At 49.6% G+C, this 142,966-nt stretch overlaps 2 protein-coding genes across 2 annotated transcripts; both read right to left on the bottom strand.

Annotated features, from left to right (window-relative positions):
* Positions 1-31,704: 31,704 nt before the first annotated feature.
* Positions 31,705-35,094, bottom strand: KCNE4 (potassium voltage-gated channel subfamily E regulatory subunit 4). The gene is made up of 2 exons (XM_064152648.1): positions 35,051-35,094; positions 31,705-34,316 (listed from the first exon to the last, which is right to left on the bottom strand). Exon 2 carries the CDS (start codon positions 34,290-34,292, stop codon positions 33,798-33,800), a length of 495 nt encoding a protein of 164 aa, XP_064008718.1. The 5' UTR covers positions 34,293-34,316; positions 35,051-35,094; the 3' UTR covers positions 31,705-33,797.
* Positions 35,095-59,695: 24,601 nt separating this feature from the next.
* Positions 59,696-137,944, bottom strand: ACSL3 (acyl-CoA synthetase long chain family member 3). Its single transcript, XM_064152789.1, has 16 exons — positions 137,836-137,944; positions 115,763-115,860; positions 110,631-111,048; positions 102,682-102,859; positions 91,039-91,148; positions 88,213-88,351; positions 82,817-82,967; positions 82,130-82,253; positions 80,532-80,603; positions 79,074-79,213; positions 77,724-77,896; positions 75,930-76,004; positions 73,781-73,972; positions 71,196-71,310; positions 66,028-66,185; positions 59,696-64,331 (listed from the first exon to the last, which is right to left on the bottom strand). The coding sequence occupies exons 3-16, from the start codon at positions 111,021-111,023 to the stop codon at positions 64,168-64,170; spliced, it is 2,184 nt and encodes a 727-aa protein (XP_064008859.1). The 5' UTR covers positions 111,024-111,048; positions 115,763-115,860; positions 137,836-137,944; the 3' UTR covers positions 59,696-64,167.
* Between the last annotated feature and the right edge of the window lie 5,022 nt (positions 137,945-142,966).

Raw genomic sequence — 142,966 nt, 5'->3', positions numbered from 1 at the left:
GGAATTGGCTGCCCAGGGAGGTGGTGGAGTGGCTGTGCCTGGAGGTGTTGAAGCCAAGCCTGGCTGAGGCACTTAGTGCCATGGTCTGGTTGGTTGGCTAGGGCTGGGTGCTAGGTTGGACTGGCTGAGCTTGGAGGTCTCTTCCAACCTGCTTGATTCTATGATTCTATGATTCTAAGGTTATGTGTGAGGTACAGATAGGTTAAGCTTATGCAAACAACTTGCAGGGTCAGCCTCCTGCAGTCAGCAGACTCTGCCTCCTGCAGCTGCATGTGGGGGTTTGCTTCACCGCCTGAGTTCCTGCCTCTGGGATGGGCTGAAGGATGCTCTGCAGCACGGGCTGCTCATGGTTATCAGTTCACGTCCTTCTGTTAGCAAGAAATCCATCCACAGTGCCCAGATAGAGAGCAGGAGGCAACAGGCACAAACTGGAGCACAGAAGTTTCCATCTGATCACAAGGAGAAACTTCTTTCCTGCAAGGGTGCCAGAGCTCTGGCCAAGGCTGACCCTGCAGTTACGGAGTCATCTCCTCTGTAGCAACTCCAAACCTGCCTGGACACTGTGACCTTGGGTGCCCCTGCTTCAGCAGCAATGTTGAGCTACACGATTTCAGGGGTACTTTATGACTGCTACCATACTGGGATTCTGTGCAAGACATCTGTCAAGCATCCATCCAGGTGCAGTGATGGTAGCAAGGACTGTTGGTGAAAGGGATCTCCTGTCAGAGAATTTACATTGCTTTTTTTTTGGGGGGGACACGAATTGAAAGAAAAAAACCTCACCACCCCCACCCCCCAGACTAAGGTTTAGTTTGGATTTTGGGAAGTTAGACTTAAGCAAGTGCATATGCAGGAGCAGAGTCATCATGTCCATGTATCTGCAAGTCTTCCTCTTCTTTCTGGATTTAGTGCTTCACTCATACAGGGTATAAAAAGCACTTTCCCTTGCTTCAGTACTTACAGAATAGAATAGAATAGAATAGAATAGAATAGAATAGAATAGAATAGAATAGAATAGAATAGAATAGAATAGAATCAACCAGGTTGGAAGAGACCTCCAGCCTCCTCCAGTCCAACCTAGCACCCAGCCCTAGCCAGTCAACCATGCCATGGCACTAAGTGCCCCAGCCAGTCTTGGCTTCAACACCTCCAGGCACAGAGACTCCACCACCTCCCTGGGCAGCCCATTCCAATGCCAATCACTCTCTCTGACAACAACTTCCTCCTCACATCCAGCCTAGACCTCCCCTGGCACAGCTTGAGACTGTCCCCGTGTTCTATTGCTGGTTGTCTGGGAGAAGAGACCAACCCCACCTGGCTACAGCCTCTCTTCAGGTAGTTCCTTCCTCTTCTGCTACACTTCACTGCTCTGCTACACTTCACTCCTCTGCTGAAGCAAACCTCAGAGCTTTGAGCACACCACCCTGGGATACATTTGCCAAGACAAGGACTGAAGCAGCAACCCACAGCACTCCAGAGCAGAAGCTCTTCCTGCTAACACTCCAGACTCTCAAGCAAATGCATCCCATATGCACACATGCCCTGTGAACCAGGCGCAGCTGGGGACGCACATCATGTGCCACGCCCACGCACTGGTCCTTAGGTCACTCAGCAGGCATGGACACGACATTTGAATGTGGTGAGTCACACCACAGAGTGCAATGCACGGGTCTGCAGCACACGTTGACATACAGAAGAGTGGAAACTTCCCAGCCAGCCCAGCTCCAGCAACAACAAAATTCAAGTTCCATGAACACAAACTCTATCAGGAGAGGCTGAGGGAGCTGGGGGTGTGCAGCCTGCAGAAGAGGAGGCTCAGGGCAGAGCTCATTGCTGTCTACAACTCCCTGAAATGAGGCTGTAGCCAGGTGGGGTTGGGCCCTTCTGCCAGGCAAGCAGCAACAGAACAAGGGGACGGAGTCTGAAGTTGTGGCAGGGGAGGTCTAGGCTGGGTGTTAGGAGGAAGTTGTTGTCAGAGAGAGTGATTGGCATTGGAATGGGCTGCCCAGGGAGGTGGTGGAGTCACCATCCCTGGAGGTGTTCAAGCCAAGCCTGGCTGGGGCACTTAGTGCCATGGTCTGGTTGATTGTGTAGGGCTGGGTGCTAGGTTGGACTGGCTGAGCTTGGAGGTCTCTTCCAACCTGGTTGGTTCTATGATTTGCTCATCCTCTGAACATAACAAGAGCAAGTATAGAGATTTGTGCTGGGACAGGAATAGTCCCTCCCTGTACCAGTAGAAGTTAGAGGGTGATGTGCTGGAAAGCAGCTCCATGGGAAGAGACCTGGCAATGATTGTAGGCAACAAGTTCCCCAGGAGCCAGCAATGTGTTTTCTATGATTCTATGATCCAGAAGCCTGTGCTTAATGGCATTTCATAGGATTTCCCCCCTGACACTTTCCACCTTCCCTGGTACTAGCAGCTACTAAGAAAAAGGCAGGACATGCTCCCATCTAAACCCTTAGGCCTGTTTGCAGTTAAGGGGGCAGTAGAAGAACATGTAATTTGTAAAAGCAGATGGAAAATCCCAAAGAACAATTTAAAGCCTTCTTCTCAGAAAAAGAAAGGTTTTCCTCTGCACGTGGTGTTGGGAGGAGAGGAGCTTTAATTAGCTGTGATAAATCAGTGGCTGTTAACCTCCTGTTTGGTTTGCCTCTGTCAGGACCTGACCACAGGTTCAGATGTTGGGTGGGAAAACACTGCTGCACAGGGAGTTAAACCACAGAACTGTTGGAACTATTTGGAGAGATGAGCCAAAATGGGTGTGCAACTCATTCACTAAAGATCATCTCCCATGGAGAGACAGAGTATACATAAACACACCCACCAAGAGGGGTGGGTGAGGGTCTTTAGGTGCTGTTCTAAAGGGGACAGGTCCTGAGCTGCAAAGGATGCTTTTGCGGAGCAGAAGCAGAGAGAGCTCTTCTCTGCAGCAGAACTCCACTTGAACCCCTGTGCTAGTTTGAGGCAAAGTGGAATAATTTAATGAGAGAAATTAGATGCTAGGCTGTGAAAAGGAAACAGTGGTGATGTCTGCTGCACTCATAGGCTTGCTGAGAGGTACAAAAACAAGAACACAGACACAGATTAGACAGTGGGGCTCTGTCGCAGCTGGTGTGTGTCTCCCTGTCTCTCCAGCCTGCTACTGTCTAACTAATCCTTCTGCTTCTGACCCCCTTGCTGATCCTCCAAACTCATCTTGCACATAAGCCAAAGTCTGGGATAAGATAGAGGGGTGGAAAGAAGGTGGAAGGGTGGTTGGGAGCCCCTCAGGTTTCTGGGAGGGCTGCTGTGTTTCTGTATTACTTTTAATTTGTCTGTTGCTATCTATAGCTGTAAAGATTGTAACTGTCTGCTTGTCTATTGTGCCAGCTGTGAACATAAAGCTTCGTTCCTTCACTTCCAGCCAGCTGAGTCTAGTCTGGGGGATTTCATAAGAGTAGGGGGGTGGGTAACTCCCAAACCTTCACAACCCCCCTCGGTTTGGCTGTGGTCAATTGCTCAATTACTCAGTTGGTTTCTCCAGGGAAACAAAAGGACCTTAGACTGAGGGGCATTAGAGAAAAAAAGCCTCATATTCTTGAGCTGGGAGGTGATGGGTGGCACTATGCTTTTATGATCAGCTCCTGCCTGGTGAATGAGGGGAAGGCTGTGATGGAGTCTGCTTGGGCTGCAGAACTGCTTTGACACTGTCTGCCACAGCAAGCTCCTGGCACAGCTGTAGCTCCTGGCTTGGACAGATTCACTCCGGTATGGGTCAAGAAGTGGCTGGAGGGCCAGGCCCAGAGAGTGGTGGTGAATGGTGCTGCATCCACTTGGCAGCTGTCACCAGTGGTGTGCCCCAGGGATCAGTGCTGGGCCAAGTCCTCTTCACTATCTTTATGATGATCTGGACCAGGAGAGTGAGTCCAGCATCAGTAAGTTTGCAGATGACACCAAGCCAGGAGCAGCTGTGGAGCTGTTGGAGGGCAGGAGAGTCCTGCAGAGGGACCCTCACTCACCCAGGTGCAGGATCTTACACTTGGCCTTGTTGAATGCCATGAAGTTGGCCTGTGCACACCTGTCCAGGCCCCTCTGGATGGATCCCTGCCCTCTAGCAAGTCATCTGTGCCACACAGCTTGGTGCCCTCTGCACACTTGCACTGATTCCTCTGTCACTGACAAATGATGTCAAATCATACAGGAGCATCAGATTTTTGTACAAATTCATACAAGTTAGAGTCACTGGAGCTGAAATTAAGGATACTCTTGCCTCTGTGTGTTTGTTAACCACTGGGGTAGGCAGGTCGAGGGAGGGGATTCTCCCCCTCTGCTGTGCTCTGCTGAGACCCCACCTGGAGTACTGCATCCAGCTCTGGAGCCCCCATTACAAGAGGGATGTGGAGATGCTGAAGTGTGTCCAGAGCAGGGCCAGGAGGATGCTGAGAGGGCTGCAGCAGCTCTGCTGTGAGCACAGACTGAAAGAGTTGGGGCTGTGCAGGCTGGAGCAGAGGAGGCTCCCAGGTGACCTTCTTGTGGCCTTCCAGCATCTGAAGGGGGCCTACAAGAAAGCCAATAAAGGGACTTTTTAGGCTCTGAGGATGTGATAGTATTGGGCAGAATGGAGCAAAGCTGGAGGTGGGGAGAGTCAGACTGGACATGAGGAGGAAGTTCTTCATCGTAAGAGTGGTGAGAGGCTGGAATGGGTTGCCCAGGGAGGTGGTTGAGGCCCCATGGCTGGAGGTGTTTGAGGCCAGGCTGGCTGAGGCTGTGTGCAGCCTGCTCTAGGGTAGGGTGTCCCTGGGCATGGCAGGGGGGTTGGAACTGGCTGCTCCTTGTGGTCCCTTCCCACCCTGACTGATTCTGTGATTCTATGACTCTATCATTCTATGACTCTATTTGTCAGCTCATTTTCTCTGGCTCAGAAAATACATATTTAATACTGCAGGGACCCAGACCAAGTGGAAAAAAAACTGAGTGCACTATTCTCTCTGCCTGAGATGTGTGGTAAGAACACAAGTGCTGGTAATTTAGAGGGACTGGATCAATTCAGCCCCACCCAAGTGCAGACTGGAATTGACTGAGGGATTCCCAGTTCCTGGCCAAGTACATTAAACCCTGAGTTAAATAAAAGGCAAAAGTGACTCTGAAAAAAATTCCACTCCCAGAATAAAAGAAAATCCCAGGAGTAATGACTTAGAGAATTTGACCTGAATTAATACACAATTTGGGGATGACCTAAATATAATTTTCCCAACAAGCTGAGTATTCATCTGAGACTTTTTTTCTTCTGGTTTTGCAGGCCATTGGGGCAGTGCTTTACTGTAGGCATTAAACAACAGGCACAGAATAGTTTGGTTAGAAGGCATATTTAACACCTAGAATCACAGAATCAAGCAGGTTGGAAGAGACCTCCAAGATCATCCAGGCCAACCTAGCACCCAGACCTATCCAGTCAACCAGACCATGGCACTAAGTGCCCCAGCCAGGCTTGGCTTCAACACCTCCAAGCACAGTGACTCCACCACCTCTCTGGGCAGACCATTCCAATGCCAATCACTCTCTCTGACAACAACTTCCTAACAACATCCAGCATAGACCTCCCCTGACACAACTCGAGACTGTGTCCCCTTCTTAGTCTCTTGCTGCTTGCCTGGCAGAAGAGCCCAACCCCACCTGGCTACAGCCTCCCTTCAGGTAGTTGTAGACAGCAATGAGCTCTGCCCTGAGCCTCCTCTTCTGCAGGCTGCACACCCTCAGCTCCCTCAGCCTCTCCTCACAGGGCTCTGCTCCAGGCCCCTCCCCAGCCTTGCTGCCCTTCTCTGGACACCTTCCAGCACCTCAACATCTCTCTTGAATTGAGGAGCCCAGAACTGGACACAGCACTCAAGGGGTGGCCTGAGCAGTGCTGAGCACAGGGGCACAAGAACCTCCCTTGTCCTGCTGCCCACACTGCTCCTGAGCCAGCCCAGGATGCCATTGGCTCTGCTGCCCACCTGGACACTGCTGCCTCATCTTCAGCCTACTGTCTACAAGCACCCCCAGCTCCCTCTCTGCCTGGCTGCTCTCAGCCACTCTGTCCCCAGCCTGTAGTGCTGCTTGGGCTTGTTGTGGCCAAAGTGTAGAACCTTGCACTTGGCCTTACTCAGTCTCATCCCATTGGCCTCTGCCCACCCAGCCTGGCCAGGTCCCTCTGCAGGGCTCTCCTACCCTCCAACAGCTCCACAGCTGCTCCTAGCTTGGTGTCATCTGCAAACTTACTGATGCTGGACTCAATCCACTGGTTGAAATCATCAATAAAGATATTGAACAGGACTGTGCCCAGCACTGATCCCTGGGGAACACCTCTAGTCCAACCTCCTTGCAGTGAGCAAGGACATTTTCAGCTAGACCAGGTAAATGACATGAGTCATCTCAAGAATGCAAACTCTTCTTTTTACCCAGCTTGCTTAGAAAGGAGCTTCCCGTGGGCTCCTTAGGACACAGAGCTGTCATCATTTATGTCATCATAGAGGGGCCATAATCACCCAATTATCACCGTGAGGAATGCAGCAGATAAAAATGACCACAGTCACCGTCAAGAATGACACTGTCACAAATTAAAGGTCACAAAACACTTGACAGGATTGCCCTTTTCATGCCTCACTGGAAACACTGTAAGCCCTGAGAGAATGGCACTGCTATCATCCTCAGACAGAAAGCTGTTTGAAAATCCACCTGATTAAAGAGCTCACAAATATTAACAAGGCAAAGCCAGGCCAGACCTCAGGCTGTGGGGAGGAGCTGCTGTTCATTAACCCTGTGACTGAGGTCCTGAGCTGGCCACCATCACCACTACAGACTAGCCACCTCCTTCATCCTCCTCCTCCATGGCAACCAGTACAGGCAGTACCATCCCAGTAAGCAGTGCAGCGTTGGTCAAACTCCTCGCTCACTTTATCCTTTGAAAGAAGCTTTGTAAAGGAGGAGTTGGCATCAGAGCTTGTGGAGGGCCCACACACCCAAAATAGGCTTAGACATGTTCTGCCTTGCCTGGTCATATGATCATAGAATCAACCAGGTTGGAAGAGACCTCCAAGCTCAGCCAGCCCAACCTAGCACCCAGCCCTAGACAAGCAACCAGACCATGGCACTAAGTGCCCCAGCCAGGCTTGGCTTCAACACCTCCAGGCACAGAGACTCCCCCACCTCCCTGGGCAGCCCATTCCAATGCCAATCACTCTCTCTGCCAACAACTTCCTCCTCACATCCAGCCTAGACCTCCCCTGGCACAGCTTGAGACTGTGTCCCCTTCTTCTGGTGCTGCTTGCCTGGCAGCAGAGCCCAACCCCACCTGGCTACAGCCTCCCTGCAGGGAGCTGTAGACAGCAATGAGCTCTGCCCTGAGCCTCCTCTGCTGCAGGCTGCACACCCCCAGCTCCCTCAGCCTCTCCTCATAGGGTTTGTGTTCCAGGCCCCTCCCCAGCTTCATTGCCCTTCTCTGGACACCTTCCAGCACCTCAACATCTCTCTTGAATTGAGGAGCCCAGAACTGGACACAGCACTCAAGGGGTGGCCTGAGCAGTGCTGAGCACAGGGGCACAAGAACCTCCCTTGTCCTGCTGCCCACACTGCTCCTCAGCCAGCCCAGGATGCCATTGGCTCTGCTGCCCACCTGGGCACTGCTGCCTCATCTTCAGCCTACTGTCCACAAGCACCCCCAGCTCCCTCTCTGCCTGGCTGCTCTCAGCCACTCTGTCCCCAGCCTGTAGTGCTGCTTGGGGTTGTTGTGGCCAAAGTGTAGAACCCTGCACTTGGCCTTGTTCAGTCTCATCCCATTGGCCTCTGCCCACCCATCCAGCCTGGCCAGGTCCCTCTGCAGGGCTCTCCTGCCCTCCAACCGCTCCACAGCTGCTCCTAGCTTGGTGTCATCTGCAAACTTACTGCTGCTGGACTCAGTCCCCTGCTCCAGATCATCAATACAGATGTTGAACAGTCAGTGTTTACCTATCTGCCATACCAGAGGTAAATGGACACAAACAGCCACGAAAGGCACACAAAGGGCCTGGTGCCACAAAGCCTGCCCTGGCCAGGGCCGGGCTGTGTACCGCAGGTGTGTGAGCCCACACACACCCCTAGCTTACAGCCCGCCGGGCACAAGGCCCCTGTGCTTCCCGTGCCTGGGGAAGCCAGGCCTGTGGCCATGCCTAATTGGGCATGTTTTGGCCGGCTGCCAAAAGCCGACTGGACGATACCATGGCCGGAGGAGCCTTAATCTCGGCCCACAGCTGGTAACTGGGAGAATACAGGCAAGCAAGGTGCTCACCGCTCCCTGCTTGCCCGCTGCCTGCTGCTGCTGCTCTTGTTTTGCTCGCTGCCTGTTTGCCTCGCTGCCTCTGTGTGCCACCACACTCTGCATCGCGCCTCACTGGGGATGTGCCTGCCACTGACAGCCTGACCCTGCCCGACCGAGCCCGAATGCAGGTAATGAGTCACCAACCAGGTAGCAACAAGTTTGAACTTGCCTTGCTGCCCCTCCAGCCTGCCCTGCCAGCCCTAGGCCGGCTCCATGCTGCACACCGCACTGCATCGCACCGCTCCAGCCTGCCCTGCCGGCCCGAGGCCGGCTCCATGCTGCACACCGCACTGCATCGCACCGCTCCAGCCTGCCCTGCCGGCCCGAGGCCGGCTCCATGCTGCACACCGCACTGCATCGCACCGCTCCAGCCTGCCCTGCCGGCCCGAGGCCGGCTCCATGCTGCACACCGCACTGCATCGCACCGCTCCAGCCTGCCCTGCCGGCCCTAGGCCGGCTCCATGCTGCACACCGCACTGCATCGCACCGCTCCAGCCTGCCCTGCCGGCCCGAGGCCGGCTCCATGCTGCACACCGCACTCCATCGCACCGCTCCAGCCTGCCCTGCCGGCCCGAGGCCGGCTCCATGCTGCACACCGCACTGCATCGCACCGCTCCAGCCTGCCCTGCCGGCCCGAGGCCGGCTCCATGCTGCACACCGCACTGCATCGCACCGCTCCAGCCTGCCCTGCCGGCCCGAGGCCGGCTCCATGCTGCACACCGCACTGCATCGCACCGCTCCAGCCTGCCCTGCCGGCCCGAGGCCGGCTCCATGCTGCACACCGCACTCCATCGCACCGCTCCAGCCTGCCCTGCCGGCCCGAGGCCGGCTCCATGCTGCACACCGCACTCCATCGCACCGCTCCAGCCTGCCCTGCCGGCCCGAGGCCGGCTCCATGCTGCACACCGCACTCCATCGCACCGCTCCAGCCTGCCCTGCCGGCCCGAGGCCGGCTCCATGCTGCACACCGCACTCCATCGCACCGCTCCAGCCTGCCCTGCCGGCCCGAGGCCGGCTCCATGCTGCACACCGCACTCCATCGCACCGCTCCAGCCTGCCCTGCCGGCCCGAGGCCGGCTCCATGCTGCACACCGCACTCCATCGCACCGCTCCAGCCTGCCCTGCCGGCCCGAGGCCGGCTCCATGCTGCACACCGCACTGCATCGCACCGCTCCAGCCTGCCCTGCCGGCCCGAGGCCGGCTCCATGCTGCACACCGCACTGCATCGCACCGCTCCAGCCTGCCCTGCCGGCCCGAGGCCGGCTCCATGCTGCACACCGCACTGCATCGCACCGCTCCAGCCTGCCCTGCCGGCCCGAGGCCGGCTCCATGCTGCACACCGCACTCCATCGCACCGCTCCAGCCTGCCCTGCCAGCCCGAGGCCGGCTCCATGCTGCACACCGCACTGCATCGCACCGCTCCAGCCTGCCCTGCCAGCCCGAGGCCGGCTCCATGCTGCACACCGCACTCCATCGCACCGCTCCAGCCCACAAGCCTGGGCCCTGCTGTGCCCAGGGGGCTGCTGACCATCCCATGACTGCCTGAGAGCCACGGAAGAGCTCTCTCATGTCCGTGGGCGCTCTCGGACGGCCTGCTCAGTTTGGACTTAGCCAGAAGCACAGCCCCAGGGCATCCTTAGTAGTCTACAACTCCCTGAAGGAAGGCTGTAACCAGGTGGGGTTGGGCTCTGCTGCCAGGCAAGCAGCAACAGAACAGGGGACACAGTCTTAAGTTGTGCCAGAGGAGGTCTAGGCTGGATGTTGTTAGGAAGTTGTTGTCAGAGAGAGTGATTGGCATTGGAATGGGCTGCCCAGGGAGGTGGTGGAGTTGCTGTCCCTGAAGGTGTTGAAGCCAAGCCTGGATGAGGCACTTAGTGCCATGGTCTGGTTGACTGGCCAGGGCTGGGTGCTAGGTTGGACTGGATGATCTTGGAGGTCTCTTCCAACCTGCTTGATTCTATGATTCTGTGATTCCCACCTGAAGGCCACCACCTGGCTGTCACTAGATATATTTTCCTGTCGATGCTTTTGGAGCGCAAAGGTTGAGACTTCTGACCGGTGAGTACCCAAACTCTCTTTATTCAACTTTGTAAAGGTTTATGCTTGCCCTTCCAGTGCCAGTTTGTGCTGCAGGACTCTCTAGTTAGAAACCTTTCTAAAGATTTCTCCTAAATAATTTTATTTGACTGTGTACAGACAGTCTGCAGAAAGAGTTCTACCAACTGCATCACAGAATTTGTGTGGGTTAGTTGTAAATAAGTTTGTGGAAGTTTTCTCCCCCTTTGCTGTGCTCTCCTGAGATCCCACCTGGAGTACTGCATCCAGCTCTGGAGCCCCTGGGACAAGAGGGATGTGGAGATGCTGGAGAGTGTCCAGAGCAGGGCCAGGAGGATGCTGAGAGGGCTGCAGCAGCTCTGCTGTGAGCACAGACTGAAAGAGTTGGGGCTGTGCAGGCTGGAGCAGAGGAGGCTCCCAGGTGACCTTCTTGTGGCCTTCCAGCATCTGAAGGGGGCTACAAAAAAGCTGGGGAGGGACTTTTTAGGCTGTCAGGGAGTGACAGGTGTGGGGGGGAATGGAGCAAAGTTAGAGGTGGGGAGATTCAGAGTGGAGGTGAGGAGGAAGTTGTTGAGCATGAGAGTGGTGAGAGGCTGGAATGGGTTGCCCAGGGAGGTGGTTGAGGCCCCATGGCTGGAGGTATCACAGTATCACAGTATCACAGTATCACAGTATCACCAAGGTTGGAAGAGACCTCACAGATCATCAAGTCCAACCCTTTACCACAGTGCCCAAGGCTAGACCATGGCACCAAGTGCCACATCCAACCTTGCCTTGAACTGCCCCAGGGACGACGACTCCACCACCTCCCCAGGCAGCCCATTCCAGTGCCCAATGACTCTCTCAGTGAAGAACTTTCTCCTCACCTCGAGCCGAAATTTCCCCTGGCGCAGCCTGAGGCTGTGTCCTCTTGTTCTGGAGCTGGCCACCTGAGAGAAGAGAGCAACCTCCTCCTGGCCACAACCACCCTTCAGGTAGTTGTAGACAGCAATAAGGTCACCCCTGAGCCTCCTCTTCTCCAGGCTAAACAATCCCAGCTCCCTCAGCCTCTCCTCGTAGGGCTTGTGCTCGAGGCCTCTCACCAGCCTCGTTGCCCTTCTCTGGACATGCTCAAGCATCTCAGTGTCCTTCCTAAACTGGGGGGCCCAGAACTGAACGCAGTACTCGAGGTGTGGTCTGACCAGTGCAGAGTACAGGGGCAGAATGACCTCCCTGCTCCTGCTGGCCACACCATTCCTGATGCAGGCCAGGATGCCACTGGCTCTCTTGGCCACCTGGGCACACTGCTGGCTCATGTTCAGGCGGGTATCAATCAGTACCCCCAGATCCCTCTCTGTCTGGCTGCTCTCAGCCACTCCGACCCCAGCCTGTATCTCTGCATGGGGTTGTTGTGGCCAAAGTGCAGCACCCTGCACTTTGAGCTATTGAACCCCATCCCATTGGCCTCTGCCCATCTGTCCAGGCGGTCAAGGTCCCGCTGCAGAGCCCTTCTGCCCTCCAGCTCAGTCACATCTGCCCCCAGCTTAGTGTCATCTGCAAACTTGCTGATGACTGACTCAATGCCCTCATCCAGATCATCTATGAAGATGTTAAAGAGGATGGGGCCCAGCACTGATCCCTGAGGGACACCACTAGTGACAGCTGCCAGCTGGATGTGGCACCATTCACCACCACTCTCTGGGTCTGGCCCTCCAGCCAGTTCCTAACCCAGCACAGAGTGTTACCATCCAAGCCATGGGCTGACAGCTTAGCCAGCAGTTTGCTGTGGGGGACAGTGTCAAAGGCCTTGCTGAAGTCCAGATAGACTACATCCACAGGCCTCCCCACATCCACCAAGCGGGTCACCTGATCATAGAAGGAGATCAGGTTAGAAAGGCAGGATCTGCCCTTCCTAAACCCATGCTGGCTGGACCTGAGATCTTTGCCATCCCTCAGGTGCGCAGTTATTGGCCCCAAGAGAACCTGCTCCATCAGTTTCCCTGGCACTGAGGTCAGGCTGACAGGTCTGTAGCTCCCAGGTTCCTCCATCCGACCCTTTTTGTGGATGGGGACCACGTTGGCCATTTTCCAGTCTCCTGGGACCTCTGCAGTGAGCCAGGACTGCTGGAAAATGATGGAGAGTGGCTTGGCCAGCTCAGCTGCCAGCTCTCTCAGCACCCTGGGATGGATCCCATCTGGTCCCATGGACTTGTGGGTGTCCAGATGGCTCAGCAGGTCCTGAACTAATTCCTCATGAATTTCCAGGGGAACACACTGCTCCCCGACCCCATCCCCCAGTTTAAGAGGCCATTTGCCTCCTCCTCCTCTCTCCTTACTGTTGAAGGTGTTTGAGGCCAGGCTGGCTGAGGCTGTGTGCAGCCTGCTCTAGGGTAGGGTGTCCCTGGGCATGGCAGTGGGGTTGGAACTGGCTGCTCCTTGTGGTCCCTTCCCACCCTGACTGATTCTATGATTCTATTCCACACATAAAGAGTCCCTTTCTGGTGCTGGGGAGTGCTCATGGAAACTTGAGTGCTGGGGGCGGGGGGGTAGGGGGGTGAAGATGCCAGATGGAAGGTAGCAGAGAGAACAGTTAGGTGTGTGAGAACGAGCTGTCCTAACAAATCTTCAGAGCTTCTATTTTAGACCCTTAACCAAAGAAATCCATTCCTAAACACGCAAGTGGTGGCCTTACAGCTCCAGGATTCATTTTTCAGCTCTGTCTGGGCTTTAACGTGCAGATTGTGTGGGGAAATGGTGAACTTCAGCCAGTTTTCAAGGATTAAGGGAACAATGACAGCAACTGTGCACGTTCTCTGCTTAGCTGACCTCACAACACTTGGGTATATGTGGAGCCATTATTTTCACACACACACACACACACACACACACACTGAAATATCACCAATGCCAAATCGCATCAAAATGATCAGGGAAGTGTGGGGGGAAAATGCTGGGGGTGGTAGGTGATGGTCGAGCAGGGTGCTGTTTTCACTGTGTCATGGCTCAAAGGGTTGTTTGCAACCCAGTCTTTCCCAGGGATTGTAGCTCAGCCACTTTTATGTGCCTGTGCTTAAATGGAACAGTTTAGCCTTCAGATGCAACAATAGCTTACGTGCAGGACCCCCTAAAAGCGTGGATCCCTGGAGAGGAACATGAGGATGTCTCCAGGAATGAGCTGGCCGTGGAGCAGATTTGTGTAACCCTATCCCTCATAGACCAAAGAGAGGAGTTAATCATTTTCCAGGCAGTGCTTCAAATTGGATCGCTAGGGATATCTGTGAGGATTCCAAAAGCAATGTTCCTGATGGCCACTAATGTGCTCCCAGTGACGTAGGAGATGCACACACACACATGCACCAACAACGCTGCAGTTACGCTGGGGGCATCAATCAACTGCAGAGGTGCAGTTGAAGCCAATGACACAGCCAGGGACTCAATCATTTTCAGGACAAAGAATGACTCCCATGGCCCCTCCACGTGTGCTCCCAGCAAAGGGGTGCAGGAGCTGGATGCTCAGCCCAACTTCCACCCTTGAAAACTCCAAGGGGCCATGCTCTGTTTCCATAACACTTTTTACATGCTTGCTTTTATGGGTCTCTTGATGACAATCTAAATCCTGCCTGTTCTTCAATGAACCATTAATCTTCCAGATAGAGTTCAGGGAAGTTGCTGTGTAGCAATAAAGTGCATGTTTCCAGAGCCCAGAGGGAACAAAAAGAGGGAAAAAAAAGAAGAAGAAAGAAAAAAAAAGGTGAAAAGGGGTGACATTGTTTCTGAAAAACAGCTTCCTGGCTTGGAGGAGTTAGGGGGCAAGGTTATCTCCCCAGATCCCACCTGGAGCCTAACCCTCCTCAAACCATGGTGCTGCTTTGTCTGTAACAATTCTGAGAAGAAGGTCCATCTCTCCAAAATTAGGGTCAGCCTGAGAACAGGGCTGGTCACCCCCTGTACCTCCACCTTGAGAGCACGAGAGTATTTAATCAGTGGTGCCAACTGGGACAGACACCCTGACCAGGTACCATGGCCAGGCAGTGGGGGGTTAATGGTTTGACTTATAGAATCATAAAATCAATCATGTTGGAAGAGACCTCCAAGCTCAGCCAGCCCAACCTAGCACCCAGCCCTGGCTAATCAACCAGACCATGGCACTAAGTGCCCCAGCCAGGCTTGGCTTCAACACCTCCAGGCACAGTGACTCCACCACCTCCCTGGGCAGCCCATTCCAATGCCAATCACTCTCTCTGACAACAACTTCCTCCTAACATCCAGCCTAGACCTCCCCTGACACAACTTGAGACTCTGTCCCCTTCTTCTGTTGCTGCTTGCCTGGCAGAAGAGCCCAACCCCACCTGGCTACAGCCTCCCTTCAGGGAGCTGCAGACAGCAATGAGCTCTGCCCTGAGCCTCCTCTTCTGCAGGCTGCACACCCCCAGCTCCCTCAGCCTCTCCTCACAGGGCTCTGCTCCAGGCCCCTCCCCAGCCTTGTCACCCTTCTCTGGACACCTTCCAGCACCTCAATCTCTCTCCTGAATTGAGGAGCCCAGAACTGGACACAGCACTCAAGGTGTGTTCAATCTTAAAGTCCTCTTCCAACCCAAATGATTCTATGATTCTATGACTGTGCTTTGGAGAGTAGATGGTCACTGAACCAGACTGATTTGGTGGTCAGCAGGGAGTGGGCTCCACCAGCTCCTCCTAGGCTAGTGACTTCAGAAGCTAACTTCCAATACCCAGTTTACAGGCTTGCTGCTGCTTTTGCAGACTAAAACATAACAAAGTCTCTTCTTTGCATTCCAACTTTCTTTCAGTGTGCTGAGGGTTCCAATCTCACAGGACCAGCAATGCAAAAGCCATCAAATCCCCACACCAAGCTTGACTAGTCCTGTCCTGGATTTGCAGGTCCTGGTGACCCACAGCAGAAGTAACAAATTCTTTGCCCTACTTCATAAGAGGAAAATCAATTAACACAATCCCTTGCATTTCCAGGCCCCAGTAAAATTGATGTTGACCATATGTCAGTGTGTGTGAGCTGTGTGTAGCTGTTAGGAAAAGACATAGCTACTCAGAAGAGATGGGAGCTGTCAGCACTGGAAGGTGCCAAGGAATAGAAAAAGTCATGTTCAACCTGACTTAAATGTCCTAATCTATGTCTTTCATGCAGAAAAGATCAAGACAGTAAAGGAGAAGAGAAACAAAATCAATTTCTTGGGCTACAGTCCTGTGGAAAAATGGTAGGAAAGGGGAAAAAGGCACAGCAGGAAAATATATGCAGACAGAATTCCATTTATGGGACTCTCTCAGTTCAACGTGGCAGAGATGTCCATAGAACAATGAGGAGAAATTCCCTCTGTCTAGAGACGAGGACTCAGAGCCTACTCTAGCCTCCTGGGTGTGTGATCCTCCCCTGGCACACATGGATTTCACAACTATTCCTACATTGGACACTTCACTCCCAAAGCTCTGCCAGTTCAGTACAAAAATGTTCTCTTCTTTCCATATGAATAGACTAGTTCCATTCTTTCTGATAACACCAGTGGCATCCTGGGCTGGCTCAGGAGCAGTGTGGGCAGCAGGACAAGGGAGGTTCTTCTGCTCCTGTGCTGAGCACTGCTCAGGCCACACCTTGAGTGCTGCGTCCAGTTCTGGGCTCCTCAATTCAAGAGAGATGTTGAGGTGCTGGAAGGTGTCCAGGGAAGGGCAACGAAGCTGGTGAGGGGCCTGGAGCAGAGCCCTCTGAGGAGAGGCTGAGGGAGCTGGGGGTGTGCAGCCTGCAGAAGAGGAGGCTCAGGGCAGAGCTCATTGCTGTCTAACACTACCTGAAGGGAGGCTGTAGCCAGGTGGGGTTGGGCTCTGCTGCCAGGCAGCCAGCAACAGAAGAAGGGGACAGAGTCTGAAGTTGTGGCAGGGGAGGTCTAGGCTGGATGTGAGGAGGAAGTTGTTGTCAGAGAGAGTGATTGGCATTGGAATGGGCTGCCCAGGGAGGTGGTGGAGTCACTGTGCCTGGAGGTGTTGCAGCCAAGCCTGGATGAGGCACTTAGTGCCATGGTCTGGTTGATTGAGGTCTCTTCTAACCTTGGTGATACTGTGATACTGTGATTGCCTAGGGCTGGGTGCTAGGTTGGACTGGCTGAGCTTGGAGGTCTCTTCCACCCTGATTGATTCTTTGTTTCTATGATTCTATGATACTTCACCAGGCAAACTAAAGGTCATGGAAGAGTAGTTGTGGAAAAATTCTTCTCACTGACAGAAAGAATCCTGTGATATTTTGTGTGTGTTTGAGGTTTGTTGTAACAGCAATGCATAACTGAGTATGTCAGCATTCACCCAAACACTAAGAACAGCATCTGCAGCTTACCTGAAGCAGTAAAATCCTTGAGCAGTGAGCCCTGGGTGCACACTTTGGCTGGTCACTGCAGCATGATGATTTGCTGATGATAGCTGGCACTGCTGGCAGCCATCTGCACCTCCCTAATGATGGTTCCCTGCAGAGGCCATCTGTACAATCATCTAATGGTTGGAATTGGAAGGGACCCTAAAAATAATCTAGTTCCATCCCTCTGCTGTGAGTTTCATTCTTGATGAATAGAGGAGAAATAAAATTTATAGTGACAAGCTGTCTGAGATACTTATCCTGGTCAAAGAGCAGCTAATTAGATGTGACTGAAGTTAATTAGGTCTCACACTGAACAGCAAGACCCTGAGCTGCAGAATGTGATGGATCTGTTGCTGCTGTGAAGGCAAAATGAGCAGCTCCTAGGTAAATAAGGGTAGATGCCACCAAAGCAGCACCCATGTGCCTCCCTGTCACTTCTTAGCTACCACTCACCCTTCTAATCAAACTTAACATGATACTTTGGGGTAAAACCCTGTGCAACTGGCCAAAATCACACAGGAACCATCAGTTAGAGCAAGTACAGAGGGCTACAAAAGACAGTCCCATGAAGGAAGGCTAAGAATCATAGAATCAGCCAGGTTGGAAGAGACCTCCAAGCTCAGCCAGCCCAACCTAGCACCCAGCCCTAGACAAGCAACCAGACCATGGCACTAAGTGCCCCAGCCAGGCTTGGCTTCAACACCTCCAGCCACAGAGACTCCACCACCTCCCTGGGCAGCCCATTCCAATGCCAATCACTCTCTCTGACAACAACTTCCTCCTAACATCCAGCCTAGACCTTCCCTGGCACATCTTGAGACTGTGTCCCCTTGTTCTGTTGCTGCTTGCCTGGCAGAACAGACCAACCCCACCTGGCTACAGCCTCCCTTCAGGGAGCTGCAGGCAGCAATGAGCTCTGCCCTGAGCTTCCTTTTCTGCAGGCTGCACACCCCCAGCTCCCTCAGCCTCTCCTCATAGGGTTTGTGTTCCAGGCCCCTCCCCAGCTTCATTGCCCTTCTCTGGACACCTTCCAGCACCTCAACATCTCTCTTGAATCGAGGGGCCAACTCTCAAGAGAGTTGAGGTTGTTCAGCCTGGAGAAAAGAAGGCTACAGGGAGCAGCCTTCCAGCATTTCAAGCAGCAATTGAAGGGGGCCTGCAGGGTAGCTGTAGAAGAACTTATTACTGAGGCATGCAGTGCAGACACTAGGAAGAACGAGGGTGGCGAGACACTGGAACAGGTTGCCTGGAGAAGCAGTGAAGGCTCCAAGCCTGGAAGTGTTCAAAGGAAGGTTGGATGTGACCTTGACCAACCTGCTCTAGTAAGAGTTGTCTCTGCTCATGGCAGGGAGATTTTTAATAGAAGATCTTTCAGGTCCTTTCCAGTGCACCTGGGGAAGAAGCTGCAGAGCCCCTTAGGTCTTGCAGCAAGTAAGGTGCGGGTGATAATGAAGTGAGTTTTATACTGAAAACCCAGTCAGTTTTTGGCACTATGAGTGACAGCAAATTGCAATTACCTTTTTTTCCCCAAGAGTTATTTCCTGAAGCTCTTACCTGAATGTGAGGAACTTCAACCTGAAACAGCATCACAGTGTTGACATAAAAGACCTGCCCATCAGTGATGTGCAGGAGAAATCCACAGCCTCATTGTGGTGGTTGAATTACCGTCGCAGGAGGTGCTCAAAAGTTGCACAGATGAAGTGGTGAGGGACATGGTTTAGCAGCAGACTTGGTAAATAACAGAGGAACAAAATGAACTTATAGGTCTTTTCCAACCACAGTGATTCTATTCTATGATTCTGTGAGAACCATTCTATGATTCCATGAAAACTAACAGAGATACCTGCACAGCTCCAAGCTGTCCATAGTGCTACATGTGGAATATCACACCCCAGGGTGCTTGGGCTTGCAGTAGCCCCAGCACTTCAACAAGCTCCTAAAAGCATGGAAAGTGTTCCCTACTCTCCAGGGCAGCAGAAGCACAGCACTAGCATGCCTTGGAGTAACTATGGACACTTGTTAGCCTGCCCTCAGTGACAGCATCAACCCTAGCAGTGAGTCACTTTGTAGCATCAGGGATTTGGGAGGAAAATGCTGAGATGTTGTTGCATTAAGGCCTTAAAAAGAGGCACCGCTGAGCCTTGTCTGTGTAACATTCGAGGTCAGTCTGTCTGCTACTGCACAGCCCCAGTACTGCTAAGAAATTGTAGCAGCCACACTTTTCCTGACTGCCTGCCAGAGGCAGGAAACCTTGCTCGGTCAGTTTATCGAGAGGAGGAGGATTTACATCCCTCTAGGCACACAGCTTACATCTGCTCCTGAAGAGAAAGGAAGATGTGTCCTTTGTATACTCTCTGGGACAGAATTCAAAGCCTCTTCTGAACATTGTGTCTCACATCCTCTTCTTGGCACTGTTTGGCTAACGTTTGCGCTGCTGGGATAAGACACAGCTGTCCCAAGGAGGGCTAAAGCGCAGACCAGCACCAGGGCACGTGTGGGAATGCAAAGTGAAGAAGGATGTGGGAATGCAAAGTGAAGAAGGGTAATAACAGGCAGATGCTGACCTTGGTTCCCAGCAGCTGCTGGCTGACTTATCTCAGAAGGGATGGATAACAGACACCTCGTTAATGAGGAAAGCAAGGCGTGGCTTATGCTGATGGAGTGGGTTGTCCTTGACTAATTATGCTAATGTGTAGGCATGTGCCTTGTGGCCCTGAGGGTATTTATTGAGAGCCAAATGATCAATAAAGGTCTCTGGCATAATTCACATTGAACTGTCTGGAGTCCTTGTGGCCTTGCCTTTGATCACATTGGTCTGTGGGGCCTCAACCACGTTTCCCTTGGCAAGCTAATCAGTTCTGCAGCACCTGAGCTGAAACAGCTCTTTTGCAACAGTCAGGCACTCATAGGCCAGCCGCAGGTGACGGAGGTATGGTGCTGGCCCCAGCTAAACAGCTGGAGTTCACACCAGAGCAAGTCCTTTAGTTTTGTGGTTACAAAGAGTAACAGCTCATTTGGCTTTTGTCACTTTCCTTAGCAGTTTGGCAGCCTGCAATTCTGGGTAGAGTTACTCTCACATCTGCTTAAGGCAGTGAAGATGTTCTCCTCCTCGTGGTGTGCAAATGGGAGTTTCAACTGCAGTAACTTTCCAGTCAGAGCCCAGAGAGTGGTGGTGAATGGTGCCACATCCAGATGGCAGCTGTCACTAGTGGTGTTCCCCAAGGATCAGTGCTGGGCCCAGTCCTGTTCAACGAGGGGATTGAGTCCAGCATCAGTAAGTTTGCAGATGACACCAAGCTAGGAGCAGCTGTGGAGCTGTTGGAAGGTAGGAGAGCCCTGCAGAGGGACCTGGCCAGGCTGGATGGGTGGGCAGAGGCCAATGGGTTCTGCACTTTGGCCACAACAACCCCAAGCAGCGCTACAGGATGGGGACAGAGTGGCTGGAAAGCAGCCAAGAGGAAAGGGACCTGGGGGTACTGATAGATAGTAGCTGAAGATGAGCCAGCAGTGTGCTCAGGTGGGCAGCAGAGCCAATGGCATCCTGGCCTGCATCAGGAACAGTGTGGCCAGTAGAACAAGGGAGGTTCTTCTGCCCCTGTACTCAGCACTGCTCAGGCCACCCCTTGAGTGCTGTGTCCAGTTCTGGGCTCCTCAATTCAAGAGAGATGTTGAGGTGCTGGAAGGTGTCCAGAGAAGGGCAACAAAGCTGGTGAGGGGCCTGGAATACAAACTCTGTGAGGAGAGGCTGAGGGAGCTGGGGGTGTTCTATGAATCATAGAATCATAGAATCAACCAGGTTGGAAGAGACCTCCAAGACCATCCAGTCCAACCTAGCACCCAGCCCTATCCAGTCAACCAGACCATGGCACTAAGTGCCTCAGCCAGTCTTTTCTTGAAGACCCCCAGGGACAGTGCCTCCACCACCTCCCTGGGCAGCCCATTCCAATGCCAATCACTCTCTCTGTGAAGAACTTCTTCCTAACATCCAGCCTATACCTACCCTGGCACAACTTGAGACTGTGTCCCCTTGTTCTATTGCAAAGGAGCACCACATGTTCAGATTCAGATTCAGCTGTTCAGACACAGCTCAGTTCAGATTGAGCTCAGCACAGAGCAGCTCAGCTCTCTGACCCACCTGCAAGGATCAGCTAAGCTCTGACCTTCACCTACACGCTCAGAAGCCATTGCATTGCTCCGATGCTCCCTGAGGTTAAGACCTCATGCTTTGATTCAAATCGCAGTTAACCTGTCTGCGTACCTGAGATGCAGAAGCTCATTCAAGCCTGCACCCATTTATATATATATATAAGGAGTCCATAGAACCTCTGTGCTAGTTAGAAGCAAGCTGGAATGTTTTGGTAAAAGAACTAGATAACAGGCAGTGGAATGAAAAACATGGTGTCTGCTTCTCTCACAGTTACACTGAGAACTCTGGGAAGAAGAAGTAAAACTTTCTCCATTTTGTCTTTCACTTCTGCCTTTGCCTTCAGACCTGGTCACATCTCATTAACCTTGCTCCCACTAACCTTGCTCCCTAACCTCTTGGCTGCACCTCTCTTCTTCCTGAGAACTGAGGTAAGGTTGAGAGGGCAAGGGGAGGTGTTGGGGTGGTTTGAGAGCCCCTCCTGGGGACTCAGGTTTCTGGGAGGGGAGTTGTGCTTTTGTATTGTTTATCCTTTGTATATTTCTGTATATAATTGTATCTAACTGTATATATATTGTAAATAGCTGCTTGTAAATTCTGCTAGCTGTAAATAAATTGCTTCATCTATATGCCCAGGGTCCGTCTGAGTTAGCTGGGGCAAATACAAAGTGTGGGAGGGTGGGTAAGAGCCCAAACCATCACAACCTCCTAAAGCCAGCTGTGCATGTTGGCCAGCTATCTGGATTTATCTACGGAGCTTGGTCTCCCAGCAGCCTGGCACACTGCATGCCCGCTGCTTATTGCCTGGTAAGAGAACCAGGAGACCAGACTTTCTAGATTGTCTGCACACCCACACACACGCCTGAACCCGTGTGGAGGTTCGTGCCAAGAGCCAGCACGGACATTCTCCTCCTGGAATCCTGCCAGATGATCATCCCTGGATGCAGTATCCAGAAGCAGCAGCAGCATCGAGGCAGAGACCGTCCCTGGCCAGGAGAACAAAAGGTTAGAGAAACCTGTTTACCCCAGAGACTGGGAAGATTTATCATTTCCCCTCTCAAGCCGGGAGGATTCCAGCGTCCAAGGGTCCATGGGCAAAGATCTCCTGGAAGTCCAGACATTGGGCACAGGCTGTGACACAACCCCGGGAGGGTGATTAGCAACTAATAGCCACACTTACAAGTAAAGCTTCAATTCCTCTGTAATATAAGTTGCCTCTGCCTTAGAGCAGACAGCATTTCAGCCCACCCTGCTGGGCAAATAGCAATAAGCTCCCAAGCAGCACCAAGCCAAAAGGGGAACCTCTCTCTGTGAATAGTTTATAATTGAAATAGTTTTGCCAGTTATTGACCAAATCCCTGTATATATTATATTTCTAAATTGTTTTCATAAACTTCCACAGAACTCAATATTAATACACAGTGGTTGGGGGAGGCAAGAGTTTGTAAATATTAATTTTAATAAATTATTTTTTATAAAAAATTAATATTGCCTCAAGTCACAGTATCACAGTATCACACAGTAATCATCAGGGTTGGAAGAGACCTCACAGATCATCAAGTCCAACCCTTTACCACAGAGCTCAAGGCCAGACCATGGCACCAAGTGCCACGTCCAGTCCTGCCTTGAACAGCTCCAGGGACGGCGACTCCACCACCTCCCCGGGCAGCCCATTCCAGTGTCCAATGACTCTCTCAGGGAAGAACTTTCTCCTCACCTCCAGCCTAAATCTCCCCTGGCACAGCCTGAGGCTATGTCCTCTCATTCTGGTGCTGGCCACCTGAGAGAAGAGAGCAACCTCCTCCTGGCCACAACCTCCCCTCAGGTAGTTGTAGACAGCAATGAGGTCTCCCCTGAGCCTCCTCTTCTCCAGGCTAACCAATCCCAGCTCCCTCAGCCTCTCCTTGTAGGGCTGTGCTCAAGGCCTCTCCCCAGCCTCGTTGCCCTTCTCTGGACACGCTCAAGCATCTCAATGTCCCTCCTAAACTGGGGGGCCCAGAACTGAACACAGCACTCAAGGTGTGGTCTAAGCAGTGCAGAGTACAGGGGCAGAATGACCTCCCTGCTCCTGCTGGCCACACCATTCCTGATGCAGGCCAGGATGCCACTGGCTCTCTTGGCCACCTGGGCACACTGCTGGCTCATGTTCAGGTGGGTATCAATCAGCACCCCCAGATCCCTCTCTGTCTGGCTGCTCTCAGCCACTCTGACCCCAGCCTGTATCTCTGCATGGGGTTGTTGTGGCCAAAGTGCAGCACCCTGCACTTGGAGCTATTGAACCCCATCCCCTTGGACTCTGCCCATCTGTGCAGGCAGTCAAGGTCCTGCTGCAGAGCCCTTCTGCCCTCCAACCCAGCCACATCTGCCCCCAGCTTGGTGTCATCTGCACACTTGCTGATGACTGACTCCATGCCCTCATCCAGATCATCTATGAAGATGTTAAAGAGGATGGGGCCCAGCACTGATCCCTGAGGGACACCACTAGTGACAGCTGCCAGCTGGATGTGGCACCATTCACCACCACTCTCTGGGTCTGGCCCTCCAGCCAGTTCCTAACCCAGCACAGAGTGTTGCCATCCAAGCCATGGGCTGACAGCTTAGCCAGCAGTTTGCTGTGGGGGACAGTGTCAAAGGCCTTGCTGAAGTCCAGACAGAGCACATCCACAGGCCTCCCCACAGCCACCAAGCAGTCACCTGAGCATAGAAGGAGATGAGGTTGGAGAGGCAGGATCTGCCCTTCCTAAATCAGTCTCTCACCTCTGCCAAATAGGCGTAGGCATAGAGAACCTCCTCCGCAACAGTGCAGAGGAGCCTGAAAGTGGAAAGGGTACCAAAAGCAAATCAACCACACACACAGAGGAGAATGTGATCAGTGCTCAAAAAGCAACAGCCTAGCTGGTTTTGTCACCTCTTGTGCCTCTTCAATCCAGACCTTTTGTCCTGAAGCTAAAGTGGAACTGAGGGAGAAGTCATCTTTTCACTTGAACAGCAAGGTCCAAAGAGGAGATAATGTTATGATGTAGGGAAAATGAGACCTCACAACACCCAGAGTGTTATCAGGAAAGACATGTTTTTAATCAGCACTGGGTGACAAGGGGAAGTCCTCTTCCAAAGCCCTTGCACACCTTCACCTGGCTCAGGTACAAAATCAAGCATATTCAGTACAGGGGTAGGGTGATCACAATGAATTTTTGGGGTAGGAGGAGATGTTACAATTAATTCCTGGAACTCATTTCCATACTGTCCCACCTCTCACGCATGCTCACTGCCACCTGGTGGTTGTCTTTTGGGGTCTCTGGGAGGAAGGCCAGCATCTTCCTCACTCTGATCTTTCTACCTTGAGACCACCTGGTATCAGTTGTGGGTCACATTCTTGGCTGGAGTCTCCAATGTTCTCATCTTTGAATGCAGTATCCTTCTGGCTGAGAGCAGCCAGGCAGAGAGGGAGCTGGGGGTGCTGGGAGAGAGGAGCTGAAGATGAGGCAGCAGTGCCCAGGTGGGCAGCAGAGCCAATGGCATCCTGGGCTGGCTGAGGAGCAGTGTGGGCAGCAGGACAAGGGAGGTTCTCCTGCCCCTGTGCTCAGCACTGCTCAGGCCACCCCTTGAGTGCTGTGTCCAGTTCTGGGCTCCTCAGTTCAAGAGAGATGTTGAGGTGCTGGAAGGTGTCCAGAGAAGGGCAGCAAGGCTGGGGAGGGGCCTGGAGCAGAGCCCTCTGAGGAGAGGCTGAGGGAGCTGGGGGTGTGCAGCCTGCAGCAGAGGAGGCTCAGGGCAGACCTCATTGCTGCCTGCAGCTCCCTGAAGGGAGGCTGTAGCCAGGTGGGGTTGGGCTCTGCTGCCAGGCAAGCAGCAACAGAAGAAGGGGACAGAGTCTCAAGTTGTGCTCGGGGAGGTCTAGGCTGGATGTTAGGATCTTTGCAGAGAAAGTGATTGGCATTGGAATGGGCTGCCCAGGGAGGTGGTGGAGTCTCTGTGCCTGGAGGTGTTGAAGCAAAGCTTGGGGATGAGGCACTTAGTGCCATGGTCTAGATGACTGGATAAGGTTGGGTGCTAGGTTGGCCTGGCTGAGCTTGGAGGTCTCTTCCAACCTGGTTGATTCTATGATTCTTTGATTCTTCTCCAGGCAAGTGTTTCAAGACCCTCTCAAACTTAATTCTCCTTCCTTTGTGTTTATCTGATTGATGATGCTTAATATTAATTACACAGCTAATCATTCAACTAGCTGGCTACACTCTATATTCTCTATCCCTTTATTGATGATGCTTAATATTAATTACACAGCTAATTATTTAACTAGGTGGCTACACTCTATATTCTCTATCTCTTTATTGATGATGCTTAATATTAATTACACAGCTAATTATTTAACTAGCTGGCTACACTCTATGTTCTCTATCCCTTTATTGATAATGCTTAATATTAATTACACAGCTAATTATTTAACTAGCTGGCTACACTCTATATTCTCTATCTCTTTATTGATGATGCTTAATATTAATTACACAGCTAATTATTTAACTAGCTGGCTACACTCTATGTTCTCTATCCCTTTATTGATGATGCTTAATATTAATTACACAGCTAACAATTTAACTAGGTGGCTACACTTTAAGTTCTCTATCCCTTTATTGATGATGCTTAATATTAATTATTTAACTAGGTTGCTACATTCTATGTTCTCTATCCCTTTTTCTCATATCAGTTAGCACAACATTTTGGCCACCACTGGAGAGCATGGCCCAGCTTTGGCACAACTGCATCTGGTGTAACCACCTGTACTGTCCTGCAACCCCCTTTGAGCATTCCTGAGCTCATCTCTCATGTGGAGAGAACTTTGTCTGTCATGCACTAAAGACTTAGAAATGATTGTTAGTGTTTATCTGTTTCCTTCCCTGTGTGAACTGATAGGATTATTTGAGTAGCTCTGGGCAATTGTCTGAGCAAGGGACAGCTCCAGGGGAACCCACTGTGACAGGGCAGAGATGGGGAGAGAAACGTTGCAACGAGTTGTAAGACATGAGGTGTTTTGCCTTACTTATCCTCATCTGTGAACAGTGCTCTGTCCTGGGAAGGTAGCTCCTGTCTTCATTAACCTCCCCATCCTGCTTCACTTTTTCCTGGTCCAGAGCACATCAGTCCTAGGAGGTCCTGTGCATAGAGCAGAGAACTTCTCTATCTCCATTTAAATTCTTCAGCAGGTTCAGTCTGTGTGGCACCATAGAATCAGAGAACTGCTTTGGTTGGAAGAGACCTTTCAGAGCACAAATCCAACCATTGACTCAGCAGTGCCAGGTCATTAGTAAACCATGTCCCTCAGCACCACAGCTTTTAGATACCTTCAGCATGCTCGAGCATGTCCAGAAAAGGGCAACGAGGCTGGGGAGAGGCCTTGAGCACAGCCCTACGAGGAGAGGCTGAGGGAGCTGGGATTGGTTAGCCTGGAGAAGAGGAGGCTCAGGGGTGACCTTATTGCTGTCTACAACTACCTGAGGGGTGGTTGTGGCCAGGAGGAGGTTGCTCTCTTCTCTCAGGTGGCCAGCACCAGAACAAGAGGACACAGCCTCAGGCTGTGCCAGGGGAGATTTAGGCTGGAGGTGAGGAGAAAGTTCTTCACTGAGAGAGTCATTGGACACTGGAATGGGCTGCCCGGGGAGGTGGTGGAGTCGCCGTCCCTGGAGCTGTTCAAGGCAGGACTGGACGTGGCACTTGGTGCCATGGTCTAGCCTTGGGCACTGTGGTAAAGGGTTGGACTTGATGATCTGTGAGGTCTCTTCCAACCTTGGTGATACTGTGATACTGTGAAATGTTTCCTACTGTTCAACCTAAACCTCCTCTGGCACAACTTGAGGCCATTTCCTCATGTCCTATGGCTTGTTACTTGAGAGGAAGTGACCAACACCCACCTCACTCAAAGCTGGAGAGCAGCCCTGAGGAAAAGGCCCTGGGGCTCTGGGGTCAGGAAAAGCTCAACATGAGCTGCTGCAGCCCAGACACAACCCTGTGCTGGGCTGCAGCAAGAGCAGTGTGGGCACAGGGCAAGGGAGGGGATTCTGCCCCTTGCCTCTGCTCTCCTCAGACCTCACCTGCACTCCTGGGTGCAGTTCTGGAGTCCTCAGCACAAGCAGGACGTGGAATTGTTAGAGCCAGTCCAAAGGAGGCCACCAAGATGCTGAGAGGGCTGCAGAAGCTGGACAGGCTGAGAGAATTTGGGCTCTGCAGCCTGGAGAAGGGAAGGCTTCGAGGAGACCTTGGAGCAGCCTTCAGGTATCTGAAGGGGGCTACAGGAAGGTTGAGGAGGGACTATTGACAAGGTCTTGTAATGACAGGACAAGGGGGAATGGGTTTAGACTGGCAGAGGGGAGATTGAAAGTAGCTGTTAAGAAAGGGTTCTTTGCAGTGAGGGTGGTGAGATACTGGCACAGGTTGCCCAGGGAGGTTGTGGAGCACAGAAGCACCCAATGTGATCTTTGATCCCATTGGGTGCTTCTGTGCTCCACAACCTCCCTGGAGGTGTTGAAGGCCAGGTTAGATGAGTCCTTGAGCAACCTGTTCTAGTGGGAGGTGTCTCTGCCTATGACAGGGGCTTGGAACTGGATGAGCTTTGAGGTCCCTTACAACCTAAACCATCCTCTGTGATTCTGTGAAGTGTTTGAGAGTGAGAAGGTCTCCTCTCAGGCTCTTTTTCTCCAGGCTAATCAACCCCATTTTGCCAAGCCACTCCTCACTTGTGCTTTCTTGCCCCTCACTGCCATTGCATGCAGTGCACCGGGAAGATATAGAATTGTAAGTCAGAGAGCTACTATCATAGATGCTGATGTGGCAACCTTGAGAGCTGGACCATGTCTGGATGTGTTCCTCTGGGATCTGTGTTAGATAGGATTGTCCTGCAGCGGGGTTGGACTCGATGAGCTCTTTGGGTCCCTTCCAACCCCTAACACCCTGTGACCCTATGATCATGTACACATGCCATTTGTGGCCATCTTTTCCTGTTCTATCAAAGGTGAGTGTGCTAGTTTGAACCTGTCTAGAATGTTTTGGTGAGAAGGACTAGGTTAGAGGCTGTGAAAGGAAACAATGGTGATGGCTACTGCACTCACAGGCTTGCTGAGAGGTCTAAGAACATAAATATAGATAACAGGCTCACTCACTGGGCTTTGTGGGCTGAACTTCTCTCTCTAACCTAACCTGCCATCTGTGTGACTAATCCATCTGCTTCCTAACCCCTCTGGCTGACCCTCCAAGCTACCTTAAACATAAGGCAAGATCTAGGGTAAGGAAGAGGGGTGTAAGGGTGGTTGGGAGCCCCTCCTGGGGACTCAGGTTTCTGGGAGGGCTGCTGTGTTTCTGTATTGCCTTTTTAGCTTGTCTATGTCTGTATCTAGCTGTATAGATTGTAACTATCTGCTTGGCTATTGTGCTAAGCTGTAAAGATAAAGCTGCACTCAATTCCCAGAGTCACTGAGTCTAGTCTGGGTGATTTTCCCAAGTGTGTGTGTCGGGGGGGGGGGGGGGGGGGGGGTAGACCCAAACCATCATAGGTGAGCCACACAAACTCTTCCAGCAAATGAGCAGGGCATAGCACTGCCAAGAAATGGGAGCCTAATTGCTGTGTTCTTTTGAGAAGGAATGCATTGGTAAAAATAACATCATCTCCCTTCTGTCAAATTGCAGGCAATTATCATGGCCCTCAAGCCAAGATCTATTAGCTCTGAATCTGATTCAAGACAGTTACTGAAGCACACTGGAAAAATCTGTCATTTGGGGGGGGGATATTATCACTTTTTACTTCATAGTAGTCAAAAGGATTTTGAAACAAGCTTAATAGGGGCAATTTTCTTCCTTTTCTCTGTAGCTTTTCAAGATTAACAATGCTCTTTTTTTTTCTTCTTAATAATAGCTACCTGGTCTTGGGTCCCTGGACTGTCTTCAAGGCATCATTACATTAAGTTGCAGATTCAATTAGCTTTTACAGCTAATTTCCTCCCCTCCCCCTCCTCTGGTGCCATCAGAATACTAATTTGGACAAAGACAAACGTCCTAGGACTAAGACAAATGCATACCAAACTACCATGTGTGCTTTCTCAAACCCAAGGAGAGATCCATCACAGTCTGCAAGGAGGTCATAGCAACCCCAGCAGTGCTACAGATTTGGGGAAGAGAGCCTGGAAAGCTGCCCAGCAGAGAAAGACTTGGAAGAGGTGTTGGATGGAAAACCAGCTGGATATGAGCCAACATGATCTCAGGTGCCCAGGAAGGCTGTCACCATCCTGGGCTGCATCAGGCAGGAGTAGTGCAGCCAGCAAGACCAGAGGATTGCCCTCCTGTACTTGGCACTAGTACTTTAAATACTGGATTCAGTTTTGGGCCCCTCACTACAAGAAGGGCATTGAGGTGCTGGAGTGTGTCCAGGGAAGGACAACAAAGCTGGTGAAGGGTCTGGAAAACAAGTCCTGTGAGGACTAGATGGCAGAGCTGGGGTTGTTCAGCCTGGACAAAAGAGGCTTAGAGAAGACCTCGCTCTCTACAATTACCCGAAAGAAGGTTACAGCCAGGTAGTGGTCAGTTGTTTCTCCTGAGTAACAGCTAATAGGACAAGAAGAAATGGCCTCAAACTGCACTGGCTGAGGTTTAGATTGGATATTAGAAGAAACTTCTTCACTCAGAGTGGGTTTATCAAACACTAGAATAAGCTCTCCAGGGGAGTTGCTGAACCCCCGTCCCTGGAGGTGTTTAAAAGACAGAGATGTGGTGCTAGAGGGTGCAGTTTAGCACCAGGAGTGGTAGAGTTAACTAATGGACTTGATGATCTGAAAGGTCTTTTCCAACCAAAACAACTCTGTGACTGCGAGGTGGCCACATTTGCGTGCTGACTGGCTCACTGCAGTGCAAGCAGCCCCCACAGCCCACAGCATTTCCCTCAATAGCAGCTCAGTCTAACACTGGACTAAGCCAGCTTCTTAATCCACAAAGCAGAGCTGTAGTTTACATTTTGGTCTGGTTTTCCTCCTTATCACCAGTGCTGTCAGAAGGCTCTTGATTCATTAGTGTGGCAATGGAAACACTGAAGCACTGAGGCAGTGACAAGGGTAAATTTGGCAGATGCAACACAACTGACCTGCCATTCCAGGACACTGTGGGTGTCCCAGGAGGTTCCACTGCCAGGGGAAAACAGAGTCCTGTGGATGGGTAGCTTTAGCTCAGCAGAAGCATGTGAACAGGGAGTGAGTGAAGAGCAGAACACAGGGGAACATGTTTGGTGGGAAAGCAAGCAGATCTAGCTTCATAGCAACCTGATGTTTGAACCAACCTCACATTACCCCATGGTAGGTCCCAGCTTGTACATACTGTGTCAGCCCGAAGGATATACGGAAGTGCAACGGTGCCTCTAAACAGTTCTGCACTGCATTAGGAGCCAAAACCTCAACATTTCCTCTGTCCCTAATGTTGTAAAGTCACAGAGCAGCAGTGAGGCCCAGGGTCAAAGCTCATGACAAAGAAAGCTACATACCATGGTCCAGTACCAGCAATCCAGTGGGACCAGAGACCAGTGTCAGATACTCGCCCATAACCTCCACCTCAGCTGACCCAAATTGCTATGATGCAGACTTAAACCCAAGCCTCCAAAGGCAGATGTTTCAAGAGACTGAATGTGTGACCAAGAAAAAAAGCTTTGATAGCAGCTTGTTGGCTTGGCCAGGCTCCTCAACAGCTCACCAGCTGCCCCAGCTCTCGGTGCCCCTGTGGTCCTGCCCACACCACTGTTGTGGAGGCAGGGAATTAACACAGCCAAGTCAGGAATTTGTAGAAAAATAAGAGTTGCTTTGTTTTCCTGAAAACCTGCCCCCAAAACTAGGTACAGAAATTAATTTAGTTTAATTAACAGATTCAGTTGGGTTGAGAAGATCTACAAGGATACCATAGGTAATTTGGCTATTTGGGAAGTCAGAAGTTGGGAAAGGCTAAGCTACTAAACATAGCATCCCCCACTCTTAATCAGGCTGAGACATTAATGTTTACTCACAGGTGAGTCAGGCTGGCAGAAAGAAGGGCAGTCCAGATGCTTGTCCCCTCCTCTCTTCCAGAAGCCGTCCAAGGTTCCTTATGGACTATTGAGCCTGCATAAAGGGTGCTAATGGTGGAAACCATCCAAGGCAGGGAGGGTCCTGCCCCTCAGGAGCTTGTCCTGAGGAGCGCCAGGGGACTCTTTCTTGCAGAATCTATCCAGATGTGGGGGAAAACTCTAAGGTAGGAATCCCAAGGCAGGAAGTTCCCCAATATTTATACCCTCCCTAGACAAAGAACAGAGTTAGCACTTCCTAGGCATGAAGACCACAGCCAATCTCCAGCCCAATTCCAGCATGGGCACTGCATGGGGCACCCCTCATAGGATCAACCAGGTTGGAAGAGACCTCCAAGATCATCCAGTCCAAACTATCACCCAGCCCTATCCAATCAGCTAGACCATGGCACCAAGTGCCCCATCCAGTCTTTTCTTGGAAGGGCCCCTTGCTCCCCCTCTTCATGCCTGCAGGGCAGGGGGGGGAAACAGGTCTTTTCATGCCTTTTCCTCTCCCATTCAAACCACAGAGGGAGAGGAATTTTGGGGTATACAGGACTCCAGGACAACCACACAGGAGCTGAGTGCCAGGAGGTCAGCCAGCAGCCCATAGAGCCAGCACGATCCCAAGGTGAGATCCAGAGCCCCTGGCTCATCCTGCAGCATTGCAGCACTGTCAAACAAAAGGAATCCTTTCAAAAGGAGGCTAAGAAAAGGACCTTGTAGAACTTTTGCCCAAGCTCGTTACTGGAAACCTATTTGATGTAGTGAAGAAACGTGGGAACTCTTCCAGGAAACGTGTTTCTTTATTTAAATAAAACTTAGTGCCAGTAGAAACAACAAACCTTAAATACACCAGACAATTATATACAACTCGATGCTAGGAATTATATACATCATTTAGAAAGGGAGGGAGGGGGAAGGGAGGGGGGGTTGGGGTTTGTTTTTTTACAGCTAGAAATACGTTTATAGCTAAAGTAAAAGGCTGGAGGAGAAAGCAATGGAAAATGTGACAACTTGCCTATGTCAGTCTGGTTTGGAAAGTTTTGGGATTCAAGTGATTCCAGGCAAAGCGCCAAACTCCAGTTGGCTTCTTCCAAAAGCTGAAACTGCCCCTTTTTGGAGTAAATCTACCAAAAAGCTGGGTGGTTGGGTTTTTTTTTTTATGGTCTGATCCAAAGTTCACTGAAGTCAGTGGAAAAACTCCCACTGCCTTCAGTCTGAACGGGATCAGACTCTTTCTGAGCAACAAAGGAGCTTTTGTTCTGTGTTGAGCAGAGATAGGGAGCGATAGCTCTGCAGGCTGCAGCGTGTTAACCCTCCGAGCCAAAAGCAGAGCTCTCCCTCCTCAGGGGCAGAAGGAGCTGGCTTCTGCTGCTCAGCAGCCGTGCTTTTCAAGCTGCCTCTCAAGCTCTCACGCCAGTGGATAAATCACGGAGCTTTTTAAGGGCAGGAAACATGTGGAGACCTGTTGCAAACGTTTGTGCTGCGCCAAGGCTTTAGATTCCGGCTCTTGGGCTCTCATGCTTCAGGGCTAACCCAAACATCAATAACTTATTAAGTTATTACAAAATATAAAGTATGATTGAAACAGTCACTCTGCTAGTTTTATTTGTCCTTCCTTCTTTTAACAGTGCAATTATTTAGTAGCTGGTTTCATAAGCATCTGAGACAATCACAGTACCTTTAAATTAGGGGGAGGGGGAAGTTGGTGGTAGTTGTAAAAGCTAGTTAATAACGACTGTACAGAAATGCATGTGTCACATGCAAGCTGGTGGGAGGGGGGGAAGGTGATGCAATGTTTATCTACCTTCAGTAGAGCAGAAAGTCTGGATTCCTTAAGGATGCACATGGGTGAAAGTCGTACTGACCTCAAATGGACAGTTTAACTCCAACAGAGAAGCATAAAATCTTCTGCATGTCCCTTGAAGCCAGGAGAACTCAGCTGGTGACTTCCACTGGCCAAGAATCTCACCCTTGTTGGTTAAATCCTATCTTGCTTCCCACCTGTTTTTCAAAGGGGTGTAACAGAGCAGCATTTGTTCAAGCCTTTCTATGCTTTGCATCTTGCAGCAAAGACCTTTTTGTGCCATCTTTAACGTACAGATCTTTGCCTTTAGTGATCAAATGTACATAGCTTTTAAAGAGATAAAAAGCAAACTGAAACCACACTTTTCCTACTGGTAACACAGTCAAAGGGTGGATTGCAGCAGAATCTGGTGAACCTGAGCCAGTCAGCATGGCTACAAGTGAAGCAAAGACAGATCGAGTGGTAGGACCTGAAACCGGGCTCTAGAGTCCGCCTCTGGTCTTTTAATCTCGTTCTTTCTGTGCCTGAAGTTAGTCTCCAGCCATACTGCAATCTCCTTTCACCTATAGCATCAACAGATTCTCAGCTTTTGAGGCCTCATTGAGCAAGTCTGCTGCTGGATGTGGTTAGAAAAACCAAAACCCACAGTGGAAGCACTTCTGGTGTGCCACAGTTTTGTTCCCATGAGCATTGCCCATAACCTCTAAGAACCAGGCACTGGGCTCAGGGTAACTGCCCTAAATGCTTCTCACATTTTTGCAGAATTCCAAGCTATGCAGAGACATGTCAGTGACAGTTACCTCATGAGAAAATACATTCTCCTCCTTCTTTGCTCTCATGGTAGAGAAATCATATTGGAAACATCAAAATTAAGCAGCCCAAGGATGTGCAAGTTACACGTTGGAGTTGAGCGCCACTGCATCCTTATCCTGCCAGCTCTGGGAGCGCCTCAGGCCTAGGGGCACAGGTACCTGTTCAGAGTTCATTGGAGAACAGGGAAGGAGAACCACAAGTTCTTAGTGGGAGCTCCACTGCCCCATTGGCAGCTGTTGAAGGTAGGTCTGCGAGTGCTAGGAGTTCTTGTGAAGGTTTTCTGCAGATCCCTCGCTGCTCTCATTGAGGAGTGTCTCTGACACTTCCCCCAGCTCAGCATCCAGCACTTCCTCCTGGATGGTGAAGTGGACGTCTGGGGAGGAGGAGGATTCGGAACTCACGCTGCTGCCTTCCATTGAGCAGATGGCACAGGACAGGGATGGCACCATGCTCTCCTGCAGCATGTTCAGCATCATGGGGATCTGGACAGACTTCAGCCCCGATATGGTGGGTAGAGGCTTGACAGCTTCCCCCCATTCTCTCTCCTCGTCTTTGTAGAGCAGAAGCAAACTGGACTTCTTCTCTTTTCTTTTGGATTTCATGTAGCCAAGCATTATCCCAATCAGGAAGACCCCATAGAAAGACATGACAATCAGGATGTAAAGATACTCATTGCCACTGCTCTTCTCTGTACTGTGGGACTCGGCACCAAGTGTGGCTTGGGTCATGTTTGCATGGTCCATCTTCAGCATGGAGTGCTTCACCACAGCCAAAGCCTGCAGCAAAATGCATGTGTAACCATAAAATGAAACTTCAAAGGCACAAAAGGACAGCCCCAAATAGAACGAAACAAGACAACCTCAAACTATTCCTTGCTGCTTGCAATCTCTATTCCTTGCAGCTTGCAATCTCTATTCCTTGCTGCTTGCAATCTCTATTCCTTGCAGCTTGCGATCTCTATTCCTTGCTGCTTGCAAGCTCTATTCCTTGCTGCTTGCAATCTCTATTCCTTGCAGCTTGCAATCTCTATTCCTTGCAGCTTGCGATCTCTATTCCTTGCTGCTTGCAAGCTCTATTCCTTGCAGCTTGCAATCTCTATTCCTTGCTGCTTGCGATCTCTATTCCTTGCAGCTTGCAATCTCTATTCCTTGATGCTTGCAATCTCTATTCCTTGCTGCTTGCAATCTCTATTCCTTGCTGCTTGCAATCTCTCAGCTTGCAAAAGCCACACCTGACTGAAGCTTGCAGTCCATCATACCTCTGAGCAAGATGCTCTTCAGAGACAGAAAACATCAGAGGAAGGAAGATATGCAACATTAGATCATGTCAAGTTCTAGGCTGAATCATAAATCTCCGCCATCTCTATGATTAAGGAAAGAAAAGCAGATAGAAACACCCTGCTAGGAATAGTTTTGTGCTACTTAACCATGCTTCCATAGAAGGCTGAAAAAGTTAGGAGTTCTATACAGTGATGGGGGGGGAGGAGGGAAATGATCAAAACTCAACTTACGTCAGCATGCAAAAACTCCCTCCTCTTGCAGAGCTCCAGAGACCTTTCCTCCACCAAGCGCTGGGCGCTCTGAAAACTCTCCTCTGCTGCCACTGGAATAAATAGCTCCCAAGAAATGTTTCATCACGTGTTTTAGAGGCACAGTTTATAATAGTTTTGTGTTGGAGTCAACAGATGAACTTGAAGGATTGCAGTTCAACCCACTGAACTCTTAACAGCTGTGAAAAGAAAAAGAGTTGGGAATTCAGGCTTCACTCTTTCCTAACCAGTTCAGCGCTGGCTCTTTCAACTTGTTCCTTTCGCTGCCATCCCAGCTGCTAAACCTGACCTGTACCCCTGAGAGCTTGTTATGCAGAGAGGGAAAACTGCAGACCACTCTGCTGTGTTTGTAATAAGATGCAGACAGTGTGGCTCTCACGGTGGACACTGTTATGTTATCTATATGCACTTTGCCCAGAGAGATGAAGCAGGAATCAGATTATTTCCTCTACCTAGGACTAGTGAGAAAGATTTACAAGCCTATATGAAACAAACTGGTGACTTGCAACTCAAGTTGCTGCTCCACATTGGCACAAACTGTGAGACTGTGGAAAGAGGAGCCCTGGGTCTCTAGTGAGTTTTGGATGAAGTGGTGCTGGTGCCACCTAATTTTGGCCATTGAAGCAGAACCTGCAGGGTTTGGATTCTTCACATAACCGGTGGAAGGGTGCAGACTCCTGCAGAGAGCAGCACAGAGCTCCTGAAGTTTGCAGCCTCCTTCTGCCACTGTAGAAGCATCCAACAGTGACATGGTCTGAGTGCTGTTTATGGATGAATAGGCCAGGACCACCAAGGTAAGGCAGAATTTAGTGCAAAGGGATGTTAACAGCTCCTGGGCAGAAGGATGCTGCAAGTGACTGATGGAGGCTGCTGCTGCTGGTTGCTGGGCTGAGCAGATACCTCCCAGTTTGCTGGGGAGGGAGGCAGGCTGGGTTGCAGGGCCCACATAGTTCCCAGTCATCAGCTCAGTGGCACAGAAGGCTCCAAGACCCCTTTTCAACACGTAGGCAACAGCACAGGCCATGGGAAGAAGGAGGCCCAGCTTGCACCTTGGGGATTTCGCTTCCTTATCCTTTCCATCCCCGTTCTTCACGCACAAAAACCAATTAGTCAGGCCCCACATGTGAATGTCACCCCCTTCTGCAAAGCCTCAAGGATGTTTATGTAACAGAACACTCCACTTCCAGAAAGTAGCCGACTGGTGCTGGAGTTTCCCAACGGTAGGTCTGGGGTTTTAATTCCGCTGCTCTCAGTTGCGGATTCTTTGCATAGATGGCAAATTCTTCTCCAAACCCTGCCCTCACAATCCCTCTGAGGTAATGGCAGATAAGATTAACCTCTCTTCACATGCAGGAAGAGGAAAGAGAGAGAGAGAGGAGTAAAGCAACTTTAAATGAAGAATCCAAGAGAGGCAGACGGTGCTGTATCTGTGTTTGGAAGCGGCATTATCCGTTGCTCCTCTGAACGGCTCCACAGTAAGAGGAAAGGATTGCATTAGCCTCCTCTCCTTCTCTGCCCCCTCAAACAGAGGATCCACTCTTCAGGCTGCTGGGTTTATCTACTTGTGCATTCCCATGTGATAGCTCAGGAGCTGTTGATGTTGGAGTAAGGTCTAGTGGGATTTCATCTGACAAAATCTGTCTGCAGCACCCGCTTGCCAAGTCTGGATTCTTCATCCCTGTTCCCGACAAACTCCTCAGCAGGCAGTAAGAACATGTTCACCGGCAGGCTCGAGCACAGCCCAGAGCAAGTCTCTGGCTTTTTCTAGCTCAATCTGGGGGAAAGTTCTATTTCACATCTTTTTCAGCTCCATAGAATCACAGAATCAACCAGGTCAGAAGAGACCATGTGGTATTTGCTCCTCTGTTCAAGCTCTGGAAGTTTGGAGTTTGAGAAATTAAAGACAATGTGGCAGGTTCTACCAACACCCTTTCATGGAGGGCCTTGAGAGACCTGGGGCTTTTTAGTGTGAAGAGGAGAAGGCTGAGGGGATCTAATAAATGTGTATCTATCTGAGGGATGGGTGTCCAGAAGGAAGGGACAGCTTCTGCTCACTTGTGCCCTGGCATAGGACAAGAGGCAATGGACATGAACCCCAGCACAGCAAGTCCCACCTCAACATGAGGAAGAACTTCTTTACTGTAAGGGTGATGCAGCACTGGCACAGGCTGCCCAGAGAGGTTGTGGAGTCTCCTTCTCGGGAGGCTTCCAAGACCTGTCAGGATGTGTTCCTGTGCTACATGCACTATTATATGGTCCTGCTTTGGCAGAGGGGTAGGACTTGATCTGTAGAGGTCCCTTCCAACCCCTAGCATCCTGTGGCCAGTGTTGTTAGGTCAGTAAAAACTGGCCCAACACGAGAAGAAATGATTTCTCTGCGCCCATGGCACTATGAAACCAGCTTGATCCTGAGACAAATGCCATGTAAAGCTTGTCCTTTCACCTGCTGTCCATGCAACATGCAGGACATCACTCACTCCAAGACAAGGAGCATTCTCAGACATCTGGAGGGCACAACACGCCGTGACTCCCACCAGCGAGGCAGACAAGCTGGCGGTAAGAGAGTCTCTTTGGTGGCCAACAAGACCAAGAGCATCCTCGACTGTATCAGCAACAGTGTGACCAGCAGGACCAGAAAAGTGGCTATCTTCCTGAACTTGCTGCTGGTGAGGCCACACCTCAGTTTTGGGCCCCTCCACTAGAGGCTGGTGAAGGGCCCAGAGCACAAGTCTTGTGAGAGGCAGATGAGGGTTTGTTTAGCTTGGAGAAAAGGAGGCTGAGGGAAGACCTTCTCACTCTCTACAGCTCCCTGAAAGGAGGCTGGTGTCAGATTAAGGTCAGTCACTTCTTCCCAGCAACAACTGTTAGGACAAGAGGTGTGCTAGCTTGAAGCTAGCCAGCATGTTTTGGTGAGAAGAGCTAGATTACAGGCTGTGAAAGGAAACAATGGTGATGGCTACTGCACTCATAGGCTTGCTGAGAGGTACAAAATCAAAAGTCCAAACATAAAGGATTTGCACTTCTGCTGCTGGGAAGCTCCAGGCTGCATCTCTCTCTGACCCCTCTCTGCTGTTTCTTTGACTAAGCCACTTTGCTTCCTAACCCCCTGGCCGAACCTCCATTCTTCCTTGGGACTGGGGTAAGGTTGAGAGGGGTAGGGGGAAGGTGAAGGGGTGGTTGGGAGCCCCTCCTGGGGACTCAGGTTTCTGGGAGGGGAGTTGTGTTTCTGTATTACCTTTTCCCTTGTCTATTTCTGTCTATAACTGTCTATACTGTAACTATCTGCTTGTCTACTGTGCCAGCTGTAAATATAAGCTTCATTCAACTTCCAGAGCTGCTGAGTCTAGTCTGGGTGATTTCTAAAGCGTGGGGGGGGCAGGGAACACCCAAACCATCACAAGAGGAAACAGCATCATGTTGTGCCAGGAGCAACTGGGTTGGACACTGGGAGCAATTTCTTCCCCCATAGGGTTGGCAAGCCCTGGAGCAGGCGGCGCAGGGAAGCGGTGGAGTCACCATCCCTGAAGCGGTTTAAAGCCCGCACTGACAGGGGGTGAGGGACACCCTCTGAAAGGCCTCTTTGGACCTAAACGATTCCATGAGTCATATTTGCTCCAAAACCTTCACAGTATCACAGTACCACAGTATCATCAGGGTTGGAAGAGACCTCACAGATCATCAAGTCCAACCCTTTAGCACAGAGCTCAAGGCCAGACCATGGCACCAAGTGCCACGTCCAGTCCTGCCTTGAACAGCTCCAGGGACGGCGACTCCACCACCTCCCCGGGCAGCCCATTCCAGTGTCCAATGACTCTCTCAGGGAAGAACTTTCTCCTCACCTCCAGCCTAAATTTCCCCTGGCACAGCCTGAAGCTGTGTCCTCTTGTTCTGGTGCTGGCCACCTGAGAGAAGAGAGCAACCTCCTCCTGGCCACAACCTCCCCTCAGGTAGTCCTTATACTGTGCATGCAGATGGAGCTCTGTACAGCCCCCCAGCCGAACTGCAGCACCCCAAAAGCAGCAGAGGAAGGCTGGGTTAGGCACATCCATGGATTTATGCAATCTCACTAAGTTCCCAAAAGTTGAGTTGCGTAACCACTGCCAACAACTCTCTGCCAGCCTGTTTAGCTTGGCTAGCTGAGGACAACCCTTCTCCAGCTGCTTGCTTGTGGCTCTGAAACACTGATTCATTTTAAAAAGGCCTGGAAGGAAGCCCTGAGACCTCTAGAGACCTGGAGAGGAGGGAAGGGAAGATACTGAGGAATAACCACCTGAAAAATACACCACCTGCTTGCTGCTGCCATAATTCAGCTTCCTCAAGCTGCGCCCTGCAGAAGCTGCATTTTGCTGCAAAAACAAGGGGATAGAAAACAGAAAATTGGAGCCCTTTAGGCTTGTGTTTCAAAGTTACTTTTGCTGTGAAATATGTGTTGTAAAATTATTGAGCGTGGTAAAAATGCCTGTTTAATTTGAAGTAATTGATGAGTTGTTACTAGTTACTGCTTTATGGAGCTTCTTATTCCCTCTCAGATCAAGGGGTTTTTTCTCTTCATATTTCCCAGGATTTCCTCTGACACTTCACACTGAAGCCTTCTCACTTTCAGCAATTGCCTCTTGTGTTCCTCTCCACTTTCTTTAGGGCCTTAGGGAAGCCTCGTGAAGTTCAGTAAGGGCAAGAGTAGTCATAGAATCATAGAATCAACCAGGTTGGAAGAGACTCCCAAACTCAGCCAGTCCAACCTAGCACCCAGCCCTATGCAGTCAACCAGACCATGGCACTAAATGCCCCAGCCAGGCTTGGCTTCAACACCTCCAGGGATGGCGACTCCACCACCTCCCTGGGCAGCCCATTCCAATGCCAATCACTCTCTCTGACAACAACTTCCTAATAACATCCAGCCTAGACCTGCCCTGGCACAGCTTCAGACTGTGTCCCCTTGTTCTATTGCTGCTTGCCTGGCAGAAGAGACCAACCCCACCTGGCTACAGCCTCCCTGCAGGCAGCTGCAGACAGCAATGAGCTCTGCCCTGAGCCTCCTCTTCTGCAGGCTGCACACCCCCAGCTCCCTCAGCCTCTCCTCACAGGGCTCTGCTCCAGGCCCCTCACCAGCTTTGCTGCCCTTCTCTGGACACCTTCCAGCACCTCAACATCTCTCTTGAATTGAGGGGCCCAGAACTGGACACAGCACTGCAGGTGTGGCCTGAGCAGTGCTGAGCACAGGGGCAGAAGAATCTCCCTCGTCCTGCTGCCCACACTGCTCCTGAGCCAGGTTAGGGCTTGATCTGCTGGGAAGCAGCTCTGCAAAGAAGGACCTGGGAGTGATGATGCACAACAAATTCCCCAGGAGTCAGCAGTGTGGTCAAGAAGACCTATGGCATCCCCAGGTGCATGAACAAGTGTGGCCAAGAGCTCAAGGGACATCTGCCTCTTGCCATAGTGAGACCACTCCTGGAGCACTGTGCCCAGCTCTGGGCTACTCAGTCCAAGAGAGACAGGGACCTGCTGGAGAGAGTCCAGTGAAAAGCACAAACAGAATGAGAGGACTTCAGAATCTCTTTGACAAGGGCAGGCTGAGAGACCTGGGTCTGTCTCACCTGGAGGAGACAGAGAGGAGCTGATCAATGCTTGTCAGTGCCTAAAGGGCAGGGGGCAAGAGGATGTGGCCAGACTCTTTCCAGTGGTGCCCATCAATAGGACAGGCACTAACAGGCACAAACTAAAAGCCAGGAGGTTCCATTTGAACATGAGAAAAAAAATGGTTTGCTGTGAGCATGCTGGAGGCCTGGAGCAGGCTGCCCAGAGAGGTTGTGGAGTCATCTTCTCTGGAGAGATTCCAAACCCACCTGGATGTTGTGATCCTGCACTAGGTGACTCTGCTTTCTGATGGGGTGGGACTAGGTCTCCAGAGCTCACTCCTGCCCCTGCCATGCCTGTATCCTGTCATTCTTTGCATCAATCCCACTCCAGGCTATGATATTGAAGAATAATCCTCAAGCAGTGGCTCTCACCTTCCAGATCTTCCCTTTGGAAAACACTCAGACCAATAAAGCAGCCCAACAGCCAGGCACTCCAACAATGAAAAGGTCACTGGAGTGGCTGATGCCAGACTTTTTTTCTCAAGGTCCCTGTCTCCTAGAGAGCCTTTTGTGGCAGCAACCTCCGTCACTAAGGGACGCAAAAGTGGAGGCTTGAGGCATCCCATGGGGCAGGAATTCATACTGCGGCTTGAGGGAGAGTATAATGTGAACCCTTTTCTCCAAATAAAACTGTGAGGGCAGTCAGGAAGCTCAACAAAGACAGAACCCATTGTGGAGACAACGTGAAACATCCTCAGAGACTCAAAGGACTCTGCAGGCTGCCGTGGAAAACGCATCTCTAACCCTTCCTTACAGGCGTGGCCCATGGCCTGATGCTGCAGCTCTCCTCTCTTTTCTTTTGAGTGAGTTAATGACACCAAAACCCTGGTAAAGAGCTGGCTCCTACAGGAAGCTCAGCCTGCTTAATCACTGTTTGCCAACAGTATCACTCAGAAGTGTCTGAGGACCGCCTGGACAGATGGGCAGAGTCCAAGGGGATGGGGTTCAATAGCTCCAAGTGCAGGGTGCTGCACTTTGGCCACAGCAACCCCATGCAGAGATACAGGCTGGGGTCGGAGTGGCTGAGAGCAGCCAGACAGAGAGGGATCTGGGGGTACTGATTGATACCTGCCTGAACATGAGCCAGCAGTGTGCCCAGGTGGCCAAGAGAGCCAGTGGCATCCTGGCCTGCATCAGGAATGGTGTGGTCAGCAGGAGCAGGGAGGTCATTCTGCCCCTGGACTCTGCACTGGTTAGACCACACCTTGAGTACTGTGTTCAGTTCTGGGCCCCCCAGTTTAGGAGGGACATTGAGATGCTTGAGCGTGTCCAGAGAAAGGCGACGAGGCTGGGGAGAGGCCTTGAGCACAGCCCTACGAGGAGAGGCTGAGGGAGCTGGGATTGGTTAGCCTGGAGAAGAGGAGGCTCAGGGCAGACCTTATTGCTGTCTACAACTACCTGAGGGGTGGTTGTGGCCAGGAGGAGGTTGCTCTCTTCTCTCAGGTGGCCAGCACCAGAACAAGAGGACACAGCCTCAGGCTGCACCAGGGGAGATTTAGGCTGGAGGTGAGGAGAAAGTTCTTCCCTGAGAGAGTCATTGGACACTGGAATGGGCTGCCCGGGGAGGTGGTGGAGTCGCCGTCCCTGGAGCTGTTCAAGGCAGGACTGGACGTGGCACTTGGTGCCATGGTCTGGCCTTGAGCTCTGTGGTAAAGGGTTGGACTTGATGATCTGTGAGGTCTCTTCCAACCCTGATGATACTGTGAGACTGTGATACTGTTTTGGAGCAACCACCTCGAAATCTGAGAAACAACAGAGAAAGATAAAGAAGCAAAGAGATGGAAAGCACAGAGAGGAGCTGAGGCTTTTCTTCCTGCACCCAGACCTGGAGTGGAAGTAATGTCTGGGGGGAGAAAGGACAGAGAATGTTGGTGTACACATACTGGAACAGTTATAATTTGGACCTTCCAGGAACTGCCCCTAGGAAAAGACAGCAAAATTAGTCAATATTTTTTTTCTCACATCTATGATTTTGGGCAACAGAAAATTAGAGGTCAAGAGGTGGATGTGACACCACAAAGGCAGATACAATGGAGGGGAGGCTTCTGCCTTTGATTTGGTCTTTAAAGACCCCCCATACTGAGATCACAGAATCCCAGCATGGTGAGGGTGGGAAGTGACCTCTGGAGATGATTTGGTCCAATGCCTCTGCAAGAGCAGGGTCGCCCAGGGCAGCTCACCCAGGATTGCAACGTCCAGGTGGATTTGGAATCTCCCTAGCAAAGGAGACTCCACAACCTCTCAGGACAGTCTGGCCTAGTGCCCCAGCACCTTCATAGGAAAGTTTTTCCTCCTGTTCAGATGGAACCTCCTGACTTCCAGTTTGAGCCCATTGTCCCTTGTCCTGTCACTGGGCACTGCTGCAAAAGTCTGACCCCTCCCCTCTTAACCTCTACCCTTGTGCTACTTTGAGCCCAGCTAGAATGTTAGGGTGAGAAGAATTAGAGTACAGGCTGTGGAAGGAAAACAAGGGTGATGTCTACCTCCCTCATTGGCTTCCTGAGATGTATAAGAACAAGAATCAAAACATAGATAAGGCACTTCTCCTACTGGAGAGCTTGGAGCTGCATCTCTCTCTCTAACCTCACCTCTCTCTGCCATTCTCTGACTAAGCCACTTTGCTTCCTAACCCCCTGGCTGAACCTCCATTCTTCCTTGGGACTGGAGTAAGGTTGAGAGGGGTAGGGGGAGGGTGCAGGGGTGGTTGGGAGCCCCTCCTGGGGACTCAGGTTTCTGGGAGGGCTGTTGTGTTTCTGTATTACCTTTTCCCTTGTCTATTTCTGTCTATAACTGTCTATACTGTAAATCTCTGCTTGTATCTTGTGCTAAGCTGTAAACATAAGTTTCATTCAGTTTCCAGAGCTGCTGAGTCTAGGCTGGGTGATTTCCAAAGTGTGGGAGGACAGGGAACACCCAAACCATCACAACCCTCCTTGCACATTATTACTTGGTCCCAGAGAAGGGAATGAAGCTCAAAAATCACAGAAACAACCCAGCTGGGAGAGACTCTCAGGATCACCAAGCACAATCATTAGCCCTACTCTACAAAGTTTACTCTTAAACCACATTCTCAAGCACCACAACTGAATGAATTTCAAACACATCCAGAGCTGATGACCCAACACCTTCCTGGGCAGCCCATTCCAGTGCCTGACCACTCTTGCTGGGAAAAAAATGTTTCCTAATGTCTGGTCTAGACTCACCCAGGTGCAGCTTGAGGCCATTCCTTCTTCTTCTATCACTACTCACCTGCGAGAAGAGCCCAGCAGCAGCCTCTCCACAATGTCCCTTCAGGCAGCTGGAGAAGCCATGTGCCTTCCTGCTAACATAGAATCAAGCAGGTTGGAAGAGACCTCCAAGCTCAGCCAGCCCAACCTAGCACCCAGCCCTACACAATCAACCAGACCATGGCACTAAGTGCCCCAGCCAGGCTTGGCTTCAACACCTCCAGCCACACAGACTCCACCACCTCCCTGGGCAGCCCATTCCAATGCCAATCACTCTCTCTGACAACAACTTCCTCCTCACATCCAGCCTAGACCTCCCCTGGCACAACTTCAGACTCTGTCCCAACCCCACCTGGCTACAGCCTCCCTGCAGGGAGCTGCAGACAGCAATGAGCTCTGCCCTGAGCCTCCTCTGCTGCAGGCTGCACACCCCCAGCTCCCTCAGCCTCTCCTCACAGGGCTGTGCTCCAGGCCCCTCCCCATCTTTGTTGCCCTTCTCTGGACACCTTCCAGCACCTCAACATCCCTCTTGAATTGAGGAGCCCAGAAATGGACACAGCACTCAGGTGCAGAACCCTGCACTTAGCCTTGTTCAGTCTCATCCCATTGGCCTCTGCCCACCCATCCAGCCTGTCCAGGTCCCTCTGCAGGGCTCTCCTGGCCTCCAACAGCTCCACAGCTGCTCCTAGCTTGGTGTCATCTGCAAACTTACTGCTGCTGGACTCAATCCCCTGCTCCAGACCATCAACAAAGCTATTGAACAGGACCTCCTTTCAGTACAAAATTTATGGGCTTTACTATATGCTCTTAACACTTCCATGCCTCAGTTCACTTCCACATGAGATGAATCTAATCACATCCCTTAACTACACATGCTGTGCAGATAATTCACTTGCAGATGACTACCCAGACAGGTAACAACCATTCTGTTCACCAGTGCAAAAGCATCACCACATGGCTGGGCTGGCAGCTGAGCAATTCTCACACAGCTCAGTGCCATTTTCCATCAGCCTTCCTTATTCTTCAGACTGCAGGAATAAATCACTCACACACACACATATATATATGCTGCACATGAGCAATTTCTAGGGGAAGGTGGCAATTTTCTCCATGCCATCCACCATACCCTGTGTGAGCATCTAGGTGCTAAATGGAAGCAATGCTCTGCCCACCTATTAACAGCAGAAAGCTTAGTAAAATACTACAGCTCTGCCTTGCATCCTTACAGTCTTCACTGGTGAAAACATTGAAGTGTTAAGCCCAGAAGTTGCAAGCATCAATCTTCCCTCCAGCTTCCAGGGTTTAGTTTGCTTTGACTTCAATTTTATGTAACCATGGTAGCAGATCCCCATACCACTAAACTTCAAGTTTCTCCAGAGGTCCCTGCACCCAGAGCAGAGGAAGCTTGCTATTTCTGCCAGTGGCAGCAAATCTGGCATTCAGAAGCACCTCACCTCTGCCCCAGTGCTCCCAGCTCCAGCAGTGACAAGAGGTGTGCCAGAAGTTGCATCTGGAGCACTGCAGTTGTCTCCCAAGTACAAAATAAAGATCCTCAGAGGTTGTCATCCAAGTTATTCACCAATGCCCTGGATAAAGGGATGGGGTGGATGCTCAGCAAGCCTGCTGATGATACCAAGCTGAGAGAAGTGGCTGATGTACTGCCAGGCTGTGCTGCCATTCAGAGGCACATGGACAGGCTGGAGAGAGGGGCAGAGGGGAACCTCAGGAAGCTCAGCCAGGGCAAGCACAGTCCTGTGCCTGGGGAGAAATCACTTCCTGCAGCAGTGCAGGTCAGGGTTTGACCTGCTGGAAAGCAGCTCTGCAAAGGGCCTGTGTGAGAGTTTGATATTTTTAATGAGAGCAATGAGATGCTTGGCTGTGAAAAGGAAACACTGGCGATGTGTGCTGCACTCACAGCCTGTCTGAGCAGGATAGAAACAAGGACACAAGCACAGAGAAGGCAGAGGGAGTCAGTGTGCATGTCTCTGCTGCAGTTGGTGCCTGTGCTTTTTCTCCCTGTGTAACCCAACTAGTCCTGACCCCCCTTGCTGATCCTCCAAACTCACCTTGGCCATAAGGTACACTCTGGGGAAAGGAGGTGGAAGGGTGGTTGGGACCCCCTATTGGGGACTGGTTTCTGGGAGGGCTGCTGTGTTTCTGTGCTACTTTTAACTTGTCTATTTCTGTCTATAGCTGTAACTATTGTAACTATCTGCTTGTATTTTGTGCTAAGCTGTGAACATAAACCTTCATTCCTTCACTTCCTGCTGGCTGAGTCTAGTCTGGGGGATTTCCATAAGGGAGGGGTTGCAGGTAACAGCCAAACCATCACAACCTGGGAGTGATGATGCACAACAAGTTCCCCAGGAGTCAGCAGTGTGGTCAAGAAGACCTATGGCATCCCCAGGTGCATGAACAAGTGTGGCCAAGAGCTCAAGGGACATCTGCCTCTTGCCATAGTGAGACCACTCCTGGAGCACTGTGCCCAGCTCTGGGCTACTCAGTCCAAGAGAGACAGGGACCTGCTGGAGAGAGTCCAGTGAAAAGCACAAACAGAATGAGAGGACTTCAGAATCTCTGACAAGGGCAGGCTGAGAGACCTGGGTCTGTCTCACCTGGAGGAGACAGAGAGGAGCTGATCAATGCTTGTCAGTGCCTAAAGGACAGGGGGCAAGAGGATGTGGCCAGACTCTTTCCAGTGGTGCCCATCAATAGGATAGGCACTAACAGGCACAAACTAAAAGCCAGAAGGTTCCATTTGAACATGAGAAAAAAAATGGTTTGCTGTGAGTGTGCTGGAGGCCTGGAGCAGGCTGCTGTGCTAGTTTGAGGCTAACTGGAACATTTTAATGGGGAAAATGAGATGACAGGCCGTGAAAAGGCAACAGTGGTGATGTCTGCTGCACTCATAGGCTGGCTGAGAGGTACAAAACCAAGAACATAAATAGAGGTAAGTCAGTCAGTGTGTCTCCCTGGGAGCCTGTGCCCTCTCCCCGGGTTGCTTCTGTCTAATCCTTTTGCTTTTTTTAACCCCCCTTGCTGATCCTCCCAGCTTACCTTGAACATAAAACAAACTGGGATAAGGTAGAGGGGAGGAAAAAAGGTGGAAGGGTGGTTGGGAGCCCCTCCTGGGGACTCAGGTTTCTGGGAGGGCTGTTGTGTTTCTGTATTACCTTTAACCTGTCTATTTCTGTCTATAACCATAAATATTGTAACTATCTGCTTGTATCTTGTGCTAAGCTGAATGCAAAGCTTCTATCCTGTGCTAAGCTGTGAATGCAAAGCTTCTATCCTGTGCTAAGCTGAATGCAAAGCTTCTATCCTGTGCTAAGCTGTGAATACAAAGCTTCTATCCTGTGCTAAGCTGTGAATGCAAAGCTTCTATCCTGTGCTAAGCTGAATACAAAGCTTCTATCCTGTGCTAAACTGTGAATACAAAGCTTCTATCCTGTGCTAAGCTGTGAATGCAAAGCTTCTATCCTGTGCTAAGCTGAATGCAAAGCTTCTATCCTGTGCTAAGCTGTGAATGCAAAGCTTCTATCCTGTGCTAAGCTGTGAATACAAAGCTTCTATCCTGTGCTAAACTGTGAATGCAAAGCTTCTATCCTGTGCTAAGCTGTGAATGCAAAGCTTCTATCCTGTGCTAAGCTGAATACAAAGCTTCTATCCTGTGCTAAGCTGTGAATGCAAAGCTTCTATCCTGTGCTAAACTGTGAATGCAAAGCTTCTATCCTGTGCTGAGCTGTGAATGCAAAGCTTCTATCCTGTGCTAAGCTGTGAATGCAAAGCTTCTATCCTGTGCTAAGCTGTGAATGCAAAGCTTCTATCCTGTGCTGAGCTGTGAATGCAAAGCTTCTATCCTGTGCTAAGCTGTGAATGCAAAGCTTCTATCCTGTGCTAAGCTGTGAATGCAAAGCTTCTATCCTGTGCTAAACTGTGAATGCAAAGCTTCTATCCTGTGCTAAACTGAATACAAAGCTTCTATCCTGTGCTAAACTGTGAATGCAAAGCTTCTATCCTGTGCTAAACTGTGAATGCAAAGCTTCTATCCTGTGCTAAACTGTGAATGCAAAGCTTCTATCCTGTGCTAAGCTGTGAATACAAAGCTTCTATCCTGTGCTAAACTGAATACAAAGCTTCTATCCTGTGCTAAGCTGTGAATGCAAAGCTTCTATCCTGTGCTAAACTGTGAATGCAAAGCTTCTATCCTGTGCTAAGCTGAATACAAAGCTTCTATCCTGTGCTAAACTGTGAATGCAAAGCTTCTATCCTGTGCTAAGCTGTGAATGCAAAGCTTCTATCCTGTGCTAAGCTGTGAATACAAAGCTTCTATCCTGTGCTAAACTGTGAATGCAAAGCTTCTATCCTGTGCTAAGCTGAATACAAAGCTTCTATCCTGTGCTAAACTGTGAATGCAAAGCTTCTATCCTGTGCTAAGCTGTGAATGCAAAGCTTCTATCCTGTGCTAAGCTGAATACAAAGCTTCTATCCTGTGCTAAGCTGTGAATGCAAAGCTTCTATCCTGTGCTAAGCTGTGAATGCAAAGCTTCTATCCTGTGCTAAGCTGTGAATGCAAAGCTTCTATCCTGTGCTAAGCTGTGAATGCAAAGCTTCTATCCTGTGCTAAACTGTGAATGCAAAGCTTCTATCCTGTGCTAAGCTGTGAATGCAAAGCTTCTATCCTGTGCTAAGCTGTGAATGCAAAGCTCCTATCCTGTGCTAAGCTGTGAATGCAAAGCTTCTATCCTGTGCTAAGCTGAATGCAAAGCTTCTATCCTGTGCTAAGCTGTGAATGCAAAGCTTCTATCCTGTGCTAAGCTGTGAATACAAAGCTTCTATCCTGTGCTGAGCTGTGAATGCAAAGCTTCTATCCTGTGCTGAGCTGTGAATGCAAAGCTTCTATCCTGTGCTGAGCTGTGAATGCAAAGCTTCTATCCTGTGCTAAGCTGTGAATGCAAAGCTTCTATCCTGTGCTAAGCTGTGAATACAAAGCTTCTATCCTGTGCTAAGCTGTGAATGCAAAGCTTCTATCCTGTGCTAAACTGAATGCAAAGCTTCTATCCTGTGCTAAAATGAATACAAAGCTTCTATCCTGTGCTAAGCTGTGAATGCAAAGCCTCTATCCTGTGCTAAGCTGTGAATGCAAAGCTTCTATCCTGTGCTAAGCTGTGAATGCAAAGCTTCTATCCTGTGCTGAGCTGTGAATGCAAAGCTTCATTCCTTAACTTCCAGCCAGCTGAAGCTAGTCTGGGTGACTTCATAAGCATGGGGGTCAGGTAACTCCCAAACCATCACAGCTGCCCAGAGAGGTTGTGGAGTCTCCTTCTCTGGAGAGATTCCAAACCCCCCTGAACATTGTGATCCTGGGAAACCTGCAGTGGATGACCCTGGTTTGGCAGGGGTTACAAGGAGATGAAATCCAACTCCTACCCATGCTGGGATCCTGTGATTTTGTGCTCGCTAAGGAAAATTGGTTTCTGACCTGGAGAGCTGCCAAAGAACAGCAACCCTCAGTGCTAGCTGTAATAATAACAACAGCTTACTCTACAATTAGCATTTACCTCAAGGCCTGTGTTGTGGGAACCTCCTCAGAGGCTGGGGACAGGCATTTCTTTCCAGCCTCTAAACTGAATGTCTGAAAGCTCTGAGTAGTGACTGGAAACAGACGGAGTGGAAACAACTCTCACTAGAGTAATGACAAGGAAATGCATTAAAACATGTAAGGACTTTTCAACAGCTGCTAGCAGAATCTAGGTCTAAAGTCAGGACACACTCAGTTGTCCTTCCTGCAGCTGAGCTGTGTCACCACTTTGTTTTTTCAACATAGATTAAAGGTGTGGAAAATAGAGAGGAGTTAATGCAGCATACTTCAAATTCCCTTACTTTTTTCCCTTCCCTGTGACACAGAAGGGGTGTAAAGCTGTTTGGTTTGAAAGTGGCTTTTCTTTTCTTCCCCTCCCCCCCGCCCCCACCAGACTTTTCTTTTCCCCAAATAGAATTATCTGGTGGATATGTGACCTTTGAAAACAGAACGTTAAAGGGTTTCTTTGCTGGTGAATGGTGCCACATTCAGCTGGCAGCTGGCACCAGTGGTGTGCCCCAGGGATCAGTGCTGGGCACAGTCCTGTTCAACATCTTTATTGATCATCTGGACCAGGGGTTTGAGTTCAGCATCAGTAAGTTTGCAGATGACACCAAGCTAGGAGCAGCTGTGGAGCTGTTGGAGGGTAGGAGAGCCCTGCACAGGGACCTGGCCAGGCTGCATGGGTGGGCAGAGGCCAATGGGATGAGACTGAACAAGGCCAAGTGCAGGGTTCTGCACTTTGGCCACAACAACCCCAAGCAGCACTACAGGCTGGGGACAGAGTGGCTGAGAGCAGTCAGGCAGAGAGGGAGCTGGGGGTGCTGGGAGAGAGGAGCTGAAGATGAGACAGCAGTGCCCAGGTGGGCAGCAGAGCCAATGGCATCCTGGGCTGGCTCAGGAGCAGTGTGGGCAGCAGGACAAGGGAGGTTCTTCTGCCCCTGTGCTCAGCACTGCTCAGGCCACACCTTGAGTGCTGTGTCCAGTTCTGGGCTCCTCCATTCAAGAGAGATGTTGAGGTGCTGGAAGGTGTCCAGAGCAGGGCAGCAAGGCTGGGGAGGGGCCTGGAGCAGAGCCCTGTGAGGAGAGGCTGAGGGAGCTGGGGGTGTGCAGCCTGCAGCAGAGGAGGCTCAGGGCAGAGCTCATTGCTGTCTGCAGCTGCCTGCAGGGAGGCTGTAGCCAGGTGGGGTTGGGCTCTGCTGCCAGGCAAGCACCAATAGAACAAGGGGACACAGACTCAAGCTGTGCCTGGGGAGGTCTAGGCTGGATGTTAGGAGGAAGTTGTTGTCAGAGAGAGTGATTGGCATTGGAATGGGCTGCCCAGGGAGGTGGTGGAGTCACTGTGGCTGGAGGTGTTGAAGCCAAGCCTGGCTGAGGCACTTAGTGCCATGGTCTGGTTGATTGGCCAGGGCTGGGTGCTAGGTTGGACTGGCTGAGCTTGGAGGTCTCTTCCAACCTGCTTGATTCTATGAACACAACCACTGCTTTGATGGAATTATGGTTTCAGAACATAGGGGAAAACTCTCTCCTCTCTTGGCTGCTCAGGACATGTGAGTGGCCATCCCAAAGTAAACACCACATGCTCTTGTGTGGTGTTTTTTCTCCTCATCCGAGGCTGGTATTTCTCTGGGGTCTAGGAAGCAGCAGGCAGTGGGGAATTCTGCACAGGCACAGCTGATCCTGTGCTTTCAGAACGGGCTCTGGAAGTGCAGCGTGTTTGGGAAGAGAAATACTGCTGTCCCAGACGGGAAGCACATGGACACAGATAGACCTGGACAGACACAATGAGCTCCTGCTCCTCAGCATCACATAACTACAGAGTCCTGACGCAGCCACACACAGAGTTTCTCCTAACTCCTCCAGAAGCATTCAGATGCTGGCAGAGCACTTAAACTGAAGGGTTAAAGAGCTTCCTGAAAGCAAGGCAACTGCTGCATTACCTGCAAATACAGTCCAGGGTGTGGTGGTTGCTCACAGTCTCACAGTATCATCAGGGTTGGAAGAGACCTCACAGATCATCAAGTCCAACCCTTTAGCACAGAGCTCAAGGCCAGACCATGGCACCAAGTGCCACGTCCAGTCCTGCCTTGAACAGCTCCAGGGGCGGCGACTCCACCACCTCCCCGGGCAGCCCATTCCAGTGTCCAATGACTCTCTCAGGGAAGAACTTTCTCCTCACCTCCAGCCTAAATCTCCCCTGGCACAGCCTGAGGCTGTGTCCTCTTGTTCTGGTGCTGGCCACCTGAGAGAAGAGAGCAACCTCCTCCTGGCCACAACCACCCCTCAGGTAGTCCTTAGACAGCAATGAGGTCTGCCCTGAGCCTCCTCTTCTCCAGGCTAACCAATCCCAGCTCCCTCAGCCTCTCCTCGTAGGGCTGTGCTCAAGGCCTCTCCCCAGCCTCGTTGCCCTTCTCTGGACACGCTCAAGCATCTCAATGTCCCTCCTAAACTGGGGGGCCCAGAACTGAACATCTTCTCAGGGAAGATGCTGTAGTGCTCTGGCAGACACAAGGGCTCAGCGCAGCAGGATCGCTGCTGCCTTTGCTGTTGCTCTGCAAAGCAAGGAACTCATTTGCTGATTTCTCCAGCAAGAACCCTGAAGAACAACAACTGTTCCACATGCTGCTGCCCACTGCCAAAGCAGTATGGCATGTGGAAAGTTTGTGTTGCCTTTCTTCACTGTCACTCCCTCACCTAACCCAGCACACCTCACCTGCTCTCATCATGGTATGGATGCACACAGCCAGGTACCCTGCTTGTTTTCCAGCTGCTGTCTCCCTTTCCCTGCCACACAACTTCTCTTCCACGTGGCCCACCCGTGTGCCTGTCTTCCTGCATAGTGCTGCCCTCCACCCCACCAAGCCTTAGAAACATAGAATCAGCCAGGTTGGAAGAGACCTCCAAGCTCAGCCAGCCCAACCTAGCACCCAGCCCTAGACAATCAACCAGACCATGGCACTAAGTGCCCCAGCCAGGCTTTGCTTCAACACCTCCAGGGACAGTGACTCCACCACCTCCCTGGGCAGCCCATTCCAATGCCAATCACTCTCTCTGACAACAACTTCCTCCTAACATCCAGCCTAGACTTCCCCTGGCACAACTTGAGACTGTGTCCCCTTCCTCTGTTGCTGCTTGCCTGGCAGCAGAGACCAACCCCATCTGGCTACAGCCTCCCTGCAGGGAGCTGCAGACAGCAATGAGCTCTGCCCTGAGCCTCCTCTGCTGCAGGCTGCACACCCCCAGCTCCCTCAGCCTCTCCTCGCAGGGCTGTGCTCCAGGCCCCTCCCCACCTTTGTTGCCCTTCTCTGGACACTTTCCAGCACCTCAACATCTCTCTTGAATTGAGGAGCTCAGAACTGGACACAGTACTCAAGGTGTGGCCTGAGCAGTGCTGAGCACAGGGGCAGAAGAACCTCCCTTGTCCTCCTGGCTACTTAGTTCATCTCAGGGCAAACTCAGGAGAGGTTCTATGAATCTGTAATTCACAGTGCTCCAAAACACCACATTTGTGCTATTGCAAATCTGTCCCCCCTGCAGACATTGCTGTAGCACCTCCAGGTGTCTCACTCTGATGTCTGCTGGTGTATGGTGCAGTTCTGACATCACTTCCCAGACCTTCTCTTTGATATTCAGCAAACCACAACAAACTTCCATACTTTATAGAACCATATTGGCTGGAAAAGACCTTTAAGATCATCAAGTTCAACCTTTAACCCAGCAGTGCAGGTCACCACTAAACCATGTCCCCCAGCACCACATCTACACAGCTTTTACATACCTCCAGGGATGGTGACTCCACCACTTCCCTGTGCAGCCTGTTCCAGGCTTTGGCAAGCCTTTTGGGGAAGATATTGCTCCTAATGTTAAACCTGCCCTGGCACAACTTGAGGCCATTTCTTCTTGTCCCATCACTTGTTACTGGGAAGAAAAGACTAAGCCCCACTTGCTCCAAGCCTCCTTTCAGGTAGTTGTAGAGAGTCAGAAGGTCTCTCTTTAGCCTCCTTTTCTCCAGGCTACACAAAGTGTTCAGCTGCTCCTCAGAAAACTGTTCTCCAGATCCCTCAGCAGCCTCACTGCCCTGTTTTGGACCTGCTCAGTGTCCTTCTTGTATTGAGAGGTGCAAAACTGAACACAGTATCCAAGGTGCAGCCTCACCAGTGCCAAGTATGGGGTGGGTACTGCCCTAGTTCTGGTCACACTTTGCTGACATAGGCCACCTGAGCCCACTGCTGGCTCATTTTCAGCCAGCTGTTTGTACAGAGGAAAGTTGCATGAAGTCCTTCTTCATTGCTGGAAAACTCACTGGGGGCATGCCTAGGTCACTGCCAGAGCACTCAGTTGTCCCGTGGGGATTTTGGGGTTTAGCTTGTTTTCTCCTTCCACCTTATGATGGGTTTCAGAGTCTGATGAAACTCATAAAGAAGGAGAGAAAAATAAGTGCAGACATTGATTCCTGCATCCAAGACCTCAGGCACTTCGAATTGCTCAGCTCCTCTCTGCCACTCAGCTCCAGGAAGCAGCCAATTTCCTTAATTAAAGACTTCAGAAGCCTTATGAGTAAAGCAAGCTTCAGCTTTGCCCCTTCATTTCTTAGCACTTGCCTTTTCTTTCTCTTCTCTTCCTGAACCCTTCATTGCTGTCTATGACTCCCTGAAGGGAGGCTGTAGCCAGGTGGGGTTGGGCTCTGCTGCCAGGTAACCAGCAACAGAAGAAGGGGACAGAGTCTGAAGTTGTGGCAGGGGAGGTCTAGGCTGGATGTTGTTAGGAAGTTGTTGTCAGAGAGAGTGATTGGCATTGGAATGGGCTGCCCAGGGAGGTGGTGGAGTCACTGTGCCTGGAGGTGTTGAAGCCAAGCCTGGCTGGGGCACTTAGTGCCATGGTCTGGTTGCTTGGCTAGGGCTGGGTGCTAGGTTGGACTGGCTGAGCTTGGAGGTCTCTTCCAGCCTGGTTGACTCTATGATTCTGACATGGTGGCAGATCAACACCAAGCCCAGTAGAATGACACAATCTCCACCTGCCCAGCCTCTGCTATAGCATCAAGATGATCCTTATCCTCAGGCAGAGATTTGCTTACAACCTTGTTTCAGCTTGATATGAGCATTTAGAAGCCCTTACACCTATGAAAACAACACTGCAGGCATGTGAATGAGGGAGGAGAAGCCCAAGTCAATGTGTTTTGTCAAGAGGTCAGTTTGAAGACACCTGGGCTTGAGAAGTGGAGAGTTCCACTTTGCATCATTCAGTTTCCACTTTGCATCGTTCAGTTCCACCTCTGGGCAAGTCTCTTGCTTCAGGACTGAGAGGCAGAACGTGACTGAGTCACTGCCCAGGAGGGAGATGGCCTCTGTAGGGTCAGGACTTCCTCCCAGCAGCAGGAAAACTACAAGGGGGGGTGGGGTTAGAGAGAGGTTTTTTGCTATTGTGAACACACTCCAAATGATTTCCAGTTAAATAATGCACAGCTGGGGGGATGACTGCTCTCCAGTGCTCCAAGGCATTGCTTTTCCCTGGATCCCCAATGCTATGATCCTATGAAAATTGAGGACCTGGGGAGTAAACTGCAGCACCAGCATGAGGTGGGCCAGAGAACAAGAAACAGTGCCAGTCTGTAGGCTCAAACAGACCTTCTGAGGAGGCCTTCCTGGGCCAGGTCTGTAGGGGAATGTGCACATGGCAGTGGGCTAGAAATCACTAGCAGAAAGAAGCTGTTCTGAGTACTGCTGGAGTGCTCCTGAAAAAGTAAATAAACAGAGAGGCAGATGGAAATAATTATCATCTGGATGCCTGAGATTGCTGGAGTTGGGTTTGCAACTGTCCCAGACTGTCCTGGGCTCTAAGAACCTGAAGCTAGGAAAAGGAGGAAAATTCACTCCTGGTATAAGCAGGTGGGGGGGGGGGGGAGGTCCTGGGCTCTCAAACACCAGCAGGGCTTCTGGAGCCAGGCTGACCCCCATGGAGCATACCTTGCTCCCTGAGCAGGGGTAAAGCCAAACCTGGGGGCTGTGCTAGCGAGCAGAGTCTCACAGTACCACAGTCTCACAGTATCACAGTCTCACAGTCACACAGTATCACCAAGGTTGGAAGAGACCTCACAGATCATCAAGTCCAACCCTTTACCACAGAGCTCAAGGCCAGACCATGGCACCAAGTGCCACGTCCAGTCCTGCCTTGAACAGCTCCAGGGACGGCGACTCCACCACCTCCCCGGGCAGCCCATTCCAGTGTCCAATGACTCTCTCAGGGAAGAACTTTCTCCTCACCTCCAGCCTAAATCTCCCCTGGCACAGCCTGAGGCTGTGTCCTCTTGTTCTGGTGCTGGCCACCTGAGAGAAGAGAGCAACCTCCTCCTGGCCACAACCTCCCCTCAGGTAGTTGCAGACAGCAATAAGGTCTGCCCTGAGCCTCCTCTTCTCCAGGCTAACCAATCCCAGCTCCCTCAGCCTCTCCTCGTAGGGCTGTGCTCAAGGCCTCTCCCCAGCCTCGTTGCCCTTCTCTGGACACACTCAAGCATCTCAATGTCCCTCCTAAACTGGGGGGCCCAGAGCTGAACACAGCACTCAAGGTGTGGTCTAACCAGTGCAGAATACAGGGGCAGAATGACCTCCCTGCTCCTGCTGCACACAAGTTCTTGGGGAGCTGGGCTGCCCCAAAGCTACTCCCCTCCCTCCTCCTGCCTGCTGGTCATACCCAGATGTACAGGGTTAACACTCCAGGGGGAGTAACCCTGAACCTGACCCTAGGTGGTCTTGACCCCTCCCCAGGGGTGGGTCTGAACACCACCAGGTGATGGTTAGCTCACTCCCCCTGCCTGTCCAAAGACCCATAAAAGCAGGGGGACTGTTTCACTCCTTCTCTGCACTCCCTGCCTCCCTGCTTACCAGCATCACTACCTGAAGGGAGCAGGGCACCATGGTGGCACTGGCAGTATTCCCATGGTCCCACTGCCCATCCCAACCAGCCAGGCATGGGGCAGGGGCTGAGCTAAGTCAAGGGCAAAGCAAAGTGAGTTCTTCCCTCTGCAGAGCTATTTGAGACCTTCGGTTAGAGGTATCTGAACCTACTCCTTGGCTTCAGCAGAGAACACTCCCCAAGTGCACGCTGAAGTGCAAGCTGCCTGCCCTGGCTGGCACAGGAACACAGAATTGCCTAGGTTGGAGAAGCCCTTCAGGATCATCCAGTCCAGTCATTAGTTTCACCCTGATAGGTCCTTGACCAAACCAAACCCCTCAGCACAACATCTCATCACTAGGAATTGCTGTGGTTGCAAAGGACCACCAGGAGCATCCAGTCCAACCTTCATCCCAGCAGCCTTCATCACCAGACCATAGCCTCAAGCACCACACCCACTCTCCTTTTAAACACCTCCAGGGGTGGAGACTCCACCACAGTATCACAGTATCACCAAGGTTGGAAGAGACCTCATAGATCATCAAGTCCAACCCTTTACCACAGAGCTCAAGGCCAGACCATGGCACCAAGTGCCACGTCCAGTCCTGCCTTGAACAGCTCCAGGGATGGTGACTCCACCACCTCCCTGGCAGCCTGTGCCAGTGCCTGACCACCTGCTCAGGAAAGAGCTTCCTCCCAACAGCCAACCTAAACCTCCCCTGATGCAACTTGAGGCCATTTCCTCTTGTCCTGTCATTAGTAACTGGGGAGCAGAGACCAGCTCCAGCCTCACCACAACCTCCTTTTAAGTAGCTGTAGAGGGCAATAAGGTCCCCTCTCAGCCTCCTCTTCTCCAGACTAAACACCCCCAGCTCCCTCAGCCGCTCCTCATAGGTGATGTTCTGCAGACCTCTCCCCAGCCTTGTTGCCCTTCTCGGCACCTGCTCCAGCACCTCAGTGTCCCTCCTGTACTGTGGTGACCAAAACTGGACACAGCACTCGAGGTGTGGTCTCACCAGTGCTGAGTACAGGGGCATGAGCACCTCCCTACCTCTGCTGCTCACACCACTGCTGATCCAGGCCAGGTTGCTGTTGGGCTTCCTGGCCACCCTGCTGGCTCATGGTCAGCTGCTGGCCACCAACACCCCCAGGTCCCTTTCTGCCAGGCAGAAAGGCCTGTAGGGCTGCTGGGGGTTGTTGTGGCCTTCTTAAGCCTCATGCAATTGGCCTCAGCCCATGGCTCCAGCCTGTCCATACCCCTCTGCAGGGCCTTCCCCCCCTCAGCAGACTGACACTGCTGCTTCACTTGGTGTCATCTGCAAACGTGCTGAGGGTGCACTCGATGTCCTCATCCAGGTCACTGGTTAAGACATTAAACAAGACTGGCCCCAAAACTGAGCCCTGAGGGACTCCACTTGTGACCAGTTGCCAACTGGATTTAACCCCATGGACCACAGCTCTCTGGGCTTGGCCATCCAGGCAGTTTTGAACCCAGGCAAGAATCCACCTGTCTGAGCCATGAGCTGCCAGCTTCTCCAGCAGAATGCTGTGGGAACACTGCACCTCCAGCCCCTGCAGCTTCATCCCGTGTGGACAGACACAGGCACGTGCTCAGTGACATCAGCTCTGCTCCCAAAGTTCAGCATCCCTCGGATGAAAATTCCCTCTCCTGGGAACAGTCAGTGATGACCTGAAGCATCTCAGAAGATAGGCAAAAATTATTCAACCCTTTCACACCCAAAAAGCAGAACAGGTACAGCCTTGTAGCAGAAATCCAGACTTGCCAGCTGAGCAGGGTCATGGAATCACAGAATCAGCCAGGCTGGAAGAGACCTCCGAGCTCAGTCAGCCCAACCTAGCACCCAGCCCTACCTAGACAATCAACCAGACCATGGCACTAAGTGCCCCAGCCAGGCTTGGCTTCAACACCTCCAGGGACAGAGACTCCACCACCTCCCTGGGCAGCCCATTCCAATGCCAATCACTCTCTCTGACAACTTCCTCCTCACATCCAGCCTAGAACTCCCCTGCCATAGCCTGAGACTGTGTCCCCTTCTTCTGGTGCTGCTTGCCTGGCAGAAGAGACCAACCCCACCTGGCTACAGACTCCTTTCAGGGAGCTGTAGACAGCAATGAGCTCTGCCCTGAGCCTCCCCTGCTGCAGGTTGCACACCCCCAGCTCCCTCAGCCTCTCCTCACAGGGCTGTGCTTCACAACCTCCCTGGGCAACCTGTGCCAGTGTCTCACCCTCACTGCAAAGAACCCTTTCCTAACATCTAGTTCCAATCTCCCCTCTGCCACTTTAAACCCATTCCCCCTTGTCCTGTCATTACAAGACCTTGTCAATAGTCCCTCCCCAGCCTTCCTGTAGCCCCCTTCAGATACTGGAAGGCCACTCTAAGGTCTCCTCAAAGCCTTTTCTTCTCCAGGCTGCAGAGCCCCAGCTCTTGTAGCCTGTCCTCATAGCAGAGCTGCTGCAGCCCTCTGAGCATCTTGGTGGCCTCCTCTGCACTGGCTCCAACAGTTCCATGTGCTGCTTGTGCTGGGGGCTCCAGAACTACACCCAGGACTGCAGGTGGGGTGTGAGGAGAGCAGAGCCAAGGGGCAGAATCCCCTCCCTTGCCCTGCTGCCCACACTGCTCTTGCTGCACCCAGCACAGGGTTGCTGTCTGGGCTGCACTCCCACTGCAGGCTCATGTTGAGCTTTTCACCACCCCAGACCCACAGGTACTGTTCCTCATACTTGTTTTTTATCATGCCCAGCATTGTACAACTATGCACACTGTCTGAGAATTAATAACACCATTTTGGCCTCCAGAAAGCAGAGTTCATTTCTCCTTGTTTACATAAGAAGTGATGCTTGCCAACCCCTCCCATGGTACCCAGCAATACCTTGCTACAAGCCAAGGTTGTCTGTGTTTACATCCTGCTCTGGCAGAAAAGGGAGCTGAGTCCCAACTCTTGCAGCCTGTCCTCATAGCAGAGGTGCTTCAGCCCTCTCAGCACCTTGGTGGCCTCCTCTGCATTGGCTCCAACAGTTTCATGTCCTTCTGTTGATACTGAACACAAACAGTGCAGGGATGGAGACTTTTGCCAAAGGCTCCCAGGACCATGAAGAAGAGAGCAAAGTGAGAGGATGTGTCCATGCCTGAATAGGTTTCCTGGTAAAACGACCTTTGGAACACTACAGACCCCTCTGAAACAGCTCCACACTCCCTGAATGCAAGCCCAACCCACTCCTTTTACACCCATAAATTCTCAAGGCTCAGCTAAAAACGTGTGAAATTAATTTTATTGGTTTTGAACCATGATACCCAGTTACAAATAAATAATCCATACAACAGAACTCAAGGAGGACAGACAATGTTCAGGCAGTTCATAGCAACGACCAGGAGCACACTGAGAATGAGTTCAGGTTAAATAAGCAATTACACCAAGACACAGCTGCTCATTCCATTTGTGTTTTGGCCTGGTCCAAGGTGTACCCAAGACTGTTCCACCTGCTGGTGAAGAGATGATTTGTACTGAGTCCAAAGCTGTTAATACATCACATGAATAAAAAAAAACAAAACAAGCTGCATGGAGTCACCCAAATGTAGTTTTAGCAGGGAATAAAAGCTTGGGAACCTGAGCAGGAAAACAACTGTTGTGAAGGAATCTTCACCCAACAGCAATTTCTGCCTAAACTTACAAGCTTTGCCAGATGTCTTTAAGGTGTGCTTCAACTCCACACCCTCTGCATTCTATCTCTACCCCCAGGAGGATGTAGGGAAGCATTTATGGTCTTCGTTTCAGTTGCACATTGCTTTTTTGCTTTCATTGCAGCAAAATCTTTCCCTTCCAAGACGCAGCTGCCCACTGAGGTATGGTCCTGCTCGTGCAGGAACTGCTGTAGCAGCATCACTGAGCTTGCCAGGTTTTGTCTGACAGCTTCATTTTTCCATCCTAACCTACTCCAGAACTGCTGTTCTCTGCAAAGAACACTTACAACATCTTGATGGACTTGAGCTTGAAGCTTGGGAATATCTGCAGGAATGTCTGTATTTAAAGGAGACTTGCAGCTTCCTTGGAATGTCTTGGTCAGTCCTTTACTGTAACCAGTAAGCTCTTACAACAGCTCTCACAGCAGTTCTACTTCCAACGATTCAGAGTCCTGGAAAACGTGTATTTACCAAAGCTTTGTTACAAATGCTCCCCTTTTGGGTGAGCTCTCTGCTCCTTGTTCTTCTTGTGAGCTCAGAAAGACTCTTTAGAAGTCACAGCTCTTTGCATTACAGAATTCCCCACATGGTGAAGATTATCAACCCCAACCACACACTTCTCATTTACAGCAGTCCCCAGTTTTTGGGGCACATCCCAGCAGTGACACCTGCCCTGTATTTACTCTCTCAAAAAATCCTCCCCTTTGGGTGAGGTATTTGCTCCTTCTCAGTGTGAGCTCAGGAAGACTCTTAAAAGACTTGTCCCTCTTCCCATGACAGAATTCCCCACGTGATGCCACATGCACTCCTCATTTACACCTGCCCACGAGCCCCTGGGATACATCCAACACACCCCAGCAGGGACCTCTGTCACTGGGCACCTGGAGACACACAAAAACAAGGAGAGAGACCAGGCAGTAAGTTCCTGGCTGGAGTGCAGTGCATCTTGGCAGGGTTTCAGACTCCCCTAGGCTTTGTGTCTCTGCTCAGCAAGGTAAGAGCACAGGGTGAGAATACAGCAGCGACCAAAAGGATCTGCTGGGCAGAGCAAGAATGAGATTCCCAGAGCAAGGAAACCCAACCTCTGAAGCACAACTGGGACTCACTGCCCCATGACAGCCTTGATTAATGAGGTCAGTAAGAAACGTGGTGAGCATCCATGGAACTGGTGGCCTCAACAGGACAAAGGGATCTACCTGTATTAAAGGTACTACCTTAGTACTCCCCAGTATTAAAAGTCTCTTTTGTGATAAATCAGAAGAAAAAGACTTACCACAAGCACTTTAAACCCACACAAGTGTTTTAAAAGTCTTCCCAGCTCCAGCACCAAGCCTAAAAATCAATGAACTGCTTTATTTTCACATTCTGTGGAAGAAATAAATGTCCACACTGAATTTGATGCCTGAAGGAGGAGGAACTGTCCAGAGGGATGAGGAACTGTCCAGAAGGATGTCCACTTGAAATATAAAACAACTGAACTGCAAAAGAGTTGAATGCAGTTAAGATTTTGCAACCCAATCTGGTGACTGGATCAGAAGAAAAATTAAAACTACCATTTCCAAATGCATTTTGAACATTTAATTTCTGCCTTTTATCCAAAAGTGGATTTAAATCCTCAGTGGAAGAAAAAAAAAATGCAAGCTCCAGATTCCCTCCAAAGTAACGGAAAGCAGATTTACTGCCTTCACTCTGCTGCACAATGCACCCAGGGAGACACAGGATATGCCAACAGCTCACTGCTTTGCATGAAACATCACCAGAAAGTAGCTGGACCATGTACAGCCTGTGCTGAGTGCTGACTGTTTAAGAACCTGTTGATGGAACGCAGAGACAATGAAGCATCAGCAACATCTGCCGCAGGGTGTGACACTTCCCTGCTAACTTCACATTCTGCACTCACTTCCCAACATGAATCTTACCACCTTTTGCCACAAAGCTTTCATTTCAGAATTAGGTACCTGAAGGCATTCACTTCTTTTTGTGGCTTGTATTTCCATTTGGCTAGCTGGAGCTACACCAAAATTCACCAGGCGGTACCAGTTTGTCACGGACGGCAGCAGGGAGATGCAGGAGTAGTGGGAGAGATGGCGATGGAACAGAAAGCACAGCACAAACCTTCCCAGCACCTCGTCAACACTAAAGTGTAGAGACCCTACATGGTAACTTCCAGTTCCCATGGAAATGGCTTCTGTCATCAGTGGGAAGAGTTAAATAAAACAGTATTCCAGGTTCACGTCAAAGGAGAATTTATCAGACATCTCCCCAGACCCCCACATCAGAAGTGAAGCAGCAGGAACTGCCTCCCCCAAACAAAGCTCTTGCTTCAGAACCACGATGTGCTGCCACAGCAGGGTAAGTTCTGCTGCCACAGAAGGGTAAGTTCTGCTGCCACAGCAGGGTAAGTTCTGCTGCCACAGCAGGGTAAGTTCTGCCCATATCAAGACCCTGATTTTTATTACTCCAAGTAAATGATACAGGAGGGAGAAATCCCCAAATTGAAGCCATTTTACTATGTGCTCCATCACAATGCTGACTGGTGTATGCTTCTTCACATTCTCCTGTAACCCTGATTCAAATCTTCTTTCTGAAAAGAAAGCTCAGAGTTGAAATCTAAACGCTCTCGCCAAGGGAGAAAAGATTCCCCAGAGATTCTCGGACAACATTCATGCACCTACAGTAAAAATGAAATTCAGACTGTCCCCAAGTAAGAACTGAGTGCAACAAACCAAGTGACACAGAATCAACCAGGCTGAAGAGACCTCCAAGCTCAGCCAGTCCAACCTAGCACCCAGCCCTGGCCAATCAACCAGACCATGGCACTAAGGGCCCCAGCCAGGATTTGCTTCAATGCCTCCTGGGATGGCAACTCCACCACCTCCCTGGGCAGCCCATTCCAACGCCACTCACTCTCTCTGTGAAGAACATAAATAACTCTGGCTGAGAAATGCTTCAAATCTCTGCTTTCAAAGCAAAACAATGCTAAAGGAAAGCATGAAAGGGAGATTTTTAATGGCACAAAGGGCAGCTAGGCACCGTGTGAGCTGAGAACATAACTGTCATTATGACGTTAAAAATCCCCCGCCAGTACAATTTGGGTTGCAGCTAGGGCAGAACAAGGGTCTTGCCAGGCTCCCACCACCACCAAAAGAGCAAACTCAGTGTAACATCCAAATTTAATGAGAAAAAGACCAAAACTGTCAGAGTCTTTCTGCCAAAAGGATGCTATCAGACTTAGTGTTCAGTGAAATCAGCGCTGGGTGTTCATATTAGCTCTAGGCAACTCAACTATGGGATGAAATGGTTGTGAGCTGAAGTTCAAGGGATGATTTGTAGGTTCCACATCTGCTGTGTTAACAGTACCCTTTGTATTAAGCTTTAACTAACACCTCCAAGAGTATCTGTCCTTATGCAGAGCTGTGCCACAAGTGGCTTTTCTGTCCCAGCTGAAAATCACAGCAAGCCTTAGGCACAAACTGACACAAGCTGGAACACCAAATGTGTCGTCCCTTGGATTCAGAGAGAAAAACAGCACAGCAGCAGCAAAATTCCTGGTCCTCTGATCCATAATGATCTCCTCACAAGTGTTTTCAGAATGTCAGCACACCAAGACCTCCTTAGCTTCAAATAATCAGTTCAAGAAGAAGAAAAAGGCCCCCAGTATAACCATTTCTTATGTACGTAGCCAGGTTCTCTCTATTTACATCAAAGATACAAAGAAAACATTGTACAGGATTTATAAATGTTGAAAAACTTGAGGCTTCAGAATCATGGTTTTCCAAAAAGACTCGGGGAAAGGTCCACAGGCTGAGAAGGTAGCAGAGAAAAAAAGGAGAGGAGAGACAAATTTGCTGCTGGAAGGTTCTGCTAAAGTCGCCAGCTGTGGCGGCGACGGCATCGGAAAGAGCTCAAGCTGCCGCTGAGAAACGGTGGGGTCTGTGTGTGGCTCTCAAGTGTCGAGACAGGCAATTCAAGTATTTCCTAGTTGATCCAAGCTCGTTGCAGCCAAGTGGTGCAGGAGGACACAAAAAGCAGAGAGAGAAGGGAGCTATTTGCCGTTCTTGCCATACATTCGCTCAATGTCCGTTTGATAGTAGGCTGTCAGCTCCTTGCGCTTCAGCTTGAACGCGTCCGTCACCAGGCCAGTCTCAGGGGTCCAAGGATCAGGGCTCAAACGGATTTTCACTGGTATTTCAAACTTCTCCAGGTTAGCTGTGGAAAGAAACATCGTTAAAGACAGCATGGCAACAGAACCGTATTTCTGCAGCTCAGCAGAAAAGGAGGAAGCCTGTTTCCTGGCTGAAAAACAGGTTAAATAGCAGCAGCTCAGCAGAAAAGGAGGAAGCCTGTTTCCTGGCTGAAAAACAGGTTAAGAAGCTGCAGAAGCACTCCTCAAACCCCTCTGTGGGCAGAGCTGAAAGCCACCCAGAGAGCAGCAGCATGCACCAGGTCTCCAGCTTCCACAGAAGCACTGAACACACACTGCAACTGCTTGGGCATCTGCGCTGCTCCCTAACTTGGGAAAAGCTTCAGTGGACAGGAGCAACAGTAACAGAACCACAGAACCTCAACATGGTAGGGATAGAAGAGGCCTCTAAGGATCTCCCAGCCCAACCTCCCTGCTAAAGTAGGGTCACACAGAGCAGGCAGGACAAGAAGTAGTAGGTAGACATTTTTTTCAGGGCACAGCTTGAGTGCTGTGTCCAGTTCTGGGCTCCTCAGTTCAAGAGAGATGTTGAGGTGCTGGAAGGTGAACAGAGAAGGGCAGCAAGGCTGGGGAGGGGCCTGGAGCACTGCCCTGTGAGGAGAGGCTGAGGGAGCTGAGGGTGTGCAGCCTGGAGAGGAGGAGGCTCAAGGGTGACCTCATTGCTGTCTACAGTGACCTGAAGGGAGACTGTAGTCAGGTGGGGTTGGTCTCTTCTGCCAGGCAAGCAGCAACAGAACAAGGGGACAGTTGTGGCAGGGAAGGTCCAGGCTGGATGTTAGGATGAAGTTGTTGTCAGAGAGAGTGATTGGCATTGGAATGGGCTGCCCAGGGAGGTGCTGGAGTGGCTGTGCCTGGAGGTGTTGAAGCCAAGCCTGGATGGGGCACTTAGTGCCATGGTCTGGTTGACTGGACAGGGCTGGGTGCTAGGTTGGACTGGCTGAGCTTGGAGGTCTCTTCCAACCTGGTTTGTTCTATGATTCCATGAAAGAGCCAATTAGAATAGCACTGTGCCACTGTTTAATTCTGCAGCAGAACTGATAAATAAGCTATGAGTGATTGGCATGAAAAAGATAGAGCTGAAGGGAGGCATAAGACAGTGAAAACCCTTCAGATGCAAGTCACCAGGATTTGGGAACAGTCCATAGTGCCAAAGGCTTATTGCAGCCACACATGTGAGACTGTACAAGACCCAACATGTATCTACAGATGATCCACATTCTTCTTAGGCAGCAGTGAAGGCCAGAAAGATAGAAGCAGGACATGCTAAAGAGCACCTCACACACACACACATATATGCTGGGCCACAAAATGCTCTGTGGGCTGGAATCCCTCTGCTGCAAGGACAGGCTGAAAGTGCTGAAGATGTCCCTGTTTACTGCAGAGGGTTGACCTAGATGACCTTTAAAGGCTCCTTCCAACCCAAACCATTCCACAATTCTGTGATTCTATACAAAGGGAACTGAACTGAGCTTATGTTTGCCCTGGGTTTTCACTTTTTTTTCCTCCTGTGCCCATTAGCTGAGGAGAGAATTAAGGAAAACCAAACAAATGACATGAACCAAGAGGAGTGACCCAACTCATGCTCTGGTGCTGCATGGGAATTGCACTGCACGTTGTACAACATACACCTGCTCAGGAAGATGCTTATAGAGCCTATGCTTATCTGTTTCACACCTATTACAGTCCACCCTAGCCACTCACCTGCCATGGCAGCCTCAGCCAGCACCTTCAGCACCTCCTTCTCCATCTCAGGACTGTTACAGATCTCTTCCCAAGTTCCTTTAAATCCTTTTTTTCGAGCTAGTTCTGCAAGCTCCTTTTGATTTGGCACAACAAATCCAATGACATAAGAATGGAAACTGAGAAGCATAATGTACTTTAGTATGAAATTCTGTAGAGTTAAAGCTTCAAAAAACAACATTTCCTTTTGGGTGGCTTGCATCACATACAGAGATATTGCTCTTTAACAGTTGGCTTTTGTTCACCTGATCATCTCTCTGCAACAGAACACCAATTACCTTTTTTTTTGCCTGCTTAAAAGTAAGTAGGAAGAGAAGAGACTTACCTTACAGCAAGGGGATTGCTTCAAGGTGTGCTGTCCATATGCATATTCCACTGTCTCATGCTCAAAGCTTTGGGGAAGCAGTGCCCACACGATGCCAATGCTCCCTGCCTCTCCTCATCCTTTGCATCCCGGTATGAAGGCTGATGTGCGGCTTCCCTACCTCAGATTCCTCTCCACTGCAGAATCCAGTTACTGTAGAGGAGTAGAGGACTGCAGTGAAGAGGGGTTGGAGAGCAGGTTGTGGAATGAGCATATGCACAACACATCTCAAAGAATGCCTGCTTCTGTAAGGGAAGTGACTCCCCTTTCTCTTCCAAGTAATTGTCCATATGCTCACTCTACTGTTGGTGACATCTGTCTGCTCCTGATAGGCCAACATGAAACTGATCTCAAAGTCTGTGGACAACACTGAGGCATGGTTTGCCCTGAAATGGGTATCCAAGACATTTCAGGTGGTGTAAAGGAAGAACATGAACAGAACCTCCACATTCTAACCAAGCACTTCACAGAACTGGAGTGCCAAAAGCCAATTCTGAAGATCTGATTTATTCCCCTGTCTTAAAGCAAGTTCAGCTACATCTAACAGATGGCTGGGGCACTTAGTGCCATGGTCTAGTTGACTGGATAGGGCTGGGTGCTAGTTGGACTGGATGAGCTTGGAAGTCTCTTCCAACCTGGTTGATTCTATGATTCTAAATGTCTAACCTGTTCTTAAACATCAGGCAAACACTAATCAGAGAATCCCAGCATGGTTGTGGTTGGAAGAGACCTCTGGGGATCACCTAGTCCAACCCCCTGCTCAAGCAGGGTCATTCAGAGCAGGCTGTCCAGGATGGCAATGTCCAGGCAGGTTTGCAATCTCTTCAGAGAAGGAGACTCCACAACCTCTCTGGGCAGCCTGCTCCAGCACCCTCATAGAAAAGTTCTTCCTCATGATCAGATGTAACTCCCTGGGTTCCAGTTCGTGCCTGTTGCTGGGCACTACTGAAAGGAGTCTAGCCTGATCCTCTTGCCTTGTTTGCTATTGATAAGCTCTCCTTCTCAGTCTTCTCTTCTCCAGGCTGAACAGCCCCAGGTCTTGCAGCCAAGCTTCCTCCTCAGAGAGATGCTCCAGTTCCCTCCTCATCTTCTTAGCCTCTGCTGGACTCTATCCAGTAGTTCCCTGTTCCTCTGGAGCTGGGAAGCCCAGAACTGGACACAGTACTCCAGATGTTGGCTCACTAGGGCACAGAACAGAGCGGGAGGAGAACCTCCTCTGACCTGCTTCATTATTCTTAGCACCTTAGCTGTTTCAAATGGCTGTTCCCAACTTGTTCAGCTGAGCCTCAGTATCACTCACTGCTTGCACCTTACCTTCCATCCTTGCCTCTGATTATATTACTCACATACTACACTGAGCTGAACCCTTGCAAGCTCTCTAACAGGTATGTGCTGTGCACGAAGGCACCCAGAACACAAAGTCCTCTGGCACTATCCTCTCTGCTTCCTGCAGTCTTGCAACCTGCTTAAGGTCATGCCAAGCACGTCCTTGATGTCTCCAGGGACGAACAACATACACAAGTAATTAGTTGGCTGAGAAAGGCTCACACTTGCAGTTAATTCATCTAAAACTCAGCCTTTTGAGTAGCAGCACTTCCCTCTGGACAAAAGGGTTTACCCAACTATGGTTTTTCCTGGAAAGAGCACCCTGGAGCTCTGAGCTCATGGCACACCTAACTTTTCACTCTGTGCCACTAAGTCAAACCTTCCCTTCTTGCAGCTCAAATGCCAAAGCGCTGTTTGTCTGGAGCAGTATCCTAAAGACTGCATCATCTCTCAAGCAGCTACTTCCCTGTTCACTGCTGAAATGGTCAGAATCTGGTCCTCAGGACCTCCTTACTCATCTGCTTCATGCTAAGAGATTCTGCTGAAGCATCTCTCTCACTTCACTAAACATCCCATGGCCTTGCTGTGCTGGAGATTCTACCCAAGTATGGCCCCCAGACCTCTGACGAGAGACAGAGTGGCACAACATGGTGACATCACCATTTGTGTTCTGTGAAGTCTACTCCCCACCAGCAATCTTTGAGCTTCCTGCTGAGAACTCCTGTGGGTTTTTGGGACATGTTTACTCATTCCTCAGGTAACTGAACTAGTTGCTTTCCTAATGTGATGCCTGAGACCCACTGAATGGAGGAGTGTAGCACTGATAAAGCAGCTGGACTCATCTCTGAATAAGGTCTGTGCTAGTTTGAAGCAGGCTAGAATGTTTTGGTGAGAAGAACTAGATCACAGGCTGTGAAAGGAAAATAATGGTGATGGCTACTGCACTCATAGGCTTGCTGAGATGTGTAAGAACAAGATAAGGGAGTCACTGCCTGTGCTTTGGACCACACCTCGCTCTCCCTCTAACCTAACCTGCTGTCTTTGTGACTAAGCCACTTTGCTTCCTAACCCCCTGGCTGAACCTCCATTCTTCCTTGGGACTGGGGTAAGGTTGAGAGGGGCAGGGGGAAGGTGCAGGGGTGGCTGGGAGCCCCTCCTGGGGACTCAGGTTTCTGGGAGGGCTGTTGTGTTTCTGTATTACCTTTTCCCTTGTCTATTTCTGTCTGTAACTGTCTATACTGTAACTATCTGCTTGTCTATTGTGCCAGCTGTAAATATAAGCTTCATTCAATTTCCAGAGCTGCTGAGTCTAGGCTGGGTGACTTGTGAAGTGGGGACAGGGGGTGGGGAACACCCAAACCATCACAAGGTCTAATCATGATTCCTTTCAGCAAACATTTTGTTCCTCATCTTGCTATTTTTGTCTGAAATGACTAATTCTGAAGCAGCAGTATTGGGCAAACATTTGATTCTCTACTACCTTGTTCAGAGGAGTTCTGCACCCTAAAATCCACGGTCAAACCACAGATTTAACCCCTCTCTAAGAGACTCTCTGTCTTTTTGCATGTGGAAGAGAGGACAACTCTCATCTTCAGATGAGATCACCCAGGCAAAGGATAAGGAGAGACAGGATCTAAGAGAAGAGGCACTGCTAACAAAAAGTTTGAGCTCACACCACTGAGGTAAGTGCATACCCACAATGAAATGTGCATATGGACAATCATTCAGACAATCTGTATGCCAAATTACACACAAACAAGCATTAAGAAGCAATACAGCAGCAGCAAAAACACACAAGCAGTTTTGGAAGTACTTGGGCTCTGTTTATAAAGTACCTTTAAATTAGCTATTTTTAAACCCAGTCAACACAAAGACTAACAGTCAAGTGCCTGGCTGAGACATGCACTTCAGCCTCCAATGCTGTGCTGACCTGCTTGAAATGAACACAGAATTTCATATTACAGTTCCAGTAGTGGATTTCAGACCTAGCAGCAGAAGACATCAACTGCAGGAGCCACTTTCTCCACAGACTGTATAGAGCATGCACAGAACAGGCACATAACCCAAGGCAGGCAAAGCAAGTGAACACCAGATTCACTCGAGGGGTCAAAACCACTTCTCAGCAGTGGTATGCCCAAGGCATGGTAGCCTAACGATCCCAAACCATCAAAATCAAAGTTACAGGACCACTCCCATTAGTTAACATCAATAAAATAGCACAGAGAACCAGGTGAACAAACCAAAAGTTAATTTTCTAGTTATTACCACTGAGCAATTCTCTGGTATGCTTGTCCTGGCCTCTTTCAATCAGTTACCACGTGAGGAACATAACATTTTTATCACTCAAGAGATTCAAAATGCCTTCCCAAACATCATAATGACACCAGGAAACAGCCTGGGGTATATTTATACCTCTCAGCTTGCATCATGCACAGGTAAAAACTTAAGACACGTTTGAGCCCTTAGATGCCAAATGGAGTAGTACATGTAGAAAGCAAAGGGAGAGGACATCTGACCACCACTGAGTAATTGGGTGTAGGGAGAGGACATGTGACCTCCACTCAGTAATTGGGTGTAGGGAAAGGACATCTGACCACCACTGAGCAATTGGGTGCAGGGAAAGGACATCTGACCACCACTGAGCAATTGGGTGTAGGGAAAGGACATCTGACCACCACTCAGCAACTGGGTGCAGGGAAAGGACATCTGACCACCACTCACCAACTGGGTGTAGGGAAAGGACATCTGACCACCACTCAGTAACTGGGTGCAGGGAAAGGACATCTGACCACCACTCAGCAACTGGGTGTAGGGAAAGGACATCTGACCACCATTTATTAACTGTGTGTTTGCAGAGCCTTTACAAAGGGTTCTGCTGCTTAAAGGAGTTCAAGTGTTTCAATGCACAAGGCAGGTTCTGGGCTGCTCAAGTGTTTCAATGCACAAGGCAGGTTCTGGGCTGCTCAAGTGTTTCAATGCACAAGGCAGGTTCTGGGCTGCTCAAGTGTTTCAATGCACAAGGCAGGTTCTGGGCTGTTGGTGATTCTTTTTTTCCCCTCCCAATCTTCCTCTGCAGTACAGCAGCACTTCCTCTGATGAACAGACTACAGCTAAAGATGGCAAGGAACAAAGTTTTCTTCCATAGGTAATAATAACTAAAATGTTGGAGTGATGTCTATGAATGCAGGCAGAACTTAGCTGCTCTTCAGATTGGGGAAAAGAGAATGAAAGACTCATTCTTGGCATCCATTAAAAGGGAAAGGGAAAACTCAAGCCACTTATTTCAGACGGTTCAGTTTTGACAGAAGAAGTTATTCTATTGTATTCCAGGTAAAACCACTTTAAAACTTCACACCTTGAGTGGCAACAAAATATTCTGCTCGTGGCTTCAGCAGGACAGAGAGAACAAAGCAATATCCAAGCATCAGCTGCCTCTTACCTGCTTGCATATGCACAAATATTATCTACCAAAGGAAGGCTCTTCAGAGCTGCTTCTACTTTGCCCAGAGAAACATATTCTCCTGCCTGGAGCTTTACAAGGTCTTTCTTGCGATCTATGGAGGCAAAAGAAGAATGAAATATTAACTGCAGAGCACAAAACTGTAGGCACTGATTTCTACCTTTCTCTGAATGTGTGTGTGTGAACTCCAAAAGCTAAGCCAAGACCTGTTTGGTGGTTTTGGTAGCATTTAATACCAGGTTTCTACTGGAATGGGTTGCCTGGGGAGGTGGTGGAGTCGCCGTCCCTGGGGCTGTTCAAGGCAGGATTGGACGTGGCACTTGGTGCCATGGTCTGGCCTTGAGCTCTGTGGTAAAGGGTTGGACTTGATGATCTGTGAGGTCTCTTCCAACCTTGGTGACACTGTGATACTGTTTCCAGATGCAAAGATTCATAGATGCATATAATACTGTGTTGGAAGGGACCTCAACAATCATAGAATGGTTTGGGTTTGAAGGGACCTCAAGGATCATCCAGTTCCAACTCCCTGCCATAGGCAGGGACAGCTCCCATTAGAACAGATTGCTCAAGGCCTCATCCAGCCTGGCCTTGAACATCTCCAGGGAGGTTGTGGAGCACAGAAGCACCCAATGTGATCTTTGATCACATTGGGTGCTTCTGTGCTCCACAACCTCCCTGGGCAACCTGTGCCAGTGTCTCACCACCCTCACTGCAAAGAACCCTCTCCTCACCTCCACTTTGAATCTCCCTCCTGCCAGTTCAAACCCATTCCCCCTTGTCCTGTCATTACAAGACCTTGGCAATAGTCCCTCCCCAGCCTCCCTGTAGCCCCCTTCAAACACTGGAAGGCCACTCCAAGGTCTCCTCAAAACCTTCTCTTCTGCAGGCTGCAGAGCCCCAACTCTTGTAGCCTGTCCTCATAGCAAAGGTCATCTAGTCCAACCTTTCAGAATAAGGTAAGAATATAGTCGAAACAAGATGGTCCAGTACCCTGTCAAGCTGTCTAATGGAGGAGGATCCACCACCTCCCTTGGGAGTTTGTTCCAATCTCTAATAGTTTGAATGCTGATATTTTTTTTCTGGCATCCTGTCCAAAATCTCCCCAGTAGCAACTTGTGCCCATTACCATGGGACTCTTTGTAAAATGTGAGTCTCCCTCCTCATGACAGCTCCACTAAAGTACTTGCACATGGTTACGAGGTTCCTCCTAAGCCTTCTCCTCTCAAGGCTGAACAAACCCAGCCCCTCACATGAATATAATACACATTTCAATCTCATGCATTTCCTGCCTTTAGAACAGCATCTCCTGCACAACTGCACTGGTGAGGGAATGGGAGACCACCAGGAGTACGAAAAGCCAGGATGTGACTGGAAGTGCACATTTTGTACTCTGTGATCCAGATCTAAGGCAGAAAATACAGCATTTTGTGGCATTTTGTTCCTTATTCCCAGGCTAAAGCCACATTTGAAGAACAACTGTTCATCTGTTATGTGAAACACAGGAACAGGAACCAAAAATTCAACCCAAATTACTTGAGCTTATTATATGCAGAGGTGCCCTTCTCACCCAACTGCAGTGTAGTCAGGAATTCATCTCCTTTGCTATACATCTTCATGATGCTTCGTGCAATCAAGCAAGCTGCTTTTGTAGTTACTTGGCCTGTCTGCCCAGCTGCAATGGGACCCAAGATTTTTCTCATACAAAAAACAACTAGAGTCATTGAATTGAGCAGGTTGGAAGAGACCTCCAAGCTCATCCAGCCCAACCTAGCACCCAGCCCTAGCCATCAACCAGACCATGGCACTAAATGCCTCAGCCAGGCTTGGCTTCAACACCTCCAGGCACAGCGACTCCACCACCTCCCTGGGCAGCCCATTCCAATGCCAATCACTCTCTCTGACAACAACTTCCTCCTAACAGCCAGCCTAGACCTGCCCTGGCACAGCTTGAGACTGTGTCCCCTTCTCTTGCTGCTTGCCTGAGAGAAGAGCACCCTGAACCACACAGTGACCTTGAGACATCTGGTAGCTCCTATGACACCTATTTCCATGCCTAGAGGTGGCAAAGAATTACAGGCTTATGTACAAATCCTTTCCTTTGGTATATTTCCCCTTAGTTTCTATATATTAAAAGCATATTCTTGTTACAAAAAACATTTCTAAGACTTAATTCCCAATTTCAATACCAACAGAGTCCTTTTACTGATTCAAATGCCACACTTGCAGGACTGTTAAGATCTCAGGCAGCTTACCAAGCTTGATTAGCTGATATTTAACCCCTCTAATTGCCATCCAGTTTCACTAACAGGGTGGAGTCAATGTTAAGACTTTTAAATGCTAAATTCTAAATGCTAGGACTGTGTGGTTTAAAAATCAGCTTTCAAAACTCAGATGAGAATCAGCTTTCAAGGCACACAACCGAGTTCATGTTAACACATCAGAACTTCCCTGGGACCCATGGAAGGCTTTTGACTCCATGCCAAGATAGAGAGATTTTGGTTAATTACAGTATTTAGCAGTCCTGACAACACTAATTGTATGTTGATCTGAATTTATTAACTCACCAATGATTTTCAGACATCCATCATGCTGAAACTCTCCAATGTCTCCAGTGTGGAGCCACCTCTGCCCGTTCTCATCAACGGTGAAGTCTTTCTTGGTTCGAGCTTCATTTTTGTAGTAGCCCACTGTCACATTTGGCCCTCCAATCAGAATCTCACCTCTGGGGTATGGTTTATCAGTGTTGTAATAGCCACCTAAAAGTAGTGTTTGTAGGAACAAAAAAGAACAATCCATTCCAAAGCAAGAATCCCTATTACTTTGACTGTTGAAATACAGATCTAAACAGTTCAGTAAGTCCTTTCTCAAAACTAAGTAAGAGAAGAGATGGTTCACAGAATCACAGGTGGGGGCTGGAGATCATCTAAGTCCCCTACTAAAGCAGAGTCACCCACAGCACTTTGTCCAGGATCACAATGTCATGAGGGGGGCAGGAGATCATCTAAGTTCCCTACTCAAGCCGAGTCACCCACAGCCTTTGTCTAGGATCACAACATTATGGGGGTTGGAGATCATCCAAGTTCAACTCCCCTACTAAACCACAGTCACTTTGTCCAGGATCACAATGTTGGGGGGGCAGGAGATCATCTAAGTTCAACTCCCCTACTAAACCAGAGTCACCCACAGCACTTTGTCCAAGATCACAATGTCCAGAGAAGGAGACTCCACAACCTCAGCCTGGTCCAGTGCTTCAGCACACTCAAAGGAAAGCTCTTCCTCACAATGAGATGGAACCTCCTGAGTTCCAGACTGAGCTCCAGTGAAGAGTCTGGCCCTGTCCTCATGACCCTACCCTTCAGATATTGATCAGCACTGAAAGAATCTCCTTCTCAGTCTTCTCTTCTCCAGGCTAAGCAGCCCCAAATCTCCCACCCTTTCCTTGTCATAGATGCTCCAGTCTCATCTTTGTAGAAGCCAATAGACTCTCTCCAACAGTTCCCTGTCTCTCTTGAACAGGGGAGGCCCAGAATCAGACACAGTATTCCACATGTTGCCTCACTAGGATAGAGAAGAGGAGGCTCAGGGGTGACCTCATTGCTGTCTACAACTACCTGAAGGGACATTGTAGCCAGGTGGGGTTGGCCTCTTCTCCCAGGCAAGCAGCAATAGAACAAGGGGACACAGTCTCAAGTTGTGCTGGGGGAAGTCTAGGCTGGGTGTTAGGAGGAAGTTGTTGTCAGAGAGAGTGATTGGCATTGGAATGGGCTGCCCAGGGAGGTGGTGGAGTTGCTGTCCCTGGAGGTGTCAAAGCCAAGCCTGGCTGGGGCACTTAGTGCCATGGTCTGGTTGACTGGCTAGGGCTGGGTGCTAGGTTGGGCTGGAGCAGCTTGGAGGTCTCTTCCAACCTGGTTGATTCTATGATCCTACTCCCAAATCTTCCTCTGCAGGGTTGCTTTCAATTCAATCAGCTGTCAGCCTGCATTTTCCCCAAGATCAAGCTTTTAAACATAAAAGCAGCACTTACAGTATCACACAGTATCACAGCATCACCAAGGTTGGAAGAGACCTCACAGATCACCAAGTCCAACCCTTTACCACAGAGCTCAAGGCCAGACCATGGCACCAAGTGCCACGTCCAGTCCTGCCTTGAACAGCTCCAGGGACGGCGACTCCACCACCTCCCCGGGCAGCCCATTCCAGTGTCCAATGACTCTCTCAGGGAAGAACTTTCTCCTCACCTCCAGCCTAAATCTCCCCTGGCACAGCCTGAGGCTGTGTCCTCTTGTTCTGGTGCTGGCCACCTGAGAGAAGAGAGCAACCTCCTCCTGGCCACAACCTCCCCTCAGGTAGCTGTAGACAGCAATGAGGTCTCCCCTGAGCCTCCTCTTCTCCAGGCTAACCAATCCCAGCTCCCTCAGCCTCTCCTCGTAGGGCTGTGCTCAAGGCCTCTCCCCAGCCTCGTTGCCCTTCTCTGGACACGCTCAAGCATTTCAGTGTCCCTCCTAAACTGGGGGGCCCAGAACTGGACACAGCACTCAAGGTGTGGTCTAAGCAGTGCAGAGTACAGAGGCAGAATGACCTCCCTGCTCCTGCTCAAAACTTAAAAAGCCAATAAAGTCTTCTCATTACTATGCCTGAGCAAAGCCCAGTAGAAAAGCAGCTATGGGAAGTTCTTGAGCACACTGTATTTAAACCACACACAGGAATTCTCACCTTCTTCCCAGTTCCTTAACTTGATTTCACAACAGACTAAAGGTGCTCCCACTCTCCCTGTAGTGTAGTCCCAAACTGGAATACAAGAAAAAAGAGCAGAAAAAAACAATTAGAAAAAGCTTTGTTTTCATGCATCTTAGCTGGTGAAAAGCAGAACTTCTGAGAAAACCCAACAGATTCATCAAAGTGCTATGGAAAACATCCTTATCCTGCAGGGGGGCAAGACTGCTGCATTTAAAGCTACCCCTGGTGACACCAACACAGCTTTTATAAGTAAGCTGTCCACGTGGGCCACAGTTTAGAAGTGGCAGAAGAACCTGAGTGTCTGCTGGACTGTGAAATAAGTAACAATGCTTCATAACAGTTCAGAGCTTTTGTATTTCCATTCACTCCATCAGAAACACTTCTGCATCTGGGCATCTTTCCAGAAGGGCATCACTGGAGAGTACATCATTTGTGTTGCCTTCCCACTATCATTTTCTCTTCCAAGACACCAAAGAAGCCACTTCTAAAGACCTCTTGGAATAAAAACAGATCAGAACAATTTGTGGCTGTGCTGGTATGAGCTAGAACACAACTAATTCAGTTCAAGGCTTTTGACATCTCAGCTTCCCAGTGACAGCACTTCCTGAAGCCACAGCTGATGCTGAAAGGTGCTAGCAAAGGTTGGGGTGTAGAAAGGCTCTTATCCTTACTCCTGTGCAGAACAAGGCCACTGCTCAATCTCATTCACTACACTGGGGTCAGGAAGCAAGAGCTGGCACCCATGGGGAGGAGTAGACAGGACAGGGGACCCCAAACTGACCAACAAGGGACTCCATTCCATGGACATCATGTTCAGTATAAAGCTATGGAATCCCCAGGAACAAGCCTGCTCTTCAATGGCTGGTGTCTAAGAAGGACTCTCTCTGCCTAGAATCCAGTTCCTGAATCCAATTCCTGTCTGTCACTGAACCCAGTCTGGGACTTCCCCAGTGCCTGCCACAGCATCAGTGGTGACAGCAATGTCACCATCATCAATGGTTGTATCAACAGACACATAGGTTTGTATCCATTTCTATTTATTTCAACTTATTATTCCCATCACAGCTGGCTTAGCTGCTTCCCCATCACAGCTGGTTTAGCTGCTTCCCCATCACAGCTGGTTTAGCTGCTTCCCCATCACAGCTGGTTTAGCTGCTTCCCCAACCCATCAGACACTCTCTGTTACTCCCTTTTCTGTCTAGGAAGGGTGAGCAATTCACAGTGTGTCTGTCACTCATCAGCAGCCAGCCCAGCCCTAACCCTTGACAATGGATCATCAAGAAAAGAACATATTCTCCAATCCAGCATCACCCAGCAATGAACCTTAGATACTTCCCATATCATTCCTCTGTGGAACACCACTCTCAAAAAATAGCAGCACTGTTTCTGCCACTACTGAAAATGAAGATTTAGGACTAAAGGCAACTAAAATCATTAGACATGAAAATCTGATGTAGGCTCTTATGCCTAATGCCTTGATATAGTCACCAAAACCTGAAATGCTGTATTCAGCTAACTAGCTAAGTGCAGCAATGCCACATTTGATCCCATCCACACTACTGCAGGTTTCTCCATCCCAGATGAGAACACTCTCTGTGTAGGTGATCAGCTTTAGCACACTGTGTCAAAATCAGTCCTCCTGCTGCTTTATTACATTTGTAATTCCCAGTGGCTCCTAGGATTCGCTCATCACGTTGGCAGTATGTGCCCAAGAACTGATACACACAGAGCACTCAGCACAGACCACAGGTGGGCTGAAGCAACACCAACCTTCTGTGATGGTTCCAGCTCCAGCTGACTCTGTTAGTCCATATCCTTGTCCTACAGGGCAGCAGAAGCAAATGTTCATGAACCGCTGGGTTGCTGCTGAGAGGGGAGCTCCTCCACAGAGCAGGATGCGAATCTTCCCTCCTAGCAGCATTCGGACTTTCCTGAAAATAAGGCTGAAACACAAAGCTAAGAGTGGGCATTTGAGGAGTACAGAAAAAAAGGAGGTTACCTAATTTATGTCTGAACCAAAAGTTTCCACCCAGCTGAAAGCTTCTGCTCAACTTTGAGTGTATTCAAGTAAAACTCTTTAAAAGCATATTTAAAGTTTCTAAGGCTTCTAAGCTTGTTTCTGCATTCTGGTTTGAAGATGGTTTAAATGTTTCTGTTAGATTTAATAAGACAGTCAAGTTCTGAAATTTTCTCCTCAGCAATAACTTTAATAAGCTGTACAAACTCTGCAGTCCAATTAGTCTTTGTGCCTGGGAGTTGGACTCATTGATCCTTACGCACTCCTTCCAACTTGAGATATTCTATGATACACCTCTGGGAAAACATCAAATCTACAGGTCTTCAGAGGAACAGAACTTTCATTTTACCCAGCAATCCATTCTGAAATCCTGATGAAAATAATGCTATGAGCATAAATCAGTTAAAGGTGAATTAACACTCAAAGTGTATCAGTAAAGGTTCAAAACCATCAGAGAAGTTACTGACTTTACATGTCATCATGGACTTGTACATGTTCTACTTTGCTCTGCTGAGACCCCACCTGGGGTACTGCATCCAGCTCTGGAGCCCCTATGACAAGAGGATGTGGAGATGCTGGAGTGTGTCCAGAGAAGGGCCAGGAGGATGCTCAGAAGGCTGCAGCAGCTCTCCTATGAGGACACACTGAAAGAGTTGGGGCTGTGCAGTCTGAAGCAGAGGAGGCTCCCAGGTGGCCTTCCAAGATCTGAAGGGGACCTACAAAAGGCTGAGGAGGGAGTTTTCAGGATATGAAGGAGAGACAGGAGTGGGGAGAATGGAACAAAGCTGGAGGTGGGGAGAGTCAGGCTGGAGGTGAGGAGAAGATGTTCACCATGAGAGTGGTGAGAGGCTGGAATGGGTTGCCCAGGGAGGTGGTGGAGGCTCCATGGCTGGAGGTGTTTAAGGCCAGGCTGGCTGAGGTTGTGGGCAGCCTGCTCTAGGGTAGGGTGTCCCTGGGCATGGCAGAAGGCTTGGAACCGGCTGCTCCTTGTGGTCCCTTCCAACCCTGATTCTACGATTCTATGTGCAAACTGTCAATGTGAAAACAGGGAAGAGCACCAAAGAAAAAAAACCAATCAGGTGCTGCCGAAGTGGTGAAATTACCTGTCACAGAGTGGGGTGGTGTAACCCTTGGAAATCTGCTCCATTTTGTAGTTGTAGGCCAGCAGGAAGAGGTTGCGCTGGAACGGGGTCATTTCGTTCACTTTATTCATGACGTTCTTGTAGATCCGGTCCATAATTTCCTAGTTACAGGAAAAGATTCACTTCAGAGGCACAAATCCTACCTTCAGTAGGAGGAGGAAATTATCATTTAGAATCTCTAGTGCATTTCAGGTGACAAGCCACTTCTGCAGCTTTTTCCTGGTCCACTGCTAGGAGACAAGAAGATATCTACAGGCAAGCAAACATCTGGAGAGGGGCACAAGTTAAGGCCAAGCTGCCAGCTATCTTTTCTGCATCCTTTACTGTGATGAGCTGCAGATGACTGATTGAAGTGGCAAAATAATCCCCATAGCTACTGAAACTTTGAAAGTGTTGATACTCCTAGGATGAAGGATGCTTACCCCCAACACACAACCTTTTGTGCTAGCTTAACACCAAAGGCTCTACCTTTTCTAGTTAAGTAAAAGGCAGACCTTATTGTGGCCTCTCAGTGCTTAAAGGTGGAAGATTTTTAGCAGGGTCCTGTTGTGTCAGGAAAACACTGGTCAGGCCACACCTTGAGTGCTGTGTCCAGTTCTGGGCCCCTCAATTCAAGAGAGATGCTGAGGTGCTGGAACGCATCCAGAGAAGCTGGTGAGGGGCCTGGAACACAAACCCTATGAGGAGAGGCTGAGGGAGCTGGGGGTGTGCAGCCTGCAGAAGAGGAGGCTCAGGGCAGAGCTCATTGCTGTCTACAACTCCCTGAAGGGAGATTGCAGCCAGGTGGGGTTGGTCTCTTCTCCCAGGCAACCACCAACAGAACAAGGGGACACAGTCTCAAGTTGTGCTGGGGGAAGTCTAGGCTGGATGTTAGGAGGAAGTTGTTGTCAGTGACAGTGATTGGCATTGGAATGGGCTGCCCAGGGAGGTGGTGGAGGCATCATCCCTGGAGGTGTTCAAGCAAAGCCTGGATGAGGCACTTAGTGCCATGGTCTGGTTTACTGCATAGGGCTGGGGGATAGGTTAGACTGGATGATCTTGGAGGTCTCTTCCAACCTGGTTGATTCTGTGATTCTATGAAAAGAGGTGATGGTTTTAAACTAAAAGGAGGAGGATTTAGGCTAGGCAAAAGGAAGACCTTTTTTTATCCCGAGGCTGGTGGCATTGGTCAGTATCACCCAGAGATGCTTCATCACTCGAACCATCTCAGATCAGGTCGGACAGGGCTTTGAGTCACCCAGTCTACTTGAAGATGTCCCTGCTCCTGCAGAGGCTGGACTAAACCACATTTAAAGGCCTCTTCCAGCCCAAACCATTCTTTGAATGCACAGTAAGTGATAGTTGTGTTAATTTAGCTGTTAAACATTTGAAATATGAATTATATTTGAAAACAATTTGTTAGGTGCTTCAGTTGCTTACCGGAACAGCTGCCATTAGGGTCGGCTTAAGGGTGGTAACATCACCTTTGCTTCCTTTCTTTATTTTGGAGGACTAGAGCAAAAAAAACAAACCAAGCTTACTAGCAGACAGATTCACAACTTTTAACAGGAGAAACATCTTTTTAACTATTATTTGCATTCAAATTACATTTCAACAATTGAAACAAGTTCAGAGTCATAACTACCTGATCTCCTTTTATGATCAGGTTCCTGCCTGGTGAGTGTGGGGCAGGCTGTGGATGGAGTCTACCTGCACTGCAGCAAAGCCTTTAACACTGTCTGCCACAACAAGCTCCTGGCACAGCTGGCAGCTCATGGCTTGGACAGATTCACTCTGATATGGGTCAAGAACTGGCTGGAAGGCCAGGCCCAGAGAGTGGTGGTGAATGGTGCCACATCCAGTTGGCAGCTGGCACTGGTGGTGTGCCCCAGGGATCAGTGCTGGGCACAGTCCTGTTCAATATCTTTACTGATGATCTGGAGCAGGGGATTGAGTCCAGCATCAGTAAGTTTGCAGATGACATCAAGCTAGGAGCAGCTGGGGAGCTGCTGGAGGGTAGGAGAGCCCTGCAGAGGGACCTGGCGAGGCTGGATGGGTGGGCAGAGGCCAATGGGATGAGACTGAACAAGGCCAAGTGCAGGGTTCTACGCCTTGGCCACAACAACCCCAAGCAGCACTACAGGATGAGGCCAGAGTGGCTGAGAGCAGCCAGGCAGAGAGGGAGCTGGGGGTGCTGGGAGAGAGGAGCTGCAGAGGAGGCAGCAGTGCCCAGGTGGGCAGCAGAGCCAGTGGCATCCTGGGCTGGCTCAGGAGCAGTGTGGGCAGCAGGACAAGGGAGGTTCTTATGCCCCTGTGCTCAGCACTGCTCAGGCCACACCTTGAGTGCTGTGTCCAGTTCTGAGCTCCTCAATTCAAGAGAGATGTTGAGGTGCTGGAAGGTGTCCAGAGCAGGGCAGCAAGGCTGGGGAGGGGCCTGGAGCAGAGGCCTGTGAGGAGAGGCTGAGGGAGCTGGGGGTGTGCAGCCTGCAGCAGAGGAGGCTCAGGGCAGAGCTCATTGCTGTCTGCAGCTCCCTGCAGGGAGGCTGTAGCCAGGTGGGGTTGGGCTCCTCTGCCAAGCAAGCAGCACCAGAACAAGGGGACAGAGTCTCAAGTTGTGCTGGGGGAAGTCTAGGCTGGATGTTAGGACAGAGTGATTGGCATTGGAATGGGCTGCCCAGGGAGGTGGTGGAGTCTCTGTGCCTGGAGGTGTTGAAGCAAAGCCTGGCTGAGGCACTTAGTGCCATGGTCTGGTTGACTGGATAGGGCTGGGTGCTAGGTTGGACTGGATGATCTTGGAGCTCTCTTCCAACCTGGTTGATTCTATGACTTCTACCAGTGCCCTGTCTTGTCCATTGCAGAAAAGATGATTTCTTGTAGTAGGTTATGAACTGATGTGAGCAATAATAATCTTTTTTATCATCTGTGCTAACACCAGCAACTACACTGCACTTAGTGCCATGATCTGGTTGACTGGATAGGGCTGGGTCATAGGTTGGACTTGGAGGTCTCTTCCAACCTGGCTGATTCTATGAACATACCTGGTCAGCTAATGTCTGAGGTGAAGAGTAACCAATGGGGCAGCCATGAGACAGACACACCAGCTCAGCACTCAGCTCCAGAACGTGGGCAAGAGGCAGATAGCCAATATAGATGTCTTTTTCCCTGTAAGGAATTTAAAGGATAGGGTTTTTTGTTGTACCATTAGAGCCCTCAGGTGAGTCATTAGGTTAGATTTACACAGAGAAAGTGGAAAAATGCCTTTGTGCTGGAGAATATATTTCAGGTAAGATGGGTTTTGCTTTAGACATCATGTGCTACACACTGGAGGCTCAAGGCATGAGCAAAGCATGATGTTTACTCATCCCAAGACAACTGTGTGCTATGGCTGCAAAGGCAACTCCGTGGACAAGATGAAAAGCTGCACCCAACAGAAAGAAACCACAGAACTTCACAGTAGCCAAAGGCAGTACTGCTTGGGGAAGCTTTCAGCCCCTCTAGTGCAAAGTGGTCACAGAGGTGCCGGTCTGGCCCACAGACAGAAGATGAGAAAGCAAACAGCACATGAAGTAGTCATCTTATTGACTGCAGTAGATGCTCTGACATCAGTGCACAGCATGGTGTCACAGGCAAAGCAGTGCAGAACAGCCAAGAGCTTACACAGTGACTAAGCTAACATTACACACAACTACGTGGCTACCTGGTGGGAAGCAGCTGTTGGTACATACCCCAGACTTGGAATCCTCTCAGCCATTCCAGTTATGCCAGCAATTAAGTTGCAGTGGGAGATCATGACTCCTTTGGGAACTCCTGTGGATCCACTCGTGTACATGATCACTGCGATGTCCGAGGGTGCAGGCCTGGCCTGCTGCTTGTTCCCTGTGATTGACATTGAGAAAAGAGGATGCACGGAGAGCCCTTCAGGCTGCAGATCTGACACACCTATGCCAGCAGCAATTCTGAGGTAACACTTCATGATTACTGCTATTACATTTTGCTTTCACAGAATCACAGCATTCTTTGGGTTGGAAAAGACCTTTTAAGATGAAGCCCAGCTGTTAACAAAGCACTACCAGGCTGCTGCTAACCCATGACCCTCAGCATCACACCTACATGGCTTTTAAATCCCTCCAGGGATAGTGACTCCACCACTTTGCTTGGCAGCCTGTTTCAGGGCTGTGCTAGTTTGAAGCTAGCTAGCATGTTTTGGTGAGAAGAACTAGATTGCAGGCTGTGAAAGAGAAAACAATGGTGATGTCTACTTCACTTACAGGCTTGCTGAGATGTACAAGAACAAGAATCCAAACACAGATAAGGGAGTCACTCTTTGCCTGAGCTCTGGGCTGCATCTCTCTCTCTAACCTCACCCTCCATCTCTCTGATTAATCCACTTGATCCTAATCCCCTGGCCAAGCCTCCATTCTTCCTTGGGGCACAAGGCAATGTAAGGGTAAGGTAGGGGAGTGGGATAAGGTGGAAGGGCAGTTGGGAGCCCCTCCTGGGGCTGCTGTGTTTCTGTATTACCTTTTCCCTTGTCTATTTCTGTCTATAACTGTCTATACTGTAGCTATCTGCTTGTCTATTGTGCCAGCTGTAAATATAAGCTTCATTCAATTTCCAGAGCTGCTGAGTCTAATCTGGCTGATTTCCAAAGTGTGAGGGGGCAGGGAACACCCAAAACACCACAAGGGCTTGACAACCCTTCCACAAAAGAAGCTGTTCTTAATGATCAACCTGAAGATGCAAAACATCTTAAATGCCTTCAGTAAGAGGAAGAACCTCTTTGTATTAGCTGAGCAGTACTTCAAGTGATTGTCCTCATCTACCACACCACCACCTCTTCTATCATGTTTCCATTTCCCTGCAGAGGACAGAAAAATGGGCAGAGCTTTGGCTTCTCCAGAATGCCACTGAGAGGGGATGTGGCAGCATTTCCACACTGCCAGGCCCCACTAACAACCTACTTTCTCATGTGCTCCGACACCTGCAGCAAGGAACTTCGAGCCAACATAAGGCCCAATTGCTATAAACAAGTCAAGGCACCAAGAGGGGAAAATAGGAAAACAATCCATAGAATCAACCAGGTTGGAAGAGACCTCCAAGCTCAGCCAGCCCAACCTAGCACCCAGCCCTGGCCAGTCAACTAGACCATGGCACTAAGTGCCCCAGCCAGGCTTTGCTTGAAGATTTCAAGGGATGGTTCCTCCACCACCTCCCTGGGCAGCCCATTCCAATGCCAATCACTCTCTCTGACAACAACTTCCTCCTAACATCCAGCCTAGACCTCCCCTACCACAGCTCCAGACTCTGTCCCCTTCTTCTGGTGCTGCTTGCCTGTGAGAAGTGCCCAACCCCCACCTGGCTGCAATCTCCCTTCAGGGAGTTGTAGACAGCAATGAGCTCTGCCCTGAGCCTCCTCTGCTGCAGGCTGCACACCCCCAGCTCCCTCAGCCTCTCCTCACAGGGCTCTGCTCCAGGCCCCTCCCCAGCCTTGCTGCCCTTCTCTGGACACCTTCCAGCACCTCAGCATCTCTCTTGAATGGAGGAGCCCAAGAACTGGACACAGCACTCAAGGTGTGGCCTGACCAATGCTGAGCACAGGGGCACAAGAACCTCCCTTGTCCTGCTGCCCACACTGCTCCTGAGCCAGCCCAGGATGACATTGGCTCTGCTGCCCACCTGGGCACTGCTGCCTCAGCTTCAGCTACTCTCTCCCAGCACCCCCAGCTCCCATTCCTCCTGGCTGCTTTCCAGCCACTCAGTCTCCAGCCTGCAGCACTGCTTGGGGTTGTTGTGACCAGAGTGCAGAACCCTGCACTTGGCCTTGTTCAGTCTCATCCCATTGGCCTCTGCCCACCCATCCAGCCTGGTCAGGTTCCTCTGCAGGGCTCTCCTGCCCTCCAACAGCTCCACACCTGCTCCTAGCTTGGTGTCACCTGCAAACTTACTGACGCTGGACTCAATTGTGTCATTCAGAGAAAAAGCTGCTGAGTGAACAGAGGAAAACACATTTAATAGTGCCCCACTCACTGAGTCTTGCCCATGACGTCAAACAAGCACATAAGCAGCAAAGCAGCAGCTCATGTACTTAATACAATATTAATTGAACATGTCTGACTATGAACAATTCATTGCAGCATTCCAAGATTTATGAATTGTTAACTTGCCACAGACACTGCTCATAGAATGGTTCAGACTGGAAAGGACCTTAAAGATCACACAGTTCCAGCTCTTCTGCCATGCAGTGTACAGTATGTGGCATTTAAAGTACTGAAGAAAGGATTAGACACTTTGTAGTGGTTTTGGGTGTTCCCAGCCCCCCCACACTTTGGAAATCACCCAGACTAGACTCAGTTGGCCCTGGAAATTGAATGAAGCTTATATTTACAGCTGGCACAATAGACAAGCAGATAGTTACAGTATATACAGTTATAGACAGAAATAGACAAGGTAAAAGGTAATACAGAAACACAACTCCCCTCCCAGAAACCTGAGTCCCCAGGAGGGGCTCTCAACCACCCCTTCACCTTCTCCCTGCCCCTCTCAACCTTACCCCAGTCCCAAGGAAGAATGGAGGTTCAGCCAGGGGGTTAGGAAGCAAAGTGGCTTAGCCCAAAATGGAGGGTGAGGTTGGAGAGTAAGAGGCAGCTCAGCCAGCAGCCCAAGTGAGAGACTGCTTTATCTATGCTTTGCTTTATGTTTTTATACATCTCAGCAAGCCTATGAGTGCAGTAGCCATCACCACTGTTTCCCTTTCACAGCCTGTAATCTAGTTCTTCTCACCAAAACATTCCAGCCTGCTTCAAACTAGCACAGACTTTTTGATGTAGTACAGAGATTAACAAATCTCAAGGAGCTAACGAGTTACAGCCATATATTTTTTTTCCTGTTGGTGTTGTCTGAAACATAAAACTGGTACACCAGAAAGGCAAAAATCATCTTTTAAAGACATGAAGAGGTTGGGAGCAAACCTGCTATGCCAATGAACATCAATAGCAGATGGAGAAACCACCCACCCTCCTGCTAAACCAAGATTGAATCCAATGTTCCCGTGCTTTTGTGAAAACACAAAGAGCAGATGGAAGCAACTCCTGATTATTATGGAATTTTAGATGCTACCCTCAGCAGCTCTTCAAAGCCAAGAGTATATATTTCTGCTGGCAGCAATTAAAACACCCTCCAAATTCTAAACCCTCATTCTAAAAATTAATTATCTAGGCTGCAAATACATTAAGAATTTCACAGGCTCACAGGACGTTAGGGGTTGGAAGGGACCCAAGGAGATTATTGAGTCCAACCTCCCTGCCAGAGCAGGGCCACACAATCTAGCACAGATCACAGAGGAACACATCCAGACAGGCCTTGAAAGTCTCCAGGGAAGGAGACTCCACAACCTCTCTGAGCAGCCTGTGCCAGTGCTCTGGGACCCTTACAGGAAAGAAGTTCCCCCTTGTGTTGAGGTGGAACCTCCTGTGCTGCAGCTTCCATCCATTGCTCCTTGTCCTATCCCAGGGAGCAGTGAGCAAAGCCTGTCCCCCCTCCCTCCTCCTGACCCCCAACACTCAGATATTTATAGACATTGATTAAATCCCCTCTCACTCTTCTCTTCTCCAGACTAAGCAGCCCCAGGTCCCTCAGCCTCTCCTCATCAGCCATGCCCTCCAGTCCCCTCATCATCCTCGTAGCCCTCCACTGGATCCTCTCCAGCAGGTCCCTGTCCCTCTTCAACTGAGGAGTCCAAAACTGAAGGCAGTATCCAACACGAGGTCTCACCAGGGCAGGGCAGAGGGGAAGGAGAACCTCCCTTGATCTGCTGGGCACACTCCTCTTAATACAGCCCAGGATCCCATTGGCCTGCTTGGCCACAAGGGCACATTGCTGCCCCATGGGTAACTTGTTCTCCACCAGCACCCCCAGGCCCCTCTCCACAGGGCTGCTCTCCAGCAGTCACCTCCCAGCCTGGACTGCTGCAGTTTATTATTCCTCCCCAGGTGCAGGACTCTGCACTTGTCCTTGTTGGACTTCATCTGGTTCCTCTGTACCCAGCTCAGTCTGCCCAGGTCTCTCTGGGTGGCAGCACAGCCTGCAGCTGGATCAGCCAAGCCTCCCAGCTTGGTGTCAGCAGCAAACTTGCTGAGCAGACTCTGTCTGTCTGTGCCCTCATCAATGTCATTGATGAAGATGTTGAACAGGACTGGACCCAGCACTGATCCCTGGGGGACTCCACTGGTAACAGCTCTCCAGCTGGACCTGGCACCATTGATCACCACTCTTTGAACTCTTATCTTGTAACCAGTTCCCAATCCACCTCACTGCCTGCTCTTCTATCCCACACTTCCTAAGCCTGCTCACTAGAATACCATGGGAGACAGTGTCAAAGGCCTTGCTGAGGTCAAGGTAGACTACATCCACTGCTCTCCCTGAATCTACCCACTCAGGTCATCATAGAATGCTATCAGGTTAGTCAAGCATGACCTCCCCTTGGTAAATCCATGCTGAGTACTCCTGATAACCACCTTCTCTTCCAAACCACTCCTCAGAGCCATCTTCTCTTCCAAACCACTCCTCAGAGCCACCTTCTCTTCCAAATTCACAGGAGGTTATTAAATTTAGTGGGCTTATACTTTCAGAAATGCAGCAGAAGTGATCAAGTTCTATCAGATTTAAATGGCTATTTTATATTTTGTTATTTGTGAACTGAACAAAATGTGATGGTAGTGAAATGCTGATGTCTTTTTCTGCAAAGCCCACAACTTTCTCTGCATGCTATGCATAACCTGGGTTTAATACATCTGACCATAGAAGTTTCTATCCTGGCTGGCCTATGCTAAAATTGATTCTTCAACATGTGATGCTTTCATAGAATCAACCAGGTTGGAAGAGACCTCCAAGATCATCCAGTCTTTGTTCTGGAGAAGATAGATTTTACTAAAAGCACCTTACCTTGCTGAAAACTACATCCCCTCCAAAAAATTACCCTGCAACCCAACTGAAAACCCAACAGATTGTATCTAAAGAAAAAGCAGATGGATGAAAGGTTAATCATGGCATTTTGTTTTGCAGATCTACTACTCCTCCAAGTTTACTCAATAGGGTCAAAGCAGGACACCAAATGAGAACCTACCAGGATCTGCCTTAGCCCCCATGGCTTGCACTGAAGCCATGGTGTGGACAATGACACCCTTGGGGAACTCAGACCACGTTGTTGGCTTCCCATCCACTGTAATAATGTGGCGCAGGAGCGGAACTTGAGAAACGATTTCCTGGGGACACAAAGAGCAATCAAAGGTGAGGTTTATGCCAAGGAAAAACCACCAACCCCCTCAGAACAATTAAACCTGGCTACTAATCTAATTACACAGATTTAAAAACCCTCCAAACATGGATATTTTAAATACTTGAGTAGTTTATGCCAGAAGATAAACCTGTCTAGCTCAAATAGCTGGAAAGCTTGAAAAGCCTTCCACATCTGCATCTGCAGGACTGGTTGAATTTTCCACCTACAAGTTCAAAACCTTTTCCAACCATTTACTGAGCTGGGTCTTACTTCAAGGAAAGCTCACACAAATGACTGCAATAATCCCAGCCTGCTCTAGGGTAGGGTATCTCTGCTCATGGCAGGGGGGTTGGAACTAGATGATCCTTGTGGTCCCTTCCAACCCTGACTGATTCTGTGTGCAAATTGCCAATGTGAAAACAGGGAAGAGCACCCAAAAAACATGATTGGGTACTGCTGATGCGGTAAAATTACCTGACACAGAGTGGGGTAGTATAACAAGAGGATGTGGAGATGCTGGAGCATGTCCAGGGAAGGGCCACGAGGATGCTCAGAGGGCTGCAGCAGCTCTCCTATGAGGACAGACTGGAAGAGTTGGGACTGTTCAGTCTGCAGAAGAGGAGGCTTCCAGGTGGCCTTCCAGGATCTGAAGTGGGTTACGAGAAAGCTGGGGAGGGACTTTTCAGGATATCAGGGAGTGACAGGACTGGGGGGAATGGAGCAAAGCTGGAGGTGGGGAGATTCGGCCTGGATGTTGGGAGGAAGTTGTTGAGCATGAGAGTGGAGAGAGGCTGGAATGAGTTGCCCAGGGAGGTGGCTGAGGCCCCATGGCTGGAGGTGTTTCAGGCCAGGCTGGCTGAGGCTGTGGGCAGCCTCCTCTAGGGTAGGGTGTCCCTGCCTATAACAGGGGGGTTGGAACTGGCTGATCCTTGTGGCCCCATCCAAGCCTGATTGATTCTATGGTTTTATTCTATGATTCTAATTCAAGAGAGAACCACCTTTCCACTCTCCTAGAGCACTGAGAGAAACTGCATTCACAAGAGTCCAGTTGCTCCTTGCTTAAAGCATTCATTTATTTAAATGCATGCAATTAAAATTCATATATTCAAAAATAAAAACAAGTAGAGAATTACCAGTTAAGCAAAAACTGAGTCCTAAGATATTAACTGATGTTCAAAGAATCAGAGGAAGGGACCTCCTAAAGATCACAGTATCACCAAGGTTGGAAGAGACCTCACAGATCATCAAGTCCAACCCTTTACCACAGAGCTCAAGGCCAGACCATGGCACCAAGTGCCACGTCCAGTCCTGCCTTGAACAGCTCCAGGGACGGCGACTCCACCACCTCCCCGGGCAGCCCATTCCAGTGTCCAATGACTCTCTCAGTGAAGAACTTTCTCCTCACCTCCAGCCTAAATCTCCCCTGGCACAGCCTGAGGCTGTGTCCTCTTGTTCTGGTGCTGGCCACCTGAGAGAAGAGAGCAACCTCCTCCTGGCCACAACCTCCCCTCAGGTAGTTGTAGACAGCAATAAGGTCACCCCTGAGCCTCCTCTTCTCCAGGCAAAACAATCACCTACTCTAAACCCCTGCCAGAGCAGGGTCTCCTAGAACAGGTGCCAGATTATCATCTCCAGCAGCAAAAACATCATTCTCTTACTGCTCTTACTGCAGGCTGGAATAATCTGCATTGCATACACACTACCATCCTGTGCCGTGTCCATAGATCCTGTCATTCTAGTCACTTAAAAACAGAAGGTTTGGGAACTTCCCATTCAAAATTCAGCCACAGCAGAGAGGTCTTCATTAAAACTTCCCTTAGATGAGAGGCTCAGTTTCTTCAAACCAGCTGATGATAAAACTTGTGCAGTTTCATTGTTCCCCTTAAGTATTCAATCTGAGTCAGTAAGTCAAAGTTTTTGACTGCACTAATATTTAGTAAGCTTTGCCCTACAGTGGAGAACAGCTTTAACTCTTCCAGCACCCATCTTTATATTTAAGGGCCATTATCTGCTGGGAAACATCCAACAAAAAAGCTCTTCACTGAGAGAGTCATTGGACACTGGAATGGGCTGCCCGGGGAGGTGGTGGAGTCGCCGTCCCTGGAGCTGTTCAAGGCAGGACTGGACGTGGCACTTGGTGCCATGGTCTGGCCTTGAGCTCTGTGGTAAAGGGTTGGACTTGATGATCTGTGAGGTCTCTTCCAACCTTGGTGATACTGTGAAATGAGGAAGATTATGACATGAAGCTATTCATACAGAATCACAGGATGCTCTGGCTTGGAAGGGACATTAAAGACCACCTAGTTCCAAACCCCTCGCTACAGGCAGGGACACCTTCCAGTGGATACACAGTTAATACTCTTCTCTGTTCCTCCCACTTACTCCTACTGTTATGTTTCTAGGCACTAAATCCACCCAGAAATCACAGCAGTTTCTTGTAAACGTGTTGCTCCAGGCAGCAGTGTAGCTCTTCAACAGTGCAGTCTGCTCATCCTGTTGTCCAGAATCACTGAGGAGCCCCATTAACTATCATTTTTACTGTTCATAAATAGAGAGACACAATTCTTACTCTAAAAAGTGCCTGCCCTAGAGAAAGGCAATAAATCATTTCTCTGTACAATGGAATCAGCTAACAGCTACACTGGAAAGAAAGACAAAGAAATGCTTTCTGACCTTCAGTTTTGTTTGCATCAATTCTTTACTTGTAATGATGGTAGTCACTTCTGTCTCGTTTAGCCCATGTACTATTGCTGGGCCTCCCAAGGTAGCATAGAGAGTAACAACTGAAAGAGAAAACAGAGGAGAAGATGGTGAATCTCAACATTGATGTGTCAAGTAAAGTTTATGACCTGAACCTATTCCAAACTAGGCAACACAGTAAAAAAGAAAAAAAAATACATCTATTAGTCAACCAATATAAAAGGTGGTATAGAAACATAGAATCAACAAGGCTGGAAGAGACCTCCAAGCTCAGCCAGCCCAACCTAGCACCCAGCCCCATTCAGTCAACCAGACCATGGCACTAAGTGCCTCAGCCAGGCTTGGCTTCAACACCTCCAGCCACAGCAACTCCACCACCTCCCTGGGCAGCCCATTCCAATGCCAATCACTCTCTCTGACAACAACTTCCTAACAACATCCAGCCTAGACTTTCCCTGGCACAACTTGAGACTCTGTCCCCTTGTTCTGTTGCTGCTTGTCTGGCACCAGAGCCCAACCCCACCTGGCTACAGCCTCCCTGCAGGGAGTTGTAGACAGCAATGAGGTCTGCCCTGAGCCTCCTCTGCTGCAGGCTGCACACCCCCAGCTCCCTCAGCCTCTCCTCACAGGGCTCTGCTCCAGGCCCCTCCCCAGCCTTGCTGCCCTTCTCTGGACACCTTCCAGCACCTCAACATCTCTCTTGAATTGAGGAGCCCAGAACTGGACACAAATAAAAGGAGTAACCAAGGACTATGAAATTGTTCACTGCTTCTGGAGGTCTCACTGGAGGTACCAAACTCCATTACTTCATGTAACTCTTTGGTAAATCTACTCTTGTATCTTTGTGGATTTTGAGAGAATTTCAGTATAGTGGAGACTGGAAGGGACCTCTGAAGATCTTCCAACTCAACCCTCCTGCTAAAGCAGAGTCACTCACAACAAGCTGCACAGGACTGCAATGTCCAGACGGGTCTGAAACCTCTCCAGAGAAGGCAAATGTACAGCCTCTCTGGGCTGCAGTCTGGTCTGGCATCAGCACAGGAAAGAAGTTTTCTCTTTAAGTTTAGGTGGAACTTTTGTGTTCCGGTTTGTGCCCACTGCCACTTGTCCTGTCACTAGGCCTTGCTGGAAAGAGCCCACTCCCTTCATCTCCACTCCCACCCTTTAGATATTCACAGAATCAACCAGGTTGGAAGAGACCTCCATGATCATCCAGTCCAGCCTAGCACCCAACCCTATCCAGTATAGATCAGCACTGAGAAGATCCCTTCTCAGTCTTCCCTTCTCCAGGCTGCACAGCCCCAGATCTCTCAACCTTTCCTGCTCAGACAGATGCTTCAGTCCTCTCACCATCTTCTCAGCCTCCAGTTTACCAGTTTAAAAGCAAGCCTAAAACCCAGTTTAACAGCCCTCTTGCACAGAGAGGACAAACAGCTTTCATTTACGTGACTTCCCTTTCCAGGATTCACATGCTCTCTTCCTAGCCTTTTACAGCTGCCTGCTAATAAATTATCCTAACATCATCATACATGTCAGCAGCAGACTCATTCTCACACTCAGCAATAAATCTGCAACTATCATACTCTCTCATCTACTTAAAACAACATAACGATGACTGTGATGATTAAGCCCTCAGACACCCAAGTGACATCATAAGAATACAGAAAAACAAGGAAAGATACTATGTAGGAAACTGAGTATTGGATACAGGAATCAGGGTTTCTAAGGGCAGCTCATCAGTGTCCTGGAGTGTTAAACCACAATTGGTTCCTATTAACCATTTTCAAACCATCAATTGAAATGGGAAGCACACAAGAAAAGACAAGAGGAAGAAAAAACACAGCTCAAGAAAGAAAAGGAGCATTGTCTTCTTCAGGGGACCAGATGGGATCCATCCTAGGCTGCTGAGAGAGCTGGCAGATGAGCTGGCCAAGCCACACTCCATTTATCAGCAGTCCTGGCTCACTGGATAGGTGCCCAAGGACTAGAAGCTGCCAATGTGATCCCATCCACAAGAAGGGCCAGACAGAGGAACAGGGAAATTTCAGAGCTGTCAGCCTGACCTCAGTGCCAGGCAAGGTGATGGAACAGGTCACATTGAGTGCCATCACACAGCACCTACAGGATGGCCAAGGGATCAGACCCAGCCAGCAGGGGTTTAGGAAGGGCAGGTCCTGTCTCACCAACCTGATCTCCTTTTATGATCAGGTTCCTGCCTGGTGAGTGTGGGGCAGGTTGTGGATGGAGTCTGCCTGGACTGCAGCAAAGCCTTTGACACTGCCTGCCACAACAAGCTCCTGGCACAGCTGGCAGCTCATGGCTTGGACAGATTCACTCTGTGATGGACCAAGAACTGGCTGGATGGCAGAGCCCAGAGAGTGGTGGTGAATGGTGCCACATCCAGCGGACAGCTGTCACCAGTGGTGTGCCCCAGGGATCAGTGCTGAGCCCAGACCTGTTCAATATCTTTATTGATGATCTGGACGAGGGGATTGAGTGCAGCATCAGTAAGTTTGCAAATGACACCAAGCTAGGAGCAGGTGTGGAGCTGCTGGAAGGTAGGAGAGCCCTACAGAGGGACCTGGCCAGGCTGGATGGGTGGGCAGAAGCCAATGGGATGAGATTTAATAACAACAACATCCCCAAGCAGCACGACAGGGTGGAGACAGAGTGTCTGAGAACAGCCAGGAAGTAAGGGAGCTGGGGGGTACTGGTAGATAGTAGGCTGAAGATGAGGCAGCAGTGTGCCCAGGTAGCCAAGAGAGCCAATGGCAGCCTGGCCTGCATCAGGAGCACTGTGGCCAGTAGGACAAGGGAGGTTATTCTGCCCCTGTACTCAGCACTGGTCAGGCCACCCCTTGAGTGCTGTATCCAGCTCTGGGCTCCTCAATTCAAGAGAGATGTTGAGGTGTTGGAAGGTGTCCAGAGAAGGGCAGCAAGACTGGAGAGGGGCCTGGAGCAGAGCCCTGTGAGGAGAGGCTGAGGGAGCTGGGGGTGTGCAGCCTGCAGCAGAGGAGGTCAGGGCAGACCTCATTGCTGTCTACAGTGACCTGAAGGGAGGCTGTAGCCAGGTGGGGTTGGTCTCTTCTGCCAGGCAAGCAGCAACAGAACAAGGGGACACAGTCTCAAGCTGTGGCAGGGGAGGTCTAGGCTGGATGTTAGGAGGAAGTTGTTGGCTGAGAGAGTGATTGGCATTGGAATGGGCTGCCCAGGGAGGTGGTGGAGTCACTGTGCCTGGAGGTGTTGAAGCAAAGCCTGGCTGGGGCACTTAGTGCCATGGTCTGGTTGATTGTCTAGGGCTGGGTGCTAGGTTAGACTGGCTGAGCTTGGAGGTCTCTTCCAACCTGGTTCTTTCTATGAAATAATAATTTCCTATTCTCCAAGCAGAATGCAATAGAGAGGCAGGACAAAGAAGTTGTCAGGTCCATCAATGCAGTCAATAATAATTTTGTCTCATTCCTTTGGTATTTTAGTTTGGATTTAGCTAAACACTGAAACATGATTATTCTAACCCAGCACCTTACTGTGTGCTAGGGCTGTAACTACACAACCTGCGCTGCAGGAAAAGAGAAAACACTAACATCAAACTGCTGTATTCAAAGCTTTGACATCCAAGGAGTTACTACCCCAGTGCAGGACGTTGAAGAAGAACTCACAAAGCAGCTTCCTTGCACCAAGAAGTAAATAGTTGACCCCTCCTTATTTTTCCCTTGTTAAAACAGTCCCTCACAACGGCTGCAGGGCAAACGCACACGCACTGTGTTTTCTTTAATTCGGTGGGAGCAAAGCCCTGCAGAGTGCTCTCCTCGTTCCCACGAGCTCTCCCTCCTCACAGCACTGACCCCTGTTACATAAACACTGAGCAGAAATGCAGCTCCCCTGAGCCAGCAAGCAGAAGGCAGGCGATGCACTGCCCGGGAGGAGAAGCGTTAGCTCTGAAACCATCCAACCGCAGACGGGGCTGGGGTGGAAGGCATCTCTAAAGGCCTCCTGGTCCAAGCTCATGCAGGCAGGGGAGAGCTTCAACTGGAGCACAGAATCATAGAACCAACCAGGTTGGAAGAGACCTCCAAGCTCAGCCAGCCCAACCTAGCACCCAGCCCTGGCCAGTCAACCAGACCATGGCACTAAGTGCCTCAGCCAGGCTTGGCTTCAACACCTCCAGCCACAGAGACTACACCACCTCCCTGGGCAGCCCATTCCAATGCCAATCACTCTCTCTGACAACAACTTCCTCCTAACATCCAGCCTAGACCTCCCCTACCACAGCTTCAGACTCTGTCCCCTTCTTCTATTGCTGGTTGCCTGTGAGAAGTGCCCAACCCCACCTGGCTGCAATCTCCCTTCAGGGAGTTGTAGACAGCAATGAGGTCTGCCCTGAGCCTCCTCTGCTGCAGGCTGCACACCCCCAGCTCCCTCAGCCTCTCCTCACAGGGCTCTGCTCCAGGCCCCTCCCCAGCCTTGCTGCCCTTCTCTGGACACCTTCCAGCACCTCAACATCTCTCTGGAATTGAGGAGCCCAGAACTGGACACAGCACTCAAGGGGTGGCCTGAGCAGTGCTCAGTCCAGAGGAAGAATAACTCCCTTGTCCTACTGGCCACACTGCTCCTGATACAGGCATGCTGCTCAGAGCCTCAGACAACATGACCTGGAGTGTTTCCAGGGATGAAATAGCTGCTTATGTAGTTAATTATCCATCTACAAGTTCAGTACATCAAGGACAATGCAGAGCTACCAAAGAGCCACAGAGAGGTTTAACATTCATGCAGTGTACTGATGTCACTAAGGAAATGCAGCTGAGCAACAGACTCCCATCTGTGAAATGCTTATTTCACACTGGCATTTGCCACTTTTCAGGCAAATATCTATGCTTAGGTAATTCTTCTCTCTCCTTGCTCTCCTGAGCACATACAGTGGAAGCTCTACCTTAGATACTGTTGCATGTGTAGAACCACACACCAAAGTGAGTCTCTCCTAGCTGAACTTCTGCCAGCAATACTGCTCTACACGTCTGACAAGAAAAACCTCAGCATGACTACACTGGCCAAGAACAAAGCTTTGACCTAAAAAAACCCAAGGAAGTTTTGCTTATTTCAATGTAACTGAAGTGTTAAAGTGAGTATTTTTGCTTCCATCATAAATAAAAGATCTTTAAAGGCTTCAGCCAGACGAGTTCTGGCAGAACCACTTGGCCCATGCCTCAGGAAGGCATGAATGGAATATGAAGCATAACCTTCCCTATTTATTGCATTCCTTGGTTATACATTCATGTGTTTCATCTGCCCACACTGGTGAAGAGCTCTTCACACAGATGAAGAGGAGATACTTTGGAAGAAAATCTGTTTTCATGTTAACCCACAGCTTTGAACTAGCAGTCCTGTTCCTCCTCCTGCAAACACAAGAACTTCAAATGATGCAACATTTACAATCAAGTGTTTCTAATCATAAAACCACTTGCGTGAGTAATCCCTAACATAATTACTTTCCCCGTTTTAATTCTCTAGTATTAAAGGAACACTCTCCAACACTGTGCACAAAGCAGATGAACCTGGTCTCCTGATGTCAGTTCTGAGCACATACCTGATTGAATACATTCTGTATTCCCAAAGAAGGTCCCTTTGTGACCATATCATCAAGCCTGCAAACTGAAAACCACTAACAGAAGTCAATTAGCAATGTCTTGCCATGCTACTTCAAGGTTAAGTGCCAAGTGCCTACACTTGGAACACAACAACCCCCTGAAATGTTACAAACTTGGAAGAATGGCTGAAAAGCTGCCCAGTGAAAAATGATCCAAGGATGTTGGTCAATGACAGCTGAAGATGAGCCAGCATATGCTCAGATGGCCAAGGAAGCCAAGAGCATATTTGATCAGCAACAGTGTGGCCAGCAGCACCAGGGCAGGGATCAACACCCTCTACTCAGCACTCATGAAGCCTCACCTAGAATACAGGTATCAGTTTTAGGCACACACTCCAAGAAGGAAATTTTTCTGCTGGATCATGCCCAGAGAAACGCAACAGACCTGGTGAAGGGCCTAGAGCACAAGTCATGTGAGGAGCAGCTGAGGGAACTGGGATTGTTTAGCCTGCTGAAAGGGAAGTACAGGAGAAAGATCACTGCTCTCTACAACTACCTGTAAGGAAGCTAGAGTGACATGGGCACTGGTCTCTTCTCCCAGACAGCGTGGAATCATAGAATCAACCAGGTTGGAAGAGACCTCCAAGATCATCCACTCCAACCTAGCACCCAGCCCTAAACAATCAACCAGACCATGGCACTAAGTGCCCCAGCCAGGCTTGGCTTCAACACCTCCAGGGATGGCAACTCCACCACCTCCCTGGGCAGCCCATTCCAATGCCAATCACTCTCTCTGACAACAACTTCCTCCTCACATCCAGCCCAGACCTCCCCTGGCACAACTTCAGACTCTGTCCCCTTGTTCTGGTGCTGCTTGCCTGGCAGAAGAGCCCAACCCCACCTGGCTACAGCCTCCCTGCAGGGAGTTGCAGACAGCAATGAGCTCTGCCCTGAGCCTCCTCTTCTGCAGGCTGCACACCCCCAGCTCCCTCAGCCTCTCCTCACAGGGCTCTGCTCCAGGCCCCTCCTCAGCCTTGCTGCCCTTCTCTGGACACCTTCCAGCACCTCAACATCTCTCTTGAATTGAGGAGCCCAGAACTGGACACAGCACTCAAGCTGTGGCCTGAGCAGTGCTGAGCACAGGGGCAGAAGAACCTCCCTTGTCCTGCTGCCCACACATCCTGAGCCAGCCCAGGATGCCATTGGCTCTGCTGCCCACCTGGGCACACTGCTGGGTCATGTTCAGCTCCTCTCTACCAGCACCCCCAGCTCTCACTCTGCCTGGCTGCTCTCCAGCCATCCAGTCCCCAGCATGTGACAACACAAGAGTAAACTGCCTCAAGTTGTACCAGGGGAGGTTTAAGTTGGACATGAGAAACAATTTATTCCCTGAAAGAGTTGTCAAGGCCTAGAACAGGCTGCCCAGGGAAGTGGTGGATTCACCATCCAGGGAGGGATTTAAAAGATGTGCAGATGTGGGGCTCAGAGGACACAGTTTAGCAGAGGACTTGGTAGTGTCACGTTAATGGTTGGACTGTATGATCTTAGAGGCAGTTTCCAGCCTAAACTATTCTGCGGTTCAACTTCCTTCGACTTTTAACCATTCATTCAGCAAACTGATGGTGAATATGATCATCATCTGGCAGCAGCCAAGTCAGCCAAGTTCAGGCAGGACAGCACACAGCTTAGATGCTAAGCACCCCGCAGAGAGTGTGCTGAAGCACGTCTCAAGAAGGGAATGTAAAACACTGAGCCAAGCAGAACTGAACGACACGCACACCACTCTGCACACAACACCCACCCATTAGCTCACACACTCCTTCCTCCCTCCAACTATGAAATCCTCCTAGGATTTCTAAGTGAACTTCACTTCCAAAGCAAAAAATAATTGACACAATCCTTTACTTTTTATTCCCAGGATAAGCACTAGGAGTCTAAACAGATCCCAAACGTGACAAAAAGGAACCGACAGGGTGTGTTGGGAGATATGTGGTACCTGAGAACAACTCTGTTCTCTGGTAGGCAAGGCAGCAGGAGGCACTCACTGAAGAAAGAACCAAACAACACTGAATTTAGGTTGGAAGGCACCCCCAGATCACCTGCACAGAACAGCTCATTACAGCAGAGCACTCGGGCCCATAGCAGTACAGTGTTCTATGTTCATAGAATCAACCAGGTTGGAAGAGACCTCCAAGCTCAGCCAGTCCAACCTAGCACCCAGCCCTAGCCAGTCAACCAGACCATGGCACTAAGTGCCCCAGCCAGGCTTGGCTTCAATACCTCCAGGCATACAGACTCCACCACCTCCCTGGGCAGCCCATTCCAATGCCAATCACTCTCTCTGACAACAACTTCCTCCTAACATCCAGCCTAGACCTGCCCTGCCACAACTTGAGACTCTGTCCCCTTGTTCTATTGCTGGTCATCTCCAAAGATGGAAATCCACAACCATTCTAGGTAAACTAGCAGTGTCCTGGTCTTCTACCACTCTCACAGTGAGGAATATTAATACCCAAATCATTTTTTTTCTGTGTTTCAAGTGGTTTCCAATACCTCCAGTCTTATTAAACTCACCTTCGAGCAGCACCTGGCTTCATCTTCTCTGTATGCTCCCATAAGACAGTTTGAGACAGCAACAAGATCTCCACTCCCTCATGTTAATGCTGAGCAGACCCTGCTCTGTCAGCCTCTCCTCATATGTCACATTCTCCAACCCCTTCAGCATCTTGGCAGCCCTCCACTGGACTCACTCCAATATGCTAATGCTTTTCTTCCTACTGGGAAGCCCAAATTGGACACAATACTCCAGATGTGGCCTCACCACTATTCAAAAGGAGAAGGATCTCTTCCCTGGACCTATCTGCTGCACTTACTACTCCAAATGCTCCTATATTTGCATGTCTTTTTAACATCACCAGGGATGGGGATTCCACCACTTCCCTGGGCTGACTGTTCTTGGCCTTGGCAACCAGATGGGGGGGGAGAATTTTTTCCTAGTGTCCAACTTGTGTCTCCCTTAGCACAATCTGAGGCCATTTCCTTTCATCCCATTGCTTGTTACTCAGGGAGCACATCACTTCCATCTCCTTTCAGGTAGTCACAGAGAACATCTGCTCCTAGCTTACTTTTCTCCAGGCTGAAGAACCCCAGTTCCCTCAGCTGCTTCTCACAAGACTTGTACTGGTCCTTTGCCAGCTTTATTGCTCCTCTTTAGACCCACTCCAGCACCTCAATGTCCTTTTTATAGTGAGAGGTCCAAAAGTGAATGCAATATTTGAGATGTGATCTTCCCAGTGATGAGCACAGGGGTATGATGACTGTTAGAGTGAGTCCAGAGGAGGGCCACAAAGATGCTCAGAGGGATGCAGCAGCTCTGCTATGAGGACAGGCTACAAGAGCTCAGGCTCTGCAGCCTGGAGAAGGCTTTGAGGACACCTTACAGTGGCCTTCCAGTATCTGAAGGGGACCTACAGGAAGCCTGAGGAGGGACCACTGACAAGGTCTGGTAATGACAGGACAAGGGGGAATGGGTTTGAACTGGCAGAGGGGAGATTGAAACTAGATGTTAGGAAAGGGATCTTTGCAGTGAGGGTGGTGAGACACTGGCACAGGTTGCCCAGGGAGGTTGTGGCTGCTCCCTCTCTGGAGGTGTTCAAGGCCAGGCTGGATGAGGCCTTAAGCAACCTGTTCTAGTGGGAGGTGTCCCCATCTATGGCAAGTGGTTGGAACTGGCTGAGCTCTGAGGTCCCTTCCAACCTAAACCATTCTATGATTCTATGATCTCTGCCCTAAGCCCTGCTGGCCACACTATTACTGATCCAAGCCAGGATGCTGTTGGCCTTGTTGGTCAGCTGGGCACATGCTGGCTCATCTTCAACCAGCTGTCAACCAAGACCTCCAGGGACTTTTGTGTAAACCTACTCCAGCCAAGCTGTGCAAGGCACACAAGGTGATTCTGAAATGGCATGGGCCAGAGCAGTAGATCTCGTGATTGCCTGCACCCTTCAAACTCCAGGAACAACACAGTGTAAGGGCATGCACTAAACCTACAGGAAAGACTTCTCTCATTGACAGCTGCTGCATAGTCATGAACATATGGCTCCTTAAACTGAAACTGACTTGTGCTTAGAGCAGAGAGGGACCACTTAAGTTAAAATTTCATTATGAGGCCTGCTTCCAAAGTCTGAAGTCTAGTTGATACATGTCTTTAGCATAGGTAGGTAGCAAATCAGGAGTTTCTGCACATCTGGCTTCCACAGCCCATTTCTTATTGGAGGAGAGTAAGTGTGCCATGGGAGAGAAGAGGCAAGAGCCTGTGAGGAACAGCATTACTGAGCCAGGCTAGGCTCAAGGCTAAGGACAAGACATTTGAAAACAACTCCTATACAGGGTTGAGGCGATAGTTCAATAGTTTTCTGAACAAGACAAGTAGGCTTGGAGCTCCTATACTCATCCTTTGTCAGATAGCTGTGTTCCACCATGGCTGAGACGTGCCCACAGCCGTTCCCATGACTGGAGTGAAAAGCGGTGGCTGATTTGTTTTTCCACCTGTCTCTGCCCTGAGTGGTAGGGTGAAGCCGTGCAAGGACACCAATTTTTTCCTCATGGAACTCTTAGGGTCAGCTTTGTGCCTGTGCCCCTCATCTTACAGCTGGGCACCACCAAACAAGGATGACCAACTCCTCAAATGCATCTCCAATACAGCCTGCAACTATCCAACACACACATCTTGCCAAGAACCTCTTCAACTCAAGCACATTCAACTGCTCCTTAACAGTTCACATTCTCCACAACAGAACAACAGAAGTTATGGGCTGGACTGTAAGTGTCATGGGACAAAGGAGCCCAAAGACACCTGAGACCCCCATCTCAGTCCACTGCCAGGGTTAAGGATCCAGTGAGTGTATGATTAAAACAGATGCTATGAATGAGACTCATCAAAACTAAGCACAGCCTAAAGGTTTCTGAAGTAATAACAGGGACTCAAACTTATTCTTGAGCATACTCTCAAATCAGCAACCAGGTTAAACTTAGGATGCACTGAATGACATGCAACAGACTAGGAGAAAATAAAGGAGGAGAGAAGAAAGAAAAGACTGAAGTATTTGTTTCTAAATGCACCAGCTCTGCTTAAGGTTTGAGTTAGGGAATGATTTAGTTTACTAAAGCAGTTTAACTCAATAGATTTCTCCATAATAAAGACAGGACTTAATCCTTTGCACTACCCAGAAATAACAATACAATAAACTCTCACAAAATCGAAAGAAGTGACAAAAACAGAGTTAAAACAAAGCTCAGAGACACAGCTGAAGACCTGATGTCAGCTCAGGCAACTGAGTCAATGAACATCATGTGTGATTTTTGTTTGTTTGTTTTTAGGGACTCAGGAATCTGTACTGATTTGAGATGGAAAGAAAATAAACCTCTTGAATTCATTCAGCGAGCTCTGCTTACTGCAACCATCTGCCAGCAGACACAGGCTTTTCTAAAGTAGAATGCTGCAAAGACCACAGCTCTACCTTCCACAAAGCTTTTTATTTGTAAGTTTAAGTCTTGTGTATTACATAAACTTTGATATATAAATGGAGTAAGAAAAATGTTTGAGATTCTGTTGTCTGATTCTCCTGGTTTGATTTAGGACAGCACTAATTCTCTTCAGAGATTTGACTTCTCAGTTCAGTCTCTTCTCATTGACAGCACTTTGTGAAGTTCATGTTTTGAATTCAGTTCCATAATTTAGCTTCTGAATTTACCTCCAGGTTCCTGTCTGCTGCTGAGTCCAGTCTGGGATTTCCCCAGTGCCTGCCCACAGCATTGGTGGTGATGATGATGATGCTACTGCCATCAGGGGGGTTGCTTTGCATCCATTTCACTCTGTTATTATTTCCATTAAAGCTGGTTTAATTTCTTTCCCAACTCATTAGTCTCTCTTACCCTCTCCCTTCCAAAAGGGACTGTCTCTTGTCCAGCAGCTGGCTGAGCCCTAACCACTGTCAACAATCAAGACAAAAAAGGCAGGGAAGAGGCAGACTTACGCTGGTAGTTGCACATGAAGCAGGCCTGTGCTGCAATCATCCACTCCGCTCTGGTCTCGCAGAAGATGGCTATGTTAGTCTTTGGCTGCTGACCCAACACTGCTAAGCCATTTCCAAAGTTAACAGCTTTAATGTATACATCTTCATAGGACAGCCAGGTGTACTTGCCAAGGATGACCTAAGAAGAAGAATAAATTCTATTTAGGAAATTAAAATCCTTAACGAACAGGGTAGGGCATCTTCATCCACACGAGGAAACCGCAGCTGTCTGGAGTAACATTGCCTGAATTATAACAGCAGCTTCAAGATAATGAATAATATTCCTGCCAAAACCAGTACAGGCACTCTGGAAGTTCCAAGACAAACACTACAGCCTCTCCAGGCACATAATCACCTGTGTATCTATTTTCACCCTGTGGGAGCACACAACTGCCACCACGTTTAAGAAGGCTCTTGCAGCCCTCCCCCAAAGGCCATGATTATCTCAGACACAGGCCTCCAGTTTTCACAAAGGCTTCTTCTAAGTGAAAGGTGTTAAGCACTACTTAGTACAGAACAGAATCCCAGCAGGGTGGAGGTTGGAAGGGAACTCTGGGGATCCCTCAGTCCAGTATCCCTACTAAAGCAAGGTCACCCACAACACATTGCCCAGGACCGCAATGCCCAGGCAGATGTGGAATGTCTCCAGGGAAGGAGACTCCACAACCTCTCTAGGGGGACAGCCTGGTCCTGGGCTCCCACACTCTCACAGAAAGTAGTTTTTGCCTCCTGTTGAGATGGAACCTCTTAGGGTCAGCTTTATGTCTGTGCCCCTTATCTTATTGCTGGGTACCACCAAAACAGGTCTGGCCCCATCCTCTTGCTCTCACCTCCCAGTTACTGATGAAGGTTGATGTGTGCTGGCCTGTTGTGACAGGACAAAAGGTGAGGGTTTTAAACTAAAAGAAGGGAGATTTAAACTAGATAGAAGGAAGACATTTTTTAGGGAGGGTGATGAGACACTGGCCCAGGCAGCCCAGAGGTGGTAGATGCCCCATCTCTGAAACCATTCCAAGTCACGTTGGACTGGCCTCTGAGCAACTTGATCAAGTTGAAGATGAGCCTGCCCACTGTGGGGGGGTTTGACTGGATGACCTTTAAAGGTCCCTTCCAAAGGACAGCACTATATGATTTTTTCAACTTTCAGAACTTCTTTCTACTAGATAACTGCTCACACATGGACAGAAAATAACTGTCTGAGAGTCTGCAAGAGAAGGGCACAAGAAGTTAAGGTTATGCAGATCTGATTAGACACAAAACTGAACACCAAACCAAAACAGACAGCACCTCAGAAGGTTCTCTTCCAAATACAGCATTCCATAGAGAAATGCTGCCCTCTAGTGCAACAGCTTTTAAACATGCCTGGTTATTACAACATCTGACTTATCTAATGCAAGGTATGACAGAGATTGGAGTGTTAATGCATTGTAAAACATCTCATATCAGTGCTGCAGGAAGACTTGGAAATCCAGCAAAGGACAGAGACGAAACACTTGATGCAGAGTGAACCCATGCACATGCCAAGTTTTAGCATGAAAGTGTTGTAAAAGGTTCTCACAAAAGCTGCAGGAACAAGTCAAACTACTTGAGCTCAGTTACCCTGAATAACCTTCCTAAAAGCAGCCTTTGAAGCTTGAAGAATCAGAATTCCTGCACAGTGGGCGTTGGGAGGGACCTCTGAAGATCACCAAGTCCAGCAGCCTGCTAAGGCAGGGTCACCCACAGCAAGTCACCCAGGACTGCAACATGCAGGTGGGTTTGGAACCTCTCCAGAGGCGGCTCCACAACCTCTCTGGGCAGCCCATTCCAGGGCTCCAGCACCCTCATGGGCAAAATTTTTTCCTCAAGTGGAACCTTCTGGATCCTACTTTGTGCCTGTTGCCCCTTGTTCTGGCACTGGGCAGCACCATAAGAGTCTGGCCCAATCTTCCTGACCCCCATCCTTTAGATATTAATCATAGAATCAGCCAGGTTAGAAGAGACTTCCAAGCTCAGCCAGTCCACCCTAGCACCCAGCCCTAGACAATCAACCAGACCATGGCACTAAGTGCCCCAGCCAGGCTTGGCTTCAACACCTCCAGGGACGGCGACTCCACCACCTCCCTGGGCAGCCCATTCCAATGCCAATCACTCTCTCTGACAACAACTTCCTCCTAACAGCCAGCCTAGACCTCTCCTGGCATAATTTGAGACTGTGTCGTCTCCTTTTGCTGGTTGCCTGGCAGCAGAGCCCAAACCCACCTGCCTACAGCCTCCCTTCTGGTAGTCATAGAAATCAATCGGGTCTCCCCTGAGACTCTTCGTCTTCCTCCTAAGAGAACCTTGAGTACAGTTTGGAAACCAGTTCTCACTACTTACATTTATTTCCTTGTAGAAGGTGTATTAAAATTAATGCAAAGAAGCCATCATTTTACATGAAAATCAGCTGACTATTTCTGAGAAGTCTCACCACAAAACACTAACACTCTGCATTTTCTAACACCAAGTAAGCTACTCTGTACGGCTCCATGAGTACTGCTCTTTGGGTAAAATCAGTATGGCTGCACCAAGGTCAAACCCTGCCTGACAAACCTGGTGGCCTTCTATGAACAGGTCACAACATGAATAGCTGAGGGGTGAGCAACTGATGGCAGTGACCTGGAGCTGAGCAAGGCTTTGACACTGTCCTGCACCACATCCTGGTCTCCAAGCTGGTGACACATGGGTGTGATGGGTGGAGCACTGATGGATAAAGAAGTGGCTTGATGGCTGCACCCAAAGAGTGGCTGTCAGTGGCTCCATGGCCAGGTGCAGGCCAGTGACAAGTGCAGTCCCTCAGGGATCAGTCCTGGGACCAGTCTTGTTCAACAGCTTTGTGGGTGCCATGGGCAGAGGCACTGAGTGCAGCCTCAGCAAGTTTGCTGATGATACCAAGCTGTGTGGTGCAGCAGCCAGGCTGGAGAGCAGGGATCCATCCAGAGGCACCTGCACAGGCTGCAGAGGTGGGCACAAGCCAAGCTCAGGAGGTTCAACAAGACCAAGTGCAGAGTCCTGCATCTCGGTCGGAGCAATGCCAGGCAGAAATCCAGGCTGGGCAGTGAGCGGCTGGAGGGCAGCCCTGAGGAGAGGGACTTGGGGATGCTGCTGGTAGGTGAGAAGATCAATACAAACCAGCAGTGTGCACTTGCAGCCCAGAAAGCCAAGCAGAGCCTGGGCTGCAGCAGCAGAAGTGTGGCCAGCAGGACCAGGGAGGTGATTCTCCCCCTCTGCTCTGCTGAGACCCCACCTGGAGTACTGCATCCAGCTCTGGAGCCCCCAGTACAAGAGGGATGTGGAGATGCTGGAGTGTGGTCCAGAGCAGGGCCAGGAGGCTGCTGAGAGGCTGCAGCAGCTCTGCTATGAGCACAGACTGAAAGAGTTGGGGCTGTGCAGGCTGGAGCAGAGAAGGCCCCCAGGTGACCTTCTTGTGGGCTTCCAGGATCTGAAGGGGGCTACAAAAAAGCTGGGGAGGGACTTTTGAGGCTGTCAGGGAGTGACAGACTGGGGGGAATGGAGCAAAGCTGGAGGTGGGGAGAGTCAGCCTGGAGGTGATGAGGAAGCTGTTGAGCATGAGAGTGGTGAGAGGCTGGAATGGGTTGCCCAGGGAGGTGGTTGAGGCCCCATGGCTGGAGGTGTTTGAGGCCAGGCTGGCTGAGGCTGTGTGCAGCCTGCTCTAGGGTAGGGTCTCCCTGCCTATGACAGGGGGTTGGAATTAGATGCTCCTTGTGGTCCCTTCCAACCCTGACTGATTCTGTGACTCTCCATGCCTAGAAGTTTCCCACAACTTCACCCTAAGTTTCAGTATCTGCTCTGAATTTCCAAGGCTTTGCCCAGGTGCAATGAAACAATGCAAAATGAAGATAAAACAATCAACCACCAAAACAAAAAAGCCCATCTTTGGGGCTTCGTAAAACAGGAGCACTGCTTAAATTCATTCATTTTTCCAATTGTGAAGCATGTTCAGCATTATTTTCACCTTGCTGTAAATATGTATTTATGCATATTCATGACATTCTCTAATCCCTGTATTAAAGGGCAATACAGAGGGAAACAGAAAAACTAACTCCATGTGCAATGGCACAAAATGCAAAATAAGTAGAAGCAAATGCTTATACTTCATTAATATCTCTGAATTCCTGCCTGCTTTGCTACTATGCAGGAATAAAGCAAATCTGAACATCATTTCTTGAACTTTTATGATACTACCTGTGATAGTATTGCTCTCAGTAAACCACTAACATTGAAAGCATCGCTCTCACAGGCTCACAGGATGTTAGGGGTTGGAAGGGACCCAAAGAGATCACAGTATCACAGTATCATTAGGGTTGGAAGAGACCTCACAGATCAAGTCCAACCCTTTACCACAGAGCTCAAGGCTAGACCATGGCACCAAGTGCCACGTCCAGTCCTGCCTTGAACAGCTCCAGGGACGGCGACTCCACCACCTCCCCGGGCAGCCCATTCCAGTGTCCAATGACTCTCTCAGGGAAGAACTTTCTCCTCACAGTATCACAGTATCATTAGAGTTGGAAGAGACCTCACAGATCATCCAGTCCAATCCCCCTGCCAGAGCAGGGCCACACAATCTAGCTCAGATCACAGAGGAACACATCCAGACAGGCCTTGAAAGGCTCCAGGGAAGGAGACTCCACAACCTCTCTGGGCAGCCTGTGCCAGTGCTCTGGGACCCTTACAGGAAAGAAGTCCCCCCCTTGTGTTGAGCTGGAACCTCCTGTGCTGCAGCTTACATCCATTGCTGCTTGTCCTTTCACAGGGAACAAGTGAGCAGAACCTGTCCCCACCTCCTGGCAGCCCTCATCTGTTTATGAACATTTATTAAATCCCTTCTCACTCTTCTCTTCTCCAGACTAAGCAGCCCCAGGGCCCTCAGCCTCTCCTCATCAGCCATGCCCTCCAGTCCCCTCATCACGTTCTTAGCCCTCTGCTGGACCCTCTTCAGCAGATCCCTGTCCCTCTGCAATTGGGGAGCCCAAAACTGAACACAGTATTCAAGATGAGGTCTCACTAGAGGGGGAGGAGAACCTCCCTTGATCTGCTGGACACACTCCTAATACACCCCAGGATCCCATTGGCCTGCTTGGCCACAAGGGCACATTGCTGTGCCATGGGTAACTTGTTAGCCACCAGGACCCCCAGGTCCCTCTCCACAGGACTGCTCTCCAGCAGTCACCTCCCAGCCTGTACTGCTGAAGTTTATTACCCCTTCCCAGGTGCAAGACTCTGCACTTGTCCTTGCTGAACCTCATTTGGTTCCCTTGTGCCCAGCTCTGTCTGTTCAGGTCTCTCCGGATGGCCTGCAGCTGTACCAGCCAAGTCTCTGAAACTAATACAGTAATGTTCAATATCTAGCTTAAAAAAAAAACAGCTAGAAGTGTGGGTACACTTTGTTCTCTCAAGGGTCAGAAGCTTAATAATAGCCTCTGATATCTATCTACATATATATGTATATATATTTTACTCCATTAATTAACAAGGCTAATCTAGCCCATGATAATTTCCACAGGTAATGCAATTCCAGTACACAAACCCATGATTTACACTCAAATCTGCTCCTGGCTTGCAGAGGACCTCATAGAAATGCATCACTCATTTGTTCTCATTGTTATGTTGAATTCTTAGCAAATGATTTTTCTTCCTTTTGAGTTTTAGAGCTCCTGTAAGATACAGAAATGGTAGGCATTACATCCAAGGATTAAAATTGTTGTGCACCAAATCAAGCTCAACAAGTTGCCCTTGGAAGGAATTAAGGCAATGGAAGTGAAAGACAAAAATCAAAAGAACTCTGGATTCAACAAGTTATCTTGTGAGCTCTTCCCATTCCACTCACTTGCTACAACAGGCTTAAAGCTTTAAGAAACCCTACTGGAAGATGCATCAAACCATAAACCAGAAGTAGGTGTAAGTGAGAATGCCACAACTTGGAACAAACTACTTGGAGGGATAGAATGGAAGCGGATCAGAACAAGCTGCTGTGTATAGAAATTACCTAACCAAGGTCATTTTGTAACTCTAAATACTTGGAAACAGGGAATTAAAGTGGGTCAACACCAACACACTTCAGCTTTCCAATACTGAAAACAGTTTGCTTGCATAATGGAAAAAAGACTAGAAGCCCTAAATTCTTAAGCCTTATGCTACTAATGATGCTTGAAAACCAGAGAACAGGTCATGACCTGCCAAAATTCTGAGCTGTGCTCAGAAGTCCACTTTGCACAGCATGAACTTTCTTCTTATTTATAGGGTACTGAGGGAAAAAAAAATGCAGGAAGCAAGGTTAAGTGTACCCAGTGTTTCCTGCACACTGCACTGTTAACTCCAGAGCTGGAAGGAAGCCTCTCCAAAAAGTAAAGCTGCTACAAAGATTTTACAGAACTAAATTTTGCCATGTTAGACTTGATATGAGGAACATGTGCTGAGACATGTCTTAGGTAGCCCAGAGAGGTGGTAGAAGCCCCATTCCTGAAAACATTCCATGTCAGATTGGACAGCTCTGAGCAATCTGCTCTAGTTGAAGATGCAGAGGGACCTTGACAGGCTGAACAGGTGGGCAGAGGCCAGTGGGATGAGATTTAGGAAGGCCAAGAGCAGCGCTTTACACTTTGACCACAACAACCCCAAGCAGCACTACAGGCTGGGGACTGAGTAGCTGAGAGCAGCCAGGCAGAGAGGGAGCTGGGGGTGCTGGGAGAGAGTAGATGAAGATGAGGCAGCAGTGCCCAGGAGAGCCCATGGCATCCTGGGCTGGCTCAGGAGCAGCGTGGCCAGTAGGACAAGGGAGGTTCTTCTGCCCCTGTGCTCAGCACTGCTCAGGCCACACTTTGAGTGCTGTGTCCAGTTCTGGACTCCTCAATTCAAGAGAGATGTTGAGGTGCTGGAAGGTGAACAGAGAAGGGCAACAAAGCTGGTGAAGGGCCCTGGAGCAGAGCCCTGTGAGGAGAGGCTGAGGGAGCTGGGGGTGTGCAGCCTGCAGAAGAGGAGGCTCAGGGCAGAGCTCATTGCTGTCTACAACTACCTGAAGGGAGGCTGTAGCCAGGTGGGGTTGGTCTCCTCTCCCAGACAACCAACAACAGAATGAGGGGACAGAGTCTGAAGTTGTGGCAGGGGAGGTCTAGGCTGGATGTTAGGAGGAAGTTGTTGCCAGAGAGAGTGATTGGCATTGGAATGGGCTGCCCAGGGAGGTGGTGGAGTCATCATCCCTGGAGGTGTTGAAGCCAAGCCTGGCTGGGGCACTTAGTGCCATGGTCTGGTTGATTGGCCAGGGCTGGGTGCTAGGTTGGACTGGCTGAGCTTGGAGGTCTCTTCCAACCTGGCTGATTCTATGGTTACAGCTCAGCAGAGAAGTTATTTCACCTTAAAGCAGATTGAAAGACAAAAAAACCCACTATCTTCCAGTTGAAGCCTGTGAAATACTTCTCCTAACAAATAGTTTGTTTCAATCCTGAGGCCAGAGCACAAAGCTGTAAATCCTCAATCTACAGTTTACTTTACCAGAGAGCCATGTGAGCAGAGACATCTACTGCTTTTCCTATGTTTATCTGTTTATAGTTAGAGTGACACAAAGGAAGACTTTTTAAACTCACTTAAAAGGGAAGCACTGAACTTAGTAACTGCATCAGCTGAATACTACTAATACCTACAACTTGTGTTTTTCCTTTAACTGAAGCAAACAGGAATGCAACAAGAGAGTTTAGATTTGTTTTAAAAGGCAAGTAGTGAAAAGGTAGGAAACAGATAAGTTAACTCTATTCATAACTTTTTAATCTAATTAGAGAATCTTACTTTTTCCCAAGATTTGCTTTCCTGGACTGGAAGTACTGCAAAATAAATGTACTCTGAAATAATTGTTGGAAGCAGGCTGCAAGAAGACTTACCTTTTTAAAAACCTTGCCTGAGGGCTGGATTTCATCTTCCTCTTTAAGGATTTCACGTGTTCCCAAGAGTTTCCTGTCCTTATATTTTGTTTTAGCATACTTAAAAACCTTGTCGAGTGTGTCACAGCCAGGATACAGAACTGAAGCTAAGCAGTGCAGGCTGTTCACAGATCTGTATGCAGCCCCAGGCTTGTTATTCACAGGTCTGGCTTTAACCTGCTTGGCTTTTGCTATAGCCTGCCTGGATCCTGAAAGTATGTACCATGGAATGTAGGTTACAAAGGTATACACCAGGATTACTAAGTTTATAAACTGTAGGAGGACAGGGTTAATGTTATGCTTCAACTTCATCTCGGCTGCCTGCGAAGGTTGGGAGGGAGAATTGGGACGCATGGATCAGATTGGGATCCGAAACAATCTGAAAAGAGAGAGGAGAAAAAGTCAGTGGTGAGCTCCAGAGCTGTGAGCAAGGGGGTTATTTTCAGCTATGTTAGACAATGCACAGCAAAGTAGATGACATTAAAGACATTAAAGTCTTCACCTCTAACAAAACCAAAACCTGACACAGATCCATGAGGAAAATCTCCTCCATCCCCCTTTAACAGAGTGCAGTGCTTACTGATAATTTTTATGTCTTTGGACCCAAACACAGAGCACCTAATTAAAAACTCAGGCCCTGAATTCTTTAAGTGGCACAGCAATATCATGGATTTATTGGAAATGTGAAAGATTTTCTCCAGCCAAACCGGAATCGAATAATGCAGACTGGAAGGGACCTCTGGAGATCATCGAGTCCAAACCCCTGCTAAAGCAGGGTCCCTCAGAGCATGCTGACCAGAATTGGAAGGTAGAGGTGGGTTTGGAATCTCTCCAGAGGAGACTCCACAACCTCTCCAGGCAGCCTGCTCCAGGATTGTTTAGCCTGGAGGAGGCTCAGGGGAGACCTTATTGCTGTCTACAACTACCTGAGGGGAGGTTGTGGCCAGGAGGAGGTTGCTCTCTTCTCCCAGGTAGCCAGCACCAGAACAAGAGGACACAGCCTCAGGCTGTGCCAGGGGAGATTTAGGCTGGAGGTGAGGAGAAAGTTCTTCCCTGAGAGAGTCATTGGACACTGGAATGGGCTGCCCGGGGAGGTGGTGGAGTCGCCGTCCCTGGAGCTGTTCAAGGCAGGATTGGACGTGGCACTTGGTGCCATGGTCTGGCCTTGAGCTCTGTGGTAAAGGGTTGGACTTGATGATCTGTGAGGTCTCTTCCAACCTTGGTGATACTGTGAACACCCTCATAGGAAAGAAGTATTTCCTCGTGTCCAGAGGGAATCTCTTCTGTTACAGCTTGTGCCCTTTGCCTCTTGTCCTGTCACTGGCCACCACTAAGAAGAGTCTGGCCACATCCTCTTGCTCTTTGCCTTTTAGATATTGATAAGCATTGATCAGATTCCCTCTCAGTCTTCTCTTCTCCAAGCTGAGTAACTCCAGGTCTCTCAGCTTTTCCTCAGGGAGAGATGCTTCCAACCCTCATCATTTTTGTAGCCTCTGATGGACTCTTTCCAATAGTTCCCAGTTTCTATTGACCTGGTGAGCCCAGAACTGGTCACAACACAAAGCACTTACTTGCTATGTTAACTAGCAACCTTTACTAACCATTGTCTGTGAATTCCAAACATTACACTGGCTACTTACTTCAGTTGTTTGGAGGGAGGGAGGATTAAATAAAAGATCATTTAAACTCAACAATCCCTCAGTTTTAATGACACTGTGCAAGAAAAAGATTGGTCTCATTCACATCCACTGTCTGCATGGGTATTTTTCTCTCTAACAATTGTTATTTTGAACCCTTAATGCACAGCATTTTAAAACCTCAAAATGAAAATACATAACCAATTTGCAGAACTGCTTTTGAAACAAAGAGTGTTGGGGAAATTGTCAAGGTTCTATCAAATCTGAGAGACAGGAAAGGGATGCACTGTTTGGTGGGTTATATTCTGCCTTCAAGGACTAGCCAACTGAAAAGCAAAATGAAACTCTCAAAGACTGTGTGAAATACTCTACTGGGGCTTTGAAATTTGTTTGAAATACAAATCGTGGTCACCTCCCTAATTCTGGAAGCAGGCAACTGTTTTTGAGTATAAAAAGAGGGTAAGTAAATCAAACATCCCAGGGCAGAGAGAGTGATTTGGCATTGGAATGGGCTGCCCAGGGAGGTGGGGGAGTTGCTGCCAAGCCTGGATGAGGCACTTAGTGCCATGGTCTAGTTGCCTGGATAGGGCAGGGTGCTAGGTTGGGCTGGATGAGCTTGGAGGTCTCTTCCAACCTGGCTGATTCTATCATTCCATGAAAAAAGAGAGCAACTGGATCCAAAGCAGTTTTAGTATTAGATTATGATCCTGTGAGGCATTCCACTGCCCTTACAACACCATAATTTTGTTCTTGGGTCACTCCTGCTTAATTACTGACAAATAAAAATTAAAAGGCACATGAAAGGATCTTTCACCTACTGGTGTGTACTAGATGTAAACACTCAGGTTCTTCTAGAACATGAATGTATCCTGGTGGGCTTTTGGAGAAATCAATGTTTATGCCTTGACTTCTGATGTAGGAAAGGCTGGCACGTGCTGGAGGAATGAGCTGCTCGTTTGTGCAAGAATACCATTTACTCTGGGGAAGAGGAAGCTCAGGGGACAATGTCTCAACCTCTACAGCTACCTGAAAGGGGGCTGCAGTGAGGAGAGTGTTGGTGTCTTCTCCCAGATAACAAGTGATAGGATGAGAGGAAATGGCCTCTAGTTGTACCAGCAGAGGTTTAGGTTGGATCTTAGAAGCAACTTCTGTGAAATGGCAACTAAGCTGGTGAAGGGCCTAGAGAACAAGTCTTATGAAGAGCAACTGAGGGAACTGGGATTGTTAAGGTTGAGGAAGAGGAGGCTGAAGGGAGACCTTATCACCCTCTACAACTACATGAAAGGACAATATAGGGAAGTAGGTGCTGGTCTCTTCTCACAGGTAATTAGTAATAGAACAAGAAGGAACAGCCTCAAGCTGTACCAGGGTGGGTTTAGGATAGACATTAGGAAAAAAAAGTATTCACTGAAACAGTAGTCAAGCATTGGGCCAGGCTGACCAGGGAGGCGGCTGAGTCACTGCCACTGGAGCTGTTCAGAAGTCATTTAGATGTGGCACTCAGGGATATGATTTAGTAGAGAGTTTGGTAGATTTGGGTTAATGGTTGGGCCTGATGATCTCAAGAGTCTTTTCCAACTTGATAACTGTACAGTCATTCAACACTGTAATACACTCCCCAGGGAAGTGGCTGAATCCTCATCCCTGAAGGTGTTTAGGAGATGACCATATGTGGTGCTAAGGAACACAGGCTAGCACCATACTTGTTAGAGGTAGATAGAATCACGGAATCATAGAAGCAGTCAGGGTTGGAAGGGACCACAAGGATCAGCCAGCTCCAAACCTCTGCCATGGGCAGGGACATCCTACCCTAGATCAGCCTGGCCACAGTCTCAGCCAGCCTGGCCCCAACTCCAGCCATGGGGCCTCAACCACCTCTCCCTGGGCAACCCATTCCAGCCTCTCACCATTCTCATGCTCAACAACTTCCTCCTCACCTCCACTCTGAATCTCCCCACCTTCAACTTTGCTTCACTCCCCCCACTCCTGCCACTCTCTCACAGCCTCAAAAGTCCCTCCCCAGCTTTTTTGTAGGCCCTCTTCAGATACTGGAAGGCCACAGTAAGGTCATCTCAGAGCCTCCTCTTCTGCAGACTGAGCAGCCCCAACTCTTTCAGTCTGTCCTCAGACTGTTCTAGTGTTTCACAGTCTCACAGTATCATCAGGGTTGGAAGTGACCTCACAGATCATCAAGTCCAACCCTTTACCACAGAGCTCAAGGCCAGACCATGGCACCAAGTGCCACGTCCAGTCCTGCCTTGAACAGCTCCAGGGACAGCGACTCCACCACCTCCCCGGGCAGCCCATTCCAGTGTCCAATGACTCTCTCAGAGAAGAACTTTCTCCTCATCTCCAGCCTAAATCTCCCCTGGCACAGCCTGAGGCTGTATCCTCTTGTTCTGGTGCTGGCCACCTGAGAGAAGAGAGCAACCTCCTCCTGGCCACAACCACCCCTCAGGTAGTTGTAGACAGCAATAAGGTCACCCCTGAGCCTCCTCTTCTCCAGGCTAACCAATCCCAGCTCCCTCAGCCTCTCCTCATAGGGCTGTGCTCAAGGCCTCTCCCCAGCCTCGTCGCCCTTCTCTGGACACACTCAAGCATCTCAATGTCTCTCCTAAACTGGGGGGCCCAGAACTGAACACAGCACTCAAGGTGTGGTCTAAGCAGTGCAGAGTCCAGGGGCAGAATGACCTCCCTGCTCCTGCTGACCACACCATTCCTGATGCAGGCCAGGATGCCACTGGCTCTCTTGGCCACCTGGGCACACTGCTGGCTCACGTTCAGGTGGGTATCAATCAGCACCCCCAGATCCCTCTCTGTCTGGCTGCTCTCAGCCACTCCGACCCCAGCCTGTATCTCTGCATGGGGTTGTTGTAGCCAAAGTGCAGCACCCTGCACTTGGAGCTATTGAACCCCATCCCATTGGACTCTACCTTCACTGCAGAAAAATTTCTCCTAATGTCCAAACTAAATCTACCCTGATCCAGTTCAAAACCACTGCCCCTTGTACTACTGCTACAAGACCTTCTGAATGGCTGACATCAGTGATCTTGCCAACTGAAACAATTCTACGACTATGATTATAGATCAAACTGTGTGAGGGATACACAGATGATAGCTCTTCAGTGCATTCTGTTTCACAAGGCAGCCACCAAAGACCAAAGTCTACAACCACAAATAAAACATGGTATCATTTTTCAACAAGACAAAGCAGCTAGGACACTCATTCAAGACCCTGGGGAAGCAAACCGGGGGTTTTCAGGTCTGATCCTGCTTAGAACATAATCAGTGATTTGGCCTGATACACGACTTATCCTAATACAGTTTACTCTTTAGTTTTAGAAGAAAACTCCTGTTAAATAAGGGAGGGGAAAATCCTTGCAGGAATGTGTTTACCAATTGACCTGCTTATAATAATTACACCCCCATAAAAAGCAGGAAATCACAAGCAGAAACCTGATGCAGCTTCTCATTGCGGCGGGCACAGGTGCAGCAGCCGATGTGCAACGTTCCCCTCTTGCTTTCCTCCACAGGAGCTGTCACAGGCAAGGGATCTGGAGGGAAAAAGCCTCACTAAATATGGCAGTTATGAAATATCATCTGTTCTTTCACTTGTCTGTTATCAGAAATACATAAACCATTACACACATATACCAGTACCATGGGGTACTGGTAGAGAGGAGCTGAAGATGAGGCAGCAGTGTGCCCAGGTGGGCAGCAGAGCCAATGGCATCCTGGGCTGGCTCAGGAGCAGTGTGGGCAGCAGGACAAGGGAGGTTCTTCTGCCCCTGTGCTCAGCACTGCTCAGGCCACACCTGGAGTGCTGTGTCCAGGTCTGGGCTCCTCAATTCAAGAGAGATGTTGAGGTGCTGGAAGGTGTCCAGAGAAGGGCAACAAAGGTGGGGAAGGGCCTGGAACACAAACCCTGTGAGGAGAGGCTGAGGGAGCTGAGGGTGTGCAGCCTGCAGAAGAGGAGGCTCAGGGCAGACCTCATTGCTGACCGCAACTCCCTGCAGGGAGGCTGTAGCCAGGTGGGGTTGGTCTCTTCTGCCAGGCAAGCAGCAACAGAAGAAGGGGACAGAGTCTGAAGTTGTGGCAGGGGAGGTCTAGGCTGGATGTGAGGAGGAAGTTGTTGTCAGAGAGAGTGATTGGCATTGGAATGGGCTGCCCAGGGAGGCTGTGGAGTCGCTGTCCCTGGAGGTGTTGAAGCCAAGCCTGGCTGGGGCACTTAGTGCCATGGTCTGGTTGATTGGCTAGGGCTGGGTGAGCTTGGAGGTCTCTTCCAACCTGGTTGATTCCATGATTTGCTCATCCTCTGAACATAACAAGGGCAAGTATAGAGATTTGTGCTGGGACAGGAATAGTCCCTCCCTGTACCAGTACAGGTTAGGGAGTGATGTGCTGGAAAGCAGCCTCATGGGAAAGGACCTGGGAGTGATTGTGGGCAACAAGTTCCACAGGAGCCAGCAATGTGTTTTTGCAGACAAGGCCAGTGGTCTCATGATGTACATTGGGAAGAGTGTGATCAGCAGGTTTAGAGATGTTCACCTCTCCCTCTATTCTGCCCTAGAGAGGCCACATCTGGACTATTCCATCCAGTTCAAGAAACACAGGGAACTATTGGACCGAGTCCAGTGGAGGCTAAAAAGATGTCAAGGGATTTGGAGCATCTCTCTAAGGACGAAAGACTGAGACCCCTGGGGCTGTTTAGCCTGGAGAACAGGTGACTGAGAGGACATCTTACTAAAGGTTATCACAGGCTAAAGGGCAGAGGCCAAGAGGATAGGGCCAGACCCTTTTCAGTGGTGTCCAGCAACAGAACAAAGGGCAAGAGGCACAAACTAGAGCCCAGGAGGTTCCATATGAGGAAGAACTTCTGTCCTGTGAGGTGCACTGGACCAGGGTGCCCAGAGGGGTTGTGGAGTCTCTTTCTCTGGGGAGATTCCAAACCTGCCTGGGATCCATGCTGGGCAATCTGCTCTAGGTGGCTCTGCTTCAGCAGGAGGGTTGGACTAGGTGATCTCCAGAGGTGCTCTGCAACCCCCAGCACAGAGAGATTAGATTCTCTACATCCAAGTTAGATAAAGCCCAGGAAAACACCACACAGCAGTCATACTGAAAGGCAGCATCATCAAGGTGGCCAGAACAGCACAAGTTAAATCCTGCAGCTCCCACCATTTGGCTCCTTGACAAACCAGTAACTCCCCTGTGTCATTCAGTGTTAACACTGGTTCTGCATTTGGGGTGGAAAAATACACTTGGCTTTGTGTGTCTGTCTATGCTGAGAATACATTTCAGTCTGAGTAATAAATATCCCTGGATGTTTTTCCAAAGGACTCCTTATCCCAGCTATCATTACATATATTGACTCTACTCTACCATACATATATCAAGGTTTTATTTATTGCCCTTTGTGGCAATAGGGTCTCACTGAAAAGCTTGCACCAGAAATTCATTTGAAATGTGGCAAATGTAAACGTGCTGTACCTAACACCTGGCTGCAAACATTATTATTTACACAGCTATTCAGCTCTCAGGCAGATAATCTTTGCCAGAGAACAGTTTCAATGGATTGACTATTTGCAGTTGGAGCTAAGTGCCCTCAGCGTCCACTGCCCTGTTTCCTGACTTCCAGCATTTCACACCTACTACTTAAACTCAACCCCAGATACCACAAACTATCTGCACACACAACAAAACCCCACCCCACTTCACTCAACGTATAGTCACAGGAACACACATTAAGTTTCTCGCAGCAAAGGATCTTGCAAACATCCAAGTTTACTCATGTCCACAGAAAGGATCAAAGAGTTACAGGGTTAGGTTTTACTGGACAAAACAACTGAGTGACTTCAGGTACTGCCTGGTAACTTCACTGTCTGGATTCTCAAGGTGATAAAACAAAGCCTGGAATACAAAACTTCACCTGCTTTAGAGAACAGCCTCTACTCACTTACATCTGCATTTTAAAAGTACCATTAACCCAAGCAAGTTTTACTACTACATCTGGAATGTACTATCAGAGCTGCCAGTGGCAACACTTCTTTGCCAGTTTTCAGCATGCAAGGTTTTAACTGACAAAAAGAGGGCTAAAAACCCCAAATTACTGTTATTAACTTATAAATACATCCTCATGTGGATTAAGACAGAGAAAGGAACCAAACAGACACAAAAGCAACAGCGTCATAAGGAAAATCCCCTATCAAGCAAAGCAGAGCCTAAGGTAATGAAAGATGTTGAGGGAAACCTCCTCATCGTAGAGCCAGCTAAGTGGAAGAGCTACAGGGGGGATTTAAGGCAGCTGCATTTGAAGAGAGATGCTCCTCGCAGCTCCAGCAGCAGTGTTTGCACACATTGCCTGAAGTGGAGAGGATGGAGATTGTAACAAGCCCTAGAGAATGGTGGAAATAATTCCCTGGCCCCCAGAGAAGAGCTGCTGTTCAGCAGGCTTGCCTGAATTCGAAGCCACTGCAAAGCGAGCACAAGGCCGCACCACAGCAAGCCCCCCAGCCCTTCCCACCCCCCCGGATTGCTGCTGCCCCAGGAGCAGCCCCTCCCCAGGGCCCAGCTCCCACCCAATCACCCTGGTGGTCCCCTCTCACTCAGTGGTTTCCACACAAGTGTAAATGTCACCCGTGTCCCCTCTTCGCTTATTTTCCAGGCTCTGCTCTCCTCCATGCCACCAGGGCAGTGCCTGGATCTCAGCATCACTTCTAGAATCATAGAAGAGAATCATAGAATCAAGCAGGTTGGAAGAGACCTCCAAGATCATCCAGTCCAACCTAGCACCCAGCCCTAGCCAGTCAACTAGACCATGGCACTAAGTGCCTCATCCAGGCTTTGCCTGAAGACCTCAAGGGACGGTGCCTCCACCACCTCCCTGGGCAGCCCATTCCCAGAGCAAAGAAGATCTTCCATGTGCTGCTCAAACACCCACTAAATTATCCAACCAGGCAGATCAGAAACCCTGCTCCAAAATGGCCTGGGAGCAGCTCCACAGCTCTGTCCAAAAGGACAGCTGCTTGCAACAGAGAGCAAAGTGCTCCACGCACCAACCCTTGTATTACAACCACCCCCTGGGAACCAACACAGCAGCATGACCTTCCTCAGCAGCTCCACTGGCCCATGCCAGGTTATGGTTATGAAAAAGCCTCTGCCATAGAAAGGCCTAGGAGAACAGGACTGTGGGGCTGTAACAGTCAGACCTACTGAGCTAAAGGTTTTCACAAAGCTTTTTCAAGCAGGTAGACCTACACTGAACTTCATTCCCACATCACCTCCTGTCCTTGATCTCTCACTCAAAGCCCCGTACAAGAAGTACCTGTTTCTTCCTGGGCTTCACCCTCTTCACACCTATTAGTTCACACAGAATGAAGAACAGTGGGAGGCAAACATCACTACTGATTAAGAATGCAGAGTTTCTAGATGTAAGGAGAATAACTCTGCTCTGCAGGCTCTCTGATTTTTAGCTACCTGGCTCAGATTGCCCTGGAGTATACAGATGTCACCCACCTCTTACATATCCCTGGATGAATGCTGAGGCTCTTTAAATGCTTCCAGTCATTGTGGCAGGGATAACAAACATGGATTGTCAGAGCCATTTCCACTAGTTCTGCTCACACAACTCCCCCCAGGCAGCTTCGGCATAAGCAAATCTGCAACTGAACTCTGTTCCTGACAACTGAGGTGTTTCTGTGCACAGGAGTGTTCCTGAAAAGTACCAGAAGACCATCACTAAAGATGAACCATGTCCTGGGAAAAAAAAAAACACAACACTTTGCAAGGTCAGGATGGGGCAGCCAAGGCTGCCCGCGAAGTGCATGGCCTAAGGGTCCAGTTTCAGTTTGGCTCAAGCAGCTTTAATGCTGGGCTGCTAATAAAAACAGACTGTTGGTCTCCAAACCATAATCCGTCTCCTTCCCTCCTTTGTACCAACACACGAGTGCATGCATGGCTAGGAATGAGTCAGATTAGCTTGCTGATCCAGTTTAAAGCCTCTCCTTCTCAGGGCAGAAGAGTGGATTTTCCTTTGTATCAACTGTGGTGTTTACTGGAGCATGGGGCGAGTCTCTGCAGGCACCTAAACCAACAGAAAATTAGCACTACAAAAGCAGTTATTCTTCTGCTATCTCAAACTGGGTAACCATGGATAGACAGGCCTAAGGCCACCACCAAGAGGGAACACAGGCTGAAGGAGGAAAGGGAAGAAGCCAGGCAGTCATGCTTCACCCTCAGGACAGCCTTCCTACTAGAAATCCTGAAACAAGGAAATAATTGTTATTCATCTGGAAGTTTATTTTAGACAGCTACTGGAGGCTACAAAGATGAGGGGACTCTGACAAAGACAGGCTGACAGACCTGGGACTGTTTACCCCGGAGAAGAGACAACTCAGAGGCAATCTAATAAATGCTTACCAACATCTAAAGGGTGGAGAGCAAGAGGATGGGGACAGACTCCCAGGTGGCCAAGAGAGCCAGTGGCATCCTGGCCTGCATCAGGAATGGTGTGGCCAGCAGGAGCAGGGAGGTCATTCTGCCCCTGGACTCTGCACTGCTTAGACCACATCTTGAGTGCTGTGTTCAGTTCTGGGCCCCCCAGTTTAGGAGGGACACTGAGATGCTTGAGCGTGTCCAGAGAAGGGCAACGAGGCTGGGGAGAGGCCTTGAGCACAGCCCTACGAGGAGAGGCTGAGGGAGCTGGGATTGGTTAGCCTGGAGAAGAGGAGGCTCAGGGCAGACCTTATTGCTGTCTACAGCTAACTGAGGGGAGGTTGTGGCCAGGAGGAGGTTGCTCTCTTCTCTCAGGTGGCCAACACCAGAACAAGAGGACACAGCCTCAAGCTACACCAGGGGAAGTTTAGGCTGGAGGTGAGGAGAAAGTTCTTCACTGAGAGAGTCATTGGACACTGGAATGGGCTGCCCGGGGAGGTGGTGGAGTCGCCGTCCCTGGAGCTGTTCAAGGCAGGACTGGACGTGGCACTTGGTGCCATGGTCTGGCCTTGAGCTCTGTGGTAAAGGGTTGGACTTGATGACCTGTGAGGTCTCTTCCAACCTTGGTGATACTGTGAGACTGTGACTCTTCTCAGTGGTGTCCAGTGACAGACCATGGCAGAAGAGGCACAAACAGGAACGCAGGATGTTCCATCTGAACATGTGGGAAAGCTTCTTTCCTACAAGGGTGAGAGAGTGCTGGACCATGCTACCCAGAGAGGCTGTGGAGTCTCCTTTTCTAGACAGATTTCCAAACCCACCTAAACGATGCAACCTTGGGCAGCCTGCTCTGAGTGACCCTGTTTCAGTAAAGGGATTGGACTGGGTGACCTCCAGAGGTGCTCTTCATTCCCCACTATGCTGAAATTCTGTGTGACCCCCTGGTTCTCTTGTTAACTTTCCTAAACGTTTTCTTTTCCTCCTAGGAGGTTCATTTACATTAATCACAGAATCAAGCAGGTTGGAAGAGACCTCCAAGATCATCCAGTCCAACCTAGCACCCAGCCCTGTACAATCAACCAGACCATGGCACTAAGTGCCTCATCCAGGCTTTTCTTGAACACCTCCAGGGATGGAGGGGAAAATAATCACAGCTAGTGACAGCAGAGAACAGGAACACAAATGTGGGAGCAGAGAACTCAAGACAGAGGCAGTTAACATTTCTCAAGGGCACAGACCTGTGTTTTCTCTTCACAGTATCATCAGGGTTGGAAGAGACCTCACAGATCATCAAGTCCAACCCTTTACCACAGAGCTCAAGGCCAGACCATGGCACCAAGTGCCACGTCCAGTCCTGCCTTGAACAGCTCCAGGGACGGCGACTCCACCACCTCCCCGGGCAGCCCATTCCAGTGCCCAATGACTCTCTCAGGGAAGAACTTTCTCCTCACCTCCAGCCTAAATCTCCCCTGGCACAGCCTGAGGCTGTGTCCTCTCGTTCTGGTGCTGGCCACCTGAGAGAAGAGAGCAACCTCCTCCTGGCCACAACCACCCCTCAGGTAGTTGTAGACAGCAATAAGGTCTCCCCTGAGCCTCCTCTTCTCCAGGCTAACCAATCCCAGCTCCCTCAGCCTCTCCTCGTAGGGCTGTGCTCAAGGCCTCTCCCCAGCCTCGTCGCCCTTCTCTGGACACGCTCAAGCATCTCAATGTCTCTCCTAAACTGGGGGGGCCCAGAACTGAACACAGCACTCAAGGTGAGGTCTAAGCAGTGCAGAGTCCAGGGGCAGAATGACCTCCCTGCTCCTGCTGGCCACACCATTCCTGATGCAGGCCAGGATGCCACTGGCTCTCTTGGCCACCTGGGCACACTGCTGGCTCATGTTCAGGCAGGTATCAATCAGCACCCCCAGATCCCTCTCTGTCTGGCTGCTCTCAGCCACTCTGACCCCAGCCTGTATCTCTGCATGGGGTTGCTGTGGCCAAAGTGCAGCACCCTGCACTTGGAGCTATTGAACCCCATCCCTTTGGACTCTGTCCATCTGTCCAGGCAGTCAAGGTCCTGCTGCAGAGCCCTTCTGCCCTCCAACTCAGTCACATCTGCCCCCAGCTTGGTGTCATCTGCACACTTGCTGATGACTGACTCTTAAAGGCATCCTTGTTAAAGCTACTTATTTCTAAAAAGGGTAACAGTGAGTGGGGGTTAAAAATATTCATTTTGCCATCAACCTACAGACTTCTGTGCCTCAACTGTATGAAATAGCAGGCATGTTGCAGGATAGTCAGGCTAAAGTCCATTAATCTATCCTTTGCTTTGTACCAAAACAAAGGCACTAATATTTCTGAGCTTCTGAAACACGAAGTGACAGTCATAAAGGGAACAAAAAGCTTTATTTTACCAAAAAAAACCCCATGGGACATTCAATGCAGTCCAGCTGCACAGGTATGCAAACTGAAGTTTAAACCTTTGCTGACAGGTGAAAAGTAAAACTAAATCAAAAGGGGTTCAGCACTACCTCAAGAGCAACACTTAAAGAGGCACTCCTAAATTCTCCATTACCTATGACACAAATAGAATCAGTTGAAGTTAGAAGGGACCACAAGGATCAGCCAGTTCCAAGCCCCCTGCCATGCCCAGGGACACCCTACACTAGAGCAGGCTGCGCACAGCCTCAGCCAGCCTGGCCTCAAACACCTCCAGCCATGGGGCTTCAACCATTCCAGCCTCTCACCACTCTCAGGCTCAACAACTTCCCTCTCACATCCAGGCCAAACCTACCAACCTCCAGCTTTGCTCCATTCCCCCAAGTCCTGGCACTCCCTGATATCCTGAAAAGTCCTTACTCAGCTTTTTTATAGGCCTTTTTCAGATGCTGGAAGGCCTCAAGAAGGTAACCTGGGAGCCTCCTCTGCTCGAGACTGTACAGCCACAACTCTTTCAGTCTGTGCTCACAGCAGAGCTGCTGCAGCCTCTCAGCATCCTCCTGGCCCTGCTCTGGACACACTCCAGCATCTCCACATCCCTCTTGTCCCGGGGGCTCCAGAGCTGGATTCAGTACTCCAGGTGGGGTCTCAGCAGAGCAGAGGGGGAGAATCACCTCCCTGGCCCTGCTGGCCACACTGCTGCTGCTGCAGCTCAGGCTCTGGTTGGCAAAAATATTCCAATTAGCTTCAAACCAGCACAAGAAGACAGATTAAATATTTAACACAGAAATGGCTATGTCAGGAACACAACCCAGTGCTGTTACTTCATTTGCCCTCCTCTCTTCCTGCTGTGCAACATCACTTCACAGCAAGCAAGCATCCTACTCATTTTGGGCATGATTTAGCAGATGCTGTCAACACACTGGTGGGTTCCAGCCCTTCTCACAAGCCATTATTAAAGCATTTAAGTGATGTATCTGATGCCAAACTCAAATGTTTCCACGCTCATGCGAGAGAAACAAAGAAATTAATGGAAAATATAACTTACTACCAGTGAAGACCTCAGAGTAACTCTACTAGAGAAAAATTAACTGCCAAAGAGAGACCAAGAGATTGATTTCCCCCATAAACTGCTCAATTTTTAAACTACATGTTTGAGAAGCACTTAAAAAATAACAGCACTGATACCACTGCACACAGAGGATGAGAAAAACATGCTTGAAAAAAAAGCATCATTACCTTGAAGAGAGGCTGAGGGAGCTGGGGTTGTTTAGCCTAGAGAAGAGGAGGCTCAGGGGTGACCTCAATGCTGTCTACAACTACCTGAAGGGAGGTTATAGCCAGGTGGGGTTGGTCTCTTCTTCCAGGCAAGCAGCACCAGAACAAGGGGACACTGTCTCAAGTTGTGGCAGGGGAGGTCTAGGCTGGATGTTAGGAGGAAGTTGTTGGCAGAGAGAGTGATTGGCATTGGAATGGGCTGCCCAGGGAGGTGGTGGAGTCACTGTTCCTGGAGGTGTTGAAGCCAAGCCTGGATGAGGCACTTAGTGCCATGGTCTGGTTGACTGGATAGGGCTGGGTGCTAGGTTGGACTGGCTGAGCTTGGAGGTCTCTTCCAACCTGGTTGATTCAGGTAGCTGCAGACAGCAATGAGCTCTGCCCTGAGCGTCCTCTGCTGCAGGCTGCACACCCCCAGCTCCCTCAGCCTCTCCTCACAGGGCTCTGCTCCAGGCCCCTCCCCAGCTTTGTCACCCTTCTCTGTACACCTTCCAGCACCTCAACATCTCTCTTGAATTGAGGAGCCCAGACCTGGACACAGCACTCAAGCTGTGGTCACTACAAGACCTTGTCAATAGTCCCTCCCCACCCTCCCTGTAGGCTCCCTTCAGATATGGAGAATGGAGCCCCTAGGATTGAGTGAGAACTGTGGACACCAGTGCCCATACTGCTCTTCACACATCTGTGGAGTCCTGAAGAGAGAACCTGAAGAGAGTGGCTGGGGGTAATTACTGACATACCTACACTGCAGTTCAGTTTAGGGATACAGGCTTTGACTAAATCTCCTAAGAACAGCAGTGAGAATTAGTGGAAGGTGTGATTTGTGATGAATCAATGCTCTAGAACTGAAGGAGTAAGTTCCTAGGTGCTGCTTCACGTCTCACTTAGGAACAACATCTAACAGCAGGATGGGAATCATAGAATGGTTTAGGTTGGAAGAGACCTCAAAGCTCATCCAGTTCCAACCCCCCAGCATAGGCAGGGACACCTCCCACTAGAACAGGTTGGTCAAGGCCTCATCCAGCCTGGCCTTCAACACCTCCAGGGAGGGAGCAGCCACAACCCCCCTGGGCAACCTGGCCTTCAAGACCTCCAGGGAGGTTGTGGAGCACAGAAGCACCCAATGGGATCTGCCCTGATTTTTTAATGAAAAACACCAGACCTGCTCACTCCTGAGCATCTGGCATTCCCAGAAATGAGAGCAGGTCAAAGGCTGTATTTTGTGGTCATGTCCTAACTTGGGAACTATAGCCTTAAAAATCCCTTAGGGCCTAGAAGAGTCTAGGGTGTGGACACAGGGAAGTGTGAATTGTTATTAGGTATGAAGGAGGCTAGAGGAGGGCGGGGGGGGGGGGGGGGGGGGGGGGGGGGTGGGACTACTGACAAGATCTTGTAATGACAGGACTAAGTGGTAATGGGTTTGAACTGGCAGAGGGGAGATTGAAAGTAGATGTTAGGAAAGGGTTCTTTGCAGTGAGGGTGGTGAGGCACTGGCATGGGTTGAGAGTGGTGAGGCACTGGCACAGGTTGCCCAGGGAGGTTGTGGAGCACAGAAGCACTCAATGTGATCAAAGAGCACATTGGGTGCTTCTGTGCTCCACAACCTCCCTGGAGGTGTTCAAGGTCAGGCTGGACAAGGCTCTGAGCAACCTGTTCTAATGGGAGGTGTCCCTGCCTATGGCAGGGGGTTGGAACTAGAAAAGCTTTGAGGTCCCTTCCAACCTAAACCATTCTATGATTTTCAGGGCTGGGACATTTACCACCTCTCTGGGCAACTTGGTCCAGGATTTCATCACTTTCAATGTAAAAAAAAAACCTTGGTTGTATCTAAATTTCCCCTCTTGTAGTTTAAAGCCATCACTCCTTGTCTTATCACAACAGGCCCTGCTAGAATGCCTGTCTCCATCTTTTTGATAGACCCCTTTAAGGGCTGAAAGGCCACAATAAGGCCTCTTCTCCAGTCTCAACAACCCCAATTCTCTCAGCTTGTCCTCACAGCAAAGGGGTTTCAACCCTAAGATCATTTTTATGGCCCTCTCCCTGACCCACTCTAACAGGTCATTTCTCCTGTACTGGACACAGCATTGCAGCTAAGGTCTCACCAGAGCAGAGCAGAATGGCAGAATCTCCTCCCTCAACCTGCTGGCAACCCCCTCTCTGCTGGAGATGGGTAAATTCAGGCTGGATGTGAGGAGGAAGGTGTTGAGCAGGAGAGTGGTGAGAGGCTGGACTGGGTTGCCCAGGGAGGTGGTTGAGGCCCCATGGCTGGAGGTGTTTGAGGCCAGGCTGGCTGAGGCTGTGTGCAGCCTGCTCTAGGGTAGGGTGTCCCTGGGCATGGCAGGGGAGTTGGAACTGGCTGCTCCTTGTGCTCCCTTCCAACCCTGACTGATTCTGTGACTCTAAGATGCCCTCAGACACACAGCAGGACAACAGGAAGGCAGTTTGCAATAAACACAGCCCCAGGAGGCATGGCCTGAAGCCAGTGCCTGCCCAGGACTCTCTGGGTGTTTCAGACCTCATGAACTGCAGCTCTTTGCAAGGACTAAGCGAGACATTTGTGGAGTAGTAGCAGCAGTACACTCCAGCAACAACATCAATGCATGGCATCACTTGTGGAGTTTTTCCTGAGCACAACAGAAAGGAAGACATTAAATTCTATGAATATGCGATTTTAGTCATCTTACCCCCATGCATTACAAACCTACCCTCAAAGTGTAATCTTCTGCTCCTTTGTTTAGATGAGTACCTGAAATGCCACCTCTTAAACATGCAGCTTCACAGGTGATTACCCTTCACTCCCAATCTGTTTTAACAGAATTCCAGAGCTGTGGGGGTCCAACCATCCTGCTAAAGCTGGGTCACCCACAGCAGACCCCCCAGGATCATGCAGTCCAGGCAGGTCTGGAGCCTCTCCAGAGAAGGAGACTCCAGCAACAGTTAGCTGCATTTGAACACTCCGATAGCAACTCAAAGCACTGCCGCTGCTGTTCTTCTCTCAGTTTTTGGAACCTTACACTTAAAACTGACTTCTCTCCAGATTTCACAAAGGTCCAAAACCCAACTGTGATTTATAAGAGACCAGAAATGCTGCACAGAGTAGGAACAGGACTGGTAAGTTCCCTAGAGACAGAAGCACACCAAGAGGAACACGCACAGCCCTGTCCTCTGCAACATCAGAGCTGCCTCAAACGGCTCAGAACTTAGTCTTTATGGAGGCTACCACAGGTAGTTCCAGCTGGTATTATTTCATCCTCTTGCCCATGAAGGCATGGAGGAATATGGCACTTACTCTAAGCTTCAGTGTGAGAATGGTGAGAGGCTGGAATGGGTTGCCCAGGGAGGTGGTTGAGGCCCCATGGCTGGAGGTGTTTGAGGCCAGGCTGGCTGAGGCTGTGGGCAGCCTGATCGAGGGTAGCATGTCCCTGCCTGTGGCAGGGGGGTTGGAACTAGATGATCCTTGTGGTCCCTTCCAAGCCTGATTGATTCTATGATTCAAGGGAGAGTCATCCTAAAGCTTAAGCTACAGAATGACCAAGAGGCCAATTTACTGCACACAGCTTTACACAGTTTTTATTTCTCTTGGCTCCTCTGACAACCTAGGGAGAGTGCCTACACAGCACTGCCTTTCCTAGTTCTCTCTGCTGCAAAGACAAACTCCCCTTTTTCCTCAAAACCTACTTGATCCAGGTTTTACATCTATACTGCCTGAGGAAATGACTCTTTTGTTCAAAATCCACCACTGGAATTTACTGAAGTGCAACACAAAAATTCCTACCATGCTCATTTTCTAACCTTATTTTCTGCACCCTACTTTCTAACCTTAGAAAGTCACAGTGCATCAGGATAACCTTTCTCCATCACAACGTCAGCAAAGCAGGATCAATTACAAACATGTCCAACAACTGCAGAATCATAGAATCAGTCAGGGTTGGAAGGGACCACAAGGAGCAGCCAGTTCCAAGCCCCCTGCCATGGCCAGGGACACCCTACCCTAGAGCAGGCTGCACACAGCCTCAGCCAGCCTGGCCTCAAACACCTCCAGCCATGGGGCCTCAACCACCTCCCTGGGCAACCCAGTCCAGCCTCTCACCACTCTCCTGCTCAACAACTTCCCTCTCACATCCAGTCTGACTCTTCCCACCTCCAGCTTTGCTCCATTCCCCCAAGTCCTGTCACTCCCTGACCACCTGAAAAGTCCCTCCCCAGCTTTTTTGGAGGCCCCCTTCAGATCCTGGAAGGCCACAAGAAGGTCACCTGGGAGCCTCCTCTGCTCCAGCCTGCACAGCCCCAACTCTTTCAGGCTGTGCTCACAGCAGAGCTGCTGCAGACCTCTGAGCATCCTCCTGGCCCTGCTCTGGACACACTCCAGCACCTCCACATCCCTCTCGTAATAGGGGCTGGAGAGAATAGAATCATAGAATCAACCAGGTTGGAAGAGACCTCCAAGATCATCCAGTCCAACCTAACACCCAGTCCTATCCAATCAACTAGTCAATAAGCATAAGGATTAAGTTAGAGACCATTTTATGATAGCTGAAGAAGCATTACAGCGAGGTCCTCACACCCACATCCTCATGTGGCATCCTTTAAAACAAAGCTGACCAGGAAATGTGTTGAAAATCAGAGTACCACACCCAGTGTCCACTGGAGAGAACGAATTTGAGGAGACAACCAAGTCACAGAAGGAGACAATTCCAGTCCATACCCCAAGTACTATGTAAAATGGAAAGGAATTTTGTAATGGCAGGAATTTTGGAACTATTCTGAGGCAAAATTATTCTGCCTGTGCTATAGAGATGGGAAGATTAGATTAATGCAAGCTGACAAGCTGGAAGCCCAGAAGAAGCTATTAAGTATGTCTAGAAGAAAAATATAAATATTTTAACTGCTTCATGAGCCTCTAACATTTAAAAATTCTGAATTATACCTTGCATAAAAGGATTGTAAAGCATTAGGATAATTTTAAGTGCCTGGAAAGAGCTGTCCAGTTAGAGAATGACCTGGTGGTGTCAACTGACAGCTGGGCAAATATGAGCCAGCAGGTGAGCAAGACGACCAAGAGCATCCTGGCCTCTATCTGCAACAGAGTGACAAGCAGCACCAGGGAAGTGATCCTACACCTGCCTTCAGCGCTGGTGAGGCACTGTCAGAGTTCACTTTTGGGGCCTTCACTACAAGGAAGACATTGAGATGCTGGAGCAGGTCCAGAAAAGGGCAACATATCTGGTGAAGGGTCTGGAGAACAATTCTAAGGAGTGACTGAGGTAACTGGGTCCATTTAGTCTGGAGAAGCAGAGGCTGTGAAGGGAGACCTCACTCTCTACAACTACTCAAAAGCAGGTTGTAGTGAGTGGGTGTCAGCATCTCCTACCTAGTAACAAGTGATTGGAGGAGAGGAAGCAGCCTCAGGCTGCACCAGAGGAGGTTTAGATTGGACATCAGAAGAAAATTCTTCAGCAGAAGTGTTAACAAACACCACGACAGGCTCCCTAGAGGTGGCTGAATCACCATCCCCAGAGGTGTTTGAAACTCAGACACAGTGCTAAGGGACATGGCTTAGCACCAATTTCGGTAGTTGGATAATGTCTGGACCTTATGGTCTTCTCCAACTGAGGCAATTCTATGATTTTATCATGTAATTAAAACAGAGAATTTCAACTACTCTTAGACTGTTACCACAGATGTATACACATCTAAAGACACCTAGGGAAAGCCAGGGCAGAAGGTCACTCCTTTCCTTCACACCCTGGAGCTGGCCATAACTGCCTAAGAGAAAGCAGAACACATAATGTGAGCAGAATTGGGTTTTAATGTAAAACTTATTCTCTTGGTAAATGACAGCTCTTTAAAAACAAAAGCAGTCATACTTCATTAATTAATGTTCATTTAGAATCATAGAATCAAGCAGGTTGGAAGAGACCTCCAAGCTCAGCCAGCCCAACCTAGCACCCAGCCCTAGACAATCAACCAGACCATGGCACTAAGTGCCCCAGCCAGGCTTGGCTTCAACACCTCCAGGCATGGAGACTCCACCACCTCCCTGGGCAGCCCATTCCAATGCCAATCACTCTCTCTGGCAGGAACTTCCTCCTAACATCCAGCCTAGGCTTACCCCAACACAACTTGAGACTGTGTCCCCTTGTTCTGGTGCTGCTTGCCTGGCACCAGAGCCCAACCCCACCTGGCTACAGCCTCCCTGCAGGTAGCTGTAGACAGCAATGAGCTCTGCCCTGAGCCCCCTCTTCTGCAGGCTGCACACCCCCAGCTCCCTCAGCCTCTCCTCACAGGGCTCTGCTCCAGGCCCCTCACCAGCTTTGTTGCCCTTCTCTGGACACCTTCCAGCACCTCAACATCTCTCTTGAATTGAGGAGCCCAGAACTGGACACAGCACCCAAGGTGTGGCCTGAGCAGTGCTGAGCACAGGGGCAGAATAACCTCCCTTGTCCTGCTGGCCACCACTGTTCTGATCCAGGCCAGGCTGCCATGGGCTCTCTTGGCCACCTGGTCGCATTGCTGGCTCATGTTCAGCTACTATATAACAGTTAGCTTTCTTGGGCAAAATACCTCACCACCACTGTCATACACCCTGGGACTGCCTGGGCCTTGCTGCTGAGATACTCTCAGCCCTGCTCTGCTCAATGGGTCTGTGGTTTTGTACCTTTCTCTTGAACATACTGCATATTATCAGGTTAAGCTATTTATGTAGACTGTAATAGGCCTAAATAAAAATCTCCACAAGACTCTTCAAGATTGAAAACAAAAAAACAGAATCTACACAGTTACCAGCAGAGCAGAACTCAAAAATATTTTGAGGGCATCTCAAAGTTGTCCATGGGGAAAATAATTTCTCTATTCACAGCTTCCCTAGAAAAAGGCTGTGCAGTGACTGCATCAGAACAATTGACTTGCAGATATAAAGGACTGACAAGCCTTGGGACTGAACTGCTCAGGCACTTTATAGACTGCTGAGGAACAGGCTGAATCCACGTTTTGCCACACAGACAACTGAGCTCCCTGCCCCACCACCACGAGGACAACTGCCTCCCTCCTATGCCTGTGTACCTCCCCCTCTCTCTTCATTACCTACCAAACGAATTCTGACAATATCTGCACATAAAAGATTCATCTCTCAACAACCACTTCAACCCTGCCCCTTCTCCCCTTCCCTCCTTCCTTTCTCCATACTCACATACTTAAAAACACAGATATTCTATCTACCAAACAAATTACACACACCTCTACCTTAAAGACTAACCACAAACACTCTGCTCTGACAGAACAAGCCCATACTGCATACTCAAGCTGCCCTGAAGTCTTCTGGCGGTGAAGAACCCACATGCAAAACCTTCCCAGGGTTGGTGACTGTTTCTCACATGTCAGGAATCAATCTGTAAAGAATGAGGCATGTTGCACACCTTGTCCTGAACAGCACTAAAGAAGGAGAGTCCTTTCTCTAGAGGCAGAAAAACTGAGTGCATAGTTTTCATTTCCCAGTATCCTTACGTGTTTCTCACAAGGGGAGAGAATGTTCTGTATGGTCAGGAATGTAACACAGTAAATCAGTCGTGAACTGGATCTGGCAGCGCTACTGGTAGTCTGCTTCTTCACCTCCAGTAAGTCACTTGTAATCTTTATCCATCCATCCTTCCCTCCCAGGTCTCATACTGGTTTCATCTATTCAATACAAGCATTCAGGGTAAGGTTGATATTGTACAGTACCTAAAAAAACCCCAAAGCCACAGGTTTCCAATGTTTGAGTGAAATGGGAAAGGGCTTGTAGTTTGTTCTTGCTATTTTCCACCACAAGCAGTGAAAAATCTGTAAATCAGTGACTTGGAACAATCCCATCCTTCCTGCTTTTCAGGAAACTCCTCAACTGGGAAGCCAGCTTGGCCCATTTCGGCTATTTTAATTAACTAGCACACCTTCATAATTAATGAGACTCATGGAAACAGGACTTCCCAATGCACATGTGTTGACAAACTGCCAAAGGCTCCTCCCATGGGACCACAGACACCAGGTCAGCACCTTGCCTTCCCATGAGCTCCAGGCTCACTCAAGAACCGAGGGGGACACACATGTGAACCCCAGGATCCGTACTTTTGAAACAGACTCACTCTGAATCTATTTTGAAGGTAACACAGAATTGATTTAGTAGATAAATGATTTAGAAGGCAATAGAGAATAAGATTTGAGCTTCCTCCAGAAAGCTGCACTATACCCCCAACTGCCTTCCAGTCCTGGATTTAGTGATGACCATTCAGAATGTGTGATCAGAACAGGGCCTTCTCTAACATCTTCAACATCCTTAGATCCCACACTGCATCTCAAAGCAGAGTACTGAAACCCTCAAGAGCCCTTCAGTCCTTGCTACATGGCAAATGGTGATGCAGATGAGGACACCTCTGGGTGAAGAGCAGTTCTTCCAATTCTAACTGCATAATTAAGCAAGGTCCTGCTACTTCAGAGCTCCTTAAACTTGGCTTGACTGCTTGCGATGTTCCTCCAAGTAAAATAAGTAAACTCCTGCTGACAGTCCTGGCTCAGAACCTTCCACAACTGCTCCGTGGGCAGAACACAAAGCCACGGGGTAAATCAGGTGGGAAAAGTGTGTCAGGAGGCCTCCAGCTCAAAGTACAGCCACCCATGAGATTGCACCAGCTTCTTCAGGGCTTTATCACAGAATGGTTTAGGTTGGAAGGGACCTCAAAGCTCATCCAGTTCCAACTCCCCCACCATAGGCAGGGACACCTCCCGCTAAAACAGGTCCAGAAATCCAGCTGGATTCTTAAAATCTCCATGGAAGGAGACTGCAGCAAGTCCAACTGCTTGACTGACCTCATGGTGAAACACATCTTAGAGACACAAAGACCTCACTGCCTTCAGTTCATGGCTGCTGTGTCCTCCTGACCTCCCATCTCACACCACTGTAAAGAATCTGGCTTTCACCCTCTTGAGAACCTCTGTATAGGTGCTGGAAGGGCTGCCCCAAGCCTTCTCTTCTCCAGAGAAGAGCAGGCACAGTTCCTCTGCCTCTCCTCACAAAGCAAAAATCACGGGAGACAACCTCAGTCGCTCTCCATCGAACTCATCAACATTCCCCTTGTCCTGAAGTACAAGGGAATGTTGTGTTCTGGATGTGGCCTCGCAAGGGCCAAGCAGAAGGGGATAATCACTTCACCTGACCTACTGGCTGTGCTCCCGTGAATACAAGGCAGGTAGCTGCATGCTCACCTTGCTGTCCACCGTGATTCTCGGGACCTTCTCAGCTCCCTAGGCAGGCTGGCCTCAAGGGGACACCAAGTCAGGAAGCCCCCACCCTTAACAAGCTGTTTAAATGGTAAATTTGCTTAGTAATCAGCAGCAGATGAAATGGATAGAAATCAAAGCCAAGTCTTCTTAGTGTTAATACACCTTACTTAGCAGGACTAAGTCGCATCTTAGGGCCATATTCAGATGGCCTAAATTCCACACAAATCCTTCTGCCTCCTATTTCTTTAGTAGCTGGCTTTCAGGCAGCTCCTCATTCAGCATCTTACATAAACCCTCCGAATTGCTCTCCAAACCCACATAGGTTTCTGCACGGACTGAGAAAAGGGGCTTGAGTGGAATTGGGGCCACCTGAACTTGGTCTTTAAGGCCTGGGAACACAGAAGCACTGTTCCTTAGGGTTTGTCACCCTGGCAGTATGCAACAGCTTGTTTATCAGGATAGCTTTCAGTTCATTAGTCTCTCACTAGGACATATATTTTTTTTAAAGCAAATATAGATTTCTAACCAATTCAGGATTCTGTTCTTCCTGCAACCTTCTGGACACACATCCATAGCTACGTACATATCCCTCTCACATGTGCTGTTTCATCCCTGATGTCTTGAGGAGTCATTGCTAGAGACCTGGGGGCTAGCGTGATTGTGGCTCAAACCATGCACTGCAAGGAGACGTAAAAGCCCTACACCAGCACCAAATGTGGGCCGAGGGAAGCAAAGGCTTATACGCTCACCAGTTCAGCAGGAGCACATCATGCCTCAAGTTAAGCATGAAAACATCTCCTCTAGATCTCCACATACATAATTGGGATCCTCTGAGCAGAGAGACAGGAACCACTCATGAGGCTTCTGAGAAGAAGAATCAGGTTCGACATGCCACAGCGCTGATGCACCACCTGAGGACATCAACGGTGCTTTTGTCAAAGCCCCAAAGCACTCGAGATGCACAGGTAGGGATGGCCAAAATGTGGCCACAGCTCGAAGCTAGATCTTTCTCAAAACGCAGTGCAGAAGATACACAACTATATGCAAGGAGACTGAGGCTGGGGTTTGTTATCTTACTATTTTGATTAGAATGAGACACGTGGAGATGGCACAACTTTCAGAACCAAGCGACCGCTTACTGAGGATCAAACAAGCTGTTTTAGAAGTAGGTTTGCTTCTCTCCCAGGGATTCTGTTTCCTTTAGTAAGAAGCTTGCTCTCCTGACCAGCCATAGGGACTGGAGAATGTTATGCACTTTTGTAAGTCTTTACCTCAGAGATCAGCAGATCCACTCATGTTTTTCAGCTAGCCACCAGCACTCATCACACTGAATTCAGATCTACCTCCTGCTTCTGAGGACTACCAATGACAAACATGCTGAAAAACTACAAGGAAAATTTAACTCAGTCACACTGTTTAGCTTCACCCATTCCACAGGACAAAAATTACCAAGCTTAACAGTGTCTTTTCCTCGTTTTTCAAAGCACACAGGACAGGCAAATCTAAGATGGCAACCTCTTCCACTGCTGCAGAGGGTTACCAGTATAAAGCCTTATGAGTGCACTCAGATGATTATCTTTCTCTAAGGACATAATTAAAACCTGATAAAGCATCTATCATTCCCGACTTCTTACCTCCAGGAAAAGAAAAAATCACCCTGGCCTATGACTTTTTCCTACACAATCAGCTGCTAAATCCATTCTGGAGAAAAATTGTTTCTAGAAGGGGACAAAAGTAGACAAAAATCCTATTAAGTCTCTGTGGTTGTGCTTATTCTTTACATGACGCTCAGAATAATGTACTAAAACTCCTTCATGTCAACTCAAACACTCTGTAAGTTTCTTAAAATACTCTAAATTATTAAGGGCAAATAAGTGCCATGTTCTTTATTAGACTTTTAGAAGCACTAAAAGTTGTCATTGGCTTTTGCTGTTTTGCTTAAACCCTGTACCAATAATAGCACTTATAAAGTTAGAGAAACTCGATGAACACAAGAGCATCACATTTGGTGTTAAGAAATCCATTTATTAGACAAAAAACCCCCTCCCAGATTCTAGAAACTGGAGAATATCACATTTGGTGTTAAGAAATCCATTTATTAGACAAAAAAAACCCCTCCCAGATTCTAGAAACTGGAGAATATCACATTTGGTGTTAAGAAATCCATTTATTAGACAAAAAAAACCCTCCCAGATTCTAGAAACTGGAGGATATCACATTTGGTGTTAAGAAATCCATTTATTAGACAAAAAAAAAACCTCCCAGATTCTAGAAACTGGAGGATATCACATTTGGTGTTAAGAAATCCATTTATTAGACAAAAAAAAACCCCTCCCAGATTCTAGAAACTGGAGGGTATCACACTTGGTGTTAAGAAATCCATTTATTAGAAAAAAAAAACAACTCCCAGATTCTAGAAACTGGAGAATATCACACTTGGTGTTAAGAAATCCATTTATTAGAAAAAAAAAACCCTCCCAGATTCTAGAAACTGGAGGATATCACATTTGGTGTTAAGAAATCCATTTATTAGACAAAAAAAAAACCTCCCAGATTCTAGAAACTGGAGGGTATCACACTTGGTGTTAAGAAATCCATTTATTAGACAAAAAAACCCCTCCCAGATTCTAGAAACTGGAGAATATCACATTTGGTGTTAAGAAATCCATTTATTAGACAAAAAAAACCCTCCCAGATTCTAGAAACTGGAGGATATCACATTTGGTGTTAAGAAATCCATTTATTAGACAAAAAAAAAACCTCCCAGATTCTAGAAACTGGAGGATATCACATTTGGTGTTAAGAAATCCATTTATTAGACAAAAAAAAACCCCTCCCAGATTCTAGAAACTGGAGGGTATCACACTTGGTGTTAAGAAATCCATTTATTAGAAAAAAAAAACAACTCCCAGATTCTAGAAACTGGAGAATATCACACTTGGTGTTAAGAAATCCATTTATTAGAAAAAAAAACCCTCCCAGATGCTAGAAACTGGAGGGTATCACACTTGGTGTTAAGAAATCCATTTATTAGAAAAAAAAACCCTCCCAGATTCTAGAAACTGGAGGATATCACACTTGGTGTTAAGAAATCCATTTATTAGACAAAAAAACACCGTCCCAGATTCTAGAAACCAGTACCTCTAAACAAAATGCAGGACTTTCCAGTTTGTACCATATCAACTATATATAATTATTATGTCTAGCGAGGGTTATTTCTTCATCAAGCTAAAAAAACATTTAGCAGTGCTCATAAACTACTTCATCACTACTCTTACTCAAGTTACTGTTTAGTGTTTCTGATGGTTAGTGCCAGTTTACTTCCCAAAGACTCTGCGTGGCCCCCAATCGGGACCTTCCACCGTTGCAGAACTACGTTAAATACTCCTTTAACTCTTGCTCGTCCCTTCACTTCAAGTGAAGATGTTCTCTCTGCTATCTCTCCCGTGCAAGCTGTCGAAAGGAAAGTGTCTCCCCACTAAATCCCATCCCGAACCCCTAGAAACTCCAACGAGCGCAACGCCACTCGCCAGCCGGGCGGGTAGGTTTTTCGGCTGCTCTTTCACACTACAGATACACGCACATCGTAAGCCGCACGTTGAGACCGAGGATAACCCCACTCTCGGTCCCAAACCGCCAGATTTAGGACATGCCAGCTCAGACAGCAGTGTTGCGGCACGTACAGCACCACCCCCCCGCCCCAACCTCCCTGGAGACCGGCCCAGGTGGCCGTGGCCGTAGCCTCTCTTCCAACCGCGGCCGGACCGGCGCCTCACAATATGTTTCTCCACCTCCTGATGCGTTGGAAGATAAAACCCGAAGAAAACCAGAAGAAACTGGCACCGTTACTGCCTGTTATTTTACTAGTTCGGCTCCCTGCGCGGGTGGCAAGACTCTCACAACGCTGGGGAGGCCTCCGCGGCGGGACCCGGCGGACCGCAACCGGGCCGCTCTCCTCCCCACCCCACCGAGATACTTCAGCACCACCGGAGGCCGGATTACAGCCTCGTCCTCATTCCCTCCCGCAGAGGCGGCGGGAGGCCGTGCCGTGCCGCCCCGCCCCGGGAGGCCCGTTCCGGCGGTCCTGCACCTAAGCGGCAAAATGCCTCGAGCCACCCCCGCAAATGCCGCCATGGCAGCCCCGCACTCACCGAGCTTTGCACGGCGCGGGTCACGACTACCCTCCTCGGCTCGGCCCACTCCTGCCTCCGGCGGCCCGAGTGCGCGGCCCCGGCCACGCCGCTGCCACTGGCTGGGCTCAGCCGCGGCTCGGCAGCTCGCCGCCGGGCGCGCTCATTCCATATGCGCCCCGGCGCCTCCTGATTGGCCGGCGCAGGGTGGCGCGCGGGGCCGGGCTCGCCAGGAGCGGCGGGGAGGCGGAGCCCGCCCCAGAGCGGGGTTACTACAGGTCATGGCGGCGGGGGGCGGAGCTGAGCTGCGGGGCGGGGCGGGGCGGGGGCGGGCCGGCTCCGGGCTGTGACGCGGCCCCTGCCGTGCTGCAGTCTCCCCGCGCATGCGCGTTCCCGCTCCGGCCCTTTCCCGCCGCGCCCGGGGCTGTCGCTGTCAGTGCGTGCAGGGCTGGGTTGGGAAGTGGGCTCGGGGCTGGGGCACGGCCGGGATCACAGCAATTAGCCATCACCTGGTGTCCTGCGACCTCAGCCTGGGTCTGTTTGCCTCTATTAAAACGCCCGCTAATTGCCCGTGGTGCACTGTTAATCTCGTTACGTTAGCAGGCGCATCGGCTGTGGCGGATTACTGCTGCAGTGTGTTGCTCATTGTGCCTTAGGTGCCGGGATGCGCTTCTTACCTGCTTCTGGCTGGAGCCCTCCTAACGTGGTGTTGTTAAAGGCACTTTTTGACAAGACTTAAGATCGAAGTCGCTTCTGCAGAGTGTTGAACTTGCGGGGCTCCTGAAGAGTCAGTTTGAGCCCCTCAGTTTGGGACAACATGGGCTAAAATAGGCACAACACAGAGCCGATCAGCACGGTGCTGAACAAGGACGGCGCACGGATCCACGAACTGTTCCATACCTATTGCAGCACAAGGAGGACGGATGCTTTGGAACAGGGTCCAGAGGAGGCCAGGAAAAAATACCTGGAGGCTGGAACCCTGCTGTGAGGGCAAACGAGAAAGTTGAGGTCTTTGTGCCTGCAGAAGAGAAGGCTCCTGCTAGACCTTGTGGCTTTTCAGTACTTAAAGGGGATCTATAAGAAATATGGGGACAGACTTTTTAGCAGGGTCTGTTGTAACAGGGCAAGAGGTAATGGTTTTAAAGGAAAAGGGGACATACAAGTTAGAGGTAATCAGGACATTGTTACACCAAGAGTGGTGAAACACAGGCAATGGTTTTACAGTAAAAGGAGACATACAAGTTAGAGGTAATCAGGACATTTTTTACACCAAGAGTGGTGAAATACAGGCAATGTTTTTACAGTAAAAGGAGACATACAAGTTAGAGGTAATCAGGACATTTTTACACCAAGAGTGGTGAAACACAGGTAATGGTTTTAAAGGAAAAGGAGACATACAAGTTGGATGTAATCAGGACATTTTTACACCAAGAATGGTGAAACACAGGCAATGGTTTTAAAGGAAAAGGAGACATATAAGTTAGAGGTAATCAGGACATTTTTTACACCAAGAGTGATGAGACACTGGCCCAGGTTGCCCAGAAAGGTGGCAGATGCCACATACTTGGAAATGTGCCTGAGGAGGTTGGAGTGGGCTCTGAACAACCCCATTTCCTTGAAGATGTCTCTGGAGTTGGACTGTATGACTTTTAAATGCTCTTTCAACCCAAAACATTCTGTGATTCTATGATAATAACAGCAGGCTCAGCTGGCTGGAGGTGTACACCGGGACTGGACCTCATTCTCACCAGAGGTGACGGGCAGCCCTGGAGAACACAAGCCATAGGGTGGCAACCAGGCAGAGCTGGTCCCTATCCCTGCATACTGGAAGAGCTGTACTCCTCTGCCTGCCTTCCTGCTCGGGCCATGATTTTAAAACCCACAGCTTTGGGAAGAGCTTCAAATGTTTGAGGCTGAGGTTCAAATCTGACTGAGTTTGAGGTTGTAAATGAAGGTGTCATTAGTGGCACTTGCTGCAGAAGTTTGTGACGTGGGTTTCTGCTGGCAGACCTGGATAAAGACTTCTCATTACACATGAAGTGTCGTCAAAGCTGCTATCAATTGGAGCAAGTTTTGCTTCATACCTCTCAAGGCTAGGTTCCTATTTAACAATCACTAAAGACCTCTTTTATCACTATTGACTCATCCAGATCCTGCAACCCTTCCTCCAGAATTAAAGGTTCTAATTTAACCAGTGCAATGCAGGACTGAAAGACAAATAAGCACCTGCCAAAGACAAACAATAAACAGGGACAAATGGGATGACGATTCCAAAGCCCAGAAGAGGGATTTAATTACAGTGGACTTGTGTGATTCTGTCTGCAGCGGTGGCAGTCACCGTTGCCCCACGGGTTAGGTTTGTTTTCCTCAGTCTGTGCAGGTCTCCTGCGGGGCTGAGCAGCCCAGTGATCCGAGAGGGGCAGCCTGATGACAGCGGGAGCAGGGCTGCAGCTGCCGGGACACAACCCCACCCACAGATCATCTGGCAGAGAGTTTCTCCGTGCCATTTATAAGCCACGCAGCTGCTGCCACACATAGAATCATAGAATCAACCAGATTGGAAGAGACCTCCAAGCTCAGCCAGTCCAACCTAGCACCCAGCCCTAACCAATCAACCAGACCATGGCACCGAGTGCTTCATCCAGGCTTTTCTTGAAGACCCCCAGGGACGGTGCCTCCACCACCTCCCTGGGCAGCCCATTCCAATGCCAATCACTCTCTCTGGGAAGAACTTCTTCCTAATATCCAGCCTAGACCTCCACCGGCACAACTTCAGACTCTGTCCCCTTGTTCTATTGCTGCTTGCCTGGGAGAAGAGCCCAACCCCACCTGGCTACAGCCTCCCTTCAGGGAGCTGCAGGCAGCAATGAACTCTGCCCTGAGCCTCCTCTGCTGCAGGCTGCACACCCCCAGCTCCCTCAGCCTCTCCTCACAGGGCTCTGCTCCAGGCCCCTCCCCAGCCTTGCTGCCCTTCTCTGGACACCTTCCAGCACCTCAACATCTCTCTTGAATTGAGAAGCCCAGAACTGGACACAGCACTCAAGGTGTGGCCTGAACAGTGCTGAGCACAGGGGCAGAATAACCTCCCTTGTCCTACTGGCCACACTGCTCCTGATGCAGGCCAGGATGCCATTGGCTCTGCTGCCCACCTGGGCACACTGCTGCCTCATCTTCAGCTGCTATCTACCAGCACCCCCAGCTCCCTTTCCTCCTGGCTGCTCTCAGCCACTCTGTCCCCAGCCTGTAGTGCTGCTTGGGGTTGTTGTGGCCAAAGTGCAGAACCCTGCACTTGGCCTTGTTCAATCTCATCCCACGTGTAGCCCTTCCTCCTTCCCCTGAAACAGTGTTTCAGAGGAAAAAGTGTTGGCATCTGTGGTCACTTTGTGGTGGAGGGCCACACAGGCCCAAATATGCTTGTGCTTGCCTGGCCATGCCTTCCACCCAACCATGTGTTCTGCCCAAACCAGAGGCAAACACTGAACGGACACAAGGGGCACAGTAGCCCTGGTGCCACAGACTCTGGCCTGCCCAAGGCTATAGGATGTGGCTGCAAACAGGCTGCACAAGCCCACGGCTTAGCGTGTGCCCACCCATGCTGTCCCCATATCTGGGGGTACAGACGTGTGCACCCTTCCTGATGTGGTGTGTTTGGGCTGGCTGCCAGCAGCCTGTTGGACAATACTGTGGCCCAAGGACCATCCATCCCGGCCCACATCCCATAAACAGGGCGATCCAGGTACACGAGGGGCTCTTGCCGCCTCCTCCGCTGCCCTCTCCCTGCCTGCTGCCTGGGGCCACTACCTCTGCTCGCTGCCCGCGGCCCTTTGCTCCAGGGCACTCTGCGCCGAGCCCGCGGGCGATGGCAGGAGGCGCTCCCGGCCGCCGCCGCTCCAGCTCGCCGCAGCAGCCCCATCGTGCCCTGGCACCTGCTCGGGCAGCCTGCCCCAGCTCCAACTCAGCTATCAGCTCCAACTCAGCTATCAGCTCCAACTCAGCTATCAGCTCCACGGGAAGCAACCGCCTGGCGTTCGCTGTGTGTGTTTTGGGGAGCACAGATGCTGAGACTGCCAATCAGTGACCATTGGAGCTCTCTTCATCCGAGTTGCTAAGGAATTTCATTGACTTTACCATGGCACTTTATGCCACAAGACTCTGGCCAGGACATTTCTAAACCTCTACCCAGTTGCTTCATTGGGCTGTAAGCAGACATTCTGTAAAACAGTTTCACCAACCCTGTACAAAGAGTTTGTGTGGGTTGGCTGTACAGAAGTCTGGGGGAAATTCTCCTTGTATATATTAATAAATTGTTTAATAACCTTCAAATCAGCCTCATCCCTCACCCCAAACGCAGCCTCAAACCCCTCCATAACACACTTGCAGAGTCCTGGAGTAGCAGGGACTGACCCTAATAAAGCAAACTAACAGGGTACAGTTTCAAAAACCAACTCAGTCCCCCAGCTAAGGGACAAAACCTTTCCAGAGTGTTTAGAACTGGAGCTTAGAGTTCTGAATAGCAGGAAAACATTATCCCCAGGAGTTTTATGAGCTACTGTGCTAGTTTGAGCCTAGCTAGAATGTTTGGTGAGAAGGATTAGATCATAGGCTGTGGAAGGAAAACGAGGCTGATGTTTACCTCACTTACTGGCTTCCTGAGATGTGTAAGAATAAGAATCCAAACGTAGATAATGGCACTTCTGCTGGGGACCTGGCTGAGCTGCATTCCCTCTCTCTCTGGCCTCTCGTTTCTCTGACTTTGCTTCCTAACCCCCTGGCCAAACCTCCATTCGTCTTTGGGACTGGGGTAAGGTTGAGAGGGGCAGGGGGAAGGTGAAGGGGCAGTTGAGAGCTCCTCCTGGGGACTCAGGTTTCTGGGAGAGCTGCTGTGTTTCTGTATTACCTTTTCCCTTGTCTATTTCTGTCTGTAACTGTCTATACTGTAAATCTCTGCTTGTCTATTGTGCCAGCTGTAAATATAAGCTTCATTCAGTTTCCAGAGCCAGCTGAGTCTAGTCTGGGTGATTTCCAAAGTGTGGGGGGGCAGGGAACACCCAAACCAACACAGCTACTCAAGCAAAAGTGATGCTCACTGAAATATGGGTAGGAGTAGGGAGAGGTCATATTTAAAGCAGCTTCACACTCACAGGTAAAAGTG

Source organism: Pogoniulus pusillus, chromosome 13, assembly GCF_015220805.1.
Source record: "Pogoniulus pusillus isolate bPogPus1 chromosome 13, bPogPus1.pri, whole genome shotgun sequence".
Lineage (NCBI taxonomy): Eukaryota > Metazoa > Chordata > Aves > Piciformes > Lybiidae > Pogoniulus > Pogoniulus pusillus.
This window is presented reverse-complemented; position numbering and strand designations above follow the sequence as displayed.

Bases quoted from the DNA above. Each gene is read 5' to 3' on its own strand.
- KCNE4 (XM_064152648.1), bottom strand. From the start codon at position 34,292: ATGCTGAAGATGGACCATGCAAACATGACCCAAGCCACACTTGGTGCC.
- ACSL3 (XM_064152789.1), bottom strand. From the start codon at position 111,023: ATGCGTCCCAATTCTCCCTCCCAACCTTCGCAGGCAGCCGAGATGAAG. The intron at 80,604-82,129 runs GTATGTTCATAG...TTTTTGCTCTAG, and splicing joins CTCAGACATTAGCTGACCAG to TCCTCCAAAATAAAGAAAGG. The intron at 71,311-73,780 runs GTGAGTTAATAA...TTGCCTCCATAG, and splicing joins TGGATGTCTGAAAATCATTG to ATCGCAAGAAAGACCTTGTA.